Source organism: Pyrus communis, chromosome 16 (assembly GCF_963583255.1).
Source record: "Pyrus communis chromosome 16, drPyrComm1.1, whole genome shotgun sequence".
Lineage (NCBI taxonomy): Eukaryota > Viridiplantae > Streptophyta > Magnoliopsida > Rosales > Rosaceae > Pyrus > Pyrus communis.
In genome coordinates this window covers 5,191,855-5,313,750 of record NC_084818.1, presented here as the reverse complement: position 1 = coordinate 5,313,750, position 121,896 = coordinate 5,191,855, and the positions used below count along the sequence as shown (strand labels likewise).

Sequence of the window (121,896 nt, the reverse complement as noted above, 5' to 3'; positions counted from 1 at the left end):
AACTTTTGTTTCTATCTGTTAGGGTTATATAGCTTTCTTTGGAGTGTTAGGTTTTGTTAACTTTTATTTATTCAATGTATATACTTTGAGGTTTTCTCATATTTCTTTAGTGGATTACAGTTCTATGATGCATTACGATTATCGTTTGATACCATTTTTTTGTTACGATGCGTTATCAAAGTACCAAATTATAAAATAACAACCATATAATTCAAATGCAATAATGCTATTTAGACATTGATAAAAACGACATATTTATTGACATACCCACTAATGCCTATGTGATCTATTGTGATCCAAAGTTGACAACATATATAGCATATAAAATTACACCCTATATTAATATATTCTGAAACAACAATGATGAGGCTAGTTTATACGGAATAACAGGCTATCTCTCTGGCAAAGAAAGAACTCGATCGAACGACAAAGATTTAAGATATATTTAAAAGTGAGAGCTTTCTCTAACATTGTTCAAGTTAATGAATTAATGGGGATTGAAGAATGTGTGTGTTGTATGGGTTCGTACAGTTGCAGTGATCACCAAAGAAAAGGTTGGAGGGCACAACACAAACACATGCATGATGGGATTCTGTCATGAGTGATGGGATTCTGTCCTGAAAATAATGCTTGATATATACGAATATATAAAAATCTGTGGTTTTGAGAGTGCTTCATAGGGATCATTATCTTATGGGGCAGGACTTGTCCAGTGGGTAGAGATCGATCGATCGAGCCTAATGTTCCTTATGGGGACCATGTGGATTGAGCGATGTGTTATCATCACCTCATATTCTTCAAGTCTAAACCCTATAATTGCATCATACTGATAATTATTTGTATACACGTGGCCGCTTGCTATGTTTAAATTATCTTTTTAGAAGCTTCATTTGTGGGGTTCACACCCCCCGTGGCTGCATCCTGCAGGAAGGAGAGTTCAGATGAACTTGTTTACTAATCATAGTTCGGTTTGATAATGACAATGTAAAGGAAGAGGTTTAGTAATTTTAATATAAGTATGTATCGAACATTGAATGGGTGGGACAATTAGCGTTTAGTAAGTTCGATGACATCCAATTTGATAACATTAAACCTCAACTGAAGCAAGACGCTAACTCATTACTCATTATTGTATCCTATTTTATCACTTGGGCAAACACAGATTACTTGAAGATGAATAACGTTGGCAGAGAACGTCGAATCTCCCTCCTTATATACTAGGTTATGATAGCTTATAACTTTAGGGGAATTTACCAAACATGCATGTATAATAAGAATCAAGCTTCGTTCAGTTATTTTCAACGTCGTCCAGTCCACCCAGTGGCAGATGCATTGAGGGGCGGTGACCGTCCATGGATACCTTGGGTGTTAATTCTCCGAACTTCGATGAATATCCATGGATACCTTAGGTGTTGCCCTTTTGAAGATTAGAGTTGACTTCATACATGATAAAATGTCTAAAAGAAGAGTTAATGAAATGGTGATCTCAGTGAATAACAAAGTATTATCATTCTTGGACAAACATATTAACGAGATGCAATGATATCAAACATTGTTAGTGTGTTCAATATAAGTGTGTTTCTTTGTTAAGCATTCATATGGAAGCAGCCTGGAAACATGTTAGTTACTCTCACAAATGAGGAGTGTGCATTATACCTTTCCAAATAACTTCAGGCCCACAAAGACTAGATGAAATGGCGATATGCATGCTATTTTTGGTATAAAAAAAATTGCACGCTGCGCGAGCTATTCTTACTAACCCTCCTAATATTATTTTATGGATCCGCCACTAAGTCCACCAACCCCTTGAATCTTATTATCCCTCAATCTCCAAAGGGTAATGCTATACTTACCACCTAATTGTACTATCATTTATATTAGCCCACTGGTAGATGTAAGATCCATCAATGCAAAGTGAGTTTCATTTCTATTAAAAATTGTACAAATAGGTAGTACGAGTAACATTTTTTATCCCTGAATATTTTTTTTTCTTTTAGAAAAATTAGTGGCAAAACCTAACTTAAATGAGAATATATTAAGTGCTATATATACTTTAATCTCCTTCGTTACGTTAGGTATGAGTTTCTATATATGGTTGTGCAGTAAGGTACGAATCCAAAAAAGGATTAAAAATTCGGATCGGGTTGGTGTGCTCGCAACTTGTATGATATAACTCGTGATTTTATATTCCCAACCCATAGTTTGAAATATTAAGAAATGTTCTATGGCCAAAAAAAAAAACAAAAAAAAAACAAAAAAAAAAAACAAAAAAAACAAAAAAATAAAAAGAAAGAAAGAAAGAAGAAGAAGAAGAAATGTTCATGCGCCACATGACGAATAATTAATGGAATGAGGTTCTTCTTAGGAATCTCTTTGTGATGATTTTAAGGATCTTTAAATTGTGTTTGTTTTTTGTACATCGTCCGACCAATTTTCTTCTCGTACTATTTATATTTAATTTTAAATATAAGCATTTAAAATGATTTTTTGTCGTACGATATACGATGAACGGACACGATTTGAGAATCCTCAGGATCCTCATAAAGAGGATCCTCATTCTAATTACCGAGAAGGTGATGGTGTTGATAACACCCGAACCGGTGAGAACACTAAAATAGATCAAATATTCTGCACCTATTTTGTGTGTGGTTTTTATGTGGTCTCTATTATTGATTGACGCATGTTAAATTTATGATAACAAAGTTGAAAAAGATTAAATTTATTAACACGTGTTAATCAATAATAAAGGTCACACCACACACAGAATAATTGCAAAAAATTAAACTCATAAATATTTATCGTCTCCCAGACTGTAAAGCATTTAAACTAAGATTCGCGATCGGTGATCATGAGAACTTAAAATGTCAACAATTTTTTTTCTCCTAATACTTTTATCTTAACCCACCATCTTTTTTCACTAATCCATTCTTTTAATCAAACGGCCAAGACATGGACACTTCAACACATTCTTACCATACCAATCACCGCATGAAACACACCAAAACTAAACCAACAACCCTCTCTTTTTCCCTCTCCATATTTTCCCCAGCAAAGTCTCACGACTCTTATCCACAGAGACACAGAAAAGGAACGACATCGTTTTATGAGAAAAAGGAGAAAAAAAGTAACGAAAAATAAAAAGTTGTCAGACACTAAAATATCCGACATTAAATTTCCTTCTCTCCTCTCTTCCCCCTCCTTAGATTCTTATTTAACAACCAGATTCATCGATCCATTTTTCGATTCTCGAAACCCCTCGTGTGCTTTCCCCACCACCTCTCCGCCATCTCTTTCCCTACCCCCGATTCTTTCCTTTTTCTATATATACCCACCTCCCCATACACAAATATATACATATAAACAAATATATACGCAAACACTTAGAACTTAGAGAGAGAGAGAGAGATTGTTTGTGTGTACTCAAATATTAAAACTCCATGGATTTCCTCTTCTCATTTTTCTTGGTTTTCTCTCTCCTTCCAACCCTAGTTTACGTTTTTCTGAGAAAGTCTAGGTGCCGGAGGCTGAGGCTGCCTCCGGGGAATCTAGGGCTACCATTTATAGGGGAGACTCTGCAGCTCATCTCAGCCTACAAGACTGAGAACCCCGAACCGTTCATCGACGAGCGCGTGAACCGGTTTGGATCCATATTCACGACTCACGTGTTCGGAGAGCCGACCGTGTTCTCCACCGACCCGGAGACCAATCGGTTCATCCTGCAGAACGAAGGGAAGCTGTTCGAGTGCAGCTACCCGGGCTCCATAACCAACCTTATGGGGAAGCACTCTTTGCTGCTGATGAAGGGCAGCCTCCATAAACGGATGCATTCTCTGACTATGAGCTTTGCAAACTCCTCCATCATTAGGGACCACCTTTTGGACGACATAGACCGGTTGATCCGGCTCAACATGGATTCATGGGCCGACCGGATCTTTCTCATGGAGGAGGCCAAAAAGGTAGTGTACCACTTTACTTCTTTAAGATAGGATTAGGGCAGGTTCGGAATTCGAAATTAAGACCTTACAAGGATAAGCTATTACATTTTAGTTTGGATTTTTTCTTCACCAAGTTAGAAATAGAAAATGGTGTTTTTTTACATATTGTTGTTTTTTTTTTTAATTAAATACAATTATACAAAGATGATATTTGGACACGTAAAATTGGCACAGTTATTAATAAACAGAGTTTGAAGTCATCAGGACTGATAATCTGTTAATTTTGTGTATTCAAATAATTTTATTAAAAATGCAAAGAGATATTGACAATTTTTATTTTTTTGCTATTCCTCAAAAAGTAGAGGACAAAGGTAAAGTTTGTTTAGAATGTTTTATAATCAATGGAATGTTTTAATTAAAAAGAGTTTTTTATAAACAAAAATTAATAAAAAAGATTTGTAAACTCTGAGTTTTAACTATAAGGACAAAATCAAGGAAAAAATATATAGTACCAGGATTGATTTTTTTAATGTAAAAATATGGTTTTTCGTTAAAGTGAATAGTATCAGAAACTTTTAGTTAAAATTCATTTTTTATAATTGGTTGTATCCATTGGTTAGTTTTAATTTAATTAATTATGTTATAATTTAATTAATCATGTTATAATGGTATTATGCTTCATGGGGTTTCGACTTCCCGTCGAAGAGAAATGGAGGTGACTAGGATCCCATGGCCTAAAGTGTGGGTGATATGCATACAAGTGCAAAGTGCACGTTACCACAATTTAAAGTAAACGGCTACAAAAATAAAATAAAATAAAATCATTCCCTTAGAGACATCATTTTCTTGCTAGCTCGTGTACTTCTGGATTTATATTTTATTGATCCTTAATTAATCTTAATTTTTATTAGTTAATTAATTAAATTATGTGCAGATCACTTTTGAACTAGCAGTGAAGCAACTCATGAGCTTTGATCCAAATGAATGGACCGAGAGTCTAAGGAAAGAGTACGTCCTACTGATCGAAGGCTTCTTCTCCGTTCCCTTGCCTCTATTTTCCACCACCTACCGCCGGGCCATTACTGTAATTTCCTCTCTTTTTCTTGTCCGATGATTTAATTAAAGGGAAACTTGATATAAGTCCAATTTTAAAGCTAATAGTAGGAATAATCAGTTTATTAAAATAAGTTCAATTGGTTATATTTAATTATTTAATTATCAATAATTATTTGTTCAATGATAAAATTTATTATAAAAATCAAATTTCTTTCCAATTATCTCTTTGCTTATTTCTTTTTTATTTATCTTTTTGTTATTTCTCGTTCTTCCTCCTGATTGAAACCCTGTTTATAGATTTTATTTTTAATTTTTATAATCAACCTATATCACATGTTAATTATTTTATCTACCTATATGATAGATTATTTTTTTATAATTAACCTGTCACAGATTAATATGTCTTGTTTGTAGGTATGTTATGTTTTTTCTACCTTTTAATTAAGTTTCATATCGGTATTATATACATTCATATATTTGTTACTTGAGTTAAGGTATAATGTTTTGCAGATAAATTTATGTTAGTATATTAGTTTTTTTTGTTATAAGATATTAAATATATTCTTTTGGGGTTGGAAAATGCATAATATTAGAATATTTTAATTGATTTTTAATATTTTTAGAAAATATAAAATAAGTATAAAGAAAATAAAAACATATAATTTAATAACTGGACTCACTCCTAAAAACACTCTACGTTTTTGGACCTGGATCTAAAAGCCCCTTTAATTAATTGCGTAATTAGAATTATATTATTTGAAAACACAAGATAACGGATTTTTCGTTTGTCAAGTGTGTTAGACTTTGTGTATTTTTATGTATTTAAACCTAATTAGTTTTTTTTGTCAAATTTAAACCTAATTTATTTAATTAATTGGGAATTTGAAATTGAAGGCGCGGACAAAGGTGGCGGAGGCATTAACCTTGATAGTGAGGCAAAGGAGGGAGGAGAGCGAAGCCGGGCAGATAAAAGAGGACATGTTAGGCGCACTTTTGGGCGGAGACACCGCACTCTCCGACGAGGAGATTGTGGATTTCTTGCTTGCTTTGCTGGTGGCCGGCTATGAAACCACCTCAACAATCATGACACTTGCCGTAAAGTTCTTGACGGAGACACCTCTGGCCCATGCTCAACTCCAGGTGCCACTCTCTCCCCCAACGTCCCTTTTTCTTTTGTCACTTTATTTGCCTAGTGGGGACGCAGTCTTGCAACTGCCATCATATGCTCACGTTACTATGTTGGGCATTTCAACATCCACTTTTTTATCTAAATCCTCAGCCATTCACTTTGTTTTGGATAGATTGCATTGGATAAACTAGGGTTTAAGTGACCGCACATATGGTTTACTGAGTCATTGCACGTATCTTGATCAGTCGTAAGTTGCGTTAGATAATTACTATGTCGGACATTCCTCTCCATGTTTGTATCTTTTCAATTATCTTTCAATTTATTCGTTTTTAAGACCAAAAAATGAATGAGTGTTGGACGTTAAAAGAGAATGTGAAAATTACTTCTCGAATTTTCACATTAAAAAGACGAAATTGTCCCTATCTAAACCGGGAAAATGTAGCCTAAATTGTTACACGGTAGTCAAAAAATAGAGTGAAGTGGAGAATGTAAAAGCCGGACAACATTCTGATAAAACCAACGGACAAAATGATGACATGTTTTTTCCCTTCGCTCCCTTCCAAACTGCACGCTTCAGTGTGCTGTAAATATTGTCAGATTCTCGGCAGCTTTGGTCTTTTGACTACGTCGCCTCTTTGCTTCACGTGCAGCTGGTTTGGGAGGGTATTCTGGTCATTCTACTGTCCCTAGGGGTCCCAAAGCTGGGCCATTGGGAATCGTGCGGTTCTGATTTCTAGGACCACAACAATCCAACGGTGTAAAGGGGATCGGAGGTTTCAATGGAGTCAACACCCTAGGGTAGTTACCCATTTTCGATTCCTAGGATTGTTTTGGTGTCCGTGCGCTCTAGTGATATTCCGTGCTCTACCGTCGGATTATGTTATCATCCGAGAGTGTTAGAATGGACCGACCGAGATTTAGGCAATGGTTAAAGGGTTAAACGGCTAAGTATCTCGATTCATGCTATGAGCCGGTTTATACTAGATAATCCAGATTATTGTCTTTGCTGAATAACGGACGTCTTTTGTTTTTGTTTTTTAGGTAAAATGTTTGTTAAATTGTTAATGAAGTTCTAAATCCACAATGCAGGAAGAACATGAGCAAATTAGGGCGAACAAGAAGTCATCCGAGACTTTGGAATGGAGTGATTATAAGTCAATGCCATTCACTCAGTGTGTAAGTATTGCTTTCAAAACTCTCAATAAGTACGGGTATTACATCGAACTCAAATAACATAAGTGTTAATAGAATCTAACATTGCGCCGTTGCCAAACATACTTGTGAATTGTCGGACTCTAGTTCTTCAAAGTCGATTGACTTTGTTCGTTGAAATTTAGGTTGTAAACGAGACACTGCGAGTAGCAAACATAATTAGCGGGATATTTAGGCGGGCAATGACAGATGTTCACATTAAAGGTAACAACTTTCTATACCACGTAAAAAACCTGCATTCCGAACTGGATATTTTACAAATTCTTATGCACGCGAATAAAGTTATTAATCGGTGAAAATACTATAAACAGGATACACAATCCCTAAAGGTTGGAAGGTATTTGCATCGTTCCGTGCTGTACATCTTGATCAAGATCATTTCAAGGACGCTCGAACTTTTAATCCATGGAGGTGGCAGGTACTTAATTATACATATCTGCCTAATAAGTTTGTTGTTATTTTTTATTAAAAACATGATTTTTGTAGAACAACTCTGGACCGGTCACAAGCCCAGCAAATGTGTTCACACCATTCGGAGGAGGGCCAAGGCTGTGCCCAGGCTATGAGCTTGCCAGAGTAGAAATCTCGGTCTTCCTTCACCACTTAGTCACTCGTTTCAGGTACCTAAAAAAACTATGTAAATCTGCACAAATAGAATTGGTATTATATTTTTAATCACAAATTGAACTTGAGGGGCACTAAACTGACAATAAAGTGGCATAAAAAATGTTTTATGTGTACGGGTTATTGTTTGTTTAGATTTGCAACCACTTGTATTTGCGCATATTTCCCGTTACACTAACGATGCTGATTGTTTGTGTTAGCAGTTGGGTTCCTGATGAGGAAGATAAGCTGGTGTTTTTTCCGACGACGAGGACGCAGAAGAGGTACCCGATCAATGTGCAGCGGAGGAACAATGTGTCATATGGGCAATGTAAAGAGTAAACCAGAGGAGAAAGCAAATGAGTCAGGAAATTATGTAGTAGTACTAGAGCTGTAATATCCTTTGATCTCCAACCCAATAAAGTTATATTATTAATTAATTAAATAATTAATAGTTTAGTGAAATTAAATCAAATGATTAATTGATAGGAAAACTAATAAAAATAACTTAAAAACTTTGAGTTTTAATAAAAATGACAAAATAAAGGGTAAAGTGAATAGTAATATGATTGATCTTTTAGTGTAAAAATATAATTATTCGTTAAAATGAACTGTACCGAAAGCTTTTTCGTTAAACTTCCCTTAATTGATTTCTCTTCCCTTCGGAACGTGGAGGTTTTGTAGGTGACTGCAGATTTTGCAGCTCTTGTAGGTTTTAGCCCACCTTTAATGTGCTTTAATTATTAAAAAGGAAATCCACCTGAAAAACTTTTCCTCCTCGAGCCCTTCTTCTGCGTGCGTTTATGGCCCTGGTCCACATCATCATTCCGGCGGGCCGTCGTTGGGATACGTTCTCGGTTGCATCTAAGAATGTCTTAAACCTTTAACTGTTGAAATGATTACTCTCTAGTTTTTAATCAATTTGCCGTTTGTATTTGATTTTGATTAGTTCAACTCACGTTACCAATTACAACAGAAACATATAATTCCGAAGAGAAAATGAATCGACCAAAAATACATTACAAGTGCAACACATTCAATAATGTTCCGACAGATTCAACATTTCTCATCTTGTAAAATGAAAGAAGCCGAAATTGGGTAACAAAAAGCTACAATTATTTTGTACACAATTCGTCGTCTCTCAAGGAGAGCATCTGCCACTACAAGCATGCCAGAATAACTACAGCAGTAGAGCTGTTGGTGCCCCCCGGCTTGAATTGCTAGAAGCTTCCGCTCGACTTGCACATCTGCTGGGCCATACCGTTCAAAATGGCACCATCTTGATGGAATGACACATTGTGCACCGCCCCAGGTTCAAAACTTAAATCCGAGTTACCATAACTTAATCGCACATTCAGAAACAAAGTAGGTCTTAACATCTGCTGGTTTCCCGACTTTTCAATGCAGATTCAACAAGCTTAACCTTTTTCGAATTTTCACCATTGAGCAGTGAAAGTTTCTCAAGTGAGGATTTCAGCTGGGAGACTTGAGATTCTTGCACAGGATCTTTCCCCTTTGCCATCAGCCTACGTTGGTTTGATGCATTGCCCTTTGGCGATTGTGTGTGCCTTTTTAACCTTGCAGTTACAGCATTAATGGAAGAACGCAATGCATCCAATTCAACTTCGGAGAAGTGGTCTGCTTAGCAACAAAAATGTATGTTAGAAGTGAAAAAGTAGTGCTGGGCATAACTCCTGACCAAAAATGTACAGGCTAGTAACCTAAGCAGGTGTGAATTATGACGATTTAGGGAACCGGTAAATTAGGAAAACGGAAAATTACTGACTACGAACTAGGGCATAACTCCTAAGCTCATTTATTATGGAAAAAGCTACATTAGTACACTTATTATTGAAAAATGGTCATTACCAAGCTCCGACTTGAACTCTCGCTCAGCTCTGGACAGTGGTTTCTTATGAGGCCCTGGCAAGTCCCTCAAACATTTCAAGCGCTCCTGCAGAAGATTTTGCATCTTGAACGCACTGTCAATTCTGTCCTCCAATTTTGATTGTTTCTCCTCAACTTGCAAAAGCCTCTGTTGTGCATTACCTAGGCGAGCATGCTGGTCATCAATTATCCTCTTCAAGATGGGTCCATGATGCTTGAGTTCAAAGTAAACCTAGAGGGTGGAGGAAAAATTCATAAAGGAACAAAAGGAACCATTTCCCTTAATAAGGTAGATTTGACACAAGTAAACATAATTTGTTGTATTTCTTGGCATTGTTACCTTATATGCATACTCCGCATAATTTTCATGAAAGCTTCTGAAGTACTCATGAAGCATTGATCGACCTTCAATAGAATCAGCAGAAAGAGAACGTAAACTTGGTGAGCTCTGAGGAAGAAGAACCACCTTAGGTCCAACTAGTAGTTCTTTGCTTATAAGATCTGGCATATCTTTTTCTTTTGGTTCTTCCAGGCAAAGAGATTTGTTCTCCGTATCAACTTGATGAGGCAGTAACAGGTTCCAAGTCTTCATCTCCAGCACTATACATTCTCGCGAAACAGTGAGTCCCACAATCCAGGAACACCCAAATGAATCTGATAATGACACAAAACCGGAAAGTGGAGATTGTGAGGGGACTTCTCCCTGGCATGTGCTTAGAACAGGATGCACAGAAGGAGTTCTCATAGTCTCGTTCTTGCCACTGATCTGACTTGTAAATGGAAGATAATGCAACACTATTGAATCTAACCCTCCATCATGAAGGGTGTATATTCTTTCCGGCATCAGCGGATCAGTAAACATCATAATAAGAGAACCACCCTTTGCTTTCCTAGGCAAAGCCAGATCCACAATAGCCAACCTCAAAAGAGGGGGAGGAAGTCCCAACCAAAGAGTACTATCAAGAGGTTGATCAAGCTTCACAGGTGAAAGCTTGCCTGGGGTTGGCTCACAAATCATTGCAAGACCAAGAATATGATCGTGGGAATCAACACGAAGTCGAGGTGGGCTGCCAGCATTCCACAACGGTTGGATTTCATCAGCCATAGCATCTATTTGCAATTGCCCACCACTCCAGGCAGTCACCAGAATTGAGTCTTTGAAGACTAAATTATAAAGAAGACTGACTGCTCCACCTTCACATTCTGCACCCCGGAAGGCCAAATCTTCTTCATCCTCACCATGACACACTTTCCTCAGAGGTCCCTGCGAAATTACAATGTAGGTCATACTGTGGACTTCTACAGATTGCCAACTTAAGACACCCAACACTGAAAGAGAGTAGGCTTTAAGCCATTCGTTCAAATTTACTTGGAGAGATTCAAACAGATAAAGGGCAGCAACTTTGAAGTAAATGAAATTATCAAGGAATTGTAGCTAGTGCCGACACATAATTTACTCAGGAGCATAGATAGAGCTATAGTAACTACTGCACGCTTATAGGTAAGAGAGCACAGATACCTGCAGTGAGAGTGAGGCATCAAATATAGCATACGGATGAGCTTTTATCACATATGGATCTGATCCTTCTGTTTCTTGGTTTGTGATTGCTGGAAATGTTGCTTCCAACCAAGAAATAGCTAGATTCGAGTTACTAACAGCCACTGAATTGGCTGACTTCAGGCCAAATGTCTGAGCATCATTATGTATCTCTACAATGGATTCCCATTTGTAGGCACTGTTCAAAAGAAAACAATTTATTATGCTCAGCACCCAATACAAAGATCAGTTAGCATACGATGGCTACAAGGTATAAATACTTCTAACACCCCAAGATGCTACAGCCTATATAATGGTAAAAACTCAAGGCAGTGATGCAAGGGGAAAAGACTATCAGTTAAATATTTCGCTTTGATTTATAACATTAGCCTTTCAGTTAAATACTTCACAACCTTTAAGTGACACAGAAGCACCAGATTTACATGGAGGAATATTATGTCATAGTTCCAACAAAAACGTATTAGGACAACTTTAAGTCTTCTCTGTAAATTAAACATTTCTGAAAGGTTCCTAAAAGGACTAACTGAGGCATCCAGCTTTATAGTACATGGCACATGTCCTGGCAAATGATAGTTGAAACCATACAATCCTCTTGCTTTAGGTATCCCGAATCTTTATGCTTTTAAACAAATTAAAAATATCTTGGTCACCAGGCCTAGTTGATCTCTAGTTGATCAACTAGGCCTACCTGTAGTTCCTCTTAAGAAAAAACTATAAGCCTTACAAAAGGGCACGACATGAAGAATAAAATACCTTCCAAATGGTACAACGGGACAAAGGATGTAAATTGAACCATCGTTGAACAAAATGAAAACCTGTACAATAGCATATGAATGAGAATTTAAGTAAATTACGTGATAAAACAGTTAAAACGGTCAAAATGTAAAACTCAACTTGCCTAATATGAATGACCATAGTAACAAAATAGATGATCAAACAGTTGAAACATGTGTTATGCTAAAACAAACGTAAGCTTTGAAAAATCTTAATAGAATAGCTTATATCTTCATGACTTAAATGATAGAAACAGACAATATTTCAAGGAAAAATCATATTACAGATGAACAATAAATGACGCCACAGGAAACAAAAGACCAAGAGCATTCCAATCTATTGCATCAATGTTTGAACAAAAAAAAAAGCATGACAAAATAAATTACCAAAGTCAATTTTTTTAAAATGAACTTACACTAAACGAATCCCACAGGTGTTCACTCCCAAATGAAAAGTCAACTGGGCAAATTGATGTCGCATTCCTGGATCGACCTGGTTGCACAGGCTGTAGATAGTATTCTTGCTCTGGTTGAATAAGATCTGAAGACAAATCAAATATTCTACAAAAAAAAGCGAAGGTAAATGAAGATACAAGGACATTAATTGTTCAAAACACAAAAATTAAAATAAATTCAGAGATACACTAAACCGGACACAATGTTTTTTTTTTTTTTTTTGTCTAAATCAAACACAATATGAATAAGAAACACCATTTATACAAGCTAATGCTCGATCTGATGAAACCTAAGAAGACCTCAAAGAATTTCTTTTACATTTGAAAAAGATTTCATACCTGAAAACTGAATCAGAAGAAAGAATTCCCAGGTGGGTGTCACTGTTAGGATGCCATGAAACTTGCAGTACACGTATGAGATTGTTTCCTCTTAAGTAGATTTGTGAACCAACAGTTACAGTCCTGTAAGGTTTAATTTAAAAAATAACGGATACATTAAGAATCTTTACTCTGGAACATCAAAACTATTTAATTTGCAACACAATCTCCATAAAGCTCATACGGTCATATCCACAAGTACATTTTCAGAAAGAGAACACAGGCTAGTACATGAATACAAAATCATGATGCTAGATAACGAGGGAAGGGGAGAGGGGAACTAAATAATCATATTGTGCTCAGAGAGAAAGATCAGCAGAGGAATAACCACCACCCCTCCCCAAAAAAAAAGCGTATAATCTAAACCATCATTACGATTCATCACTCAGGTTGCTCTCTAAGACACCCCAGCAAAACATGTTTAAGATGAAAACAAAAATTGATAACGTATTTCCATTTTTCCAATCATACCTGCAAATGGTTGCATTGTCTTTGTTGGAAGTCCGCCCATAAAGATACATAACGCAGAGACCACCCGAACCAGAAAGAAGCAATGCTGATCCATTCCTATTGATTGAGATTTTGTGAACCGCAAAGTCGAGCTTTACATCAGTTTGCAATACCTATCGAATTACAGGCATCATCAACAAGATAAGTACAACTGACATAGATAGTACACTCCAGGATTAGTCGATAATCATAACCACACTATGCCCGAAAATTCAATTCACAGTATAATTTTCAATTCTTATACAAAGTATCGCTTCAATAATCACTTTTTGTTACCATAAAACTCCAAGCTATGCAACTAACTACATTAAGCTCAGCTGAGTACCATTCGAGTGCATTTACTTTCTTATCCTTCAATTTTCTCAGCAACCAAACAGAACCAAAGAAATTGAAATTTCAAAAAAAAAAAAATGAGGGAAAGAGAGGAAACCTTGGAAGGTGAAGAAGCGATGACGGAAGTCGGGTCGGGTTCGCCCAGCCGGATGGAGATCCGGTGAAGGCAGAGCTTATCGGAGTCCCAGAAGTAAAGCCGAGAGGCTCCGTCCCAGGCCAAGAGATTTCTGGGCGCTCGAGCCGCGGTCGAGTCGTGGACCGGACCGGCGGCGGAGCAGGAGAAGACCGGGTGGTTCTGCAGCTGGACCCACTCCACTTCGTCTCTTTGGGGCGTCGGAGACCGCCCCGGCTCCGGTTCCGTTGCCTGCAGGTCGAAGTTGTACCTCATTTTCTATCACTTTCTCTTCCGAGCTCTGGAGTTTGTGGAGGCTTCTTTTCGCACTGTGGTTTTGCTTTTCTTTAATGAAGTTTGTGGAGGCTTCTTTTCGCACGGTAGTTTTTTCTTTTAGCTTTAACGAAAAGTTGTGGTACTGTTTATTTTAACGAAAAATTATATTTTTATGTTAAAATATTAATTCTGTTATTATATATTTTACTTTTTATTTTATCATTATCATTAAAAATTTTAATTTTCAATTTTTTTCATTAATTTTCTTTTTCTTTAAACGATGCGGGGGTTAAACAGCGGGACGACGTCGTTTCATTGAGTTTTGTATTGCACGTGGGGGCAATTTAGAAGCTCGCATTGCGTTTTACCAACGCTCCCGCCACACGAGCCGAGCGTGACACCAACGTTGCTATTTGGTAGAGAATTTTTAGAGTGTCCGTAACATTGGTGGTAATGATTATACGTGTTTCGGGACATTAAAAATTTATCGATATTTTAAAACGTTTTATGTCTATTTGACAAAAGAAAGACGTTTTTTGTCTAAAATAAATGACACAACATACAATACATTCAGTCGAAGTTCAAAATGTCAATCTAAAATCTCTTTCAACACTTTCAAAAAAAAAAATATTACATAACCGAGTTTTAATATCATGTCAATTTAGTGTTCTACATATATTACGCTAAGTTGCTCGTACGGATAGTTCTGAGAACAATAATTTCATTAACTTCAATCACAAGTTTGAAAAAACCCTAGCTTGGGTTAGTTTCATAAATATTATGCCTTTTACATACAAATTAAACTGTACACTTGATGAATATAAAGAAGAAGAACAAAAAATGATGGTATTTGCCGTAGTGGTAACAACCTCTATACTCTCTCTCTCTATGATGAACAAATATATACACAACCTCCATTTGCACAACATGATGTTGATTGAAGGGGCTGCTTCTATAGCTTCTTCTATATACTTTTAACAAATCTGCACCAAAATAAAAGCCACCGAGATGAGAAGAGAACATAAGATAGGGAAATGGAAATGAAAGCACTTTTGGTACGTGTTTTTGTTAGGCTTTTTAGCTATAATGGTTCGTGAGATTAACATAACCCTTTGCTTTGGTCTTTGAGATTTAAAATCGACAGATTAATCTCTGAGTTTGTCCACCGTCAATCATTTTGGTCATTCAGTAAAAAATCTTCATTAAATAATGAGAAAATGACCAAAATACCATCAATTTGTGTTAATTTTGGCCCATTGTGTATGAAATTGAAAATATTTTTGTCATTTTTGTCCTTATTTAACATATTTTTTCACTGAATGATCAAAATAATTGACGGTAGACAAACTTAGGTACCACTCATCGATTTCAAATCTCAAGAACGAAAGTAGCAGGGACGAGTTATGTCAATGTCATGAACCATTTTGGTTAAAATGCCTTTTTGTTATAAGCGTTTTTTGTTATCTCAAAACGCTGCTAACCATTATAAAAACACTTCCAAACAAAACCGAAAATTAACTGCTGCAAAATCAAAATTACCTGTAGACCCTTAAGATTGGGGTTGGTTCGTGTGAGTTTACTTCACTCTTTCTTCTTTCAGAAGCTTCTGGTACCTAGGGAACCCATTTTTGCAAGCTGAAACCTGCAAACAGACGGCAATTTTCACATCAGCATTTGATAAATCATGAACTTTTTTATGCTTAATCATGTTTAATTATGGTTAACTGGGGATTTGCAGAAAGCACATGATTTGGGGAAGATTCTCATGGCAGAAAGTAGTTTATTCTGATGTGACAAAATATTTGGCAGCGTTGCTGCAAATGGCATGTGGTCAACAATTCGAATATAAAGGCAGAGCTACCCATCTCTGTAGACGGCCACCCATCACGGATTCTTCCTCTAATACAGGACTCAGTGATATATTTGGCTTTATTAGTTAAAATGCTTGATATAAATCTCCATTTTGATTCTTGAGATGAAAAATTGATACAAGTAGTTTTGAGCTTGTCCATCGTCATTCATTTTGGTCATTCTTTGAAAAATCTCTGTTAAAATTGAAGGTATTTTTGTCAAATCATTACCTCTTTTTTTTTTTTTTTTATCCATTTAACGAAGATTTTTCACAAAAATGACCAATGAATTGACAGTGGATAGACTCAGTGACAACTTCTATCGAGTTTCAATGTTAGGGACCAAAGTGAGAAGTTGTGTCAACCATTTCGTTTAAAAAGCCGATATATTTTGACAATTCACCAAGAAAAGAGAAAAACAATGGAAAGCAGGGATTATGGACAAAGATTAATATTAATACGGTAAGAAGCAAGCATCGTAAACGTTTTCGATGTTGCCTTAAGAAAAATGGAAAATGAATTTCGACCTTGCAGAAGATTAGAAATTTAGAATCCAAGTACTCAACCCTTTCACGATCAGCAATTAAATTATTGACCAAAACAAAAAACACCAATTGAATTGAAACTTTCAAGCGAATTTCAACGGTAGTGGTTGAACAACAGACAGCTCAATTTATTGATACGCTTATTCACGAACATGCCATTTAAAATACCTATTTTATCATCAAAAACACTTGAAACACCATTTTAGAAAAGAAGGAAACTTTTGGTTTTCAAGCGTTTCTCACTGACAAGTGGGAGCAAGATTTGCCCTTCTTTTCAGGGAGCGATATTCTATGTTATGCTAACTCGTCATAAGATGATTTGAACTTGCGTTAAGGAGGCGCTCACACAAACCTAACCAACTAGCTTAACTTTTGTCTGTCATTTGATTTAAGAACTCCATTTCTTCCAATTAAAGTCAAAACTTACAGCCCAAAATTGACACGATTTCATCTGAGAAAATGGAGATTAGACAGAGAGTGAAAGGACTTACAGCTTCAATGTCAATTTTGTACACCCAAAGCTTCCTTCTTTCTCTGCAACTTGTTCTATACGCCACCACAATATGCCCAACGGCCAAAACCAGCGAGCAGACGAACAAAGCAATATCTGTTGCTCTCACATACTCTGCCCTCTCCACACCGGAAGCCCCAAACACATACGAAGCCTTCAATGAAACAAACACCAGGGACACAACAGAACACATGCTTGTGATCCCCAAATACGGTCCGTGTGATAGCCTTGGTCCATCACAGAAGCTGTAAACGCCTGCAGATAAAAGAAAAACCCAATTCAGATTAGTTTCACCATGATTAGATTAGTCGAAAAACAATCTAATCTACGGGGAGGTGATTCAAACTCGGGAGGTGGCAAAACACGCTATTCTGGCTAGCTGACCTGACTCATGTCTACGATCCTAAAACATAGATCATGAGAGATGACACACTTACGTCACCAACTAACCTAACATATGTATCCAATCTAAAAAGATATGCTTTTTGGATTAGGATTCTAAAGCAGCATGATCAACTGTTCTGATCAAATGACCTAACTCACGGCTGCAATCCCGAGACTTATGCTTTTTGCGAATCAAATTCGGGTGCAAAGCGACGGGACACATGTTCTGCCGTCATAGCCAGCTAACCTAACTCAATTCTGCAATCCCAATACAAGCGTGTTCTGCCGTCCTAGCCATCTAACCTAACTCACTTCTGCAATCCCAATACAAGCGTGATCATTGAACGGCAGACCAACTGAAATAACTCATATCTTACGGCAGGCCGATTGACCTGACTCACCTAATTTTGTGCTCAGAAAGTGAAAGAAAAACAAGTAGTACGAAAAAAACAAGCAACGAAAAGAGTAAGGATTAAGGCTTACAAAATATGACAGCTGATCTTATGATGGAAATCAACGGAATATCGACGAGGGAAGATCGAAAATCGTAGTTATTGAAATGGGACGACAGCGTTTCAAGAGAAATCAAAGAAGAAGACGAAGAGGCAGAAAGTATAGCCGAAGGAACAAGCGTATCGGCAATCACAAGCAGAATCGGGGCCGAAAACAGCAGCAGAGAAATCAACATAGTAATCAAGAAAAACAGAGTCTTAACCCCCCTCAGAACCCTCTTCGATTTCTCCTCCTTCAAAAAACCCATGTCTTAATCTTCGGTTTCGAGTTTTGGGTCTCGAAGAATGATCGGAGGCTCTTGAACTGGTACCGAAAGGGAGAAAGAAGGCAATTAAGAAAGGGTGGGAAGGGAGGGGAAGGTGCAGTGCACGGGTGAGGTGTAATGTTTTGACTGGACTCGGTTCTTGGATATCTTCCTTGCGGGGTTAGTGATGACAAAGACTGGGACTTTATACGCGCAGTCTGCCGGTCAAACGGATGAGTACTCCCTTTCTCGGTATTTTACTCGTCGCAAGGTTAACGGCAGTACCTAAATGCCTAGAAACGACCATCAACGACATATTTTACTTTTTTCGACAAAACAAACGACATATTTTACTTTTCTATTTTATTAAGAAAGGGTTCGTTTGTGAGTGAATTTTGATTGTTGATGCATTGAGATTTTCGAATTCTGAATTACCTAAATATGCGTAGATTTAAGTGAATTACACAATAACTTTGTCACTAATTGCGTGAACGAATTATGATCGTCAATAATCGTGGATCAAATCATTCAGGATTGAGCACAGAATAACTTTGTCAAGGACAATCTCTTGCTCATGTTAATTCTGATAGTAGATGAATCGTGGGTTTCAAATCTGGACTTGGGTGTGTGTCTATGCAATAACTTTGTTAAGGACAATTTTCTACGCACATGAATGAATCGTAATCGTTGATACCATGTGTTAAATCATCTAGATTTGCATGCGTGTCTACGCAATAACTTGATCAAGGACATTCGTCAATGTTCGTGATTAAGTATTGATCTTTTAGGCATGATGAGTCTTTAATCTTTCGAATTTGTGTGTATGCCTATTTAATAGCTCTGTCATAATCTGTCTCGCAAGCATGCATGATTCTTAATGTATTGTAAGTCATATATAAATCAACGATAAAAAGTCAACAATACCCTCATAAACGACTAGCTGTAACGTACTTTTCACTCAATATTTTTCACTCACAACTTTAAAGTTTATATTGCTATAGAGTTCTGGCAAATGTCTCGTTTGTGGGTCAATCGACCAGGAATATTTAGGCTGTACATTGTACATGAATCTTATCAAATGGGCAAAGCTGCTGTATTTCTTTTTGCAAAAATTTGGTTCACTTCACTATTAAAAGAACTGCCAATCAATGAACCAGGAATGGTGGAACCGACCGATTCGAGACCATGTGGCCACATGGAACAATTCACCTTTGCGAATCAATTTGTGGGTTTTAAATCAATTTTTGGTTTGTGTATATTTGGGGGCTAAATACTTTACATTTTCTAATGACGTGGTGGTTAGATTCTTTGGTTGTTGAATTTATAAACCGTTATGGGTCATGCAGATAATTATCCAACTTAATCTGATCTTTAATCTAATTAAAAAATAATTAATCCAATCTAATCTGTTCTAAAAAGTTGTGCAAATTGAGGAATAAAATATGGAATTGTTACGTTGGCATTGGAAACTTTGGTGAATAAATTCAAGATCCATCTGGGAAGATAAGATATCCATTGGCAGCAATCATGCACCTAATCTGTGTGCGGTGAGTAGTTATAAGAGGACCCTATGTGGCCTGGCATGTTGGTGATACTAATGAGATTCCTCATTCAACGGCTAGTGAAGTATATACTCAAATGTTATAAGGAGAGATCCGTGATATTACTATTTTTTACATAATTTTTTACACATGTTTTTTGTAAGACTCATTTTGTAATGTACTTCAACGATCCGAACTAACTATATATCTTTTAGGTCTTTTTCCAAAAATCATGTCTACCAAAAACTACTCAAATCTAAAACCATATGATCAGTAAAGGGTTCAGAATTTCTTTGTAGTGTTGTATTCGTCCGTTTTTTTCACAGGGTTGTTGTTCGAAATGATTCAGGTGATTTTGTGGCTGCAACTTGTGGAAGTATTGAGGGAGTCTACTCTCCCTTACAGGCAGAAGCACTCCCTTTTAGGGAGAGCTTGCATTAGGCAGTGAACAGGGGTTTTCAAAATTTGTCTTTTGAGAGTGATTCACTTCAGATTGTGAAGGCGGTGAAAAATCATATTCTAAATTTGTCAACAATTGAACAAGTTGTGGAGGATATCAAAGCACTAATCCAATTAATCATTGAGCTACTGCCACCCACACCTGCTGCAATGCAAACTCGGCCGCTCATCGCCTTGCCCGGACCGGTTTCTCTTTGAGCCAAAGATGTGAATGGCATGGTTCTCCTCCAAGTATTGTGATTGATCTACCTGTAGAAGAAGGTGCTAAGCACTAATGTAAAAGTTGTATGTTGTTACTACTTTGATGAAATGAAATCTACTATCGTCTCTTTCAAAAAAAAAAAAAAATATATATATATATATATATGAATGTCATGATTTTGGACCTAGCTAAGTTTTTGCAAGGGTGATACATGAATAATGTTATAAAAGATAGACGATTCTGTTTATTAAAAATACAATACGAAGTGGGCTACACAAAAACAAAAAAACGAAGATTGTACACTGATCCGTTTGATCGGTTTATTGAGGTTGTGCGGCTGAAATTAAATATGCCATAAAACATTGTCCTTCTCCATTTTCTCCCTTTCTTTCCTGTTTCTCCTTTCTCTTCCTCTCGAATGAGGCGCAACGCGAAGGGCACAACCAAAGCTTCACTCGAAGCTCCAAGAATCACATGTCATCGCGTCAAACCTTTGCAATTTCAGGTTTGGGAGATTATGTGTGTAATTGGATTCAGTACGGTTGTCTTATCTGATAAGACTAAAACACACGAGGTCGTTGTATAGTTTGTCATACAAATTACGCGGTCAAATGATTTTGTCCAAAATTTTTCGGTGTAAATGGCAATACTCTCGTATACAACTTTAATCACGTTACAAGAGTTGTTGATAGAAAAGGATAATATTAATGACCGAATTGTATATAATCATCTCTTGTAGACGAGCCTATAAATATATGGCCTGCAAAGGTGGAGAAGCCACCGAGATTAGGTGAATTTTTGTCCTCCAGCTGCTTGTAAAGATGCCTGCGTGCTTCTCCGGCAGCTTTGTGTTATGAAACAGACTATATATGCCAGGCTATGCCAGCTTTGAGATTTCTTTATCAACAGGATCCAAAATGTGCGTGAGAGCAACCCAACACCACCACCAATAACTACAAATACAACAACTACTACAACGTGCTTAATTGTTTCGAATTTGGTGGCTTAATCTTAATTAGTGGTAATACTACTATTTATTGGTGTTTTACGGCATGATTAATTAGGGCTCGTTTGGAAATTCTTTTAAAATGGTTAAAAGCAATTTTGGGATCAATCAATCTTTAGTAAAATGCAAGTGAAACTTGAAAAAACACTTGAAGTACTTCATCTAAGAAGCACCAGTTATGTGCTTCTTTGTAGAAAGTACTTCAAGTGCTTTTGGAACCAAAAACATATTTTTCTCAAAAAACCCTTTCAGTCGTTTTAAAAACTCTTCCAAATGAGGCCTTAGTCATGAGTGCTATTTATAGGTTCTTTTTGTTAAATGGTGTTTCACTGCATGCAGAAAGTTCTTCCCAATACTTGACGTTGTTTTGGTATTTGAGGTTTGAAATTTTTTTGAGATTTCGGTCATTTTGATTCATCACATGAAACAACAGGGTGTATGATCAACCAACTATATTTTGCATCAAAACGCAATATGAAAACTAAAACCAAGGCTTAGCTTGTAATGTGGCACAAAAAGTACGCAAAACCTAGAAATTACAAGTTAAAACATTGTTAAAATTCACGATTGCATGTAATTATAGTAGCGTTGTATGTTTAGGTGTGTTGGAACGAAGAAAACTTACATACAAACTGTTTCTTACCATCTTTTCTTAAGTTAGAATTTATGAATGATGAGGAGAATATGAAACAAGTTGCATGCAAATTTTTCTCCGTTAAAAAATATAAGTATTTTGTTTTGTGAACAATATACACTTATGTTGTTATATCATACACAGCTAGAGATTCGTCAATTTAACGTACATTCCAAAGTTAATTCGATAATATTGGACGTGAATAGTTTATACGAACGAGAACATAACCATGGCAAAAGAACTCTTGCACTTTTTATCTTGACATCCACTTATCCAGCTGACAGAACATTTATCGTAAGACCTTTTGGATGCGTGGAGGCACGTCCGGTTGCACTCCCACGGCGCAGTCGGCTTACATTATGGTCAAAAGGAATCCATATATCTTCGTCATTACCTTTTGACATAGATGGGATGGCGATTATATTTACATAGAATAATATTATTATATAATCTGTGTATGTGTGAAAACTGTGAATCTTGGATAAGACCAAACCCCTTTTACGTCATAAGCCAAATTAAAATTGAACAAAATATGTCTTTTGCTTTGGAGGACTAAGCATAAGCAGCCTCAATCTTGTATTTTGTCAAATGCGTAAAAAGTTGGTTCAAATTTAATAAAATCCAAGTCTTTAGGACATTACGGGTGTCTCAGTGGTTAAAGATGAATTCTAGATCCGTATTCCACATGACATGTTCTGGTTTGATTTATAGTGCTATTGAATCACATGATGGTGGCCGATAAATGTTAAAATGTCTTTTTGAGTCTTCCTTATTCTTAAAGAAGTAAACTACCGTGGCGAAGTCACTAACTTGTCATTTTTAAAAGAACAAAAAAAAAAAAAGTCTTTTGGGTTCGTTGAGGAGAAGGAGATATTTAACTTGGTGTCTAATGGGAAGTAGTCAAGTATTACTAGAATTATGAATTATCAACATTTGTATTTGGAGCCGCCTTTTGTTAATTATAATTAGTGAGTCAAATGTCAGAAAAATCAAAGGCCGTGATTCTAGAACTACATCATGAGAGGCCCGTGAAAACAACATGGTATTGTGACATTTGGTGCTTAATTAAAAGGTTTTTCATATTATTTGCATTTTCAAGTGTTTATGATGTTGAAACTAATGCTAAATTATAAGGTTGTACTAAAATTTTCGAATTATTCTGTATTCAATTTTGGGTTATTTATAGTGTTGAACTAATCCTTCCAACTCAATTAGTACACAAACAGTGTTTTTGATATATAATGACATTTTATATATACTAAAATTCAGTTCAGAATTACTATTCATTAATGTATTTTTGACGAAAATGCTCCTCAACAGTTGGCCATCTCCAATTTCCTTTTGGTATTGCACAATTGAATTACTATTTTGCCACTAGGTTACCCGTATTTATCCTGGCAGCCGAATTGGGACTACTTCGAACATGAATTATGGTTCCATTACGACTTCTCTCTCAGAAACCTCGCCTTCCCTCTCTCATAAATTTTAAACTAAGCTTCACAATAGCCTAGCAACAATAATTTAGTATCGAAGTTGTCATTACAAGATTTGAACAAAAAGCCTCTCGTTACAAGTAAAGATGAATACAACTTAACTGTAGTACTAATAATAAATTGGTTTTTGAGTCGAACCTTAACTGTTTTTATAATATCAGAGCAAGTTCGGCACATACAAAATTAAACTCTTCATGTAATAGGTCGAGCCACTCCACCCATTACAGATTCATTTTGAGATAAAACATCACACATGAGCGACTCACCTAGGCATTCATCGAACTTTTACTTTGTACAATCGAGCTGTTACTTGTTAGTTACATAACCGCTTTTTAACCTTTCCATTGACATTTCATGAAAATGCGTGGGACAACGCATGGAATCCGATTCCAAAAAACTCCATGGTTAAGCACTATGAAACAAAACGGGGACTTTCCACCTAAGATTGGGAATTGAATCGTATTGCCACAATTACAATGAAATGAACGGGTGAATGAGATTGAGAGAGACAGGATAGATCACAGGATCAACCTTGTTCCACAAGGAACCACAACGCAGGCAATTGTCATGGGTTACCGTACAAATTATACCATGAGCAAGAACAGTAAAATTGACTTTGGTGGGGGCCTTAAGATTCTTAGCCAAATCACAATTGTATGGTTCTTTAGGCTTTTAACACTGTGATTATATTCTAAAAACAGTTATACGTTAGTCAGGCGGCATTCAGGTGTTTAGGGCTTAGATTTTTAGGGGCCTGGGTGGTTTTTTAATTTTAATTAAATTTGTTGTATGATATATAAATAAATGTTTACTTATCTCTACTAATTAATAAAACACTCATTGTCAACCAAAATCCTATGAACTTACAAGTTTAACCCTCTAATTAAAATAGAACATGAATAAAAAATATGGGCAGAAATGTAATTTCACACAACCAAATTTTGTTGTTTTTTTTTTCAAAGCTTCACCTACATGTAATCCTAACATATCTTTAATTAAAAATAAAAAATAAAAAAAAAAAATAAACTTCCCACTCTCACATTCTCTATCACTCTTTTCCACTCTCCTTCTAATTCAAAAACAAAAATAAAAAATTTCACACACACTTTATGTGTGCCCATATGCTAGTACTTAAATAAGTACATATTGTATTGGAATACATAAATTGCAAAATTGATTGACATATAGACTATGAAGTATTACAACATATTGAAAATATGGGGAACAAGCATATAATGAGTGTTCATTCAAGTATTAAACAAGTCTCTTACAATTTATTGAAAGAATAAAATGTCGAACGAAAGTTATTTATTTTTTGTTCATGTGAGAGTCGCGACCTAGGCGGATGCCTAAGCAAGTCTAAGTGTCATTTCTTAGTTTACAAACGCTCATGGATTAATTAAGGCGGTGGCCCGCCGCTTAACGCTGCAACGCAAACTTTAAAACAATATATTTAGTGATACGAGAATCAGTCGTGCATAGTTATGTGACCGAATGTCAATCATTAATTTATGTGTTTGTGTTCAAAAATCAAACATACAACGTCACATATAAAAATTAAATACACATCGTCGTTTTATGTAAATCCTTATCTATTGTGTGTCTCATCCATCAAGCGCCTAGGCCCTATGCAATAATTTTGAGAACAGTATATTTAGTGATACAAGCATCGGTCATTCATAATTCTGTGGCTGAATGTCAATCATTGATTTATGTGGTTGTGTTAAAAAATCAAACATACAACGTCATGGAGAAAAACTGAATACACATGGTTGTTTTATGCAAGTCCTTATCATGTGTGTGTCATCCGACACGTACCAAACTCGGAAATGTGTACAAACACGCAACAGAAGGAAAAGTAGAAGGGAACATTGCCTCCCCCTGGAAGGATTAGTGTGGCCCTTCACTTGGTATTGAAGGGAACAAATATGGGCATGTATTTATGCGCATACGGCGTACAGCACGCGGTATAAATTGATTAATTTTAGAAACTATCTAGAAAGCAAGGTAGGTGATGTGGATGAATTGTCACACAATTTAACTTCTCTTCTTCAAACATTTGTTGTTAATTTATTATGGAAGAGGCCATGGCATTGACACGCATGGGACATGGATTCTGATCATGGTTATGAACGTGCATGACTCGTTGAAATACAATCTCAATAGACTAGCAATTTATAATACAAAAATATTGGTATTGTGACGTTTTATGTCAGAAGAAAATGTAGTAATAGTCTCTCAAGTTTAAACTTAATTGGAGAAATAGTACCTTAATTTTAACTCTATTAGAGTAATGATTACTCAACTTTAACCCAATCGTAGCAATGGTCATTCCAACATGACTTATTTGATGGAATTCTAACGGAGTTGATGAAAACGAACATAGATGCACGTTTTGATGAGTTAATGGACAAATGATCATGAAATTTTAGTTGATGGGCTATTACTTCAATTGGGTTAAACCTTGAGAGACCATTGCTACAGTTTTCTCTTTATGTTAATAGTATGAATGCATATGTAAGTTTCTCTTAATATAACATTAGGTGACTGTATACTCGTACAATGTAAGCTGTTATCCAATTAACAAATAATGAAAATGTGTGGCATGCTATGCAATCATGTGAACTTTTTGTATTTTTAAAGAGAAATTTGGAAAAATAATAAAAATGTGTAACTATATATAATTATAGTCATCATTTTAAGTTTATGATAATTATAACTAAAAGTTGATTTGGAAGTATTAATATAAGGAATTGTTATTAGCACTCCAAAAATCTCATTCTACACTTCAAACTTTATATATTAGGAAACAAAAAATACATTTGTGAAGAGTGTAGAATGAGATTTTGAGAGTGTTAATAACATTTCCCTTAATATATCCTTAAAAATGACGTTTCCTAATTAAAATGAAAATGAGGATCGCCTCCCTCTACAGTGTATTCAATTGGGAATTTGAGATATTTTAATGGATTTATAAATCAATGGGCTTTTATGGAGTTCAACTGATTTGTAGGAATTCCATGTAAAATTTTGATTCAATTCCCTATAAATCTCATAGGAGATGTGAGATTTGTAGATGCTTAAAATACACTACAAAATCTCTCTAATTCCCTCCAATTCGTCAACTTTTCCAAATTCTTTAAATTCTAATTCTAATTAAATACACCTGGAATGTTATAAACTTATTTAAAATTATAATTGAATACATCCGAATTTCTAAGGATTTTAATAAACTATCTTAAAATCCTGATTGAATACCCATTGAATTTCAGAGAATCGCTTAAAATCATGATATAATTCCCCTAGATTTATTGAAATAATTTAAATCTCTCGAAATCCCAATTGAATACACCCCCTTAAGCTTGTCTCCTTCTCTAAAAATAAAGATTAGTTCCGCAGTGTTCTTTGACATTGTCATTTTCCTCCTCTTCTTGGTCGTCTATGTCTACATCCCACCGTGCTCGGCACTTGGTTCGCGTGGTCTTTGTGCTTGAGCCTGTCAACGGGTTCCCCGCCATGAAGAAGAGCTATGAACTGCTAAAGGGCAGAGTCGGCTTGCTATTGCAAGTGTGTTTCACCACGTTTGCAAAAATAGAGATGAATTCTTCAAATTGACACCGGATCCTCATTTTCATTTTGTTTTTACTTTGGATTATAACTATCAGAAACTTATAATAGTAGCTATAATTCTATATGGGGTCTAAATTTTAATTATTTTCCAAAATTACTATTTTTAAAATATAATGGCAAAGATAATATTTTTAAAATATATTGTGTGTAATTTTGTATTGTTTGTTCAACAAGAGAGAACAAAGACTCATCCAACTAATGAGGAGCTTTTGGCAAAAAAAAAAAAAAAAAAACTAATGAGGAGAGCCTTGTCCGTCCAGATAAGCGTATCTCATCACACTTCAAAGCAAAACTAAGCATAATTCAGAAGAAAGTGTAATGTTATATAAATAGTAAATTTGTTCACCAAATGACGTGACAGTGTTTAATTAATTTAACTTGAGTGCAGTTTAAACAATATATATTACTAATAATAAATGAGTTCACATATACATTGATGCATCATTTGGTAAACATATTTTACCAATAAATTTGACCAGTCTAGCATCATTGTTTCTTAGTTTTGAGAATTTCACTAGTTGTGTCCATAAATTGGGGAAAAAAATGGAAGAGAAGAAAAGAAGTATTTAGACAAAATGAACCAACCCCAGCCCAAATAGACCCTTAAAACCCCAGTCAACCAACCCAGCCCACTAACTTCGGATTATGTCAAACCAAACCGGCCCAACCCAATAGCCCCTTTTTTTTTTTTTTTTTTTAACAAAAGAGAGGATGAGGAGATGAGCTTAACTTCACAACGAACCAGCAATGTGATTCAAATTCGCATTTGAAGAAAATCGAATCTAAAACCTTTCATTTACAAGTAAAAGAAATATCAGTAGACCGTAGTTCTAAGTGGCACATTCATTTAAATAACCATGTCATCAAACCAATAAAATAATAAAAAATTTAGACTTTAGAAAGACCTCGAAACGTCACCGTTGCGTACCACCTATTTATTGGTTTCCCTCGCACCTTTCGCTCCTTTTTGGCAACGCACCTTTGCCAAAAACATGGCCACGCGATCCTTATGGAGAGCCACGAAGCTCGCGCTGTCGGCAACCGCCCTCATCGGCGGCGGCGCGGCGGCGGCGAATGTCGCCACCTCCGACGACCCCGCCATGACTTACAAGCTCTACACCACTGTTCCCCCACGCCTTGTTCGCGGCGCCATGACAGCCGCTGCCATCGCCTTCGGTAAGTCCCACTCCTCCTCATAACCTCTGCGTTTTCTCCAAGCAATGTCAATTCTAGGGTTTAGGGCTTACAATACGTCGCCGTTTCGAAGTTGTAATCAGTCAATCGAGCATTAATAACTCAGCTTTAGCTTAATTAATCAGATTGGTTAAATTTAAGTGAAAAATCGATTCTAATGGAGTTCTGAAATTGCTTGTACGTAATCAGATTATGAGTATTCACTGTTGGGGCTTCCTGAAGGAAGCAATGAGAGGGAAAAAGCTAAGCATGAAGTTCACCTCAGGTCTGCGCTTAAACTTCAAGAATTGTGCTTCAAAAATGGAGGAATATATATCAAGCTTGGTCAGCATCTCGGGCAGCTGGTAAGCTTTCGAATTCAAATTTGAAACGATCAATCGGAATTTGGAACAGTATGTGTTGATTGAGAGCAATGGGAGCTGATTATTTTTGCGTTAATTCGATTTTGTACAGGAATACTTGGTACCTCAGGAGTATGTCCAGACAATGAGGGAGTCCATGTTGAACAAATGTCCGGTTTCTTCGTATGAACAAGTGTGTGAAGTCATCAAGAAAGAGCTCGGAGATACTCCCGATAAAGTATGTGATATTGGTTGTATGGGTTTATGATTAAGCTCTCGCAAATGCTCAATATTTTATTAGCTTACTTATAGGTTTTGATCATTATTTTCTTTGATGAATGCAGATATTTTCTGAATTTGATCCTGTTCCAATAGCAAGTGCTTCCCTTGCACAAGTCCATATTGCTCGCGATCACAATGGTGAAAAAGTGGCTGTGAAGGTCACCGTTGTCAATTTTATAAGGGTTTTACTGCTAGGTGCAATCAAGTAGTCTTTCGGATTTATTCAAGTTTTAAAACATGCATCTTTCTTATCAGAATTTTCTTTCTTGGCCCAAATAATTTTCAATTTTCAGGTTCAGCACACTCACATGACAGATACTGCAGCTGCGGACTGTGCTACTGTGAACTTTATTGTGAACACCCTGCACGAGATTTTTCCTTCTTTTGATTACAGGTAGTTCTACGAAACCTGTTGTACCTGTTTATTTTCTTGTCTAGTTACTAGTTGATAAGATAATGAACACCATGCTAATCTTGCTGACAAGCATATATGTTATGGTTCTAATTGCTGTATTTTCATTCTTGCTTTCATGAACAGGTGGTTGATTGAGGAGATGCGGGAAAGTTTACCCAAGGTAATTTGTTTCAATTTCTCTAACCCTTGATTGGCTCCTCCATAACCTTGTAGAAATATATGTCTACAATATGTCTAATTGTCTATTAGTAACTTTTATATGTCCATAAAATCTTTTTGGCACAAAATGTTTGTTTCCTTCCATATATGCCACTGTAGCGACAGAAAAACACTTGGAGTTTGGACCTTAGCTTGACGCGTGTAATAATTCTCTATCATACAAATATGTGCTGCCTAGTAGTTTCAACTTTCAATAGATGTGTTGTCATTTGTTTGCATGTGATTGTGGAAATCAGGAACTGGATTTTATAAACGAGGCCAAGAACAGTGAGAAATGCTTGGAAAACTTTCAGAAGTTCTCTCCTCATATTGCAGCTTATGTATATGCGCCAAAGGTGCATTGGAGTTTAAGTACCTCAAAGTTGTTGACCATGGAATATATAGATGGCGCACAAGTAAATGATGTGAAGACCGTCAAAAGACTCGGAATGCGCCCTGATGAAGTTGCAAGACTAGTAAGTCCATGAGTTTCATGTCATGTTTTTACAATCTATGTTAGACAATCATGTTGTAAAAATATTGATTGCCCATTCAAAATTACATACTCTTTCTTCTAAACGATCCCATTGACCATAAGTTGACCACAGAAGTAGGTCCGTAATATGACTGCATATTGATTTGACTGCAAATGAATTAAGATTTTAGGACATTGGAACCACAGCTTTGGGTCTATGGTTTAAGGTTGAAGCTAAAACATAGACCGTCCATAAGGGCTGGTTTTGGATGCCTGTTCCCCTGTGTGATTCATTATTTGATTACATGTTAAGGATATCAAACAATGGACCACAAAAAGGAAAATAACTTATGCTTCATCTCCCTTATAAAGATGTGCAATTTAGTGAGAAAAAAAGAAGTAAGATTGGATGTACTTTTTGCAGGTTAGTGAATCTTTTGCAGAAATGATGTTCAAACACGGGTTTGTGCATTGTGACCCCCATGCTGCCAACTTGTTAGTTCGTCCTCGGCCTGGTAGTGGAAAGAGCTTTCTAGGTGAGAATCTACTTTGTTGTAGAGGCTATCATTTGAGAATTTTTATAGTACTTTTCTTTCTATGGTAACCACAACTAGAAGTAAACCATGACCTAGTTCTATAGTATTATGATACTCCGCTCCATTTGCTTGAGAGCTAGTTGGCCGGTCATCTTCATGATATCTTATCATGCTATGCTTGTGGGTCACAAGGATGATTGTAATGCTGCTGATAAACTGTTTGGTAGTATATTTGTGTATTTCTCAATCATATTTGGGGTCTTCAAGACTCACTGTTGTCCATAAGTTGCCACAAGTTGCTGTGTACTTGTGGTTGTAATAGTAAAGCACAATACATGCAGACCTTCAAGACTCACTTAATTATTTTCCCCAACTTCTCATCTACAGGAAAGAAAGAACCACAATTGATACTTCTAGACCATGGTCTGTATAAAGTTCTTGACTCCGAGACCAGAACTAACTATGCTGCACTATGGAAGGTACACTGTTGCTTTTCTTGAGTTAGTTTTCTTCCATATCGTAGCAACTTACTTTGCCGTGTTCTCTAAGTTATTATGATTGTTGCAGGCGTTGATTTTTTCTGATGCCAATGCAATAAAAGAATATAGTGCAAAATTAGGTGCTGGAGAGGACTTGTATGCATTATTTGCAGGGATTCTTACCATGAGGCCTTGGAATAGGGTCATTGACCCAGCCATTGATCATTTGATTGTACAAGGCACTGAAGCCGACCGTTCAGAACTGCAGGTGAGCTCTTGCAGTTATATAAGAGCTTTCGCCTGATTTATATGCTGTTACTGTGTTGCTGATAAGTTCTTTTGTGTATTGGGACTTTTTTCACTGACAAAAAGCAACTTACTGTGGAGATTTGTACTTGCAAATATGTTCTTTTGTTATGTGATTGATGTTGTTGGTATATAATCATAATTTACTTCTCTCACTGCTTGAATGTCCCTCCGTTTCATTTTCAGATGTATGCTTCTCAGTATTTTTCTCAAATCTCAGAGCTTTTGAGGAGGTTGCCGCGTGAGATTCTTTTAATGCTGAAGACAAATGATTGTTTGCGATCAGTTAGCAATGCTCTGGTATTGCTTTGCTGTTATTTCTTTTGCTGATACCATTGAAAACCTGGTTATAGTAAGATGAGCATGTTTTACTTATACTGCTGTTGAATACACGTAGCATTTTTTGCCTTCTCATAAGCTGTATGTCAAACATCCTTACCATGCACCCATTGAGTTTAACTATATAGCTTTGTAATCATAAATTTGTCAAATTATGTGAGTCAGATTTCAGTTGTTGCAGAAAAATTAACTTAAGCATCTATCCTAAGGGAGCTGTTTTCTAGTTTTTTAATTTTTAATTTTTGAGCTCGACCCTGAAATGCTTCTCAAACAGTTGCAGGTACCTTCTCTTGAGACATTCATGATCATTGGAAGGGTTTCTTCTGAAGCCATCATTGAGGCAAAACTATCACAAAAGAGATCCTTCCTACGTTGGTTGAGTGCTTGGTTAGACAGAATCATATTAGAAGTTCGACTTTTTACAATGCAAGTAGCATTGTGGCTTATACGGGGAAGGAGAGCTTTATCTTGGGAAATCTGAGAAGATACTGCACAAACACAATTTATTTGACTTGCAAACTCAGGAAACCCAAAGTTTGGTGAAACTATAGTTACTTCTTTGTTCGTTACCCAAAAATGGGCATACACATTCTTTGTCTCCATAGATCAAGCCGCTTCATCCTCTGAAAATGGATTGACAGGTGATTTTTTATGGCAACGGAAGGAATAAATGATTTGTACTGTATCTTTTTCGTTTTATACGTAATTATTCTCAATGTCCTCTGGGATCTGATCTATGTTTAGAAACCCTTTGATGGGAGAACTGTATATCGGAAGCAGATTATTTGCTAGAGATATTAGTTATAAACTTATATGCACAGAGAGATTTTAAACTTTTGAACCAATTCTTTCACAAATGAGTTGTACATTACATTGTTATTTGGATAATAAAGCTTCTTGAGTTACTCATATGAGTTATATCTTGACCTCATCCGTATTCTGGTTGTCGAAAAGACACATGAACCAGGTGTTCTATGCAGTGTGCCCAAATCCCTTGCTTCACAACATGCTTCTTCAACGTGAAGGCTCCATGGCAAGGGCTTGATAGGCTGCTGACTGAGGTAAGCCTCTTGAATGCTTCGCATGCATGTGAGTAGTGCTTGGATTTGGCAATGCTAGGATCAGTCGACTTTGCGTGCGCCCAAACTTGGTCATTCATGCCTGTGGAGCCCACAAAGCAGGAACGGCCAGAATCAACGCACATACGTGACTGATCTTAGCACAGTAACAGTCCGCATCCTAATATTGACCATGTCCATTGCTGGAATAAGTTGCTGGTTTTATTTAATTTTCAATGTCCTTGTTATTTAGGAATGGTAACGATAGGGAATGGATGTGAATAAATGCCACTTATGGTAGTAGTTGGTTTATTAATTCCGGTAGGTGTTATTGCCTTATTACCCCCTTTTTCCGATTGTTGTCGACTAAACTTCAACTAAACTATTGTCAATTGCTACTTTTCTTTGCTTATAAATTTTTTGGTTGAGTGAATTATAGACCCTTTTGGGATTGTGAACATCGGCAACAACAAGTGCACTCTTTTGCTTCACCCTTCCATGGAAGTGTAACCTCCAAAGAAAACGACCGCAACCTTGATCGGTCCGTGCTATACTTAGGTCAGTTGGAATTGCTTTGGTAGGAAGCACTTTTCCTTATGTCAGGCACCGCTATAAGGGTTTTTCAGTATCTAAAAGCGTTTTTAGTCATTTCGAAAACATTTGGAAACGTTCCATTTCCAATTTGGACCCTGGTTGTTTCCATCTAACATTTACCTAGCAGAGAAGTACAAGGTCAGTGCCTGGTTGATATCGGACGGTGGGTATTGAAATCTTTGGTTGATTGGCTGGTTGGTGGTTCGTATTTGTTTGAAATTTTATAATACAACTACATACCCAAGTCCCCATCAAAAAACAGATGATAGTAAAGAAGATAAAACAGGTCATAAATGGGAAGGGCTGGATGGTCGGCCAAGTTTGGTGGCCTATTTAGCATTTACCAGCTTCACCTTCTTTTACGTACCTGCGTCAGATTTCTTTTAATTTTCATTGATATGAGATTTATTCTAACTATAAGCGTTTTTTGACAACTAAAATCACTATTGAATGTGTTAGAACTTTAGACGTGTTCCGGCTATTAAAAGCACTTTCTAAAAAAGTATGGGCTATACATTCCTTTTAGTCTCAACTCTAGGAATAAATTTTTTCGCTCTCTTTTTTCGAGACCCGCCTAAAGTTCCAACTAAAAAGGTGAAATGATTTGTCATTATCTCAATTGAAGTACGGATCCATACTTCAACTAGTCCCCGTGTTCCTCGAATGGATCTCTTAGTTGTTGAGAGGGTTGCCCAAAAGCAGTATATAAGGCGTACCCAGTAAAACTTACAAGTAAACCAGATAAAAAGATGGCAACTAGGGTTGCTGTTTCCATGATTATATAGTTTTAAGACATTATAAAGTTTTAAGACCTCGATGGATCTATGATAAGATCATTTATTTACAACGGAATGGTATACAAAGTCAACAGATCTTACTGAATATAAAATATTATGGCTACACAAACCGTTGAAGGTAGTTCTAGATCTGGCCGCCCAAAACGAACTAATGCGGGGAGTTTATTGAAACCATTGAATTTAGAATATGGTAAAGTAGCTCCTGGGTGGGGAAGGGTTTTAGGTGGACGTGCGTTTCAAAAGCATTTGAAGTGCGTTTTGGAAGAAACATTAGTTATATGCTTTTTGCCGGAAGCATTTCAAGTGTTTCTCCTAAACTCACTTGCATTTTTGTTAATAATCAGTTTCAAAAATACTTTTATCAAAAGTGCGTTAAGTTATTTTAAAAGCACTTTTTAATTTAGTTAAAGGCTATATCCTAAAGTGCTGACCTGCCTCTATAAATAATAAGTAGGTGGAATCATATTAACACACTAATTAGCAAACAATGAGAAGCTTTCATCTTAATAATTGTTTGTTTGCAATGCTCTATTTTGAGGTTTGTGTAGTTCTTTTTATAAAAGTCGATCGAGGAGAATGTATGTCTGTTGATTTTCTTCAATTCATCCGATTTGACAACCGAAAATTAAAAAGGTGAATACTAGTCAATTATGAGGGAACTTATCCTCCATTTCTATAATTTTGTGGCATAATGTGAATACTAGTCGATTATTTTCGTGAGAAAACTACGCTAAAAACAATAACGGGAAAAAAATTAGGGAGGGAGAGCTTGAGTTGAAACTTTTTAATTTAAAACTTGGTTAAAAATATTTTATTTTTGGCATTCAGAGTTCTAAATTCAATAATCACCTCGTGAACTTCATTTCAACCACATTACACTGTTACGAGGACTGGAACTGTATTGTAAGTTTCTCTCTATTCAATATTCTTTTTTTGCAAAACGTTATGATTTGGTAATCTTTCAAAAGAGTTAGAAGTGTTTATCGGTTATAAAATACTTCGAGTACTTTTGTAACAAGTATGTAGGCTACTTTTAGCCCATATTTATACAAAACTCATATCCGATCAAGAACCAGGCTTAAATTTAGCCAAAGGTAATCAAAGTCGAACATCGCCACCCACCTCAGCGGCCAATACATTGAATAACCAACCGGGTTCGAAACGATCCCATTGATACCTGCACCTTCCTTAGAAACATAAGCACCCACCAAATGTGTGGCCTCATTACGACACCGGGAAACAACACGAAACACCGTCTTGAGAAGCCAAGATGCCTACACCGATGTGTCTTGACCGGAGATGCCTATTGGAATTAACCAAGGGCTATGTATAGCCTTTCATGACGGGAGATGGCCTGACGGAATTAACCTTGTTCCTCATTCTTTGGTTGTAACTCCGTTCCTCCCCACAACATAATTTACCAAAACGGTTTTGTCATGACTCGTCATGTCGTTACTCCTTTTATATACAAACAATACAACCCCAAATAAAAAACAAAATTACGAGGTACATTGATTGTGACTAGAGATAGACAAAATATCCATGAGTTTGGATAACCGCGGTTACCTGTCCATTTAAAGTTCACGGTTACGGTTATGGGTAACTGTTTAAACAAATAAACAGTTATGGGTATAACTGTTTATCCGTGAAATTTAAATGGACGATTATGGGTATTATCTATGGTTAGAACGGGTATCCATCGGTTATGGGTATGACCCACAGTTATACGGATATCTATTGACCCATTTAACTTAATATATGTAAAAATTAAAAAAATTATTATCGCAAGTGTTCGAAATTATAAATAAAAAAAAAAAAAAAAAAAAAAAAAAAAGACTTGATAGCATAAATGTTTTTTTTTCCAAATTTACCCCTGACAGAACCTACAATTACTCAGGAACTTTGAAAACACAGACACACATACACAAAACAACAAAAAAAATAATAATAAATAAAATAAAAAAATTTAAAAAAAAAAAAAAAAAAAACTAACTGACGGTGGTGGGTGTGAAAAATGAGGCAACACCAAAAGGGATATGCGATAGAAAAAGGCAAAGACAGTGAACGGGTTTGGTTAGGTTCTATAGGGGTAAATTTGGGAAAAAAATATTTACTGTTAGTTGGGCTTTTAATTCAGTCCGTCAGTTTTTTTTATATGGCTTTTAATACATGAAAACATTTACTGTTAGGTTATACGGTTATATAGGTATTACCCGCGGTTATAACGAGTTGATGATAGTTTGCCATTGAATGTGTTCGAAAGTGTTTAGTTTCGGAAAATTTTTCTCCTGTAATTTTCAAGTTGTTAAAAAAAAAACATGTAGACGAGTGAAAAAATAGGTAAATGGGTAAAAAAAAGGATAAACGGGTTTAAAAACGAGTGAACGGATAAATGGTTATGGTTAAATGGGTACACGGTTATGGGTATAGAGGTATAACCGTTTATGCAATTATCCAACGGGTAAACGGCTATGCGGGTATGAACATAAACGGTTATGGGTAAATAACCGTGGTTACCCGCCCGCCATAACCATTGCCCAACCCTAATTGCGACAACCCACTCATTACATGACAGAGATGGATTGTCTGCCCTCTTATTTCTATACTCTCTTTATGCTCTTATGTTTGTGTGGTCACGGTTAAGCCATATCAATATTTTATATTCTTATTACTTTTTGTTTTATTATTTCTATAAAAAAAATTAATATAAAATATTAACGTGATTTAACTGTAACCACACATCACAACATCAGGTATGCAAGAGTATAGAAACGGAGGCAGACAATCCACCTCCTTACATAACATCATTTGCTTGCACCCAGCTGCCCACTAAACCAAACTATTTCAGAGTAAACTCCGAGGTCGTCGTAGTCCTCCTTCTGCTCTCTACTCTTCCGACCAATTCCTCGTATTCTTCCTCCTCTTCTTTAGAGAGAGGGAGAGAGATGGTCGGACCGGCAAGGCCCTTGTTTGTTCTGTTCGGATCCTCCATTGTTCAGATGAGCTACGACGTCGGCGGTTGGGGCGCAATTCTTGCCGATATCTACTCTCGTAGAGTTCTGTTTCTCTCACTCTCCCCACCTGTTTTTTTTTGTTCTTTCTAATTTGGGTCGTCATTTTTCGCTGCGAAAATCAAGAAACAAGTCTAAAGTTGCAATCTTTGGGTTGCTTTTGCTTATTGGGTTTGTGAGTTTTTGTAGGCAGACATACTGGTGCGTGGTTACTTTGGTTGGAATTCACGGCGTGCTGTAAATGTCCTTGATCAAGTCTTTCCCAAGGTAATTGTGCTTTTTTAGCTGAAAAGTTCTTGTCTTTTCAGTATGTGCTTGTCAAGGAAAAGTAATTTAGTGATTTGAACGCGCCTTGTTTAGTCCCGGCACTCGTTGTGAGTGCGAGTGCAGAGAAAAATTCTAAAATATTCGATTTGGAGTGTACGCGGTTAAAAGTGGAGTGCGAAAATCATTATCCTTTAAGAATAATGATAAATCAACAAAATTCTTTGTTAAATGTTGGGTTGGTTTGTGTTGAGGAGTAGATTATCCCGTTCTTTGTATATTAAAGTAATTTAAAATATCGTCTCGTGAAAAGGAACATGTGTGACAAAGACTATACTGCTTGTATAAATGGCATGTTTTTGGGTGTTACTATTATAAGATTGCAAACTTGCAAACTTAGATATTTCATTGTTTATACTTTTATTTGTTTTTTGGGTCAAATATTTATGCTTCAATAAAGTACACAGTGGTCTGACTCCAAGGTTGCATACTTGCATTTCTGTTTTTGTTCTAGGATGCTGCTGTTAAACCTTCTTTGGTGATAGTTTATTTTGGTGGTAATGATTCTATGGGGCCTCATCCATCCGGCCTTGGCCCTCATGTCCCGCTTCCTGAATACGTCGAGAACATGAGAAAGATTGCAATTCATCTGAAGGTAGTTTCTTCATCTATGTTAAGATACATGCCTTTGAATTACTGAACCATCTGTTACATGAATTCCATTTCCCCCATCTGTTGTTTTTCCTAGGCTCCACCGAAATTGTTGTTTGCATTGCTCGGAAGTAAGACATAACGGAATCAACTGTTTATTTAGCATATCACAAGTCTCTAATGCGAATGGAAGCATAAACAAGTAGCCAAATTTGTTTTCAGGAAACGAAAGATGTCGATTTTTGAACACTTGAGAACGATAATTATCCAGAATCATGTATCTTTTTATGTGGTTGAAGTAATTCGATTCTGGTTTTGTTGCATATGTGTTTCCTGTAGGGTCATCCTCATACGAGAGAATATTGTGCTTGCATATCTATGTGAAAATTTTGATGCATTCTAACACGGTATATTTGATGACCAGAGCCTTTCAGATTCAACGAGGATCATCTTTCTTAGTTGTCCTCCAGTGAATGAGGCCGTAATCAATGGAGGGTCAAGGTACTCAGCTGCAACTCTTGTGTTTGTAGTTAACCTTATCATATGTCTATGGCTGTGTCCCTTATATCATTTTTCTCCTCTTTAAAAGCGGCGGGATTTTCAGCGAGATTATAAGAACCAACGAGTTATGCCAACAGTATTCAGAAGCTTGTATAAAGCTGTGCCAGGAAATCAATGTCCCATTTGTTGATCTTTTCACTGCATGTCAGAGAAAAGATGACTGGAGGAATGCTTGTTTTACGTATGTTAACTTGGCCCCTTCACTCTCTCATTTTTGTTAATACCATCTGTTTTGACATTTGTATCATTTAGTTTAAATCATCAATTTCCCTGCCTAATATCTTAGCGTCCTCATGTACCGGATAAGTTATATATATACTTTTGAATCATCATTTGCTCGGTCCCCTGTATACCTTGCGTATAATATTTTAGCTAGTATGGTCATATTGTAATATGTAATGGAGCGATGATTTATATAGACGATTAGCCATAACCTGTACAGTTGATTTGCTATTACAAATTTACACGTTCATGCATCTTGCATTCTTTTCTTGCTACATGTTTGCTTTTCAGCACACATATTCAAGCCCCTCGTTGATTCAGTTGTGAAGATTTTGTTTTTTCAGTTAATAGCTCATACACTATTAAATCCATGTATTCGGGAAGAAAACGCTTAATATCCTCTCCTCGGAGAGGGTTTCCTTCCTCCATCCATCACGAGTAAATGTCTAGATGATTTTTGTCGTATGGTAGTCGTCGGGAACCAATTCAAAGTAGGGATGAAATATCATGATCACCGTTCAGATATCTCTTTGAGATGTATTCCTTCCGCTTTTTCCCGGAGGAGAGTACGGTGTCATTCTGCACCTTTATACCGAACTCCGCCCTTAAAGTAGTTTAGCATTGAAATAAATCTCTCTTAATTGTTTAACGTATCTCCCGCTTATCTGTTTCCAGGGATGGGATTCATTTTTCAGCTGAAGGGAGCAAAGTAGTGGTGGAAGAGATACTCAAGGTACTGAGAGAAGCTGACTGGAAGCCAAGTTTACACTGGAAATCGATGCCGATAGAATTTTCCGAGGATTCACCGTATGATCTCGTTGCTGCTGACGGAAAGACAACGTTAAATCCTTCCGGCTGGACTTATTACAGGGAGATTCAGTGGGACTAGTTTGCAGAAGGGGAATGATTTCCGCACTCTTTCCTTTTCCTCCCGCCTTTAGAATCAATTGACAGCAACAAGTGGAGGCAGAAGGACACAACGGGAGTGCGAAAATCACCACCCTTGCGGAATCGTGTTTCACCGGTGTTCCCACGCCGGAGCTTTGCAATTGAAGGTTGAAGTATGTAATGAAAGAGCCAAAAATAAAAGACGGGTTGGAAGTATTTTGTGCACATTGGTGATGATATTGAGATATTGGAACCATTGGTGAATACTTTGTTATAACTTCTTTTGTTGAAGCATTGTGAAGTTAATAAAAATAGCCCAAAAGATTTATTTAAAACTCAATCGTGAAAATTAAAAACAAAACCCTAATTTCATTTGTCTTTTTAAGAAAATGAAGTCTAAATAAATAAATTTCGGAAAATACACATAATCTCTATAAATAAATTCGTATCTTTCTTGCTTGGGAGCCTCCCGATATTGGATTAAGCAAAATATGGCACATGATTTTCACCTCTCCATACAATTTTGAGCAGCTGCAAAAATACGATGGATTTGGGGTTGCATTTTCGTGATCCTCCGATGTGGATTGGGATGGTGTTGATGGATGATTGTTTTAGGAATGTCCGAGGCTCGGTTTTTCTGTTATGATGTTGTTTTATAGTTTTTTTTTTTTTTTTTTTTGAGCTCAATGTTGTTTCTTAATTTTGTTTGAGTGTTTAATTCCTTATTTTATCAAAAAGAGAGAGGACAGAAATTGTGAAACATTCAACATATATTTTACCATTACCTTAACTCAAACTCTAAAATATTTAAATTGCTCAGTTAGGGTTGAAATAGTAATTTTAACACAAACCCAGTTGTTTTTTTAGTACAACGATATATTTTACATTAAGAAGAGAGGGAGTTCGGCTAAGCCACACTGTGAGCAACCTAATTTGGTATCAAATTCGTCATCCATGAGATTCGAACATAAGACCTCTCACTTACAAGTGAATAGGAATATCACCAGACTATAATACTAAGTGGCACAAACCCACTTGTTACGTTCATTTGTTATTTTATATGTTTTTATTTTTTATTTTAAAAAAAAAAAGAAGAAAAAAAGTCAAAATTTTTTTTGTTTAAAAAAAAAAATCATTTTTGGTTTAACATAAAAAGGTCAATTTGCACGAGAGAGAGGGGATCCTCGCCAGATCCTCCAATCACATTCGTTCATCGTATATTGTACGACCAATTTTTTTCAGGTACCGTTTATATTCAATTTTAAATAAAAAATTTTACAATGATTTCTTACTGCACGATGTACGATGAACGGATGTGATAAAAGAATCCCCAAAATCCTCACAAAGATGATCCGGCGAGGATCCTCATGGAATTTGCACTGCGTGTGCCAAGAGACTAGATAATAAAAGGGTTAAACTCTATTTACTACCCTCATGTTTTATGGTTTTCAACATTTAGTATATCAAGTTTTTTTCATCCCAAAGTCATAACTAAAGTGTTAATTTTGGGACAGTCTCATACATCCGTTAGTCAAATTGTTAGTTCTCCCGTTAAGTGATGGTGTGGCGCCCATGTGGACAATGATTGGGAGCCATGTCATTAAAAAAAAGTCAAATTCATCCGTTAGCCAAACCCAGTTCGTCCCCCCTCCCGGCCCCGCCCCGCATTCCGAATCTGCAACCCAGAAGAAGAAGAAGAAGAAGAAGAAAAAAAAAAAAAAAAAAAAAACCGAATCTGCAGCCCAGAAGAAGAAGAAGAGGAAGAAGAAGGAAGAAGGAGGAAGAAGAAAAAAAGCAGCAACCCAAACCTAGTTTGTCCTCCCCCCCCACCCCCCCCCCCCCCCCGGTGACCCACCTGCCTTCCTCCCCCGCCCCGCGAACCCAGACCATGAACTGGGTTTTTTTTTCTTCCTTTTTCTGGGTTGGCGCGGGACAGGGTTTTTGTTTTTTTTTCCTTCTTCTTCTTCTAGGTTCTTATTCTTGTTCTTGTTCTTTTGGATTGGGAGCACAGGGGGAAGAAGGGATGGGGTTTTTTTATTATTATTTAAATTTAATTAATTTTTTAATGACACGTGGTGTTCTAGTCATTGTCTACCTGGACGCCACGTTATCATTTAACGGGAGAACTAACAGTTTGACTAACGGATGTATGAGACTGTCCCAAAATTAACACTTTAGGTATGACTCTGGGATGAAAAAAACTTGATATACTAAGTGTTAAAAACCACGAAACATAAAGGTAGTAAACATAGTTTAACCCGTAATAAAATGGTAAAGTCTATCAACATTCTACATAATGGTACACCGCATCACACTGGAGCATTTCATATCTCAATATTTTTGAGTTTCCCTCCTTTTTATTTTTTGGATTGTCTTCTTCCCTCCCGTTTAGTTCAGTCTCTCTCTCTCTCTCTCTCTCACTCACTCATCGGCCTCAGATTTCACCCCTGAAACAGAGAGCGAAACAACAACCCAGGTAAATGCTAGTATTTTTAACTCTGTTCTTTATTTCCGCTGCGAATTATGCTCTCTTTTTTATTGGATTTTAGATAATTTTATTTCCGAATATTTGTCTCGCTATGTGAAGCTGTAGATTCATGGGTGGCCTCATCTGATTCTTGCTTTTGAACCTAGCGTTAGTTGGATTTGTATTTTCGACCAACTGGGTATTTGTGGGTTTCGTTTTTTCTTTCAAAATTTTCCGTCTTTTCCTAAATTATCTGTACTTCTTCCATGAAATCAGTAAGATGGGTTTGTTGCTTGTAACGTGTTTGTCAAAATGCTTCAAAGATTTCATATATTGTTGGTATCTGGAATCCTCTCGTTTCGGCAATTGTCGAAATAGGAAATCTTGAATCTGTTGGTTCAATATATCTGTAGAACCCAAATAGGCATTCTAACCCCAAATTTTGGTTTTCAAATACATCCCAAGTACTTATGGCACTGGAATATGGGAAATCCTATTCCTGAGCGGTTCAGATGGTTCAAAGATTTATGCTTTTGCAAAGTCGAAGATCGTTTATTAAACAAGAATGTGGCAATTTTATGCCTATGATTTGTTTGTCATTTTGGGTTTTGGTGGCTCGAGAGATGATAAGATTGGAAGGTTCAATTAGTAAGGTTTTTAAAATTGGTCTTTGTTGCTTCAGGAATCTGTTTTGGAGAAGCAGGGGACGTTACAAGGAAAGTGGGATCTTTCCTGAAAATGGCAAACTACTATGACATTGATGATATTATTATGGAGCAACAGGTTAGTTCCCGTCTCTTCATATCCTTGAAATCTAAATTCCATCTGCTACGTTTATTTAAATTTGTATTCTAAGCATTATTTCTGTTTCCAAGCAGCTCGTCCCGGTTGTTTTCCAGAAAGCAGTAAATGGGGTGGAGATTGATCCTAGTGCTGAAACTGATTATGTAAGTGATCAGAGTGGGTTTGGAGCGGATGGCCCTTGGTTGAAAAGGATGTGTTCTTATATCTTCTTGGGTTTGTATTTCAGGTTGAAGCCGGTTCAAAGGTAGAGCTGCCTTTATGGCTTGCTTATGAGTTACACCTCAAACAAGTAGTAAAGATGAAGGTTCCTGCCTGTTTCAATCACAGGTATTATATCATATTATAAGTTCGTTTAACATTTTTAAATGGCCAATTTGGTTAGGGCTGAGTTTAATGGCCAGTTTGGTTCATTCAACAGTTTCTGGCCATGGTCATTGAGATTCAATTTGTTCTCAGTCTCGAAATCTGATATCCGTACATTTCTTGTCTTTGGTATTCAAGATATTATGTTTATTCGTCATATCTTTGAATGTGCTTAGTTGCCACTGACCAATTACAATTGCTGCCATTCCGTGGGATGTGTTAAATTTTCTGAAAGCATGAAGAACAACTCACGTGATTCAAGTTCAAGTTCAAAACTAGCGATTGCTACTATATATCTAACTCTTGTACATTTTGTTTTTATCAGAACAAAGCTGGAACTTGGGGCTGATGGTGCAGCTGTAGATTTGAGATCTCGATGTCTATACTTCTATGAATTTGGATGCAAGATAGCACCATTGTGAGTCTCTCTCCTACTGATTTCCTGTATACATAATTCGATCGGTATGTTCTCTTGATGTAAGCTATCTTCTAATGGGCATATTTTTAATAAAAATCACTCTTATTGGGGTAGAGGGTTGAGAAATTTCCGGTCATGAACTTAACACTCCCGTAATTTAGATTAGATTAGAACATCACTGGTAAATGTGACTAATATTTTCTTTATTTTGTGCAATCATTTGGATGGACAGGATTGGTGACAGGGACATGGGGTCTTTCCTATTATCTGCATTCAGAACCAGGTACCAGCAAATCCTGGCAAAGGCACATAATGCAGCATTTACGGCACCTTCGAAGTTGTTGAGTTTCTTAACAAAAGAAGAAACCAACTGTAAGATTTATATTACATTTGTTTTTCTTTTTTTGGGTTACGCCGGAGGGAATCGAACGCTTGACCTATGTGTATCTCTTTAGTCAGTTGACACAGAATGTGTTTACAATTGCAGTGTATGAGGCAGCTCAATCCTCAATGGCAGCCTTCAAGAAGTGGCGGATCGGTGGCCCCCGATTCGAAAGAGCTTCTGTTCTTGGGAGGAAGAGGAAATCAACTGACTAGTTGATCCATCTTTTTTCTGAATCGTTGCCTCAGTTTGTAATTTTTCCCGAAATGCATCAGTTCTTATAGTTTTCTCCAAACACCATTTTATAATTTATGAAATTTATTTCGCGGTCGCTAACTCACGACGGGTAGCAATGAATTGTCTTCGAGTTTAATTGTATGTCATGTTTTTGTCAATTTACGAGGTTATTGACATGCAAGGTGAGAAAAGGCATTGTGTTTTATGGGTTTGTTTTTATTTAAAATGATTGAAAGCACATCGTTTTTGTATGAAATTTATTTCACGGTTCCTAACTTACGGCGGGTAGCAATGGATTGTGTTTGAGTTTACTTGTATGTAATGTTTTTGTCAATTTATAAGTTCATTGACATGCAAAATGAGAACAATCATTGTATTTTATGGGTTTGATTTTAAAATAACTGAAAGTTCACCGTTTTTGCATGAATCATGTATTTTTATTAAGAATTAAATTCAAAAGTCATTTTTACGAGAAGCGTTTTTAATAAATTTAAAAATATTTAATGGATTTTATATTCATATAAATTCCAAACTCATTATCTTGCTACCCAAACAGCAATTTTCTCCTTTCAACCTTAATCAAACATACTTCTTCTCCCACGTCAAAGACACAAACATACATCTTCACCCACCATCACCAGAAGAAACCATCATCTTCCACCACCATTAGCCCCCGTCCTTCACCCCTCGTCCGTCGAACCCAGCCCCAGTCCCTCCTCCGTTGAATCCAGTCCAATCCCTCCTCCGACCTCTCTCCTCCGTCTGATTCGCCGTCGAACCCACAACCATCCCCATTCACAGCAGATCTGACCATCGTCGGTCCGACGTAATCATCCCCACTGATGCTCTCGACCTCTCAATTTCCCGCTACAAGTCTCGTGAGTTCGTCTAACTGGAAGGTGACGAGGGTGGGATTTTCTGATGGCAAAGGCAATGGAAGGAAGAAGATGTATGTTTGGATATGGATTTAAAGTGAGCTGGCTGCTGTTTGGGTAGAAAGATAATATGGTTTTGGGTGAGAGTTTAATATGACAGGTGTAAGCATTTTATTGGGCTACATAGGAGAGGCAGTTTACTAGGGGAAAAGAGTCTTCGCCGGATCATTTTCCTGAAAATTTACCTTGTCCCCAAAACGCAAAACAGGAAACAACAAACGACAAAACACAGAACCGACCGGTACGCCCGCATTTTTCACGCACATGACCTCCCGCGATTCATCGTCCGGAGCCGAGTCGAGCATGGACTACTTCAGCCACGAATCACCAACCAAACGCACCGTTCCGGCCACCGCCGTCTTCGATCAAGACGTGGAAGCGGACGATTCGGAGCTGTGGGACCAGTTCAACCGCAGGTTCAGCGAGGTCCAGTCCTTACTGGATCGCAACCGCTCCCTGATCCAGCAGGTCAACGACAACCACCGGTCTCGGGTCGCCGACAACATGGTCAAGAACGTGGCGCTTATCCAGGAGATCAACGGCAACATCTCCAAGGTCGTTTCTCTTTACTCCGACCTCTCATCAAATTTCTCCACCTTCTTCCACCACCACAACGCCGGCAAAAATGCCGAGGACGGCGGTGCCGAGCCCGATAACTAGTGTCGTTTTTCAGTAGAATTTACTCCAATCCCGGCCACTTGAAATTTGAGTTGAATCTAATAAATCCCAGCTAGGTTTTTACAGTGTTATTAGTGTTCTTATTTTTAAAGTTTATTTTCCCCATTTGGTCAATAAATCAGCGAAATATTAACGTGTTTAATTTTATGAATATTTGTTGGCAATTTCTATGAATTTTTTTTTTTGGAACTGCAAATTTAGCATATATAACGGATAATACTTAGCGCGTTACACGACATATCCACTTTGTCACATAAGCATAAACTTTTCTTTTTGTAATTCTAACGAGTTACACATGTACATGCGTCAAGCTACAATTTGCAAACACGGAGTCATTGATCCTTACATGTGAGGAGCCAAGATTCGAAACTCTTTAGTGATACATGTATCAGTCTTGTGCAGCATAAGCATATAGTAGTTGTACAGCTTTTTTTACATCTCGTTCGCCGCTCGTTCGCAGCTTGTCTGAAAGGTTAGTGTAGTTACATTGGAAGTTCGCCGCTGTCGGTGATGACAACCTTGCTCCTAGGTACCCCGTTCGCGTCTCCAACTTCTTCGACTTTGTACACTACGTCCATCCCGGAAATCACCTTGCCAAATACGACGTGCCGCCCATCCAACCTTTCAAGAAAAGCATAGCGAAATTCAGGCATGTAAGTTTTATAAACATTTCATTCGGATACATGTTCGGTTCCCAAATCGAAATATGCATGCCAAAATCATAACCTAGTTCGTAATCATACGACTGGATTGATCTAGTTTCAGTTCTAGGAAAGGATTGTTCAAATGGGAATTGAGACAAGTCGGCGTTTGAGATAAACAACTTAACAGAATTGATATCTCCTACCCCGACTTATTTGAGAAACTCCACTAAAACTACAGGTATTCCAAGAAACCTACCAACCAGTTTTGACTGTTGTAATGAAGAATTGTGATCCATTGGTGTCTGGCCCAGCATTTGCCATAGAAAGAATACCTGTTTTTCAGGCAGAGAGTCGAATTCAGATGAGTAGTAGTACGTTTCCAACATTTACAGTTAAACTTCACTTAAAGGAGAACTTTTGCACGAACAAACTACTCAAATACAAGGCAGATTTTACTTGCCTGGCCCTGTGTGCTGTAGTTTGAAGTTTTCATCTGCAAACTTATCACCGTAAATTGACTCACCACCTCGCCCATCACCGAGAGTGAAATCACCTCCCTGTATCATAAAGCTGGGAATAATCCTGTGAAATGTACTGCCCTTGTAGTGAAGAGGCTTCCTACTTGTTCCAGTTCCTTTTTCCCCTGAGACCCGAGGGCTCATTAAATTTGAAAACTACACAAAATTTGTAGCTTCCATGCAAATAATCACAAGATTACAGATAAGGGAGCTGAAGTTACTTGTCTACCCGTGCAAAGCGCTCGGAAATTCTCTGCATTTACAACAGAAACTTTGGTTAATTCTTTCCACAGTAGTATATCTCAACAGAAACTTTAGTAGTGGGCTGTGGGAGTACCAACCTATGGTTTTAGGGACTGTTTTTCCAAAGAGACCCATCACAATGCGACCTTCAAGAAAACAAAATATCAATAATTTCAGTTAAACCGCACTTCTCTGCCAAATCATTTACAACAGCTGAATACTGATACACAAAACACAAAGTTCTTAACTTTAAGCTTTAATTTAATCTTATCAATTATTGGAGGAAATTAACGACTACCCGAAAATGTTTGCTCATGAGTAATTGAGGAACATGAACACTATCAAGGTAACAACATTTTCTCTGCCAAATAATTTACACCAGCTGATGGAACAACACACAATCTTCTTAACTTTAATTTAATGTGATCACTTGGTGGAGGAAATTAACAACTAAAAGTTCATTTAAACAACATTGCTCTGCCAAGGAATTTACAAACACAAAGGTTCCTAACTTTATTATATTTTTATAACTTATTGGAAGAAATCAACAAATACCCAGAAAATGTTTGTTCATAAATTGATGAAATCGACAATTAAACTAGCAGATTAAGAATTCATGTCATACCAATGGGTTTTCCATTTATTTCGATATCGAAGTAAACTTTGTGAGTCACTTGCTCCAAATCGCTTTCCTGCCAAAACACAGAAACACCCAACAAACGTAAGCAGCTCCGTTGGTTCCCAAAGAAAACTGGCGGGTGAAAATATCAAATACCCACCTCACGGAGCTCGCTTTTGACAACATTCGGCTCGTTCAGAGCTCCGTCGCCGCCGAATCGGGTCTGAAATCGAATCGCAAAACAATTCCTAAAAACAATTCGGAGAGAAGGGAAGATTGCAGAAATTGAGTTATGCAATTGGAAGAAAGAGGTGATGGAGTTTGTACCAGGATGAATGCTAAGGTGCCGAAGAGGAGAAGGACCCACAAAACAGCCGCCGAAAACAGCCTTCTTCCGGTCGTCATCTCGGGTTTCTTTTTTCCCAGTGCTTCCTCCGCAGCTGCGGACTAGTAAGCTGAGATGTGAGTCTGTAACCGTGAGTGGACTGTGTGTGGGCCTGTCGACTGGACTAAATGTTTGTTTGGGCCCAACTAGCAAACATTATCACTTTGTTTGTATTTGAGGGATTCCAATTCCATGGCCGGCCACCCAACATGTCCAAACATGTCAATTTTATCCTTTCGATAATAATTTTACCTTCCACGCACTCTTATTAGTTTTTATCATTAATCTTCTTCGATTTGTTTGATCTGACAATCGAAAATTGAGAGATGTAGACAGTAACATTGTTAATTTGGAGATAAGTTTCGTTTAGGAAAGTTTTCCTACGCATGTTTCCTACTCTCTCTCTCTCTTTCATCATCTCACATCATGTGATTTATATGTAACATTATTCTAATATTCCAGATGAAAGAAACTCTTGTGAAACGTGTTATATAAGTCGTTAACATACACAAGAGAGTATGAAAAACATGATAGGTAACTTTTTCTCCATAATCAAATTGAATTTCCCAAAATACACGAAATTTTGTAGTGTTATTGACGAAATTTTTAGCTATTAAATATGTTCATTGCATTTTTTATCACGAATTTAACGATTAAAAATTCATTACCCCGAAGAATACTAAGAAATTCCATATAATTTAATTATTCATTAGAAATATTGAATGCAGTGTACGGACAGGGTGTCACTTTTCTTCCCTTGTTTTCAGTTTTCACATACGTGTGTGGATTTGTTCAATGCTTCCAACTTTAAGTGGATCCAAGACCAAGTCATTGTCAACTTCTGCATTGTTCAGATTCTGCCTCTTCCCCGTTGAGTGTTAGGTATGATTTATGAGAAAGATTAATGACAAAGAGACTCTCTAAACTTTTTATGAACTTTTGTTGTTGAAATAATATACATTGATTGTATTTACGGGAAAACAAAAAGTTTAAATATCTTAACATCATTCTAACTATTACTAAATTTTTTTGTGATAAAATCTCACTCTCTGATAATTTTATATCTACTGCTCATATTTTTGACAAAATATTTATGAAGAATTTCATTTTTGAGAAAGTCTTAAAATATCAGAAATACTATGTTGAGCACCTAAGAATTATTAGATTTATATATCCAAAGTCTTTGTGAATTGGTAGCTGTAATAGGCAGCTTTATCGTGTACCATTGTTATTGTATTCACACTTGCTACTATAAAATATACTCACACACTCACCAATGCTAATTCTAATATATAAAGAAAGACTTTACGTTTTATTTGGTATTCAGTAACATGTCAACTTCGTTACTTTAATTCCAATTGCATAAATTTTTTTTTAAAAAAAAAGTGTAACCGGTGGCTTAACCACAACAATCTATTATTTCAAAAACTATAAAGACTCACAAAAATATTTAAGTGTCTTACTGACCATCATCGTATGATTTACAGATGTCAAAAATTAAACCAAAGATATACCGTGTATAATACAGACTTATAATCCATCTCTCACCAGCGCCCATGGTGATACCAATTACCAAAGATGTACCATGTTTTTGTCATTTTTTTCCCCCTCCTTTATTTAATCTGAAGAAGTTCCAGTGAGTTTAATCTGATGAAGCTTTTTTTTTTTTTTTTTTTTTTTTTTTTTTTTTTTTTTAAGTTTTTTAATTTGATGGATACAATGGTCTAGTTGTTACGTTTAACGATCCAATTTTTAATTTAACCTGGGTAGGTGTTTACAGGGACGATGCCACTCTACGAGGCTTTTGGCTCTTTCTATTTGCTACAAGCAAGGTAAAGTAGCCTACTCTATTTCTTTATTTGGAAAACAATAAAGTAACCTACTCAATTGACGTGGGAATCTTTATTTTTTTGCGAGAAGAGAGTAAGGATTTTATGGTGTAATCCAACGATCAAGTTTTTATGTGTAATTTTTTTTTAAGAAAAATTGACTATTTGTAAGAGAAAGGGAGTGAGTTCAAAACTAATTTAAGAAGTGAGAGTTTCAAATCTAGGACGCGCATTAGAAACTTAATATACTATCCACTATGATATTAGACACGTAATTTTCAAATGTTTACCCTGAATAATCAAAAGATTATGTCTAGTTCAACTTGCAAATCCTTCATCAGTTTCAAATGTTTATTTTGCTTTGAGCTTCCCCTTTTTACGGTTGATTTATATTATGTCAATTTTGATTTCTACCATTGGTCATTTCATCAATTTCGTTGATCAGTTTATTTATTATTAAAATAAAATTTTATTATTAACGGAGGGAGAGGTTTGAAACTATACAAGGATCAAGAGAAGAAGAAGTTTCGAACTCACGAAGTATGTATAAAAACTCAACACTCTATCTACTAAAATATTACATCACATATCGTTGCGTAGTTTCATATAACGATATTGCACTCTAGAAGACCAATATAAATCAATCACACAACGATGTATTTATTAAAATCCTTATCCAAATAAGTCAAAATAATATTGCTTTTTAAAAATAAGAAATAATAATAAAAAAGACTTGAAAACTTTAAGTTTTAACAATAAGAACAAAATAAATGATAAAGTGAATAGTACCATGATTGACTTTTTAGTGTAAATATATGATTTTTCGTTAAAATGAACAATACCGGAAACTTTTCATTAAGTTCTGTTAAAAATATCGCAATGGGAAATAATTCTTTCATGACCAACTTGTAAAGGGCAGTCACAAATGTAGTTGTAGCCTAGTAATAAAAGGGCAGTCACAAATATAATTACTTATTTTTTAACATATATATTCCACATTTATATAGTAAGACATGATTTACCATCCGCCGTCTTGGAAAAATCTCTCCTCCCCCGGTCTTTGTTTTCTAACTTGTTTTTGACTTGGCACGTCAATGCCAATTGCTCTCACGCCAACTTTTCAAAAAACCAAAAAAAATAATATAAAAAAGGTAAGACAAGTTTTTGGTATTGGAACGAACAGTTGATTAGTCGGTTAACCTCCAACGATCCAGCTGATTTCTAGGGGCCCCTCTCCTCCTTCATCACTTCCTCCCTCTCCCTCTTCTCCCTCTTTTTTCTCGATTCACTTTCCCGGTGACCAAACAGGAAACTCAGGAAACCGAAACGAAGATCGGTCGGACTCGGAGGCGGGAACTTTCGATGGGGGACAGCAATGCACCGCACCACAATTACAAGATGTTCAAGTGCTTCAACCGGAAGTTCAAGGCCAGCGAGGCCGGCCCGCCGCCCGACGTCAAGGCGGTGTTCGCCGAGTACGCGCAGGGTGGGGACCGGATGTCCGTCGACCAGTTCCGGAGCTTTCTGGTCGAGCACCAGGGCGAGTCGGCCCTCACTATCTCCGACGCCCATACTATCCTCCACCAGTTCACGACCCGCCACCCGGGCGAGGCCGCGCAGCACAAGAAGCACGCGGGGGGACTCTCTCTCGAGGATTTCTTTCATTTCTTGTTCCTTGAAGAGTTCAACGCCCCAATCAGAAGTCAGGTCAAACTTTATCGCCGCCACCCCATGAATCTTTATTTATTTTTGTTAAATGTTATTGACACTTCAAAAATGTGTTTATACTGTGAACATTGTTATCGGAGTTATCATGTTGATGCATGCTCTAAGTTTACAATTTGGTAAACATAAGTCCGGCGAGAAAACATATTTTTTGCTTATAAAGTTTGTTTTATTAAATTTTTAAATAATAAATGATATAGTGACGATTTGAAGTGTTTTCGAAGTATTACTTGAATCTAGATACTTTGAAAGCGAGTACAGATGATAAGGGCTTCTCGCTTAATAATATAGATGATATAGGGAGGTTTTGAACAAGTGAAATAGAGACGAGAAATTTCGGCAGTGTTGTCTAATTAGGGTGACTCTCACACCAGATGAGATCAAATTACCGGTAGGTTTGATGTTTTTGTGAGAGTTGCTCTACAGATGACGTAGTCGGGCCGCTTTGCTTAAGATTTTTCTCGAAATAAAGCGTCGTTGTTGGCTAATATGTAAGTGATTTTGCAATTGCAGGTACACCATGATATGAATGCTCCAGTATCACATTACTTCATATATACAGGGCATAATTCCTACCTTACTGGGAATCAACTGAGCAGTGATTGCAGCGATGTCCCAATCATCAAGGCATTGCAAAAGGGTGTTAAAGTAATTGAACTTGATCTGTGGCCAAACTCTGCAAAAGATGATGTTCAAGTTTATCATGGAAGGTACTAACTTGCAGTTAGCTCAGTTCATTACAAAATCCGTCTCATCTTAAATTGTATTTCGCTTATAGACTTACAGTTAACGATGACAGATTGAAACGAAATTAAATACAGAATGTATTTTGCAGGACCTTGACCGCTCCTGTGACGCTAATCAAATGCTTGAAGTCGATAAAAGAACATGCTTTTGATAAATCACCATACCCCGTTGTTATAACTTTTGAAGATCACCTTACTCCCAAGCTTCAGGCTAAAGTTGCAGAGGTTAGCTTTCATGTTTGAATTATGCATCTGTTGCTTTCACATTCTTGTTTTCGGACCTCGAGTTTATGATCTTGCATAATACAGTTGGTTATCAAAACATTTGGAGACACGCTGTATTATCCGGAGGCAGAAGACCAAATGGTAGAATTCCCATCACCCGAATCCTTAAAAAAGCGAATTATTATCTCAACAAAACCGCCAAAAGAAAGCAGCGGATCAAAGAGTTCAAAGGGCAAGGGTAGTGGAAGGTCTTCATCTGAAGAGGTCAGCTGACAATTGCAATTAATTTATCTCCCAGTTTGGTCTGGGGTCTGCTTAGTTTACGTTACTTATTTTACTGGGTTCAGAGTGGCAGTGATCAAGATGGCGACGCTATCAACAGTGCCAATGCAGCTGAAGCCAAATCATACCAACAATCAGCGCCCGAGTACAAGCGTCTCATAACAATCCGCGCTGGAAAACCATCTGGTGAATTAAAGGATGCTCTAGCAGTCGGTGATAAGGTTAGACGTCTTAGTTTGAGTGAAGGAAAACTTGAAAAGGTGGCTGAAGATCATGGAACTGATGTCGTAAGGTAATACCTACAAGAAGTTAACTCATTTTTTAGTTATCCGTGTTCTTCTCAGTACTAATAGTTCTGTTACTTCTTGTTATGCTCTCTAGGTTCACACAGAAGAATGTTCTAAGGGTGTACCCGAAAGGAACACGATTCAACTCCTCAAATTACGAACCACATGTTGGCTGGATGCATGGAGCTCAAATGGTTGCATTTAATATGCAGGTCAGTTTCAAGTTTTTATTTTTCTCAGATGTTAACTTTGAGTTCAAAGTCTCAAGATCCAAAGAAAAGGGAATTTGTTTTTGAAACAAACACAATTCGATCTGTGCTAATATATATAGAAACCTGCTAAAATGTTGAAAATATTTAACAGGGAAAGGACAAGTACAATTGGCTGATGCATGGGATGTTTAAAGCCAACGGAGGGTGTGGTTACTTAAAAAAGCCGGACTTTTTGATGTGCAAGGGTCCGAAAGGTGAGGTATTCGATCCTAAAAACGCCTTGAAAGTGAAAAAGACATTGAAGGTGAGCATATTTGTTTCAACTTAAAAAGTGAAGTTCATTGTATGCAGTTCCGAAATGGTCTCATGATAACATGAATGTTAATTGACAGGTGAAAATATACATGGGAAATGGATGGCACTTGGATTTTAGCCGAACGCACTTTGATTCCTTCTCCCCACCCGACTTCTACACAAAGGTTAGATCAATTATGCTGTCTATTAAGCTAATTACGCATTGATTTGTTTAATACGAATGTTCAACTCGAAAACTGAGAGTATTTTATGGATTATGGCAGGTCTATATTGTTGGAGTGCCAGCAGATTGTGGTAAATTCAAAACAAAGATAATTGAGGATGATTGGATACCTGTATGGGACGAAGAGTTTACATTCCCTATGACTGTTCCGGAGCTTGCCATACTCCGGTTAGAAGTCCGGGAGTATGACAGGTCAGAGAAAGATGATTTTGGCGGGCAGACGTGTCTGCCCGTTTCCGAGCTGAAGCCCGGAATCAGGGCAGTCCCCCTGTATGATAAAAAGGGGGAGAAATACAAATCTGTAAGGCTTCTAATAAGGTTTCATTTTGAGTGAAAAGTCAGAACAATGTCGATAGCATCACATCAGGACAAAAGCACTTCCCCTTACAGCATGATTAAGCTGTATGCAGGTGGTATGTGTAATTAGCGAGAATGTTAATTATGTTTTTAGCTTTTGATTTCGATTGAAGCCGTGACTTTGACTCATTATTTTCGCTAGTGGGATCTTACTAACTTTTAATCATCACTTGCTTGCTGCTAATCATCAGATGAGATTGTTTATTTGACATGCTCAACATGTGACCCTTTTAATTAAGCAGTAATGAAAAGATAATTATCATTATACTACGTTATATAGTTAACAAGTCCCATTTTTTGGTCACCTATCGTTGTTGAATTTGATATCAAGGTTGAGGATTAAAGTACTAAAACATATTCATCATTTTCCACCTTGGTATCCAATCCAAGGACAATTGACTAAGAGACATTTACGTATTGTCATTTTTGAGATCTTTTAATAAAATACTTGTTGTAATTTTTTTTTTTCCTGTCAAATGATAGATTTTGTTTGATGTTAGAGTAGCCGCCGATAGGGTTCGAACCCATGGCGTCATGCAAGGCCTCGACTCCTTTCTACTACTGTGATAAAAGGTCATTTGCATAAATTTGGTCATTGGAGTTTCATAGTTTGCTTAAATTTCAATTTAGACAATCTGTTAAATCAGCCAACATAATTACATAATTTAGCATTTTTGTCATGTGATAAACATGCAGAGAAGAAAAATCGGTCTTTATTTTTTATTTTATTTTTTTAACAAACAAGGGGGAGGAGGTGAGTTTAGCCTTACAATAGGCTAGTCATAATAATGTGGTTTAAATTTGCTTATGGCAATAGTCGAACTTAAAACCTCTCACTTACAAGTAAAGAAGAATACTATAGACCATACTAGTCAACTTTCTTAAACTTGAACCTCAAGATCATCAAATTACACTAAAACATTGAAATTTTACGACTGTATTGTGAAAATAACGTAGTACTATTCAGCTTTCTTAAACTTGAATCTCAAGATCACCAAATTACACTAAAACACTGAAATTTACGACTGTATTGCGAAAATTCTTCAAACAATGCTTCAGAGTCTAAAATATCATTATATGTGGCAAAAGATAAGCTATCTTTGCGCAGGTGTATGTGTAATTAGTGAAAATGTTAATTATGTTTTAGCTTTTGATTTGTATTGAAGCCGTGACTTTGACTCATGAGTTTTGCTATTGTGATCATAATATAAAAGATAATAATAATATTATTATAAATGTTTTAATCATCACTTGCTTGCTAATCATCTGATGATATTGTTTAATGCTCAATCAAGTTTTCAAGTCAACTCAGTTGGGTAATTTTTGACTTGTCATTGCTTGATCCGTGAAATGTGAAATGTGGCTGTACAACGAGCTTCCACGAAAGCAAGAGTTATAAATTATACGACATGCTCAACATGTGACCCTTTAAATTAAGCAGAAAAATATAAGATAAGATCATACTACATTATATGGTTATAGTTAGTCTTATTTTATTTTCACCTACCGTTGAATTTGATATTAAGGCCGAAGATTAAAGCGCTAAAACATATTGATCAGTATCCACCCTTGGTATTCATGCCAAGGATAAGTGAACAAGAGAAAATTTATATTTTTAGAATAATTCGTAAAATCAATTAACGTAGTTATATAATTTGATCTTCTTTTCGTGTGATAAACCTACAGAGAGGAGAAATCCGCCTTTTGAAACTTAGTAGGTCCAACTTTCTAAGATTTGCACCTTAGATTACCAAATTACACTCAAACGCTTAAAATCATGATTTTATTGCGAAAATTCTCCAAACAACGCTTCAGAGTCTAAAAAATCGTTATTAGCCGCAAATGATAAATGTTTCCCCTCTGCATGCTTATCATTTGACAAAGACGCTAATTCCTATTAGTGCAGATTATCCTGGATAGAAATTTTAATCAAACTACATAAATTTATTTGCCATAATTTAAACTATTGAAAAAAATGATTTTTCCCCTTTTTGTCGAAATTAAAAATAGAATTTCATAAAAAAAAAAAGTGGGGGGGGGGGGGGGGAGGACACAAAACTAATGTAAGAGAAATTAAAAATCGAACTTTCTATAAACTATTTTTATCTTGTAATTTTACATTAATTCTATGTTGATATTATAAAATATTATGCTAAAAATATGAGATGATGAGCATCATCTTCAAAGGAGATGTCAAAAGATAAATGTTAAATGTTAATTTGATGACTGACGTGTCAATGTCAGATTTTCTATACTTTCAACCAATACGTTTTTTTGTTATAAATGATATTTGTAGGACCCATTTTAAAAAGAAATCAATTAAAATAAATTTCAAAAATTTATAATTGGTACATTAATGAGACCCACACAATAAAATAATTAAAAATGATTTGACATCACCTTTTCTCATATGTCAAATTTAAAATATAAAAACTCATATGTTAATCCACATAAGATTGATATAGCGGTTAGAGTTTGCTCTTAATTTCAAATTTGATTACATGACATTTCATTTAGGTTTTGATTTAGAGATGGTTGACAAAAGAAAAAAAAAAATGCGCCGACAAAAAAATGACAGTAAACAGTAATTATAATTGGAGGGCCATGGAAGTTTATGGATTACTCCACAATATTTCAAAAGTTGATGACTTGGTTGGATCCATCCACGTCGACATTAATGGTGATGTCGTTTCTTTCAGAGGCAGATTGTCTGCCTACTTGTTCGGATGTTTTTTTATTTTCTCTTATTTTATGCGATCACGATTAAATCACGTAAATATTTGATATTAATTTTTTTATAAAAATAATAAGATAAAAAATAATAAAATATAAAATATTAACATTATTTAACCGTAACCGCATAAATAAAAAAAAATATTAAAATAAAAAGAGCATCCAAAGGGCAGACAATCTGCCTCCGTTCCTTTCTGCACGGTCCACGGGACATGGGACCCATGCACATTTTTCTGTCTCATTTAAGTATTTTTATGGCATCACGAATCCACTACTGCTCCCCTCCCATCATGTAAAATGGCTGTATTTAGCATAACCCAGACTGTTTTTTTTTTTTTTTTTTTTTTTTTTTAAGAGAATCCAGATTGTTTTTCATTAAAACGGAATTATTACTATTTAATCATGTATTAACAGCTCCAAATATTACTCATGAGATTACGGTAATGATTTGTTATTATCCTAATCCAGCTATAATGTTCCCATTGGAGAGAATAGTAGACAAGACCTTGAGTGCAGGAATGGATAGTTTTAACCACATTTGGGATTGTGAGCACAACAAAATGCTTTACAAAGAAGTACACCAGTTTTTTATTTTTTACACGCTTTTATTAATTTTTTTTTATTAATTTTCTTCAATTTATTCGATTTAATGGTAAAAAATTGAGAAGTTTATATGAAGGAAAAAAAATAGGTGTGAATATCACTACCTTACGACTAACACTTGTTAGTGCTAGCTGAAGAAACACCGAACATAAACATAAAGCGCCTAAGTGCTTTTGGCTTTCGAAATTTAAGATTAAGGTTAAATATTTTTGTAATAAGAATACTAGTCATTTTAAAAGCAGTCTAAAACACGGGAGAATGATTATCTCCCCTCTTTTTTTCCCCTCCATTTTCTTTCACTTCTATTTGAACAGTCACGGTTAAGGCATGTTAACATCTTATATCAATTTTTTTATAGAAAGAGAAAGACAAAATACAGAATGTGAAAGAAGGGGATGGAAAGAAAGGGGGAAATAATTCTAGTCCAAAACACAGTCGATTTCTGTACTGTTTATAACTTGCAAGTAAGACAATAAGATTGGATGCCCGATCTCTGTACTATTTATAACTTGCAAGTAAGACAATAAGATTATTTTTCTCTATTTTCAAAGTGCAAATTACACTTTTCAAGTATAAAATCCACATGAAATATGAAGACAAGAAACTGATAAAAAAAACATTTCTAATTAAGGGAAAGGATAATGTTGGATCTTTCGGATATTATTCTTTCAACCGTAAAGACAAAATAGGGATAGACAAATACATCCCAGTAAAATAACACACAATGTTTATCCACTTATTATTTTTGGTCCCCAAAGCCACCGTGTCTCACCTATGATTAATACACATCAACATTGTTAGTCATCCACATAATGGCAAAGGGATCTTTTCCGAATCCCTTCTATCAAATTCTTCCTATCAACTAATTCGGACTATTGAAATTTGATCCAACGATTACAAATAAGGGTCCACTTTAAAAGTTATAATAACTTTGGCCGTTAGATCAAATTTTAAGAGCCTATATTGTTTGATAGAGAAGATTTGGTGAAAGGGATCTGGAGCAAATTTCGTCAAGTTGATTAAACTACTGTGCTTGTAAATACATAGTAAATATTGTATTTTTTTAATATAATCTTTAAAATATATTGTCATATCGTTTTAAAAAGTCAAATCATCTTCAACAGAAATTTGACACTCAACATGACATTTTGACATCTTTTAAAGTTTCAATCTTCATGCGATATATAAAATTAAAGTATTATTTTATTTTATTACATTATTTTATTTTCTTAATTTCTGTTATATATATATTATTTGAAGCTGTTGTCAAATTTAACCGTAATTAGCCTTTCTGCCATTCAATTTCATGTCACATAAAAATTAACATTTCGATTCAACAGTACTAAAACGACCTTTCTTACTATAACTGTTGATACAGGTATTTTGACTTTTACTCTGAAGATGCTCAACAATCAAATTCTGAGGAATAGGATCATCTCCGGATCTTCTTTCTGAAGGTTCGGAGGATTAATCATTCGTGTTCGTTCATCGTATATTGTGCAATTATAAATAATTTAAAATTTTTAATTTAAAATTGAATATAAATAGCACCTAACAAAAATTATCCTCACAATATACGATAAACGGATAAGATTGATTAATCTCTGGATCCTCATTAGAGATGATCCTTGTCCAAATTCTGACCTCATCCATTCAGCAGTTAAACGATTTTAAGTTCATATTTCAAAATAAATTAGAAAGAGTTCATATTTCAAAATAAATTAGAAAGTAGACAATTATCGTCACCACAATACATAACGAATGACGATAAAATGTCAGATTGTACAGCCACCTTATTAAATTACCCACCAATAAGCCACGTGTAACGTAAAAAGTAAATAGTATTGGTGTGGTGGGTCCCACCCCACCACCCCATCATATTCCGTTCCTTTCCTTCTGGAGTTACTTCACTCTCCCACCCATCTCCCAAATTCCCCAAGCAACCGGACACCGACGCGGGCGAATCTCCTCCAAATCCTCCGGCTCCGAATTCCGATCCGAACAAGGCGATTCTCCATGTCGAAGCAGACCTACAGAGTGTGCTTCTGCTTCCGGCGGCGCTTCAAGCTCGCCGTCAAGGAAGCACCGCCGGAGATCAAGGCCTTGTTCGATCAGTACTCGGAGAACGGCATCATGACCGCCGATCACTTCCACCGATTCCTGACGGAAGTCCAGAAGGAGGAGAACGCCACCAAGGAGGAAGCTCAGGCCCTCATCGAACAGAGCCTCTCCGAGCTCAAACACCTCAACATCTTCCACCGCAAGGTCCTCGATCTCGAAGCATTCTTCAAGTACCTCTTTGGCGACTTCAACCCCCCAAACTCTCCATCTCTCGAGGTACATATTATTTTAATTTTAATTTTAATTAAGTTTGGTAATTTTTATGAATTTTTTGTTTTTGTATGAATTTTGAATTTTTGTTTGATTTTTTGGTAGGTGCACCATGATATGAATGCGCCATTGTCGCATTATTTCATATACACAGGGCACAATTCGTATCTGACTGGGAACCAGCTGAGCAGTGACTGCAGTGACGTTCCTATTATTCAAGCGCTTCACAGAGGAGTGAGGGTGATTGAGCTGGATATTTGGCCGAATTCGAATAAAGACGATGTCGATGTGCTTCATGGAGGGTATATTTTCTGTTAAATTTGCCATCTTTATGCTTTAATTTTGTTACCCATTTGGAAAAATATGCTAAAACTAGTAGTGGAATACTGGATTGTATGTTTGCTTTTCAATTTGCAATCTTTGTTATGTAATTTTGTTACCCATTTCGATAAATATGTTAAAGCTAGTAAGGGAATAGTAACATTGTATAAGTGGTTCAGTTTTGTGCCTAATTTAAGACGAAAATCGATTTTGTTTTATTAGGATGATGACAAGACCGGTGAAACTTATCTTTGTGCTGTAAATTTGTCACCTAATTGGACAAATATGCTACTAGTAATGGAATACTAAAACTGTATAGTTTGATTTTGTACCGAATTGAGATGAAATTTGGGTTTGTTATACCATAGGACATTGACTACACCGGTGGAACTTATCAAGTGTTTGAAGTCTATTAAGGAACATGCGTTTGTTGCCTCTGAATACCCTGTTGTAATCACTTTGGAAGACCACCTGACCCCGGATCTTCAAACTAAAGTCGCTAAGGTTGGTATTTGCAATTTCCTTGTTAGGATTTTAAACTTGAATGGTCTGGTATTAATTGTTTTGTCAACCATTTTCAAGATGGTCACTGAAACATTTGGAGAGGTACTGTTTTCTCCTGGCCCGGAATGTCTGAAAGAATTTCCATCCCCAGCGTCACTAAAGAAAAGGATTATTATCTCGACCAAACCGCCTCAGGAATATCGTGAGGCAAAGGATGCTCTGCAAAGTGAAAGTGATCCGAAGAGTGGAAAAACTCCAGCTGATGAGGAAGCATGGGGTAAAGAAGTCCCGGATGCCAAAGTTGCAATTGCGGTAGATGACAAGGTATGGAGACTTTTTTAGTATAACTTGCTGCATTGCTGATTTGGTGAGACCAAAATCTTTTAGTTTATTTTGTTTATGTTTAACATTTTTGTGTTTTTAGCACAATGAATTGGATGAAGAAGATAGCAATGAGGAGGAAGATGTTGATAATGGTGGTTCCAAGTCCGTTGCACCTGAATATAAGCGTTTAATTGCCATTCATGCTGGGAAACCCAAAGGTGGATTAGTGGAGTGTCTCAAAGTAGATCCCAATAAAGTGCGGCGTCTTAGCTTAAGTGAGCAACAGCTCGAGAAGGCAGTAGTAACCTATGGAAAGGAAATTGTCAGGTATTTTATCCATCTTTAATATGATGCTCACATGCCATTAACTCGTACTAAAATAAGAATGTAGCACTAGTGAGACAATCATATCCAGTCATTGTAGTTCAAGTTTCATTTCAGTACTCGTTAACCTCAAGTCAACGCATCTAGTGTTCAGTGCTAAATTACATTACAATATTTGATAGGCTTTACATTATTGTCCTGGATAGATCTTCGAGGGCAGACTCAAATTCAGATCCATTATTAATCCTGTGCATTAGAAGACAAAATTTCTGCTCTGATGATTGTTTTTGTGTAGGTTTACTCAGAGGAATATTTTGAGGGTGTACCCAAAGGGCATACGTGTTGACTCATCAAATTATAACCCAATGATTGGGTGGTCGCATGGGGCTCAAATGGTTGCATTCAATATGCAGGTAAAATGTATTTGCATATAAAAGTCTATTTTCCACCAGCTGTGGGTTAAGCCAGTTGGCCCAGGCACACTGCCTGCCCCCTTGCACCTGATTTTGAATCCCCCTCCCTTTAAATTAGAGTCATTTACAATATCGTCTTGTCAAAAAGTTCTAATTTTCCATATCCGTAGTGCTTAATGGTATCCATTGTGCTAAATAAATATTATTCTTGTTTGGAGTGAACTATAATCAATGTGTCCTAATTAGGCTTATGTTATCTGTGTATAATAATTAATTGAACAATTTTGTGTGAAGATTGGATTATATATATTTGTGATGTAGCCACTAATGGGAAATGGTTGGTGTGTTCTGTTGGTCCTAATATTTGTTTTAGGGTCAATGGAATATCACTCTTGATTCTATGGCTTTTGAAATGGAGATAAAGAAATAAATAATTCTTGGCTTACAGCTTGCAAATACTTAGAATGGGTTTGCTTGTGACAGGGATATGGAAGATCATTGTGGTTGATGCAGGGAATGTTTAGAGCCAATGGTGGGTGCGGATATGTGAAAAAACCGGATTTTCTTTTGAAGAGTGGTCCACATAATGAGGTCTTTGATCCTAAATATGATTTACCAGTGAAACAAACTTTGAAGGTGAGCGCCTTATGCTAGGCTTTTGACTTTCGTTCCTTGTTTTGTCATATGCTGAGTCATAGCTAACGGTAATTATTCTGTTTTCTAGGTAAAAGTATATATGGGAGAAGGATGGTACTATGATTTCAAGCATACACACTTCGATGCATATTCTCCTCCAGATTTTTATGCAAGGGTAAGTTGGAACAGCCTACATCGGCGTTATCATTTCTCACATTTGGGAATGTTTGAGTACACTGTTACTGTCCTGTGGTTTGCTGTTTGCTTGGTTTTGTCTGCATCCTTTTACTAGCGTGTTTAGAAACTCGTGATCATGTATACCAAAGAATTGAAAATGTGATTTGAACTTTATAACAATTCAGGTAGGAATTGCTGGAGTTGCTGCTGATAGTGTGATGAAGAAGACGAAGACCCTAGAGGACGACTGGATTCCAGCGTGGAACGAAGAATTTGAATTCCCATTAACTGTTCCAGAACTAGCCGTGCTCCGCATTGAAGTTCACGAGTATGACATGTCAGAAAAGGATGATTTTGGAGGCCAAACATGCCTACCGGTGTCTGAGCTCAGAAGAGGGATTCGAGCAGTTCCCTTACACAGCCAGAAGGGAGAGAAGTACAAATCCGTAAAGCTTCTCATGCACTTCGATTTTGTTTGAATAAAAACCCAGGTTTGCACGTTGTGTGGGCAGAGAAGAAGAAAACGCCACAATAATGTAAAGCCTTTTGTTGTGTTGCATTTGTGTGTACATGTTTTTGTGTGATTATATGTATTTGGTTACACGTTATCTACTGGTTCTCTGTTTGATATATGTAATACGACGTCGTGTGCCTGGAACTTTATGTAAATTTGTAAGATTGAAGTGATTGAGAACAGCAACAGTTTACTAAAAGTTATCTAGTAGTGTTTTATTTTATTTTATTTGGGCCTTATTGGTCGGACCAAATAATAAATGGGCTTTAGTTATTGTGAGGCCCATCAAACATCCAAATAATAGAAAATTTCCAAGAGCCGACGTGCCGGGTCGCTCAAAATCTCAGTCGACTCCGAAATCTTAAGAGTTGTTGTTCATTGCCTTAGTACTCAGTGTTTAAAATATCGGTATTAGTGAAAATATCAATATGAAAATTAGTGGACATATCGATGTCGATTTCGATATTGGTTGTTTTCGATGGAAATTATAAAAATTTAAACTTTAGAGAATGTCAAACATTGGTTTAGATGAAATATAAGAGTTTTTTCAATATTTAACCGATATGTCGACAATATCGATGAAACTGTCGATTGTAGCCGAAATTTGAGAATTTCTCCGATATGTAATGAAATTTAGACTTCATATCTTTCCATATCTTTCTTTGATTTTTCAGATAGTTTCACGAAAATATTGATAGTATCGCACTGATTGTACTCATGCGTGCCCAGAGATTTGTCATCCTGGTGGTCAGCGCTCGCTCATCACCCCAGAAGTGCTCTAAAAACTGTGGAGGTAAGATCTTGAAGTTCAAACAGTTAAATGATAAGCAAGGACCAAAGCGGAAGAACGGGCGCGACAGGGTGCAACAACTGACGCAAATTTCGACGTTGCAAGTACGTAGTTCCTTTCCTGGAAAGAAAGACTCAGCACTTTGAACTGCCTCCTGGTGGTTTTAGTTGCTGTATCATACTATGAACACAATTGTCTCCTCCGGCTTGATGATTGGATGAAACGAAGTTGAAGGGAAACGAGAAAGAAGATACCCCCGAATATAACCAATGTAAACCTCGACGACCAAGGTAGTACATTATACAGCAATACCTATTTGAGGTTCTTTTTTCCTCACGATCAAGAAAATGGTGTCACCAAGTGCTTTCTGCAGAATGTAGCCGGAATGTCTGGCCTCGTTTGTGCCCTATACTCGTAGGACTAGCAAATCAAAGACCAGTTGGTCCTTACAACTGCAACACCCTCGAAATGTTAGTATGTGCATGACTTCTTCAAGCCGATAAAGTTTACCAATTTCGACCGCGAGACACATTCAAACAAGTTTTTGGGGTGATGTCTCATTGAAATTTATTTGAACTACATGCTTGACTTGGTCCTCTGTTTTACAAAATAAAAATTAAAAAGAAAAAAAATGATCTTTCCAACGTCATGTGAAATGTATGTTGAACATTCTTTTTGTTTGAGAAAACTAGAAATTGGTTTCTGAATGTTGACTGAATTGGAGTTTTGATCCTTAAACTAAGAATTTGTGAGTACTGGTCCTTGAATTTATTATGTGGAGCAGTGATCTTTTTCGGTAAAACTGTTGAAACTTATGATCTTTATTTACAACTTAAAACCCTTTGTTTTGGACAAGAGTTTAACATTGTTATCCAAAATGATCATTACTCCACATTTCAGCATGTTTATAAAATAATACTCACAAATATTTAGTTTAAGGAGTGAAGTTTCGATGTTGCAAGTACGTATTTCCTTTCCTGGAAAGAAAAACTTGAGCACTTTGAACATCCTCTTGGTGGTTTTAGTCGCCTTATCATACTACGGATACATTTATCTTCTCCGACTTAATGATTGATTGAACGAAGTTGAAGAGAAATGAGAAAGAAGATACCCTCGACTGTAACCGATGAAAACCTTGACCAAGGTAATACATTATACACCCGATACCGATTTGAGGTTCTTTTTTTTTTCACGATCAAGAAAATGGTGTCACCAAGAGCTTTCTGCAGAATGTAGCCGGAATTTCGGCCTTGTTTGTACCCTAATATAGTAAAAGGCAATCCTAATTCAATAAGGCTCCCCACTTTACAAAGAGGTTGTTTCCATGACTCAAACCCGTGACTTTTTTGTCACAAAAAAGCAACATTTTCGTTGCGTCAAAGCTCGGCCCCTTGCACCCTATACTAGTATGACTAGCAAATCGAAGACCAGTTAGTCCTTACAGTTGGTTGCAACTTCCTTGAAATGTTATTCTGCGCATGACTTCTTTAGCACAGACTTCTTCAAGCCGACAAAATTTAACAATTTCGAAGGCGAGACAACGTTCAAACAAAATTTTTGCGTGATGGCTCGTTGAAATTTATTTGAACATTTTGTACATGCTTGACTTGGGCCTTTGTTTCTTACCAAATAAAAATTACAAAGAAGAAATTACCCTTCCTACGTCATGTGGAATGTATAATGAACCTCTTTTTTATTCGAGAAATTGAGGAATTGGTTTTTCGATGTTGACTAAATTGGAGCTTTGGTCTTTAAATTAAGAATTTACGAGTATAGATCTTTGAACTTATTATGATATTTTGCGATGATCTTTTTGGGTTTGAAACTTCTTATCCTTGTTTTTATCAAAAATGATCATCACCCCACATTATAGCATGTTTAAGAAATAATGCTCATCAATTAGGTCATAGTTTAGGAATCGATGGTCCATTTTTGGCTTTTTGTTTAAGCATAAATTGAATAGACAAAAGGAGGAGGAGAAAGAAACTAGGCCGTGTGAAAGGGTTTGTGAATTGTGACACCAAATTACAAGGCAAAAGAGCATGCAAGAAATTAAGGTCAACAAAGTCCTCCTACTACCATTTTCACATAACAAAAGCTTATTAAATATTTCCCTTTTGTATGAATTAAATCATGATGAAAAGAGGAGTGAATTTTATGGAATTTTCCTTGCCCCCTCAGTGGGCCTAATGACTTTACTTAATTACGTTTAAGTGTGTGTCACCATCACCAACAACGATTGACTAATTTTAGTCCAACTGGTCCTACCCTGGAACAACCAGGGCCCTATAAAGTTCTAAAGAGTTAGTAGATATTGACTTTTTTAACCCTTTCAACTCCATATTCAGGTGGCTAATTCATTATTCCAAGTGTTTGATCAATCTTTCAAATTTGTAACGCAATTGAGTTACTCATGTTTATTTTCCCACACTTTTTCATTTTTTTAGCCAAAACAAATGAGAGGAAAATTGAAAGAATATAAACAAAAGGATGGGGCAAAAAAATATATCGATGCAAAAATCATTTTCCCAAATAATGTGTTTGGGCTAGAAATTTCAAATCCAGATTCATAATAAATCAGGTAGAAATTCCCTTCAAAACATTAGAAGATGATTAAAGATGCACTTACTGACTTACATAAGCATTACGAAGCTAATAAGTAACAAATTTTTAGGGTTGATTTTGGGTTGCTTAAACTTCTTAAAAGTAGCTTCTCAAAAAAGTTGGGAGTTTAATTGTGTTTGGTAAATAAAGAAAAGGTGTTTTTTTTTATTTTTTATTTTTTATTTTTTACTTTTGAAATCATGGATCCAAAACCAAAACAACAAAAAGCAGAAGCAGCTTTACACATACTTCTCAAAAAAGTTTTCCACATATGTTTATTCTCACATCAAAACATAAACAATATAAAAAAAGACACATAAACCCAAACTACTCATTTCAAGTAGTTTGCATGTAGTTATTTCAAATCATCTGTCTAATGTTTTGTGCTGCATTTCTAATTAATTTAGCCTGAATTCCGAGCTACCAAAAATCTGGTTATTATTTCAACAGTTTCCTTCCCTTTCTCCTCCACAATACATACATTAAGAAATATGAGCCATCTTTGATACACACTAATACAAGAAGGAAAATTGCTATCTCGTATTGTAACGGGACCATCGACGAAGACGTTACATGATCATGCATGTTTGCGTAATATTTAAAGCATTGAAGCCACAATTATAATTGTCGACGGTCTTCCACAAGCGTCTCAATAAATATATAATCCACGCAGTAGAGGTGGTCACCGGCCACCCCCAGTCCACAATCCATACATTGCGTTCATACTACTATACAAAAATAACAGCAGCATGCATATATTAATCTATAAATGTTATGCTTTCATATTAAAGTCTCTCATTACTCAATGAGGCACCGCTTTAATTTATGGACACGTACTAACCAGGGTTTTTTTGTTGTTGTTTTTTTTAGCAAATCGATATTTTTACAATAATTATGTGAAGGAGAGTTTAGCTAAACAACATGATGGACAACTTAATTTGGTATCAAATTCGTCATTCACAAAATTCGAACCTAAGACATCTCACTTATAAGTGAAGAGAAATATTACTAAACCATAGTACTGAGCGACTAGGCAGACCTTTTATATGAGAGAAACTTATGTCTGACCGGGGTGTTTTAGCCGTTAGATTTTTGTTCAAAAAAGAAGAAGAAGATATAATGGTTAAACAACCTGAGCATATATACTATATCTCATACTCCAAAACGCCTTAGAACTTTTGTTCGTAGTCATAAGTATACGCCCTTTCTGTGTAGGGAATGAAAAAAAAATAATGATATGGTTTAGTACACCAAGTATTATATAATTGGTTGAATTTTTTTCAAATTTCCAACCACATATGTTATAACTTGATGCACCAGGCCGTTTTTCCGTCACTTAGAAAATCTCTTGGAGAAGGAGGATGATTCTCTTCACTTCTAATCTCTCTCCCCTTCTTTCTCCTCCTATTTCACATCAACATCTTATATTAATTTATTTATAGAGACAATAAGACAAAAAGTAATGTGCGAGATGAGGAAATGGATGAAGATGAGAATGTGAGAGGAGATAATCCTGTTTCCTCGGAGAATGGATCTTGATCCTACACGTGTCGATTGATTAAGAGAACACATGGGCTTAACCAATTTGGCAGCCTTGTTAGAATTTCCGAGTCAAAGTGTTGGACGTGTAAACTAATCTGAGATTCAAAGTTCTAGACTGGTACTTTTCCTTCCCCTTTCGTGATGGACCATACCTCATGACTCATGACATTGGAAAATTCTCTTTTTTTGTGTGCCACAAAACATACTGCTACTGGCTACCGCTCTCAAGTACAAACCGCAGGCTTTGTAATCTTCGGCTGACTTCGCAAAAAGCAGAAGAAGAAGAAAGAAAACACATTTATTAAGAGAAATCCCTAAGGTTTTTGGAAAGCCAAACTTTTGTGTCACAATCTTTGACTCCCTCATCTGCCAAGACAGTATTGTCATGCACCTTTCTGTGAATGAGGACACCCACCCAAATGAATCGTGCCTTGTTTAAATCACACCACAAATACTCAATTGCTTGGCCAGTTGACTGGTCCGATCATTTAATATTAATAAGCATATCAATCATTGATATGTTATTCATATTACACTGTCGAAACTTATATAGCAAGTAACTGACGACGTGATATTATCTAATTGGCTCATTTTATGGTATGACCCTAGTTGAATGCTTTGGCATACACATTTAAAAGTAAAAAAACAAAAAAAAATTAGGCATCACTTGAAAATTGCAACCAAGGGCTATATTTTTGTAGCTGTTAGTGCTTACAAAATGTTACACTACAGCAAGGTTAGATAGAACCCCCTAAATCTCTAGTCTTTTTACAACCCCCAATGCTAAAAATCTTAATTAAATCCATTCAATTTATCCCCTAAAAATTTGACAAAATTTGAAGAAATAATTCAATTCTTTCTTTAATGGGAAGGAAGCACATTTTACTCACTCTTACTCTGCAGACACAATGGAGTTTCCACCACTAGAGATGTTGCCGGGGCTTTCATCGCAGAGAGCAAACGCCCTCTCCAAATTCGCCACAATGTCCGCCATCGTCGGCCTATCTTTCCCTTCCAAATTCACGCAATGCATTGCGGTATACGCCATCAGCTCAATCGCCTCCGATTCATTCACCTCCGGAGGCCCAACCCTCCTGTCCAAAACCCTCACCAACTCCCCGCTCATAATCGCCGGCACTGCGAAATCAACCACGCTTATAGGCGTCCCCTCGTTCTCCGCATCCTTAAATATGGCCCTCTTCCCCGTCAGAAGCTCCAATAGCACCACACCAAATCCATAGACATCGCTCTTTGCTGTCAACAAGTTGAGTCCATAGTACTCCGGATCAATGTAGCCAACCGTCCCTGCCGCCTTCGTTGGCCTAAAATCCGCCTCTGAGTCCGGCCCCATCAACGACAACCCGAAATCAGACACCCTCCCGGTCCAATTCGCGTCGAGCAATATATTCGATGATTTTATATCTCGATGAATGATAGGCGGCACGGCGTAATTGTGCAGATACTCAATGCCTCTTGAAGCATCCAATGCAACCTTGATCCTCACTCTCCACGAATTCAACAAACTGCTACTCCTCTCCACATTGTTCTTGTCATGCAAGTGATTGAAAAGCGCACCGTTTTTCATGTACTCATATACCAAAAGCCTCTCATCCCTCTCTTCGCAATATCCGACAAGCCTCACGAGGTGCTTGTGATGAACTCTCGACAAGAAGGCAACTTCCGAATCGAATGCCCTCTCCTTCTCCTGAAACTTCTTCATCTTCGAGGCGGTTTCGCCTCGCTTGATCGCAACTTCCCGGCCGTCTTGCAGTTTGCCCCTATATACAACTCCGAAGCTTCCGGAGCCAATCTTGTTCTCCGTTGAGAAGTCATTCGTGGCGGCCGCGAGCTCGGACAGTGAAAACTCCTCCGCCCTGTCAGGGTGCTTCGAGGATGTTCCGCTCCTCTGCCGCCGCATGATCCTCGAGCCCTGGCGGGGGATGGTGGACGATCTCGACGGAGGACTATTGTTTGACGTTGTCCCATTGCCATTGTTTGAGCTTGCAGCTCTAGTAATTGTCGGCTGAACTGAATTATGAATCTTCTTGTTCCCAAAACAACCGCCAATCCACAAACAATAAATAACTGTACAAATACCTGCAAATCCTCCGACAGAACCCACAATGGCAAACACCAATAAACCAGTAGTCAACGTCGCAGACCGCCGCGTTGACGTCGGTGGCGGTGTTGATGGCGGCGGTGGTAATGCTGGTGGGGGCACTGAAATCGGAGGAAAACAGGGTTTGCAAATGTTACCAGTACCAAAACAGAGTCTTTGAGACTGAGGGTAAATTCCACATTCACTGCAGGAGGAATTAACACAAGAACCGGGGAGAATTTCGGGCAATTCGAGCTCCACCCCTGATTCTGAACCGGAGAGAATGGGCCAGCCCGGACCCCAACAAACAATCGAAAAATTCCTGGTGGTTAATCCACATATGAAATCCGACCCAGAAGCTAAAATTTGAAAAGACACTCCATTTGTTTTGTTGATTGAAAACTGGCCCATTCCTCCCCAGCAGACGACTGTTTGATTGTGAGTTCTGATTGCACAGCTGTGATTTGCTCCGAGTGACAGAGCGGAGTACTCAAAAGGCGAGCCAGAAGGGGCGTTCAACTGACCGCCGCCATTGCTTCCCCTGCAGACCAGAAGCCCGGTGGTGTTGATCCCGCACACATGCGAGCCTCCAGCTGCGATGGTCGCCATTGACATGTTTCCGAACCCGTGTTCTATTTCTACCGCCATTGCAGTTGCTGTGCCCCAGCATCGAACCTGGAGGCTGGGTTTCAGAATTCCGCAAGAGAAGTTCGATCCAGATGAAATCGAGGAGAATTTGTCCGACCCAGATGGCAAGTTGGGCACGTCGTTGGGCCGCCAGCATTCTACGGTGTCTGTGTCGACAGTTCTGGCGCAGATATGGTCGTCGCCGACTGCGAGATTTTCTAACGGAACGGTTCTGTTGAAGTAAAGGCGTTTGGATTTGAAGGTGGAGTTTTGGGAGGTGATGTTGTCCCAGCAGAGGAGGCTGTATCCGCCGGAGCGGATGCCGCAGAGGGAGGTTCGGCCGCCGGAGATGGCTAAGAATGAGATGTTGGGCTCGACCGCGACGGTTTGGCCGCGGCGGTAGCAGACGATGCGCAGCCGCGGTTGGTCCGAAACGACACCACAGACGGTGCCGGTAGCGGATATTACGGCGAGGGTTGAGCCGGAGCCGAGGGCATGAACTGGTGGTGGGATAACGGCGAAGAGGATGGCGGCGGTGATGATGAAGGTGGTGGTGGGGAGGGAGGAGAAGGGTAGTTTCGTCATAGAAAAGAGTGAGGACTGACGGCATGGGTGGTGGGTTGCCGTGCTCTGGTGTGTTTCATTGGAGGCGCTCTTTTGGAGTTTGCATGTGCATAGACACGGAGGAAGAGAGAGAAAGAGAGGAAAGAGAGAGACGAAGAGGGAGATATTCCAAGTAGATTTTGGGGAGTTCAGAAACTGTTAAAAGACTCTTGATGTTGTTTCGCAGCATTGATATATCCTATGACGGAAACATTATCCTAATATATAATTCCTCTCTTTTTTTTTTCTTTTTTTTTTTTTTATCCTTTTTTTGGTTGTTACTTTTGAGGAGAGAAAAAATAGATGATAAGTAAATTCTTGTGGTTTTTTCAAATATAAGTTACTATACAAGTATGACGGTCCAATGGTCAAAATTTTGTAATTCTGTTAAGATAAGGGCAGTAAATTTGTATTTCAGTTATGCTTAGTAGACATTTCTGCGGGCGCAAATTACATTACAGCTTCTTGTTGGAACGAAAAGAAATTGCACCTTTTTGATACGTGGTGTTGTCAGGCAAAACTGTAAAAATGAAATAACTTACATTTTTTTAGATTTGGTGTTGTCAAACATTGAGAAGCAATATTCCGATAATTAGGTTCTTTTGTTATAATGAGAATAATCGAACATTTGACCTAACTTAATTTTACAGTACTTTTCCCACTTCTCTCACTGATTGAGTTAATCCTAACTGATAAAACATAAAATTAATCTTTGTAGGTGAATCGGTGATATAAGTTATAACCCTAATTTAAAAAAAAAAAAAGATTTAACCAAGAAAAATAAACAAATCATGTGAATTTTTAATTTTTTTGTGAAGTTTTCTTTATGAAGCTGGGCGTCAAACGAGTGGACAAAGTGAATTTGAATTGCGCGCCTGGGAGGTGAAACACGTGCAATGTGCATGTTCCATGCAAAAAAAGGTATTTCTGAAAAAGTGAAGAAAAAAAAAATGTAAGAGTGGTAGTAGGTGGTGATTCTTTTTTTACCAAAATCTAATAATCTATGGCTGGTATCAGGTAATTTTAAATTTTAAATATAATTTTAAGGATTATCCCAAATTCCTATCTTCAAAGCTAGCAAAAATTTATTATCTGAAAACAAAACAAAACTAACAAGAATTTGAAAATTCAAAATTCAAATTAGAAACATAATTAATGATTCAGTAACTGTAAAAAAGAATTAGTAATTGGGTTAGAGGAAGGAGGAATACAACAAAAATAAGTTAGCCAACCAAAAAAAAAAGAGGAAAAAAAAAATTATTCCTTTAGAAAACATAAAATAGTAGATACGTTATGTCATACAAAAATAAAATTCTAGATACGTTATTGTTGTAAAAAAAAGGTAAATTATTTTCCTAATTATTAAACATTAGATAAATTATTTTTGTAGCTACGTTAGTTTTGTAAAAATTGAAAAATAGGTATATTATATGCAAGTGGCCTTTACCGCAGTGGTAGAAAAGTGTTAGCCTTGCATGACAGTGTGTGTTCAAATTCTGTGGCTAATTTAACAAAATCTATTTTTTGACAAAAAAAAAAAGAATTATTTTCCTCAAATTAAACAATAAGTAAATTAGTTTCGTAGGTACATTAGTTTTGTTAAAATTAAACAACAAGTACATTTTTTTTTTTTTTTCAGTACTACGATATATTTTATGTAAGATCCCACATCACCCAAGGGAGTGATCCTTATATGTATATTCTCATCCCTACCTAGCACGAGGCCTTTTGGGAGCTCACTGGCTTCGGGTTCCATGGATATTCCGAAGTTAAGCGAGTAGCGCGCGAGAGCATTCTCAAGATGGGTGACCCATCGGGAAGTTCTCGTGTGAGTTCCCAGAAACAAAACCGTGAGGGTGTGCTGGGGGCCCAAAGCGGACAATATCGTGCTACGATGGAGTCGGCCCCGGGCCGGGATGTGACATTTTACACCAAAGGAGGGGGAGTTCAGCTAAGCCACACACTGGGCAACTTAATTTGGTATCGAATTCGTTATTCACGAGATTTGAACTTAAAACCTCTCACTTATAAGTGAAGAGGAATATCACCAGACCATAGTACTAAGAGATACCAATAAGTACATTATTAGTTTCACAAACTTTATATGGTAGGTAAATTATTTAAAAAAAAATTATAGGTACATTATTTTTGTAATAAACGATTTAGTAGATAGACTATTTCATTAAAAAGTATACTGAAACTGAAAAATATTGTTTTTCTTTTCTTTTAAAAAAGAGATATGTTGGTGACTTATGTACTGCATTCTCCCTTTACGGGGGCCGAAAAGACTCACAGATACATTGCAGCATCTCCCTGACCACCATCGTGTGATTCACCAATCCTAGAAACTGAACCCAGGACATACCGTGTAAAATACAGACATGAAATTCGTCTCCAAATTTTATGCAGTGAGGGCAACATAATGCACATGATCAATTACAACCAAATTAATTACAAATGTGAAAATCATAAAATTCTCATATAACATACAATGAATTTAGAATATTAGTGCATTTTTTTTTCTTTTTTCTTTTATAAAATCATTAATCCCCTTAAAATCCGAATAAAATAGGAGTATTTATGCATTTGAAAAGATAGAATATGTAAAGTTAACATAATTATCAATTTATATGGAGTTTAGTTGTGACATCCCACATCGCCCAGGGGAGTAATCCTTAAATGTATATTCCCATCCCTACCTAGCACGAGGCCTTTTGGGAGCTCACTGGCTTCGGGTTCCGTAGGGACTCCGAAGTTAAGCGAGTAGGAGGCTAGAGCAATCTCATGATGGGTGACCCACTGGGAAGTTGCTCGTGAGTTCCCAAAAACAAAACCGTGAGGGAATGGTTAGCGCAAAGCGGACAATATCGTGCTAAGGTGGTGGAGCGGGCCCGGGAAGTGGTCCCACCCGGGCCGGGATGTGACAATTTGGTATCAGAGCCTAACCCTGGCCGTGGTGTACCGACGAGGACGTCGGGCCCCTAAGGGGGGTGGATTGTGACATCCCACATCGCCTAGGGAAGTGATCCTTAAATGTATATTCCCATCCCTACCTAGCACGAGGTCTTTTGGGAGCTCACTGGCTTCGGGTTCTGTAGGAACTCCGAAGTTAAGCGAGTAGGAGGCTAGAGCAATCCCATGATGGGTGACCCACTGGGAAGTTGCTCGTGAGTTCCTAAGAACAAAACCGTGAGGGAATGGTAAGCCCAAAGCGGACAATATCGTGCTAAGGTGGTGGAGCGGGCCCGGGAAGTGGTCCCACCCGGACCGGGATGTGACATTAGTCACTCGGTTTTATTCAAGTAAAAAAAAAAAAGTCAAATTTTATATCAAAAAAAAATTAAGTTTAAAGGATTAAAATCATACTTTTAGAAAAATAAATTACCTGCAAAACAAAAGGAAATAAAAGTAAACTACCTGTAAAACAAAAAGAATTAAAAACGAAAGAGAAATTGGAACTTTTTGTAGGCTACAACGTTTGATAGAGACCCCATATAAAGGTGGGCAGGTGGTTTCTTCACTTTACAAATTTAACCACTCTTTTCTTCCATCACCAAGAAAGTATTCCTTCCTTTTTTTCTTATTTAGGGTTTCCCATATGAAGGTTTCTACCCAAATTCGACAAGTTTAATGTGAACAGGAAACTGAATTGAAAACCCGTGATTCGTGTTTTGGCTGCATATATATATATATATATATATTAAAAGTTTGAACATAAAATGTTAAGTAAGAAACGACCTAAGTATTACGAAATTAGAAAATTTTATTAAACATTATCTTTACACGTGAACATATAATATAATTTCATGGCATAAATAAGATATAAACTAATTAATCACCAAAGAAAAAGATGTAAGTTAATGACAATTAATTAGTTAAATACTGCATTGTTCTTTTGAATCTTTGACAAATTATAAACCATAGAAGATGAAGATAGAACATTCTATTTTCTTGTCTAATCACATTTCCACGCTTTGACGTGTGAAATTGACGGAGTCTTCCCCTCACATAACCAAACAAATTTAGGAGACTGACTTTTAATTACGTTGGTTCTGGGAGTGCTCTCCAGATCTTTGTGTGCGGTTCTGGGAGTGCTCTCAAGATCGTTGTGTGCGTAATGCAAATTTTGTTTGAAAATGATAGGATGTAACGGTAAAAGAGTTTCACATCGAAGAAAAAAAAAACTTTACAATAACTTATAAAAAATTGAGCTACTTCTCATATTATCAATTAATTTTATAATTAAACCTCAACTTTCTTCACATGCTTGAATATTCTGCAGATTGGTTATTTCTTCATCCACGATTATCCACAATATGATAAGCTACGCACCCTTCTAAAAAGGTTTAAAGGGTGGTGGGATTTGCTTTCAGCGGAAGGTATGGGATCATGATTACCTATCAACTAAACAAATGAAATAAGGTAGCAAAAAGGTTCTTTGGAGTTTTGACCTAACAAAGAGTTTTGACGCGATATTCTTTGTTATTGTTTATTAGATAAACTTAGGCATCTCCAAATGAACAGCTCAAAAGGGACTTGATTTATTAAAACACTAAAATTGGAAACAACTCAATAGCTTCATTAGAAACAGCAGAGAGAAATAATAAGTAAAAAAATAGTGTGAACTCTGAAGGAAAGTTGTAGTGACTAGATAGTTGTCAAACAGTGTGAAATGGGAAGGGAAATAATTGAACAACAAATAAAATCTGGGCCCGATGATTAATTTCGTTATTATTATTATTTATAATCACAGTTGTTGCGCAAGATTAGGACATGGCTAATAGATATATCTAAGTTAATCATGTTTTTTTTTTTAAATATTACAATTAGTCTCATAGACTTGCCAAAGAATTCCCATCTTGTTGAATCTTAGATTTACATTCAAACCTTGATCTAGAGGTGGCAAATCAATTCATTGAATTGTTAATTGATAACCGTTAAGACCCGTTTAATTTGATATCATCATAATATAAAGATGTTGTAATAATTATGATGTTATAAGATGAAAACGAACTTAACGAGTACTCATTAATAATCCAAATGGTTAATTTGTCACCTGATAGGCTACAAGCCTTTAATGTATGTAACATAATTTGAAGTATTGGAATTCTCTTTTTGCGAAAGTCCATTCCTATTTTCATACTATAAATGCGTTTCTTTTCTACTTTTCAGTTTATTTGGTGATTATCCTTAATATCAACCAAGTGGATAACCAAGATAAAAATTAAGTAAAAAGAGATAAATCGGTTGCAAACCGATGTTTCATAGAACGAAAGAAAGAATGGAAGTCTTGTCGAGAAAAAACACTCATTGTACATAATTAATCATATAAACATAATGATAAAAATTTGGCCTTTTCGGGTGATGTACATTCTTATGGAAAAGGATTCTCTCTGGATCTCTTCCACCAAATCCATCAAATCCACCAAATTCATCAGTCTGAATCTTTGAAATTTGATCTAACGGCTAAAAATAGGAATCCACTTTAAAAGTTTTAATATTTTTAGCCGTTAGATTAAATTTCAAAAATCCAGATTAGTGGATTTGGTGGAAGGGATCCGTAAAAGATCCCTTTCCCATTCTTATGTATTAGTTGTTTAATCAACGTGGTGATGATGAGGATGATGTGGAAGTTTGGGGTTTATAAGGATGGAGAAAAGTTGGTGATGAAACTCAGAATAAAGGGGCAGCACTGCAGGCATGTTATCAAGATTCATGTTGTCTGCGTTTGGCAAGTATAACATGGCGTGGCACCGAAATTTGTGGAGTAAACATGTATTTACTTTATCGACGACACTGACGAGCAGCGACGACAACCCTTTTTAAAGTGTTGCATTATTTTCAAGGAATAAGATTTTGAGAACACATGTTTTTGACATATACTCACTTTGTAATGAATTTCAGCAATTCAAACAGTCGATCTTTCAAATCTTGTCTCAAACATCCTGTTTGCCAAAAATCAATCAAATTCGAAATCATAATGATGGATTAAATTTAGTATTTCTTTGTAGAATCATATTCGTCAATTTTCTTCACTACAAACGAATGTCTTAATAGTTTTGTATTTGTCTAATTTTTTGTAAGGATGATCTATCAATGATGTACTAAAATCTTAAACGTTTGGATTGGTACTCTCCAAAATGAGTGTCAAAATGTATGTAAAAACGTGTGTCCCAAATCCTAACCATATTTGATAAGCGGAGATTTGATTAAGTTATAATGATTAAGCAAAGAACACGTCAATCAAATAATCTAAATCTGAAATATGAAAGGGGATCCTCTCCGGATCCCTTCCTCCTAATCCACCAAGTCCGAGGATTCAGGCCATTGAAATTTGATCAAACAGCTAAAGTTATTATAACTTTTAAAGTGGGCTTCTATTTGTAGCCGTTTGATCAAATTTCAACGGTCCAGACCTCTAGACTTAGTGAATTAGAAGGAAGGGATCCTGAAATATGTCAACTATGAGTTTGAAAAGAGTTTTACTAAACCGTGATGTTAGTTGTAAGGTGTTGAATTTGAAATTAACATTAGATTGATACTATTTAAATACACAAAACTGACACGCTTACATTTAGTACTACAGTTTAGTGATATTCCTCTTCACTTGTAAGTGAAAGGTCTTAGATTCGATTCTTGTCAAATGCAAGTTTGAATCATATTATTGCTAGCTCATTATGTGGTTAAACCTACCCCTTCTCGTTTGGTGTAGATGCGAATTGTGTCAGCGTCATAATTTTGTAGGTTTTTATTGTTAAAATTAGGGCAGCCAAATTCAAGGCGAAAATGAACATAAAATACTAACAGAAAAATTCAAATAATCAAAGAGATCGAAAGGCTGCAATGGAGTTTGGAAAGTGAACGACGCAGACCCGCATGTCGAATTGTCGTTGCTTTTGGTTACTGAGTGAACATTAATGCCTAACATGATGTCGGATTGCTGGCTAATCCCCAATTAGGACATCATTAACAACGAAACAAACTAAAAAGAAGCCTATATATAACTGTCAGATGTGGCCATGAACTGGGTGTCCTTGTTGTGCCAGATAATCTCAGATCAAGGTAGGGCAAGGTGAAGATATGGTGAAGGCTTTTTCGGCAAATCAACTTCACCACCGATTCCAGGCAGTTCTCAAGTGTAAACCAGGATATATCGCTTTTCATATGACTTGATCACGTGATGATAGATATAGAATGATAGGACACGACCCTAATTGTAAGGTAGAACGTCTTCTAGTTTTAAGTATCCGAGTTGTGCTAGCAATAAACGCTCAAATAACTGCCGGTTTAGTTTGGCTCGAACCCTTTTCCTTTGCCTAAGTGATCAAAGAGATTAGCAGTTGGGCAGCAGTTAGGTCTATTCATGTTCCTTCTGGTGGGTACTACCGTACTAGGAGAGACTGTTTAACCTCCATGCCAGGGTTAGAGTTGCAAAAGGTCTGGTCATAAAGGTCTGGTTTGAACTACGTGATTCGGAACCCTTAACATGTATATTATTTATTCATGGTGTGTGACATATCAGCAACAAATAAATCTCAATGCACTATGAGGAACGTACAAAATGCTAGTAATTATTGGCAACAATTTCACAAATTCTAGCAAAATACAGACGCTGAAGAGAACTGCAAGCATATAGACATAGTTACACGAGAATAATCGATTTCTTAAAAAATCTAAATACATCAATGGTTTTCGTATGATAGTGAGGCGCAGCAGTTCGACGTCTGGCGAAAACACAGCCTTGTATCAACAAATTGCAGTGAACACACCTGCTGTGCAGAAACCTGGAGTCCGACGATGAGACGCTGCCTTGAGGCTTGAACAGAATAACTATCGAGGATTGCGTGAAAGAAGAATGGGTAACGCCATTGCGTACAATTTTGAAAAATCTACTATTTCCAAGCAGTTGAAGGAATCCCCTGCTTTTGAAACCATTCGGGCATGTGAAACCTTTCATAAAGGGCAGGTCTCACGTCTTTCTGCAGCGAGAGCTGCTTGAGGAGTGGAAGAAGAACATCCAAAAGCTGCGCAGCAAGGTAAGAGGAAATGAAAAAGAGATTAAAGAGGTAAACAGATAAATTTAAGAGGTACTGAAATTTCAAAAGTTGTAGCAAGATAATGAAATTTTTACCTGTGTGTCGTGTGTTTGCCCGGCAGAAAATGGAATGCATGGAATTCCATTCGAAGGTTGCAACAAGAAACTGAAAGGATTGTTGTCAACAATAACAATTCGGCGCATATCCTTTGATAGACCAGATAGATCCTTCACATGCTCCCGGTATTCCCTGTATTCATCTGGCATTAGAGATTTTACCAAACTAAGGATTTAAAGTCTCCAATAACAGTATTGGGTTATTTAAACAAACTAATGGAGCCAATGGGTCACCCAAAAACTCTACATCAACACGTTTGAATAAGGACTTGAAACAATAAAACCAAGGAACATATTGAGTGTGGAAGTGTATACACATCTGTTGAGAATCGTATGATATGTTTACATTCTATACAGAATCTTACTGAATATGTAAACTCCAAAGAATCAGTAGCTAAAATATCATATCCAAACAAAAACCCGTTCACTCTCTTCATAAAATGTGTGATCCCTAAACTGAACAAATACATATTGCTTAACATCAACATGAATCATCCGCCAGGGGGAGAGCAGGACCTCTACGTGCATTGTGAGTTCACTGAGAATGACCTATGATCCACCATTCAACCAAGTCCAGTGACGGTACACGTGTACGAGAATAAATATTTCATGCTCAGAGTGCTGCGGTTCATTAGCTAACCCATATAGGGTGGCTATGTATGTAAGTTATGATGACATGAGACAAAAGACCATAAGATTCCAGTGTCCGTAAAGTGCTAACCATGGTAACATATGACGGTATCAGAGTCAATTACTATAAATCTTCACAGAAGAGACCAGACTTATTTATAGTAGATCAAACATACAAGCAGCAGAACTTACGTGCTAGTTGTTGAAGGCCGATAAAGTCGACAACTGAACAGATTATCCACATCTATTCTGTCAACAAGTGGCCTAGCATAACCTGTAACCATACAAAAACATAAGCATCCCAAACAGTTACATGAAAAGGGAGCGGCCAAAGAGAAAATAGAAACAAAGAAACGAAAAGTCATAAGCAAACCTTCAAGACCAGCAGTGAATAACACAAGCTCTGCAAACTGACTAACTTGTTTTAGGAAGTCATGCAACCCCGGACGCTCAAAGACTGTGACATAATTGACCTTCGGTTTGCCATCACATTCCTTCGAAACCCAACACACTCATGTCAAGAAACCTTCATCTTTCGAAGGGAATGCAAGATAATCAACGTAAATAAGAAAAAAGCACCTTGTCCGAAGATACGCATTCAAGCTCAAACCACTTCATCCCACCTTCAGTTGCTTGAGTTCGAACTACAGCCGGCAAGCTGGATGTTTCATATGCACACACTAGGGTTTCATCCAGGTCCAGAACTACCTGCAGATCTTAGTGTCAGGCTGTCAGCACACCCACTCTCTTCCTCCCTCTACTGAATTTCCATTTTCATCCATTACTAGGTCCCTTGTGGGATTGCTTACGGAAGAGCTAAAACTGCTCTCTGATAAGCAAAATCACTTCTGATTTCATTTGGCAGAAAGCTCAAAAGCACTTTTGGGTCAAAGAAACCAAGTGCTTCTTCATGAAGCACTACCAAGGCTTTTTCATGAGGCACTTGGACTCTCAACAAAAAATTCGACATGTTCACAATAAAAACACTTCTAGCAAAAGTGCTTTTGAGCACAAATGCTTCCCAAACTAGCCCTTACTAATTCTGCATTAACTAAACCAGAACCATAGAAGCTTCTAAGTTTCTATCAAACACTTAATTAAGATAATTCAATTGGAGTATAATTCCAGCTAATTAAATTCTTATTCCCCAATCTATATATAGAAAAATCAATTTTTTTTTTCTTGAATTAATACAAAAGAACAATAATTTCGGTGAGCAATTCGAAATTCTGAAAATTATAAAATTTTAAACAGGATTAAAAAATAGAAAGTTTTTTAATTTGAAAACCGCACCGTGAGCTTTTCAAAAGGGTCGTCGGAGTCGGAATCGGGAGTGTCGGCGATTACAACGGCGGAGGCGGCGGGAGAGTCGTTCTCGGGCAGCTCGATGACGGGCAGTGATTTGAAGGCGGCGGAAGAAGCGGAAGAGGAGGAGGAGGAAGAGAGGAGGGGGTGGTGACCGAGAGCTCGGAGGATTCGGAGGAAGATCTGGAAGAAGAAGCCGAACCAGTTGAGCAGAGCTCGCCAGACTTGGAGAGTCTTGGGCGAGTAGACCACCTCGCCCTGAGTCAACTCAGCCATTATCTCGGTTGTCAGACTCCGAAGAGAAGAAGCTGATTGATTAGCCTTTCTGCAATAAAACTCTCTCTCTCTCTCTCTCTCTCTCTCTCTCTCTCTCTCTTGTTCCTTGTTTCCTTGGCGATGCCGCTTTCGACAAAGCCTAGAGAGATAGAGGAGGGAGGGGATGGGGAGCCCGACGCGCTGCTTAGGCGAGAGCGAGAGTTTTGGTGGTGGTGAATAGTAGAGTGGCAATTGCAAGTGGATCTTTACCATAGTGATGGAAAGGAGTTGAGCACTTGCATGACGGCATGGGTTTGAATCCTATCGGTGGTTGATCTAACAAAATTTATCGTTTAACCAAAAAAAAAAAAATAGTAGAGTGGCAATTGGTTAACACCAGTTCGACACAACATGATTCGAGTTTATCAAAAAAAAAAAAAAAAAAAAGATTCTTAATCGTGACTTAGCAATAGAGTTTGGTAATATTTTTCTTTATTTGTAAGAGAGCGATTTTAGGTTTGGATATGAGTTTATCTAAAATTGATTCTTAATTGTCGCTTAGCATTATGGTTTGATAATATTTTTCTTTATTTGTATGTGAGTAATTTAAGATTCATTTCTTGTTGAAGACAAATTTGAACGATTAAAATAAGTGACTCGTAGCTTAATCCTACTATTTGGTGTAAATATATCATTTTTTCCAAAATTTAAAATAAAACATGAAATTAACGATTTTTCTTTTTGATGATAAAAGTGATAATTACATTAATTTATACTAAGCGGAGGAAGGATAGTTTGAATGCGAGATGCAAGGGGTTGAAAAGAAAAGCCCAAACTAACAGGGCAATTCATTACTTGCACAAAGTTATTTCCTATGACTTGAATATGACATGATTTTTTTTTTATATATACTTTTTAACACAACGATATATTTTATACGAAGATGAGAGACTTCAACTAAACCACACAATTGGCTAGTCATATTAATTTGCTTCAAATTTGTTATCGACCAAAATTGAACTTAAGATTCTTACTTCTAAATGAGATAAATATCAGATTATAGTACTAAGAGCTATATGACACAATTATTAAATGGAAATTGAGTTTCACAAATTATTTTTAACATGGATTTTTGCAAAGAGAAAATTAGTATATGTTTATCATCAATTCTCTATTATATTATATTAGACTATAATAAGTTAATAAAAAGGTTATCTCCTTTAATGTTTAATGAAAATTTTAATAAAATTATAAATGTTTATGTCGAGTAAGAGAGTTTAATTACACGCGGGAAAGGAGAGCGTGGGCGTTGGAGAAAGGTGGGAAAGTGAAACCTAGTCCCGCCAATCAGAAGAGACAATCTTTTGTCCGTTACACCAACGTTGGTGTCGTTTACAAAATCACCGCTACCACTACTGAATCAAATAATTTATTCACTGATCCTTAAATTAAATACTATTTACTTTTCAAGTCAAAGTATTTTTCTTTTGTTTCATTTCCGCCAATCAAATTTGAAGACCCTTTTTTCTCATCAAAACATGACACGACACTTGACTGCTTCCATTTGTTGATTCACAAGATTTTGCTGTTAAAACAATAGACGTGTGATGAGGTAGATATATCGTATCACTAATTACATCGAAAAATCTCTTTTGTGTGATATATCATATGTATGTATCAAATAGTAATGATACGTTATACAATTGAATGACTCTCAGCTCTAATAGACATTTTGAGAGTCAAACCTAGACCCGACAATAAAAAAATAAAAAACCAAGAAGTTACAAGCGGACTAGCGTCATTAACGGAAAGATTTTAAGCATCAGAAAAATTGAATTTCTTTAGAATAAGTGAATCAGAAAGCAACACCATATTAATGCAGAACGTTTTATACATTTGTATGACCTAACCACTCAAACATTACATTTTTTGAACAAGAAAAGTATGAATATGTTAAATCAGAACGAGAGAACATACGATAGACAATGCAAAACAAGGCCATGTACACGAAACCAAAACTGAAATCCCAAGCGCATCGCAGTCCAGTGTTCACCGGATGCAGATCGTGGTTCAAAAATTGCTCTTCAAAACTCAATTTACAAATGAACCCACAAGGAGAACTGCTACGTACCCCATGAGTTCATTCATATGTGTAGGAAAGCCATGGGTGCTCTAGTGCTTCCCTTGCGGTTGGGCGTCTCTCAGGATTGACTTCAAGCAGGCTTTTGACAAAGTCGATAAACCCAATGTCGGTTACTTGCAGGTGATTCTCCAAGGAGGACTCCTCTGGGATTATGTATTCCAGTTGGCTTGTTTCCTGAATGTGGGATGGCAAAGTGTTTAGTCCGAATGATTTATACATTGACTTATAAAAGGGAAAAGAATTGATGATTTCCTATTAGGAGAAACCGGAAACACCTACAAAAGTTTTTCGATTCCGTGGAACGAATGAAACTTAAAATCAAAGAAAGATCCTACACTTTATCGCAAGATACGTTCTCCTTGCATATTATCCAGAAAAAAGCCGACTGCATGCAACTCACATCTAAAGAGAAAGATTTGAAGTATGCACCTCATTTATGTGGTAAAGATCTAACTCGTTTGTGAAGTACTTATCGGTCTCCTGACCTTTCACTAACATATCCAGATCAATAGGACCAAGCATTCCAATCATGCGCGCAAGGATCATTACAACCCCGTCATTTGGAAAGAGCACCTGGTCAAGACAGAGATATTATGAGCATGAATGTATTTATATATGAACATTATACCTGAGGAGTTATTCCTTCAAGTTGATGTTGAAACTAAAGAAAATATCATATGAGAGGCATAAACAGTGTAAGGAGTTTGCAGGGTACCGAAAAAATAATAGTCAATCAGTAACAATGCAATCGAATTTCAACAAGAACAATAAAACAGAGCCGAACATAATGAATAAGACCAAGCAAAAGAGAGGGCATACTTCTCCGGACCATAACTCCGCCAATATACAGCCAAGAGACCACATGTCAATCTTCTCGTCATAAGGGAGGCCAAGAATGACTTCAGGAGCTCTATAGGAACGAGATTGCACATATAGACACAGGTTGTCCGTGCGAAAGCAACTGCTTCCAAGATCAATTATCTTTATTTCACATCTTCTGTAACTTTTTATAAGAATGTTTTCAGGCTTTAGATCACAGTGAATAATTCCCAAGCAATGCAAATAGTCCAATGCCTCTAAACATTGACGGGTTATGATCTGTTAAAAAAGGGCACCATTTAAGTTCTGTGTAAGCTATGTTACTCGTAACTAATTTTTAAAGCAGCTGAAAAGCCATGTTAATAGGTTGATGGAATCTAGTAGGGCAAGCATTTATGAGTTAATACAAACGAACCTGCAACCTTCTTATTGTGAAGTAAGCTTCTCCAGCAGATTCTTGACTGAACTTCTGAAATTCATACAAGTTTGCCCGAAGGAGTTCGCAAACAATGAAGAGATGCTCCTGTTTTGCAAAAATAAATTTGAGCACACTAAATAGTATGAACAATGCATGCTATTGTAAGAATCTCAATCAACCATCTCGAAAGAGATAAAGGTAGTCATCATAGGGTTATAAAACTTAGCCTCAGTGAATGACAAGTTGACAACTACGGCATCCCACTCAAAACAAAGAATATCAAAACGGTTTTTGAAGTTTCTTATATTGGATCGGAAGGAAATACCTGATGATAGAAGTAGTCATAAAGTCGCAAAATGTGGTGTTCGTCTGCAGGGTCATTTTTGTTGGCAAACTTTAGAAGTTTAATCTCATCCAGACTCTGATCGAAAAATTCTTTATCATTCTTTATGATCTTAAGGCAAACATCGACTCCTGTGTGAAGATCATGAGCCTGTACAACCTTACTGAAAGCTGCTGAACCAAGATATTCTGTTACATAGTATCTGCTTGCAATTACAGTCTTTAGCACAATAGGGAAATCCTTGCTTTCTTCAAATCCGGTCCTGTAAACGGCAGAACACATAAGTAAAACTGATAGCTACTTATCAATTTACGCAAACACGAGCTCAATCCTACATCAAAACAAAGATACAAAAATATCCTCACAATGGTAAATGCATCTTCTCAGTCAAGATGGATCAATAAGTTGTCAAAACCATAGAAAGGACACTATGAGAAACAAACCTGTTCTTCCTGTGTACGATTCTCAACTCGAAAACTTCAAAATCCTCGTCATTATTGTACATCAAAATCTCACTGGGAGCAACACCATCTCCATCAGCAGCAACCTCAGGCTCGTGGGATCCTTCTTTTACTTCACCGACTCCTTCATATCCCTTAACTCCCTTTGGCATGAAATCTTTCACTGCAACCTTATCGTCTAAACCAGAGGACCCCATAAACTTTTCACCCTGGCCATTTTTTGAACTCCTTTTGGCTGAGTAATTAGAACTATTGCTTAACTTGTGATATGGAGCAGAATCAATATCCGTACGAAGGATACCCCCCGAAACATCTAATTGGCAATCGTTGAAATCAGTTTTTTTCAAACTTGGATAGCAGCATTCTGCAGAATGTTCCTCAAAGCCTTCTTCCAACTGATTTTTCTTATCAAAATGATAATAATTCATCGCATAAACCTCCCTTGTATCATCCACGGGAGAAACATCAGTAAGACAACTCTTGTCCAGGCAATCGAGGCTTATTTCCGATTGAAATGCCTCGGATTTATAATTCAGAACCAGCACTTTCTCGTTCCCCTTGTCTGTATCGGAAGTCATGATGAACTTATCTTCAGTGGGACAAGCGAAGAAGTCTGGCCCTTCAAAGCAAGGAGTCATGAAGTCTCCTCCATCATCTTTCTCATCGTGCCAGAACAGGTCATTTTGCATATCGAAATCGTGGTAATCGCGTGCCGTGCCAAACTGAGAGAACCTATCAGATGAAGCCTGGGAACTGCTTGGAGATGTTGATCGAACTCCATACGGATTTGTAAATTCTGCGAACCAGAGAAAAAGATGAGACTTCTCCAATTCACTATCAACTAACAGAAACAAATAGTGGCACGATCATCGCCAGGAAATCTTCTCTGTTCCCAAGCTCAAGATACAACTTATACATTAAGCATTAAGTTACTCCTAACACTATTAATCTATACATATGTATATACATGTGTGTGTGTGTATGCTTAATTTGAAATCACCCAGAAATCAGAAGCTTAATTTTGATTGAAAGTAAATAACTTTAAGTTTCTAACTACCTGAAGAGCACTTGTTAGAAGTAGAAGACCCTAAGCTCACAAACTCATCGTCCTCCGCCGAGCTCGATCCCGAGCATTCTCCACCGCCCTGAACCTCAGGTCGTCGGAAACTCGCCGGAATTCTGACCGGCGGCAGCGGAGGAACCATCGGAAACAAGAACTTCTCGTAATCGAAAGAACCCAGTTCGCCTTTCTCAATCATGTCCTCTTTGAGAGCGGATTCGGCCTCCGAAAACCCGTTTGCTCTCAGGAATTCGAGCACCGCCGAGACGTCGGCCGAGTCCTCCATGGACGTGGGAATTCAGAGCTAGTGGAGTAGTAGTGGTGAGAGAGGTGACCAGTGGGTGTGAATAAAGGGAGCTGGGAGGGGTAAAAGTGAAAACTATGACATGGTTCAGGGCTTGCATGCTTGTAATAGAGAGAGAAAGAGAGATGAATCCACTCTCACTCTCTCCTCTCCTTTCTGTGTCTGCTGTAAAACTGAAGCTAAAAGAGGAGAGAGAAAGAGTAAGAGAAATAGGAGAGAGAGAGATGTGCAACCCACTTTGAAAAGCGAGGGCCGTGGGTTTTGGGGGTTTTGGTTTTGTGGGTCCTCCCCTTTCTATCATCACAACAACCGTGGACGTGTACATACATATCCACGTGGAAATTGGTCTTATTGATTTTCTGGTATTTCCCTTTATTTCTTTATTTTTGTCGGGAAGTCTTTTTTGTCGTTCATGGGACCATTTCCATCCCATCCAAAAAAAGAAAGATAATTAATGAAAAAAATTTAAAAATTTTGAGTTTTAATGATAAAGATAAAATAAAAGGTAAAATGAATAGCATCAGAATTGATTTTTTATTGTAAAAATATGATTTCATTAAAATAGACAGCACCAAAAACTTTTCGTTAAAATTTTCAATAAATAATACGCTTTCTTTTGCCTTTTCTTTACAATGACTAGAAAAAACCCCACGTGTGAGAAAATTATGATTTTTTCACTAGAACAAATGTGAAAAGAAAAAATAGAAAGAGATTTTTTGACCATATGTGGATGATGGGGGAGAAAAAACAGTGAAAAAAATTTATATGAAATTATCTTTATGCCCATCATTTTTTTAAGAATGTTTTTATTGAATTGTGAATTGAGGGTTAAAATTGTCTTTTCATTCTCATTTGTTGACAAAGAGAATTTGTTAATAGATAGTATAGATATATTTGTAGTATATGCATATATGAATTGAGTTTTTTTTTTTTTTTTTTTTTGAACAAATGAATTGAGCTTGTTAACCTAATCTGTGCGTCTGTTTTTTTTTTTTAAATAAACTTAAATTGTATTAAATTAATATATTAAATAGTTTTTTTTTTTAATATTGAGACAAGAAATATCGACTGACTACTGGCTGATTAATAGAATAGTTGGTGGTTGGTTAATTTTTTTCATCATGGTAAGAAACAATAAACATAACAATGAAAGGTAACCTACATGTTTGATAGTCAAATGTGAAGCTTCCTCGCCTTAAATGTAGTCTTTGATTTTTAAAGCAAAGTTTGGACCAGTCTGCAAAATGCACAAGGTTCATTATCAATTAACTCAATTAAAACGATTCTCCCATTCATTCAAATAATGATGTGGATTGAAGTTGAAGAATAAATATAGCATAGATTCTTTCAGTGATTGTCCTTTTGTCTTATATATATATATATATATATATATATATATATATTGAGGAACTTATTTGTTCTGCACATACGATTAATAAATATTTATTGTTCGAAAATTATAATCGTTACTGTTCAATCTCCTTATTATCATCTATAGACCATATCTGCAAAAAATCGTCTAATTTGAAGATTGTTTAGTCATCCATGCTTTAAACCAATGAACATTTTTTTATAACAAATAGCATCCTCAGGATAAACGGTCTATTTATTTTATGCATATGAATGGCTAAAAAGATCTCAAAATTGAATAATTTTTTTTGCATATATAATCTTTTAGTTGATAAAGAGAAGATTTTTTAGCTAAAATGGTCTCTAAGACTGGCGTAACTCATCACTTTAGTCCCTAATATTTGAAATCAATCGAAGTAGTCCCTGAGTCTGTCCACTATCAATCATTTTGGTCATTCTATGAAAAAATTTGTTAAATAATGACCAAATTGACAAAGTACCCTCAATTTAATAAACAATATGCCAAAATGATTTTTAAAAAAAATTGAGGGTATTTATTTCATTTTATCCTTGTTTAGTACAAATTTTTATAGAATGACCAAAATGATTGATGTAGAAAAACTCAGGAGCAACTTCTATCCATTTTAAATCTCAAAAATCAAAATGAAGAGTTATACTAATCTAAGAAATCATTTTTGCACACTGTAAAAGTCTATTGATCATAAATAAAGGAACAAGTAAACAACACATGATGAGGGGACACAAGCATTACCCATTAATCATGTGACTTTGATTATGTTGAGATTTAAAGCATTAATGTACCGTTCAGAATGAATCATTTGATGCTTATTTACGGTTCGTGGACAATAGTACATAGTCAACCAATATTTGGTTGAGTTTGATATATATCCACACATAAAATTGCTTAATTATTAGTTTTAATGAAAAATGGTAATCACCCACCGTTTGTCTCTTTGTCCACGTTGTAGATTCGGAGAAATTTAGCTTGTTTATGAAATTTTCAACTTTATTCAACTTTATCGTAAATGTTATTAACACTTAAAAAATTTATCATGCGAATACCTTTTCTCTTTCCAAAGGAAAAAATAATAAGAAAAAACAAAAGAGTTGGATGGTTATTTACTAGTTTACTAATTGTTACAAGTGGTGACTTGTCCTGGTAAATATCGTATTTTTCTTCAACCATTGTGTTTTGGATTTAAACACATACCTTTATCTTTAATCTAGCCTAGAGGCTAGAGTAGTAATATCGTCAGTAATTGGGGACAAATTTTAGACCTATATTTCACACGGTATGTTTTAGATTTGATTCATAACACTAATGAACCACACAATGATGATCAAGAAGAGGTTAAAATGACTTTGTAAGTTTTCTCGACTCCTGAAAAGATGATTGTTATGGTGTAGTTACCGGCTAGTTCCATTTTAAAGATAAAAAATTGCTGTAACGATGAAAAACGTTGCAATCTGAGTCGGGGTCAACCATGCATCTTTAATTTTAACTGGTCCATGTTATTGTTGTGGGTGAATCCAATCGCTCGATTTACCGGTGCAACCACTTGTCATGGGGTCGTGAAGTAAGTAAAGGTCGACCCACCGCAGGTCATCATGTTGTTTCTCCAAAGAAAGCGGGACACAGAACCTCTTTTTCCCCTTTCTAGCTTCTTCTCCATGTGACGATGGTAAATAATGATTAAAGCCTACATCTCTTCCCATCTTTTTTATTTCTCTCCTTTATTTCTTTGTGTTGATTTGACTGTGAAGTTTGAAAGAAATGCCGGTTGGTGAAGAACCTTGGGTGGGGATTTCGACCTTATCATTTGCATTAGAGAGACTTTTGTGCGAGAAAATTATCGCAACACTCGTGTTTTAGTCTTTTATACATTTCTGTTTTATTTTGTTCGTTCATTTCATTTTATGCCGGATGGGATCATTGCTAATGTAGAATTTCAAGTCACCAGTATAATGTTATGTAACATATGTGGATAAAATCTTACACATAATATTGTACTAAAAGTTCGGAACGGCAGAGTGACTAAGAAATGCGTTTTATTTGAGTATTTTTTCGTTTGCAACCAGAGGCTGATGCATTGAGGGGCAGAGGGTCAGCTGACCCCTGAACATCGATGAATGTCCATAGATAACTTGAGTTCTGATCCCCCGAACTTCGGTGAATGTCCATGGATAACTTGGGTGGTGCCCTTTTAAAGATTGGAGTTAGCTTCATACATGCCCTCCAATTATAAAAGTGGTTTTTCTTATTATTTTTTTTAATAAATATTACTTTGTCAAAACAACATAGTTTTTGACCCTTAGTTTAATAAAAAAAAAAAAAAACACCAAGAGCCAAAAAAAATAAATAAACGCATGGATGATGGTTACTCGAGGGAGATCACGGCGTGGAGCTCAAAGTAGTGTTCTAAAAATCGACCTAGGCGGTGATGACCCGCCGCGATTTAGGGCAAATCGTTTCGAAAAATCGGTCTGGAGCTAGGCGGATTTGTTTTTTTTTATTTTTATATTAATTGTGTGCTTTTTTATTTTTTTTAGTTTCATGGTGGTATACCTATGGAAATCGTGTACCTAATTTGCAAATGATGGATTGACTACAAGTTCATCTAATTGTGAAATGAATTGGAGAACTTTTGAGGGGATACATACAAAAAAAAAAAAAAAACAAAATTAGATACAACAACGTTAAATAGTTTAATCTATAACCAATCCAATGCAAAGATCATGAACAAGAAGAATTCAGTCTATTATCCAAGAATGCTCCTCATTATGATTATATGCTTACTGTTTTTTAAATATTGAACTTGTTGGATGGATGTACTTTGTGTATTCTTCTACTTCTATTTTTGCATTTTATCATTCTTTTATTATCCATATAAGTATATTTTTTTAGTGTAAATAGGCACTTATTTAAAAGATATATAATAAATTTACATAAATCCGCCTAGCCACCTAGGCACTAGACTCATGCCCGCCGCTCGACTAGAGCCTAGTGTTTTTTAGAACATTGGCTTAAAGAATCACAAACTTCCATCCTTATCATGTGGAGCTCTTTGTTTGATAAGCAACTTGTGGAATTAAATAGTCGTTTTGATGAGGTAAATACAGAGTCGCTTCTTTGTTTGGCAAGTTTGAGCCTGGATGATTCATTCTCGGCTTTTGATGAACAAAAGCTAATATGTTTTGCGCAATTTTTATCCGAATGAATTTACTACTTATCAACTCTTGGTACTTGAAGATCAACTTGGGCATTATATTCTTGATATGCGTTCGAATAGTGAATTTTCTCAATTGAAATGAATTGGTTGCCTTGCAAAAAAAATGGTGGACTGTAACATCCCACATCGACCAACGGAGAGGGGGTGATGTGCCTTATATGTACATGCCTACCTCCATATAGCACGAGGCCTTTTGGAAATTCACTGGCTTCGGGTTCCATCGGAACTTTGAAGTTAAGCGAGTTCGGGTAAGAGCATTCTCAGGATGGGTGACCCCCTGAGAAGTTCTCGTGTGAGTACCCAGAAACAAAACCGTGAGGGCGTGGCCAGGGCCCAAAACAGACAATATCGTGCTATAGCGGAGTCGAGACTGGGATGTGATTGAATGATATCAGAGCCACTCTGCCGTGTGGTGCGAGCGTGTTGACGAGGACGTCGGGCCCCTAAGGGAGGTGGATTGTAACATCCCACATCAACCAACGGAAAGGGGGTGATGTGCCTTATATGTACATGTCTACCTCCATATAGAATGAGGCCTTTTGGGAGCTCACTGGCTTCAGGTTCCATTGGAACTCCGAAGTTAAGTGAGTTCGGGCGAAAGCATTCCCAGATGGGTGACCCCCTAGGAAGTTCTCGTGTAAGTACCCAGAAACAAAACCATGAGGACGTGGTCGGGGCCCAAAACGGACAATATCGTGCTACGGCAAAGTCGAGACTGAGATATGACCAAACTCACTTAACTTCGGAGTTTCGATGGAACCTAAAGCCAGTGAGTTCCCAAAAGGCCTCGTGCTATATAGAGGTGAGCATGTACATATAAGGCACATCACCCCCTATCCGTTGGTCGATGTAGGATGTTACATGGACACGGGGAGGAATAGAGTATATAATCATGTGTATTTGCTAATTACATTGGCTTTGGTTCTACCAATTGCTTCTGCCTTAGTGGAGAAAGCTTTTCCCGCTATGAATATTGTGAAGACTCCATTATGTAACCGAATGGGAGATCAATGGTTGAGTGATAGCATGGTGGTTTATATTGAAAGCAACGTTTTTCTTCCATTAACAATGAAGCTATAATGCAACATTTTTAAAATATGAAAACACGTCAGGAACTATTGTAACTTGTATTGTTATTTGTTCCATAAATTATGAATGATAGAACTATAGTTTAATTTTTAAGGTTATTATATATCTATGAAATGTTTGTAAACTTTTATACGTGACCCTCCGAAATATTTTTCATGGACCTGCTACTATTTGCAACACACTTCTCACAATAGCATGTAACCTTACCTTATGTTTTCTGATACAGGTTCTTTCGTGTTGGAGAGCCATAAAGGTTTAAACTTAGTTGAATCCTTGCATTGTGTATAAGGATGTTTCTTTTTGTATTAAAATAGTATGTTTGTCTTCTCGCACTTGCGTTCAATCTGTTCTCGAAAGTTAGAGTAGTTTATAATCAAATATCATATCACATTGCTAAAAAGGAAGGATAGACTTTTCTTTTTTTCTTCTTTTTTTTTTTTTTTTTTTTTTAATTTCTTGGTTAGTTGTTTTTAATCGTAAATACAGCAAAGGTAGGTATGCAATACTTGGTCCAGGTTCCAACCATAGATCACCATTATTTTTAAGTTTCAAAGTCAGAGGCATCTTTAGATTCCGATGCACATTCCAGATATTTGTTGAACTTTCATGGATGGAAGTGGAATAATAAGAAACTGAGTGAGGATTGGTTGAATACTGCCAACCCAAATCAAATCATTAAACTAAATTCTAAAACTGAATGACGTAGTGATCGCTACAATCCTTGACAAAAAGCATGACTAAACACACGTTAGGTATACATTCTAATCATTCTAGATAATTATCTTGAGGCGATTTGTCCTTTGAATTTGCTATTTAGTTTCACTTTACCTTCTGCAATTAATTTATCTCGTTTTGCTCTATAAAACTGTCATAGTACTATTTAATTTAACGTTTATTTGACCGAATCGGCAAAAATACAATGAACAGAGACTAAATGAGACGAAAATAATAGTTTCATAGGGCAAAGTGAGACTAAATGTTAGTTTAAGGCAGTAAATCAGTTAATAAGCCTATCTTAATTCAAACTAAAACTTGAATGGTACTATTCTTAAATCTTTATTTGACAAAATATGTAGCTACCTATTTTTTAATACCAACATGGGCAACTTCATCCAACAAAATTATTATTCCAATTATCCAACAAAATGATTGACTCTTCACATTTAGTTTTCTATGCTTAACTTGAAGAGCAAGAAGGTGCAATTGACATTAAAATTAAAAGAAAACTAACGAAAAGTTAAAAAAAAAACTTTAGTTTTCATGAAAAATGACAAATAAAGATGTAGTGAATAGTATAAAAAAAGGTAAAAATGTGATTTTTCGTTATAAGTGAACAGTACCATGAGTGTTTCGTTAAAACTTCCTAAAGTTAATCGGGTTTGTTTTGTTAGATCTTTTCCTTACAAGTACATATGTATATATATATATATATATATATATATTATTAATATCTGACAGAAAACAAGAACATATTAATTGATATTTATGCACAGAAAAAACGAGCTTCTGGTTTTCATTTTTGTTATAATAGTCATGGTCATCTGATGTTTAGGTAAAACACATGGCCGTAGCAATGCAATATTTTGTTTGGAAAAAGGACCATTAGGCATTAGCAGAAGGAGTAAGTAGAATTATGGTTGTTTTTTCTTTTCTTTTTTTTGGTCAAGAATTATGGTTGTTTTAAATATAGAATTGTGAAGTATGAATCCTACATTGATAAGAGAATGAACTTTGCATGATCTTATAATGAGTTGGGCTGCTCCCCATATTGCCAATTGATTTCATGGTAGAACCTCAACTTTCTTCATGGTGTCAGAGCAGGTTGTTCCACTGTGAAGCCAAACGGCCACATACGCTCCACTTAATCCTATTGTGTTGTTCACGTGCTAGGTTTGAAAATTCGCCACATGTGAGGGGCCTGTTGAGAGTGAATCATACGTTGATGAGAGGAAGGACCTTGCATGAGCTTATAAGTAAGTTGAACTACTCCCCATATTGCTAATTGATTTTATAGTGAAACCTCAATTTTCTTTTAGAATAACGCTACCATCAATTGCACTTATACATATAAGTTGAAATACTAAACTTGAAGATTCATGTTTTATTAGTCTTATACGCATAAACAATTAAAATTAGTGCATACAAGACTCATCTTACCATTTTTCTTAAAAACATTAGCAAAATAATATCAAGTTAAAAAGAATAAGATTAGGGTTTTATTTGATAAAAATAAGATTCGATGCCACATAGTGTACTGTTTGTGTGGCCTGTGTTTCAAGTTTCGAACACAGAAGCCAACAAACAACATTCCCATGCATTAAACGCATGAATACAAAAGGTCCTTTATGCCACTGAAATCTGATCTGGAAATGCGTAACGCATACCTCAGTTTCCTCTAAATCACCACCCTCTGCCGCTGCTGCTGTTGCAATGCGGAAGACTTGCCAGCAGCGCAGAAGCACCATACGAATCTGCAGATGTGGGTCACCGTGGGCCTCCGAAAATTTTCAGTGTGTCAAGACGGTTCTATATACTAAATGTTTGATTCAAGCAGTTTTTTTGAACAATCGATATTATTTACATTAAAAGAAGGAAGTAAATTTAGCCTCACAATAAACTAGTAATAATCTTGTTCAAATTAGCATTTAATGATAATTGAATATAAGACATCTCACTTACATCGTGTCCGGAACACTAATGCATTTCTCCTTCGGCTCATTGTCCTTTATCAACTAGGGTTTAGTTGGGCTCAATGGCAATGGATTGTATCTTCTTGGGCTGCATTTCATATTTACCTTTTCATTAATTTGATTTAGAGTTTTTTTTTTCCTTCATTTTTTTAGATTTGACTTCTATAAATGGCGAGTTCAATACACATTATTACTTGTACATTATGTGATTTACCTCAACCCACACCCACATTTTTGTTGTGTCAAAATAAATAAAAACGATCATTTAATTTGGTGGCACTCTGTTCTACGGAGAAAGTCGTGAATTCACATCTCATGAATATACAAATAATCAACAAGGAAAAAAAAATTGTTATTAGCATTACTAGAAATATCATCTTGCATTGACTATTTTAGAGTAGCCCGCTCTGTAGAACAGAAAAATGGTACTCAATTATTTAGATCACTAATAATATATAAGGACCATCTAAGTCGTCACAGACAAGCCATTAGTTTTTTTTTTTTTTTTGAACAAACGATATAATCTACATTAAGGGGGAGAGGGTAAGTTAAGTCTCACAATGGAGTAGTAATAATGTGGTTCAAATTCGCCTCTTACTAAAATTGAACCTAAGACCTCTTATTTACAAGTGAAGAGGAATTATTGGTAATCTTCTCCACTTATAAATAAAACATCTCATATTTAAGTGTAATGATGAGTTCAAAACTAATCTCATTGTTAAAAAAAATGTGTTTAAAAAAACAAAGCCCAAAATGTGTTGGGACATACATATCTCACACTTAGCTGGGATTTAAAGGCCCATAAATATGCTTTGTTAGCTCTGTGTTATTTTTGGGCTTTGGCCCATTGCACCAAAAAAATTAAAAATTGAAAGAAAAATTCCCACACTTGCACATACATAGGACATTTCCAATTATCTAAACTACTTATTAATAAATAAAAAATTGTTAATTAAAAAGGGTAAAAAGATTATTTGATCTTATATCACACAAAACAATGTAATTTTGCAGAAATTAAATGTTGCAATTTTTTTTCTTACTTCACTCACATGTTAACATAGTATCTCTTTAATTTTGAAATATAAAAACTAAAAATATAAATATCTATGCACTCCCATGTTTTCTCTCTGTCACATTTCCATTCAACTTTTCTCTCCCCCATTTATTTTTTTTTTAAAAGAGAACAAATAAAAAAGCAAAAAACTGAATCACAATGAAGTGGTCCAGTAGTCATAGACAAATTCCATGGTGATTAGGGGGAGTGTGAAATATCTTTGTGAGTCTCCTGACCCCCATAAAAGTGGATTGCCTTGGTGAAACCACCTTTTTTTTTTTTTTTTGAAAAAAGAAGGAAAAAACAGGGCTTAGGGTAGTATATAACGATGGAAAGTGAAAATTTGTCAAATCATTGAAACAACGGAGGGGAACTAGGTTCTCCACTAACACACTAATCATAAATTCCTATTTTAGGTAAAAAAGTTGAAGCATCATCAACTAGGCCACTCTCACCCACTCAGCCAGGCAGCCAACCAGTCATGCACCCATGAATTTGATGTCCCCACCCACCCTAACCCGATGTCTCTTCCTCCCTCTCTTGAATTTTGCATCTTTTCAAAATTTCAACATCTCCATAATTTATTCTTTACGTGGAAAGAAAAACTTTTTCTACAGTTGAAGGATCACTTCCTATGCTTGGACATGATCATACGCATCTCCTACTCAGCAACAGGAATCCTCATCCCCCACACACACGTACAGAAAACCACATTATTAAAGTTGCTTTCTATCTTTCTCAATGCGTTCAGATTGATTTTGAAAGATATACGTATCTAACTGTGATTAGTTTATAAGAAGAAATTCTTAGTTTATATCAAAAGTTGTTAGTTTACTTTATTGCATTGATTTTGAAAGATATACGTATCCAACTGTGATTAGGTTATAAGAAGAAATTCTTAGTTTATATAGAAGTTCCAATTGTGATTATTTTATAAGAAGAAGTTCTTTGTTTATATCAGAAGTTGTTAGTTTACTTGATTGCTCTTCTTTTATTTGTTTGGAATGATGAAACTATTAGCTCATTTGGAACGGTGGTTGGTCGCCAATCTTCCAGATCACATGTTAACGACCATATTATTTTTAAAAGGATACAATTTTTAAGTCTTATAACTGTTCTGATATTATCAAATAAAAACGCTTGTAAATAAAAGTGTTTTTTACATAAGCAGCATCTGATCCATAGTCATACCACTCAGTAGAATGATAAAGTTGATGGTGCGTGTGGGCATAAGCCACTGTGGAACGTTTGTACCAAATATGGGAAAGAAGATACGAGTGGGTTCGGTTCTCCTATCACTGGCTTTCGCAAATTACTTTGACTATTCGATCGATTAGATTTCTGAGGTCACTTATTTCTGGAAAGTGGGGTGGCAATGTCCGGGGCTTTTCAAAATTATTAGTGTTGGTGTCAACTCTTGCTCTTTGGTGTATTCTCCAACTTATTTTTCGTGCTCGAATTTGTGTCATGTCATCTGTGTTTCAGTAATTTTTTATTATTTAAGAAACCCTAACTACCAAAAACCATCTGATTATAGCCAAGTGAAAAAGATGGAAAAAAAATGAAAAGAATGAAAGTTAATCATGTCGAACCAGCTTTATGCGACAAGCATGTTCAATCATGGTCCCATGGAGTTACTCAAATTGTTAAGTGAAAGGGATGTTGAATATATTCATGGCTTGCTTCATCTCAAAATACAAACTATAAACTACGAATATTGTTAATAGGATATTAATGAATAAGAATGTCGAAATGACTATAAACTAAGAGGTACATCTTAGGTGACTCATTCTCTACTGAATAACAAAACACTCTATTTATTATAAACTAACCCTAATCCCTAATAAGTAAGAAAACACAAACCTAATTCTAACAGATTAAGCCTAAAACCCAAACAATAAAATAATCCTAAATATTATTACTTTCCAACAATTTTCACAAAACAAATTCAACTCGTTCATCTATAATCTATTTCTTTGCCCTTTTATGGACCGACCTATTTTCAACTTTTTAAAATTTTCCTGCTCTTTTTCGTCATTGAATTGAATAAACTAAAAGAAAAAAATAAATAAGATTAAACATGGGTATTTGAGAGGCTAAAAGGAATGTGTGTTTATCATTTTCCTTTCAAAATTAATCCAAGCATATGTTGTGTTCATCATATATTTTGTTCTCGCAAAAGTATAAATTATGTTTCTTGGTATAAAGGAATAGGGTCCATGCATACGGGCTGTACGAGATCCACTATAAGCTGTGAACCTCAAACATTGTTGGTAAGAATTCGACATGTAAAATTCAGAATTCCAAACTTTTTTATTTTATTTTGTATAAATGGAGTATGCGAAGTAGATATAGAGAATAGTAACTTGGATTCGGTTCCTACACATATAAACCACCCAGAAAATATTGCAGATAGTGTAAGAATATGTGCTTTCTGATGGCTGATAAGTTCGTTCCATATGCTAATTAATCGTATCCTAGCACACAGTTATAATCCAATATACAAATAAATGCTTTACTTATCTACTCTTTATGTATCAGTTAATGACGTTTTGTCTTTAGTAATCCTCAAACAATTCGAGAGAAATGACTAATGACACAATGGCCCCAGTCTAATCATAACTTGATGGAGAAAACCCACCAACGAATATTATTAAAAATTTGAGTAGAAAGTGTGTGAGTAATTGAGATGAAACGCAAATGGAGATTATGGGCCATAAGAAATGCAGTCAAATCCCATCTCTCATTTTTAATACATGAAAAAAGCTTATTCGGATATGATCGTATGATATGCAATGAGGCCAATAAGTTTTATTCAACTGCGAAAGTGAGAGTAAAGTTGAATAAAGCATGTCAAATGTTACAATATAGCGACAACACATCACCACCCAAAGTTAAATTCAAACTAGAAACTAAATATAATAATCACCACGGAATGGTTTAATGGTTGAGTATGAATTTCAGATCCGTATTTTACACAGCACATCATGAGTTCAATTCTTAGCTTTCGCGAATCACATGATATTGGTCAAAAAGAGGTTGAAATGCCTCTATAAGTCTTCCGGCTCCTATGAAACTGGACTGTCATAACAAAGTCAGCAACTAATCCCCTTTTTAAGAAAAAAAAAAAAAACCAGAAACTAAATATTGGTTGTTGCATTGTTGAAATTTTTTGTTGGACCTAGAACATCGCGCTGCATAATGTTATTATTATTATTTTTCTTTTTTAATTTACGATAGTATCTATATTAAGAGGATGAATGAGTTTACTAAATCTCACAATGAGCTAATAATAATGTAGTTCAACTTTGCATTTAACGAGGATCGAATCTTAAACCTCTCATTGATATCAACTATAACATTCACATATATTAAAACAAATGCGATAAACAAAGTGTGTCCGATTCACATAAAAATTTCTCATTGCGTTGTTGGTCCTCTTGTACAAAATTTCAAGTGCGGGTCCCCGGGGGCATCATCATGCATGGTACTACTAGGGTTTCCATCTATGGGAACTTCTTTCAATTATACAACAAGGCTTGAGTTACTAATACTCCACCGAAACACACAAGCAACATCTACCACTGAATGAGGTCTGAGTGTCAATTTATACAACAAGGCCATCATTCAATCTAAGAAACACACTGTTACTTGTTTGACTTAGTATTGGGAGTTTGGGACTCACCTCATGATATAGGACGTTAGGATATGGTCAGGATGATTATCATTTTACTTGAATACATGAGGACTCTCAAGATCAGCTGTCCACATACGCGTTAATCGGTTTCTCACCACTGTAAATATATGGGGTACGTACACGAATAATTGTCATAAATCAATCACGTGCTCGCTCACAATTAACCTAGCTAGTATTTTCTTAAAACATTATTTCAAGAAAAAAAAATTGGCGAACATATTTTGAATATGAAGAAAATAATATAATTTAGGTGGATATCGTACCATATCCATAGAGGCAAGGATGAAGGATCATGAATACAATAAGACAAGTACAAGTAATACAAATAATTTTAAGGTCTACGTAGGATGCATTTTACAAATTTTGTTACTGATAGTAGTAACGGACACTAGTAATATCACCTAACATGCATGTCGAATTGGTATTCTCAACAATAATGCGATGATGCGATATGGTGTACAAAGCGCGTGAAGAAAGAAATTATTCGGATGTTTTTCGCTGCAGAAATGATTCCCAAAAGACTTCTACGTACGCGTAGGTGCTGGTGAAAAGGTTAAGGCATGAAGTTGAAAAATGCAGTGTTTCAGCTTTTTACAAAGAAGATAAAGGTAGAGGGAGATTCTAAACGCAGGAGATATTCCAAGACCAGATTCAATTCCTTTTCCATATCTCCATCATTCCAGAAATACAAAGGAAGAAATAAATAGAAATGAACTTTAGGATTTTAGCTGCAACTTGGGTGGGACTCGGAATGTATGTCTTCTCTTTGGCCGTTGAGAGAGAGCAACATTATATGCGAAAATGACACCAACTTTCTTTCACTTTTGTGGTCGAAAATGACACCACAGTCACAATATTCTTAGAAGACATACAGTTTAATAACTTTCTGGTAAGTTTACGGAAAATGATTTTCGTCCACCATTTATTTTTATCATCTGCACACTCTTACTTAATTATCTCTTGATTTTTTTTTTTTTTTTAACTTTTTCGATTGCAAAGGTATTACGAACCACTAATAGCTCATATAAATTTATTTACTTATATTATCTGTCTCTCTCTTTTCTCCAATTACTCATCGTACCCAAAAAAATTAATTAGAGAAAAACAAGTCAACTTATAATTTCGGCTCATGAAGAAAAAAGAATAAACCAAATATAGCCTATAGGAATAATGGAACCTTATTTTTTATAGGAGAAATTAGGTTCTCATTCTTTTTTTTTCAACTCCATTGATTAAAACCTTATTCATTTTCAATTTTTTATCAAGGTCTTTTGGTTTTAATAAACGTCATTAATTATTTCAATACTAAAATATTTTACAAGTCAAGATAATTAAATTGTGTTTCTAAATATATTCATTTGTTATCATATATTTTTATTTAGTTTATAGCCATTTTAATTTGCAACACTTTTTTAAATTGTACCAATTTTCTTTTCAGTTTTACTTTGTACCCATGTATTATTTCTTTTTGTGTCCATATTTTTCAAACTTTTATTTGTACTCAATTATTTTAACCTTTTATTTGTACCAATAATTTTTTAATAATGTACCCATTTGTCTTTTAAAAATGTATCACTTTGTTATATGTAAAATGTACCCATTTTTAATGTAAGACCCTTTTTTTTTTAAAAAAAAAAAAAATCTAAAATGTACCCATTTTTTCATATAAATTGTACTACCTTTTTTGTGTAAAATGTACCAACTTTTTGTATGTAAAATGTACTGTATAAAAATTACCAAGTTTTTGTATCTAAAATGTCATTAATATAAGTAATGACAATTTGATGAGTTTTTGTGACATCCCGTCCCGGAAATATCGAAACGTACATTTGAAATTACAAATTTTACCCCTAGTTTGTTATTTTACGTGTAGTTTTGTGTTGTGTGGTGTTGTAGGACCACACACACACTCATACACCCCGTTTCACTCTCCCGTGTTTTCCTCTCCCTCTGTCTCTTTTCTGTCACTTCTCTCTCTCTCTCTCCCAAGCTCCGTTCTTCCTCCTTCTTTCTTCAAAAACGTACGGACAACACACAAATCACCCAAACCTTGATGGATCGAAGAAACTAAGGACACCATCGAACTCGTGAAGCTCGTACGAGTGCAACCATACCATTTTCAGGTGAGAAATCCTTCGTTTTCGTGTCGATTCGAGGTATTCCGATTTCGAGTACTGTTCATGAAAGATTAATCTAGTTAGTTTTTGGACTTTTGAAGCTTGTAGATGTGTTAGTGAGGTCCCAAGGAGCCTCGGAGTACTTCGTTGGAGAAGTTTGGACGTCGGGATCGTCGTGTTCAAAGTTGGCCGGAACTGTCGGGGCTTTTTCCGGCGAAACCACGGCGAGTTAGAGGTCAAGGCAGGTATGGATGTGTTCGTCTCGTCAATACCTTCAATTTGATATATAGTACGTTGAAAATGGTTAAGAAATGAAGAAGTTATGACACTTTGAAATTTACCCAGAAATTCCGGCAAAACACTATTTCCGGCGAAACCAGTCCGGCGACGCGAGGAAGAAGACGCGCGCGTGGGCAGCGCGTGAACAGTGCGCGTGGGGGCGCGTGAGAGCTCCAAATTGAGTTCTGAAAATTGTCACGCGTTCGTGACGTCGTGTAGATCACCGTGGTATATTCATACACCCAAATTGAGTAACGTATGAGAAAGTTATGGACGAATGTTTGGTGTATGCGCGTTAAATAACGTCAATTTGGTTACTTTTTGTATAGGTGAAAATTATACAGAGGAAGAATGTAACCAATCTAGGGGAGGCTCAGGGACCTACGAGACGTCGATGTGATATGTGAGTGGGCAGTTATTTTTCAGTATATATATATACGTATGCTTGACGTATTTCCCAGAAAACGTATTTTAAAAGAAATACGAATTAAATATCCTGTCATATATGCATCATATTTTAATATGTGCATTACCATAATTATGCATACTGTTGCATGGTGCTGAGGAGGCCCAGGTAAGTGCCAGGTAAGTGGTATTCATGTTTGTATGCAATATTAGTAGTTGAGATGTTTAGAGAGCTCATAATCTGCACCCCGGTGTTAGTGCTCCCGCCCAGGGCCAGGGCACAGTCCTTCACGTGATGTTCACCAGCACCACACGCTCGCCTTGGATCCAAGTTAGGTGCAAGCCTTGTCGTACAGACCACATTAGGTGGTTCCGACTCGTAGGTGACCCGCGATTATTCGCACAGTCTTCACGTGATCGTAGCACTAGAGCGTATATATTACACCCAGTCTTGTCGTACAGACCACGTTAGGTGGTTCCGACTCGTGTGCAGATTCAGATATTGAGTTGAGATTGGAGCTCTATCTGCAGCCGTACAGGTCACGTTAGGTGACTCCCGGCTGCCAGATTATATGTTATTGATGTGAATTACGCTTGAGCACTTACATTTGATTATGAGTTTCCGTTGTGGCATATTCTCGAGCATGAATGGCATATTTATGAGCATGAATGATATATCTTTGAGCATGACTGGCATATCTATACATACGTATATATGTTATTTTCTGGGAAACTATACTTGTTTTACAGCGAGGGGTTAGTATATGCAAAAGAGAAAAGAAGGTTTTGAATACGTTCGTTTTGCTGACCCACTCAATTTTGTTTTGCGCCCCTCCAGGTTTAAGGAAATGCAAAGGTGTGGTGACTACGAGGAAGTTCAACGGTGTTCTGACAGAATGGACCAAATAAGGACTCACCTTCGGGTGTTTCATTTTAGAAGTTGTATATTTTAAAGCTTCCGTACTGTGTAAATGGTTACGTCACTCTCACGTGATGGCCAGCATGCCCTCCTTCGGGACGGGGTGTGTCAAGTTGGTATCAGAGCCTAAGTTTCAATCTTGGACATCTTGAGAAGTTCTAGTGAATTCTGTCAGAACTACACCGCCTCGTAGCAAACCACGTAGTTAGAGGAACTTAGTCTCCCTGATTTAGCTGTTGGGGGAAATTATTATTTTGGTGATTCAGTATATTATCAAAAAGGGACATTTTAAGATGGGTTATGAGTTGAATTTGAATCACCTTATGGAAAAATGATGGACCTAAGGGAGCAAAGCGATGGCTTAATCATTTGGAAAAGATGTTTTGGATTATGCAAGTCAAAGGAATCTTCCTTTTGACAGAAGGGTTGAGATGATTACCTGGTTTGAGTTATGAACTTGTATTCTGGTGGAAACAGGAGTATAATTCGTTGTCACCGGAGGAAACAGCCGATTGAGAATTGTTTAAGGACTTGTTTAAAGAAAAGAATTATTTCCTTTGGCATCTTATGATGGTAGAAAGCAAGAGTTTGCAAATGTGAGACAAGGAAAGCTGACGATCAATGAGTATTATAGAAAGTTCTCAGACTTGCCTCGTCCCATTTGAATATTGCTGCTATTTTGATTGAAGTGTTATATTGTTTTAGGCTGGGTGGCATAAGGCAATGGTATTTTGGGTGACCACTATCCATTGTAATTCTTATCAGGAGTATACAAGATGTTGTTGAGCCTTAAGGACTCTGAGAACATGTTCAGCGAGAGTAAAGAAGAATGATAAAAGAATGGGAATCAAAAGAGGACGATAAAGTTAATGATTCGTCATATCAAGAATATAGAAAGATTCGGAACTTCAAAAGAAGTGAAGCTAATTCTAGTTCTTTTGGCAAAGGTTTTAATGCCATTAGTCAAAGTCAAAGTGATAGATGTATTGGTAATCCCAAATCTCAGAGACAAGGTGATTTTGGTAAAGGAAATGTACCTTTGGGCTGTAGGTACAATAATGGACACCTTTGAGAATGCAGGCAAGAAAGCATTGGACGCTTTACAAGTGGATAGATGGGACATAGAACTGCAAATTATGTCCAAAGCCAATAGAAACCCTAGCAGTCTTCTTTGCCACAACTAGCGCCGATCCAGCAAGTTCCTGGATCTATTAATTGTGGTCAGTTAGGCCGTGGTGTACATGAAAGAAGTATTTACACTAATAGAGGTTGTGGGAGACAACAACAAGCCCAGGGATGTGTTAACTACACATCACTGCAAGATACTCCGAATTATTTGGATTTGATTAGGGGTACGATAATTATTCTTAATGACTTAGCTAGAGTCTATTTGGTAATAATGTAGAAATTTTACGTTATTATTGTTATTGCCTAGAAAGTAGTATTTAAACGCGGTTGAGACGTGTGTATGTATTTCCTAATGAGTGGCAAAATAGTAATATTACACCCTCGAGAGTTGTTGCTTACTTATCGAGACAACGATGATTTATCAGTATTGCGGGCTGGCATAAGGCAATGGTATTTTGGGTGACCACTATCCATTGTAATTCTTATCAGGAGTATACAAGATGTTGTTGAGCCTTAAGGACTCTGAGAACATGTTCAGCGAGAGTAAAGAAGAATGATAAAAGAATGGGAATCAAAAGAGGACGATAAAGTTAATGATTCGTCATATCAAGAATATAGAAAGATTCGGAACTTCAAAAGAAGTGAAGCTAATTCTAGTTCTTTTGGCAAAGGTTTTAATGCCATTAGTCAAAGTCAAAGTGATAGATGTATTGGTAATCCCAAATCTCAGAGACAAGGTGATTTTGGTAAAGGAAATGTACCTTTGGGCTGTAGGTACAATAATGGACACCTTTGAGAATGCAGGCAAGAAAGCATTGGACGCTTTACAAGTGGATAGATGGGACATAGAACTGCAAATTATGTCCAAAGCCAATAGAAACCCTAGCAGTCTTCTTTGCCACAACTAGCGCCGATCCAGCAAGTTCCTGGATCTATTAATTGTGGTCAGTTAGGCCGTGGTGTACATGAAAGAAGTATTTACACTAATAGAGGTTGTGGGAGACAACAACAAGCCCAGGGATGTGTTAACTACACATCACTGCAAGATACTCCGAATTATTTGGATTTGATTAGGGGTACGATAATTATTCTTAATGACTTAGCTAGAGTCTATTTGGTAATAATGTAGAAATTTTACGTTATTATTGTTATTGCCTAGAAAGTAGTATTTAAACGCGGTTGAGACGTGTGTATGTATTTCCTAATGAGTGGCAAAATAGTAATATTACACCCTCGAGAGTTGTTGCTTACTTATCGAGACAACGATGATTTATCAGTATTGCGGGCTGCAGACCGTAATATTAATAACTTATTCGTGGATTCGTTAAGCAAGTAAACCGATAGGTTATCCTATGTTAGTATCGTACTTATTCAGAGTGCTCGATATTAGTAGAGTATGTATCGTTGCTAGCTACTTTTGTTCCATTAGATTGTAGATTCGATGTTATTCTAGAGCATATTATGTTATTTACAGTAATGAGTTGCAGACCACGCGAGGTGGTACTGAATGTGTGCAAGATATATTACGTATATGAGTATATACTTTATTTCCGGGAAACCAATTATTTTCCATCGGTCTGGATGACTAGAGATTACTTTTGTAAGTATGCAAAGTGGAGTAAGGCAGGCCGTTATTTATGCTGTGAGAGCAAAGAGATTATTATCAAAAGGCTGCCAAGGATATTTATCTCATGTGGTGCTAAGTGATGTCACTTCTAGTAGTGTGGAAGAAGTGGGAGTAGTCAAACATTTACCTGACGTTTTCCCTGAGAATTTACCTGGATTGCCGCCAGTCAAAGATGTAGAGTTCACTATTGATTTGTCTCCAGGTACAAACCTTATATTATAGAATGTTGCCTTTTGAACTAAGAGAATTGGAAATTGGTTGATAAAGGTTTTTATTCAACCTAGTACATTACGTTGGGGGAACCCCAGGTTATTGGTGAGGAAGAAAATGGACGTTAAGGCTGTGCTTTGATTATAAGCAGTTGAATTGAGTAACAATTGAAAACCGTTATTCCTAACCTCACATTGATGGTTGTTTGATCAACTTCTAGGTTGTTGTATATTTTCTAAGTTTGATTTGAGGTCTGGATATTATTAGTTGAAGATTATCGGTGAGGATGCCCTTATGATAACTTCCAGGATTCGTTAAGGTCATTTCAAGTTTTGGTGATGCCATTCGGAGTGACGAATGCATCTACTACCTTATGAATTTGATGAATGAAGTATTCCAATGATATCTAGACCGATTTGTTGTCGTTGCTATTGAAAGGATTGATAAGACTAGAGCAAAGTATGCTAAACATCTTAAATTGGTATTGCAAAGATCGAGGGAACGTCGATTGTATGCTAAGTTTAGCAAATGCCAAGGTTGGATGAATCAAGTAGCATTTTTGAGATATGTTATATCTGCTTCAGGTATTCAAGTGAATTCATAAAAGGTAGCAGAAATTGAGAATTTAGAACAACCACGAATCGTGATTGGGATTCGGAGTTATCCTAGCTTAACAAGCTATCATGGACGGTTCGTGAAAGATTTTTCAGTCATTGCTTTGTCATTGACGAGATTGTTGAGAAAAGAGGTTATGTATGAGTGGGAAGGAAATTGTGAGCAAAGAATTCAACAACTGAAGTATTTCCTCACTCATGCACGTATTTTAGTATTCCCAGAGAATAGTGGTAATCATAAATTTTAATGATGTTACTTGAATGGTGTTGGATGCATGTTGATGCAAATGTTAGGGTGATTACATACGTTTCATGACAAAAGGAACCTCATGAAATGAATTACCCTACTGGTGATTTGGAAGTCATGATTACCATTCTTGCTGTGAAGTTATGAAGACATTATATTTGGTAAGAATGCAAGATTTTTACGAATCCAAAAAGTCTCCAATATCCATTACTTGGAAGGATTTTGATATAAGGCAGCGAAGGTGGATTGAATTGTTTAATGAACATGATTGTACGACCAGGGTGATCGTAAAATTGTTCTAGCTGATACACTTGGTGAAAAGACGGTGGTAAGAGTTGATGTCTGGCACGCTTGCCAAGATTGTCTTCTTGTGGATTGGAAATCAACTGAAGTAAAGTTGAGAATGGAAGATTGAGAAGAAGTTGTAATTGCTAATTTTCAAGTCAAGTCTTTTTAGTAAGGTCGTACTCAAGACTCAAATGGTTAACGAAGAAAATTAAGAATTAACCAAGGCAAAGAAAGAAGGGAAAAAGAAAGATTGCTGAGTTCGAGAATAGGATGGTTATGATTGAACTTGAAGTGTTAGTTGATCAATGTACCAAGTTAGTACATTTACTCCAGTGTTGAGTAACAACCACGGTGCAACAATACTTATATGTTTTATGGAGAAGAGATTTAGGTTACGGAACTGCTGAGTTTCTTAAGTATGTTGGTTGCACAGTTTCTAAAGTAACGCCATAAGGACCATGAAATGTGTCGATTTTTGTTGATTTGTGGAAGAAATACTTCTGGATAGAGAAGATTCGATCACGAAAGAGTTTTGGTAGGCCCTGAAACTATGGATAAGTCTTCTCAAAGTATTCAGGTGATTAAGTTTAACCTGAGAGTAGTCAGGAATGGCAATAGTGATTAAGAGTTGAACATGTCACTAATCGAATGTTTAACGTAGATGATCTTAAAATTTTGAAGTTTTCACTTTAGAAAAGTATGTTTCGACTGGGAAAGGAAAGCAAATTAAGTCCTAAGTACATCGGACTTTATGTGATCATCGAAGAGTAAGTGAAGTTGCTTGAATTACTTCCAGAGTTATTGTAAGAGCATGATGTGTTTCATGATTCAACATTTTTAGAAATTTCATCACGAAAAGAAATAGTGAGATTTGGAAAGGAGACAAAATAAGTCTTAAACACATCAGATCGTTTTTGACCACTAAAGGAATCGATGAAGTTGCATACAAGTGGTGATGTCTTCAGAATTGGCTAAGGTGCATAATGTATTATATTTCGATGCGTTGTCACTAGGTGGCAGATTCGTCACATGGAGTTCCGATGCAACTATTGAAAATTAATCCGGATTAGACTGGTTGAGGAACCAAGGACGACCTTGGATTGGAAAAAGAATGTATTGAGAATTAAGACAGTGTAATTGGTAAAGAATTTGTGGAGAAATCAGTCAGTCGAGGAAGCTACATGGGAGACAGAAGATCAGACGAGGAATTTGTATTCTAGATTGTTCTTTGACCACTAGGGGTCGTTGATTGGTTGTTTTGAATTTCGGGACGAAATTCTATTAAGGAGGGTAGGTTGTGACATCCCGTCCCGGAAATATCGAAACGTACATTTGAAATTACAAATTTTACCCCTAGTTTGTTATTTTACGTGTAGTTTTGTGTTGTGTGGTGTTGTAGGACCACACACACACTCATACACCCCGTTTCACTCTCCCGTGTTTTCCTCTCCCTCTGTCTCTTTTCTGTCACTTCTCTCTCTCTCTCTCCCAAGCTCCGTTCTTCCTCCTTCTTTCTTCAAAAACGTACGGACAACACACAAATCACCCAAACCTTGATGGATCGAAGAAACTAAGGACACCATCGAACTCGTGAAGCTCGTACGAGTGCAACCATACCATTTTCAGGTGAGAAATCCTTCGTTTTCGTGTCGATTCGAGGTATTCCGATTTCGAGTACTGTTCATGAAAGATTAATCTAGTTAGTTTTTGGACTTTTGAAGCTTGTAGATGTGTTAGTGAGGTCCCAAGGAGCCTCGGAGTACTTCGTTGGAGAAGTTTGGACGTCGGGATCGTCGTGTTCAAAGTTGGCCGGAACTGTCGGGGCTTTTTCCGGCGAAACCACGGCGAGTTAGAGGTCAAGGCAGGTATGGATGTGTTCGTCTCGTCAATACCTTCAATTTGATATATAGTACGTTGAAAATGGTTAAGAAATGAAGAAGTTATGACACTTTGAAATTTACCCAGAAATTCCGGCAAAACACTATTTCCGGCGAAACCAGTCCGGCGACGCGAGGAAGAAGACGCGCGCGTGGGCAGCGCGTGAACAGTGCGCGTGGGGGCGCGTGAGAGCTCCAAATTGAGTTCTGAAAATTGTCACGCGTTCGTGACGTCGTGTAGATCACCGTGGTATATTCATACACCCAAATTGAGTAACGTATGAGAAAGTTATGGACGAATGTTTGGTGTATGCGCGTTAAATAACGTCAATTTGGTTACTTTTTGTATAGGTGAAAATTATACAGAGGAAGAATGTAACCAATCTAGGGGAGGCTCAGGGACCTACGAGACGTCGATGTGATATGTGAGTGGGCAGTTATTTTTCAGTATATATATATACGTATGCTTGACGTATTTCCCAGAAAACGTATTTTAAAAGAAATACGAATTAAATATCCTGTCATATATGCATCATATTTTAATATGTGCATTACCATAATTATGCATACTGTTGCATGGTGCTGAGGAGGCCCAGGTAAGTGCCAGGTAAGTGGTATTCATGTTTGTATGCAATATTAGTAGTTGAGATGTTTAGAGAGCTCATAATCTGCACCCCGGTGTTAGTGCTCCCGCCCAGGGCCAGGGCACAGTCCTTCACGTGATGTTCACCAGCACCACACGCTCGCCTTGGATCCAAGTTAGGTGCAAGCCTTGTCGTACAGACCACATTAGGTGGTTCCGACTCGTAGGTGACCCGCGATTATTCGCACAGTCTTCACGTGATCGTAGCACTAGAGCGTATATATTACACCCAGTCTTGTCGTACAGACCACGTTAGGTGGTTCCGACTCGTGTGCAGATTCAGATATTGAGTTGAGATTGGAGCTCTATCTGCAGCCGTACAGGTCACGTTAGGTGACTCCCGGCTGCCAGATTATATGTTATTGATGTGAATTACGCTTGAGCACTTACATTTGATTATGAGTTTCCGTTGTGGCATATTCTCGAGCATGAATGGCATATTTATGAGCATGAATGATATATCTTTGAGCATGACTGGCATATCTATACATACGTATATATGTTATTTTCTGGGAAACTATACTTGTTTTACAGCGAGGGGTTAGTATATGCAAAAGAGAAAAGAAGGTTTTGAATACGTTCGTTTTGCTGACCCACTCAATTTTGTTTTGCGCCCCTCCAGGTTTAAGGAAATGCAAAGGTGTGGTGACTACGAGGAAGTTCAACGGTGTTCTGACAGAATGGACCAAATAAGGACTCACCTTCGGGTGTTTCATTTTAGAAGTTGTATATTTTAAAGCTTCCGTACTGTGTAAATGGTTACGTCACTCTCACGTGATGGCCAGCATGCCCTCCTTCGGGACGGGGTGTGTCAGTTTTTTTTTAAATGTAATTTATTTTAATGACAAATCATGTCATTAAGATAAATTATACTTTTTTTTTTATATAAGTATAACCTTTTTTTTTTTCAATCCCAAAAATCATGGATTTTGTCACATCCCGACCCGGGACGGATCACTTCCTGGGCCCACTCCACCACCGTAGCACAATATTGTCTGCTTTGGACTTACCATTCCCTCAGGGTTTTATTTTTGGGAGCTCATCCCGGCCTGGGGCGGATCACTTCTCGGGCCCGCTCCACCACCGTAGCACGATATTGTCTGCTTTGGGCCCCCCAGCACACCCTCACGGTTTTGTTTTTTGGGAACTCACACGAGAACTTCCCGATGGGTCACCCATCCTGGGAGTGCTCTCACGCGCTACTCGCTTAACTTCGGAGTTCCTATGAAACCCAAAGCTAGTGAGCTCTCAAAAGGGCTCGTGCTAGGTAGGGATGGGAATATACATATAAGGATCACTCTCCTGGGTGATGTGGGATGTCACAGATTTTATTTAAAATCTCATTAATATAAGTAACTACAAATATCAAATTTTAATTTAGAATTATGGCATTGTTGTATTAATTCAGGAACTTCAATAAAAAAATTGAAAACCAACAAGATTTCTATCAAAGAACGTTGATAAATAGAGACCACATCCAAAGTAACCTTTTTTAATATTTCGTTATTGGGTTTCGCGGAGATGTAAGATTCAAACTTTGACAACTATCTATTAGTCTCTACTAATGCCTCTAAGTTATTTTGTAAGACGTTTCCATTTCGAATCTACCTAAGGAAGATTCAAACTTGGTATTATAATCAAGGGGTTTTACTTTGGTGCTACATATGACATTAAATGGTACGAACATTGGATCATCAGGTTTAACAATACCACAATAAAAATAATAGAAAACTTCATTTTAATCCTTGGCAAAGATGAATTTTTGATTAAAACCATGAGTAAGATCAAAATCTAATTTTAGTCCCTTGATACATTAATAACATCATTTATTAATTATATTTTGGTGTTTTAATTATTTATCTTTTTCTTTCTAATTTTTAATGTATTGATTTTATTTCATTATAATTTTTATTTTCATTTCATTCATCTTAATATATTTTGTTGTGAACATTTAGATAAACTAATTTTTGTTATACAATATATTTCGATGTACTTTATCTTCTTCATTTAGGTATATTAAATTCATTATAATACATTTCAGTGCATACATTTAGGTACACACATTTTGGTACATGCATTTCGATACAAACATTTAGGTACATTACTTCAATATGATACCTTTTTGGTACTAACATTTCGGTGCATACATTTTGGTACACACATTTAGGTACATTAATTTAATATTAATACATTTCGGTGCATATATTTAGGTACATACATTTCAGTACTAACATTTAAATATATTAGTTCAATATAATATATTTTGGTACTAACATTTAGGTACATTAATTGAGTTTTTCAAGTTTAAAGAATGTTAAATAAAATTAATAAATTAAAAAACTCTTTTTTGGTCAAAAAATAAATTAAAATTTGTGTATTAATACATTTAAATATTTAATGGGAGACATTAAATAAAATGAACATTAATTATTTTGAATTAAGGACACATTATGTACTAAAATCAATATTCAATCTAACACCAGATTTTTTTTTTTTAATTTTAATCTTTTTGAAGGATTAAAGTTCAAAAACCCCTAAAAATAATAATCTAAACCAGTCTAAATCATCCAAATTTTAATAATATTTAATGCTAGATAGCATAAAAAGAATTTTCCATAATCAAGCACTCAAACGTGGATTTACTGTATTATTACTGAATACGACACTGCGGTAGAAGATTGCTTAATCAGAACTGCTTTTAGGGTTCTGGTCGAGTCAATTGTTTGAAATGGGAGGAAGATGGTTTGGAAAGGTCCAATTGGGAAGACTATTGGTGTACGGGAAAAAGCAACTGAAAAGGTTGGCAAAAGCATATCAATAAAGAAAAGTGCCAACAAAAACCCATCCAATCAAACACCCTCTGAATTAATCACTTCATTCCCTAGTATTTTAAAAACAACTTACATTAAACAGATTTATCGTCAAGTAACGTTTTTATCTATTTCACAAGTCACGTGAAAAGAAAATTTACATATAAAATTATATTATTAAATTCAGACATCACGTGCAATCATAAAACGTGAAAAAGCTGAGCTAGCTAGTCCCTAGTAGGGAGGAAGAGAAGTAAAAGAAAACGTTTGATGATGGGTGAGGGGGTCCATTTCTTTCCTCTTCCGGAACCAAAAGCAAAGGAAGAAAAAAATCTTTTTAAATATACGATTTTGAGGTGATACATGCATGCGTGCGGTCGTGGTTGTAGGGTTTCACTCTCACGGTCTCACCCATCGCTTTTGTACCTTTACATATTCAACCGACTCTCTCTCGCCGTCCCTCTCACCACGATAAAGATAGGCAGTGACACCGGAGCATCTGTAAGATTTTGTTTGGTGGATTGGATGATATAGATTGTGATAAATTAAAATGAATTTGAGTTCAATCTGTTGTTTATTGTATCAAAATGTGAGATAAATACAATTGGACACAATAAGCTATGAATCCACAATGGAATGATTATCTAACCTATCCCTTTACATATGTTACAAGTGCTATCTTACAATTCTCTGCCAATCTAATCATATCTCTAAGCACATTTCCATCCAGCCCACCAAACGAGCCCTAATAATTTAGCTAAATGAGGTTTTGACTACTTTAATAAAAATAATTACAGAAAATTCAAGTTTTAACAGGCTAGCTTTAAAGAAAAAAGTGTTTGGATTGTTTAGAAAAAATTAATATTAAAATAGTTTAAACCTAAGTTAAAATAGCTGGCATTGTTAATTAGAAGTGGTGGCTAGCCAAATTAACATTTCAATAAAAAATTTAGCGAGTATTAGTGGAGATGCTTAGAGAAGTATTTTCTGCAAAAGAAATTAAAAAAGGTTTTTTGACTTGCAATTTGATGCAATGAACAACGAAACGGAACAAAATACGCTTAAGCTATAGTCCATCTTGCGAATCTCTAACGTTTAGTGATTGAATAATATGAAAAGATTACAACTCTAGCATCGTAAATGTTGTTTTATGTAGTGCATTATATACGTGGACTTTCTAGGAGTACAAATAGAAAACAAATTAAAGAAATAGCAGAGTATGGAAAATACCCATAATTTCTTAAAATTATGTTTTGGGATAGTAACAGTGAAATACAGCAAAATATTCCTATACGTCAAGGCAAGACATTGAGTTTTATTCGTGATGTTCTCTTTGAAACAAAAGGTCATGTATCGAAATCAAGTATCGAAGATCAAATTGGCAATTCTTAAACTTTGTTGCATATTTTACACTTTTTCACTTGTTCTTCGATCTTTTTAACGTGTTATGCATCATTTTCATACCAAACAATGAGCATAATTTCAGGAATGAAATCTTAATATGTTAAAAGTGAATTAATAACTGTTTGACGTAGTGACACTCAATGTATGGCAACTTATATGTTCAGATTTTATGACCGACAAATGTCGAATAAAACTTCTCTCTGAAAGTTACGGTGCCCTTGTCGCCAAATATATGCCAATTGCCGAAAGGTTCAAAGGCCATGCATATATATTTCCCTTATTACTGTCGTATTCAATTATACGACTTATTATCTCTAATTTAAACATCTGCTTATCTAAAAACAATGTCAAGACTCAAGTTGGAGAAGAAATATCTAGTTAATTAACAATTACTCATCGTATTCATGGGAATATAATTATACGAGATGGAATAAATGTTATTAGAAATGATAAGCAGACTCTTTTAAAAGTAAAACAGTTTAGAAATACTTTAGTACCTCATATTTCTGATACAATTTTCGTGTCAATATAAAAAATATTATACGAACAAAAATTGAAGTGGCAGAGAAATCGAGTCATATTTTGAGAAAATATTTTTAACATAATATTATCGACCTGTAACAACTCAATGAGTCAACTCATAGCATCACCACCATGCTGGACACGTAAGCAGAAAGTGACGTTGACTGTCAGTTTCTGGCCCACTCACTCAAATTTAACAAAGTGGACTCGAGCATCTTTCTTTCCACAGTTTTCATTCATTCGTGCTTTCACTCCTTCGAACATGATGATGATGAAGAATTGATGAATCATGATGATCGTTATACTGATCATGCACAGGAAAGATTTTGTCAGCTTCTGTTAAACATCCTTAAATTATGCTAGGGCAAACGATTAAGAAAACTTAAGACTATTGATGTTCAACTTGACCACGATAACACAATATGAATTCTTATTAATCATGTGACGAGAGAAATAAACGCAATTCAACTAACAACAAACAAATACGCTTTCTCTCGTGGGCCCCACCATCGTCATGGTGGGCCATACCACCACACTTGACATCCTATAGTTCTTCCTCCCCTTCCCCCCCCCATAAATAATTAGAAACTCTTGCCACACATGGCACTCTACTCAACTAGTTTACATATACCCTGCGGCGATGCCTACGCCGGTTACTGTGGCCAGGCAATGCCTGACAACGGAGGCAGCAAACGCTTTGGACGAGGCCGTGGCAGTCGCGCGCCGCAGAGGACACGGCCAAACGACGTCACTGCACGCCATATCCGCTCTGCTCTCCCTCCCGTCCGCCGCGCTACGTGACGCCTGCGCGCGCGCCCGAAACTCCGCCTACCCGCCCCGGCTCCAATTCAAGGCTCTGGAGCTCTGCCTCAGCGTCTCGCTCGACCGGGTCTCCTCGACCCAACTCGCGGACGACCCGCCCGTTTCGAACTCGCTCATGGCCGCCATCAAACGGTCACAAGCCAACCAGCGAAGGCAGCCCGAGAATTACCACCTTTACCACCAGCTCTCGCAGCAGTCCTCGATCTCCGCCATTAAAGTGGAGCTCCAGCACCTGATTCTATCGATTCTCGACGACCCGGTCGTCAGTCGGGTCTTCGCCGAAGCGGGTTTTCGTAGCTCCGAAATAAAGCTCGCAATTTTGCGCCCTTTTCCTCAGATTCTCAGATACCCGCGCTCCAGAGTCCACCATCCTCTCTTTCTCTGCAACTTAACCGAGTACCCGGACACGGGTCGCCCGACCCGAACCGTTTTAACTGACGGGGACGAAAATTCGAGGAGAATAGGAGAGGTTCTCGGGAGAAACAGAGGCCGGAATCCTCTGCTTGTGGGCGTATACGCTCATGAAGCACTCAAGAGCTTCGTGGAGGCTCTGGAGAAAAAAGACGGCGGCGTTTTGCAGGCGGAGCTATCTGGGTTGTCTGTAGTTTCAGCGGAAAACGATGTGTCGAAGTTCATAGCCGAGGATTGCGATAAAGGGTCTGTAAGTTTGAGGTTCGGGGAGGTGGGTCGGGTCGCAGAGCAGAGTATGGGGCCTGGGATTGTTGTGAATATTGGGGACTTGAAGGCGTTTGTGGCTGAGAACGCGGTGGCTGACTCAGTGAGTCAAGTGGTTGCCGAGGTGACAAGGCTGTTGGAGGTTCAGCGCGGGAAAGTTTGGTTGATTGGTGCAACGACTAGCTATGGAAGTTACTTGAAGTTTGTGGGGATGTTTCCATCTGTGGAAAAAGACTGGGACTTGCAGCTTCTGCCCATCACTTCTCTCAGAGCTGCTTCCATGGCTGAATCATACCCCAGGTCCAGGTGAGTTATTGCCTCCTAATCTATACTTTTATATGCATTTTATTCAATTTTTTTGCGGGAAGATTCGAACTTGGGTGCACGAGAGGGACGCTAAAATGTGTTTCATTGCTTATTTAGTGCCCGTGTAGCGAAAAAGTCGTATTTTCTGCTGAAGGTTTCTAAAAGTTTTTATCTATGTATATTTCCCTATATTTTAGTCTTCGGAAAAAGTGCTTCCTGCGTGCCAAGAGTGTATAGAACTCGTACTTTCGGATTAAATCCCGACTGTATGACGCCTGCTGAATCTCACAGTTTGTCATGATGTACTTACAGCTTGATGGAGTCGTTTGTTCCATTTGGTGGATTCTTTTCAGCACCTTCTGACCTAAAGCTCCCTATAAGTTGCTCGTATCAATGTCTTCCCCGCAATCACCAGCGCAATAAAAAATCCGAGCAAGAAGCATGTTCTGTTCCAATGGGAAGTATCACCGCTTCAGTGGCAGGTCAGCCCCAAGCTAGTTTGCCTTCTTGGTTGCAGATGGCTCCGCTTTGCACAAACAAGGGATTGGATATGGAGGTGTGTATCGCGATCAATACAGATTCGATTCATGATTTTAATTGTCTAAATTGTGCAATGTGCCAAACCTCTGGAATGGAATATGTGATGCGATGTATTGCTAAATGAACTCCTACTTGCATTACGCATTCTGTAAAGTTTTATTCTTTTTGAATTTTAAGCCTTTCCCCCGTAGTGTCCGTTAACTCATAGAGAAATTATTCCCGTTACGATTTTTATTTTGGCTAAAAGTAGGCTCCCTTATGTTTGATTATACATCCTTTTTATGCAGTATGACAGTATCTGGTCTAATATTTTCCAGTCTGGTATATTGGGCTTTCTTTTTCTAGTTAACAATGAAATCATTACTTCAAACTACAGGTTTTTTACGTTATTCGTTTGAAAACTAGTTTGTATCTCTTCAGTGCAGACCAAAGATGATGTTGTGTTATCGAGTGCCAAAGTTTCGGGATTGCAAAAGAAATGGGATGATAAATGCCAGCATCTTCACTATTCTCATCCCCTGCCCGAAGCAAACTTCTTTCCTACTATGGTAGGATTTCAGTCTCTTGAGGACAAGAAGTGCAACCACGACAACACCACCAATACATCTTCACAGAAAATTGAGTGCAAGATTGCAGATTCATGCATCCCTGCAGATGTGCAAACACAATCAAACCTTCCTCCAAAGGCGAAGAACGACAGTTTCTCTTCCGAAGTGTGGGAAAAAACTTCAAAAGATGAAGATCTTGAGTCTGCTGGCCTCGGGTCACCTTGCTTGTCCAACTCTAGTGTGGTTGATGGTAGCCAAACATCTGCCACATCAGCTGCTTCTGTCACCACAGATTTAGGGTTAGGAATATGCTCTTCTCCTGCTAGTAATACGCCGAAAAAACCTCCAGATCTGAATCCAGCAGTTCAACAGAACATCTCGGGTTGCTTTTCCTCTAATATTGATTTAGTCAATGGGAATCTCTATTCTACTCGATCATCATCCTCCTCGAGTCCTGACAACCATGGGCAGTTTGATCCAAGTGATGTCAAGATGCTTTTCAGAGCTCTCTTTGAAAGGGTTGGCTGGCAAACTGATGCTGTAAGTGTAATTAGCCAAAGAATAGCTAACTGCCAATCTAGAAGTGAAAAATTCTGTGGAGCAAGTCACAGAAGGGATGTATGGTTCAATTTTACAGGACCTGATAGGTATGGTAAAAAGAAAATTGCCGTTGCCCTTGCTGAGGTATTATACGGAAACCAGGAACAATTGATCTGTGCGGATCTAAATTCTCGGGATGGAATGATCCAGTCAGACACAAACTTTGATTGTCCGGTGGTGAATGGTTATGATGTGAGGTTTAGGGGTAAGACAGTTGTTGATTATGTTGCCGGAGAATTGTGCAAGAAACCATTGTCCATTGTCTTCTTAGAAAATGTAGATAAGGCTGATGTGGTGACTCAAAATAGTTTGTCCTTAGCTTTATTGACTGGTAAATTTTCCGATTCCCATGGAAGACAAGTCAGCACCAATAATGCGATATTTGTTACGACTTCGACATTCTCAAAGGGATGCAGTATTCTCAGTTCCACGAAGGGACTCTCCAACTATTCCGAGGAAAGAATCTTACAAGCGAAAGAGCGGCCTGTGCAGATTACTATTGAATGTGCCTCCGAAGACAGCAGCAGAAGCCAAAACTGGAGGGCATCCACGAATCAACATTTTCTAAACAAAAGGAAACTGGTTGGTGTCAATGAACTTCTAGAGCAGCATGAAGTCTCAGAGATGCCCAAACGGGCCAACAAAACGTCAACTAGGTATCTGGATCTCAACCTTCCAGCTGAAGAGAATGCAGTGGAAAACACAGATGATGGGAGCTCTGAAAACTCCAAGTCCTCGTTGCAAGACTTCCTTGATCAGGTGGATGAGACTGTGGTATTCAAGCCCGTTGATTTTGACGCACTTGCTGAGAAAATATCAAAGGAAATCAAGAATAGCTTCCACAAGTTTGTTGACTCAGAGTGCCTGCTAGAAATGGATTCAGAAGTCGTGGAACAACTACTTGCAGCTGTATATTTGTCAGACAGGTCGAGGGTGGTGGAAGATTGGGTGGAACAAGTACTCAGCAGGGCATTTGCAGAAGTTCAAAAGCGACATAACTCGCACAGAATCACCACCGTAAAACTCAAAACTTGCGAGGGGATTTGGTTGGAACACCGAGCACCAAAAACTTATCTTGCCCCTAGCATTGTACTAATATGATTGCCAGGAAAAGTGGTGTTTGTAAGTAGATGTATAAGGAAGGTAGCATATGTAGCTTTGTGGTAAGCTTGTTTAGCCTCTTGCTGTAGTTATTTTTGGCCAGTCTATGTAAGCCTCGTAAATTCCATATGGTTTTGGTGGGCTTTTGTTCGAGCATCATATATAAATGTAGCTACTGTGTTTGTACTTTTGTGTCTTCTATGTGTGCCAATTGCCAAAACCAGAGAAAGGATGGACACTGCCAAACTGTATATTTTTTGTCAAACAAGAAGCATTTCTCGAGGGTCTCAAAACTCTCTAGCTTTGGGGTCTTGAGTGACTATATTTCTAAATTTTCAAAAATCAAAAGAATAGCCGAAATACGAGTTTGTTTTATAAATTTTCCGTCAAGATTCGAACTTGAGACTTTTTTTGACATTTGGAGAGAGATGTTTGGATGTGCATTCATGGAGATTCCCCGCCATTTTTCAAGATTAGAGCTTTGGACATTTTTGACATTTGAAAAGAGATGTTTGGATGTGTTTCATGCGAACTCCCCGCCATTTTTTACTTTGGTTAACAGGAAAAAAATGACCCAGATTTTGAATCAACTAATCCAATCCATTGTCCTAACATGAAAAGATCATTTGAGGATTGAAAATTGAGACTAAAAGCTAAAATTATAGACCAAGATTCTAACTTGGACATTTTCTACCCATTGTGTTAATGTATAAAAGTCAAGTATTCAAATTCGACCAATTAGCTTTTAGTCTAGTTCGTTCTCAATGTTAAAGATATCCCAATTTCGAACTTTCAATCTTTACTAATAAAAACAAGAGCACTACCATTTGACCTATCTTTGTCGACTACATTATTGACCACTTCTCTAATATAGGTGAGTCCATACACATTATTAAAGAGGTCAGAGTTGGTCAACACGATGGTCAGTAAATGTGTTACAAATTCGACTTATATTATCTGACCTGACCCTTTATGAGAAATCCCAATACAATATCTGGAGCCCAAGCCCGGTTGACGTCGCGGGTCTCCTCCTTATCTAAATCCATTCCTTCTGTTTTTACAAAAATATATATCAAATTACAAACAAATTGGGAAAATGCCATCGTCGAGCCCTCGCACCGTCGAAGAGATCTTCAAGGACTACAGCGCCCGTCGCTCCGCCGTCATTCGCGCCCTCACCTACGGTTCTCTCTCTCTCTCTACATCTCTCTTTCTCTCTCTACGTTTCTGTTTCATACATATACTGCATTGCTTGTATCGTGACTTCCATTGACGCTTTTGCTTCCTTTTTGTACTTTCAGATGTGGACGAGTTC

The 121,896-nt window shown here is 36.8% G+C and overlaps 15 protein-coding genes across 16 annotated transcripts in view; 9 read left to right on the top strand and 6 right to left on the bottom strand.

The window, feature by feature from the left end:
- The first annotated feature begins 3,219 nt into the window (after positions 1 to 3,219).
- Positions 3,220 to 8,371, top strand: LOC137720003 (3beta,22alpha-dihydroxysteroid 3-dehydrogenase-like). The gene is made up of 8 exons (XM_068458993.1): positions 3,220 to 3,956; positions 4,870 to 5,019; positions 5,886 to 6,131; positions 7,210 to 7,296; positions 7,458 to 7,536; positions 7,644 to 7,750; positions 7,819 to 7,952; positions 8,160 to 8,371. Exons 1-8 carry the CDS (start codon positions 3,438 to 3,440, stop codon positions 8,275 to 8,277), a joined length of 1,440 nt encoding a protein of 479 aa, XP_068315094.1. The 5' UTR covers positions 3,220 to 3,437; the 3' UTR covers positions 8,278 to 8,371.
- Positions 8,372 to 8,935: 564 nt separating this feature from the next.
- LOC137720002 (nuclear pore complex protein NUP88-like) lies at positions 8,936 to 14,308 on the bottom strand. The gene is made up of 9 exons (XM_068458992.1): positions 13,927 to 14,308; positions 13,458 to 13,609; positions 12,948 to 13,070; positions 12,570 to 12,714; positions 12,134 to 12,195; positions 11,342 to 11,558; positions 10,163 to 11,086; positions 9,805 to 10,054; positions 8,936 to 9,573 (listed from the first exon to the last, which is right to left on the bottom strand). Exons 1-9 carry the CDS (start codon positions 14,215 to 14,217, stop codon positions 9,308 to 9,310), a joined length of 2,430 nt encoding a protein of 809 aa, XP_068315093.1. The 5' UTR covers positions 14,218 to 14,308; the 3' UTR covers positions 8,936 to 9,307.
- Positions 14,309 to 14,920: 612 nt separating this feature from the next.
- Positions 14,921 to 18,394, bottom strand: LOC137720493 (uncharacterized). The gene is made up of 4 exons (XM_068459568.1): positions 17,991 to 18,394; positions 17,104 to 17,378; positions 15,757 to 15,859; positions 14,921 to 15,200 (listed from the first exon to the last, which is right to left on the bottom strand). The coding sequence occupies exons 1-3, from the start codon at positions 18,265 to 18,267 to the stop codon at positions 15,794 to 15,796; spliced, it is 618 nt and encodes a 205-aa protein (XP_068315669.1). The 5' UTR covers positions 18,268 to 18,394; the 3' UTR covers positions 14,921 to 15,200; positions 15,757 to 15,793.
- A 9,815-nt stretch (positions 18,395 to 28,209) lies between these two features.
- LOC137720523 (putative ABC1 protein At2g40090) lies at positions 28,210 to 33,408 on the top strand. Of its 2 annotated transcripts, XR_011066532.1 has the most exons (13): positions 28,210 to 28,405; positions 28,613 to 28,767; positions 28,877 to 29,002; positions 29,109 to 29,204; positions 29,340 to 29,440; positions 29,585 to 29,621; positions 29,917 to 30,135; positions 30,559 to 30,670; positions 31,058 to 31,149; positions 31,238 to 31,417; positions 31,642 to 31,755; positions 32,069 to 32,435; positions 32,749 to 33,408. XR_011066532.1 is itself a non-coding variant. In XM_068459605.1 (12 exons), the coding sequence occupies exons 1-12, from the start codon at positions 28,222 to 28,224 to the stop codon at positions 32,273 to 32,275; spliced, it is 1,623 nt and encodes a 540-aa protein (XP_068315706.1). In that variant the 5' UTR covers positions 28,210 to 28,221; the 3' UTR covers positions 32,276 to 32,734. The 2 variants fall into 2 exon arrangements, 1 of the variants encoding a protein (XP_068315706.1); XM_068459605.1 differs by lacking the exon at positions 32,749 to 33,408 and having other exon boundaries at positions 32,069 to 32,734.
- Positions 33,409 to 37,027: 3,619 nt separating this feature from the next.
- On the top strand, positions 37,028 to 40,173 carry LOC137720825 (GDSL esterase/lipase CPRD49-like). Its single transcript, XM_068459931.1, has 6 exons — positions 37,028 to 37,299; positions 37,444 to 37,521; positions 38,033 to 38,173; positions 38,594 to 38,670; positions 38,759 to 38,911; positions 39,628 to 40,173. The coding sequence occupies exons 1-6, from the start codon at positions 37,189 to 37,191 to the stop codon at positions 39,839 to 39,841; spliced, it is 774 nt and encodes a 257-aa protein (XP_068316032.1). The 5' UTR covers positions 37,028 to 37,188; the 3' UTR covers positions 39,842 to 40,173.
- A 1,909-nt stretch (positions 40,174 to 42,082) lies between these two features.
- LOC137721548 (DNA replication complex GINS protein PSF3-like) lies at positions 42,083 to 44,769 on the top strand. Its single transcript, XM_068460644.1, has 7 exons — positions 42,083 to 42,316; positions 42,990 to 43,090; positions 43,186 to 43,254; positions 43,338 to 43,438; positions 43,800 to 43,892; positions 44,125 to 44,264; positions 44,380 to 44,769. The coding sequence occupies exons 2-7, from the start codon at positions 43,046 to 43,048 to the stop codon at positions 44,487 to 44,489; spliced, it is 558 nt and encodes a 185-aa protein (XP_068316745.1). The 5' UTR covers positions 42,083 to 42,316; positions 42,990 to 43,045; the 3' UTR covers positions 44,490 to 44,769.
- A 310-nt stretch (positions 44,770 to 45,079) lies between these two features.
- On the top strand, positions 45,080 to 46,257 carry LOC137720245 (protein EARLY FLOWERING 4-like). Its single transcript, XM_068459285.1, has one exon. It carries the CDS (start codon positions 45,711 to 45,713, stop codon positions 46,104 to 46,106), a length of 396 nt encoding a protein of 131 aa, XP_068315386.1. The 5' UTR covers positions 45,080 to 45,710; the 3' UTR covers positions 46,107 to 46,257.
- Positions 46,258 to 46,327: 70 nt separating this feature from the next.
- LOC137720243 (peptidyl-prolyl cis-trans isomerase CYP20-1-like) lies at positions 46,328 to 48,624 on the bottom strand. The gene is made up of 8 exons (XM_068459284.1): positions 48,476 to 48,624; positions 48,309 to 48,371; positions 48,155 to 48,221; positions 47,628 to 47,675; positions 47,516 to 47,539; positions 47,229 to 47,411; positions 47,025 to 47,100; positions 46,328 to 46,745 (listed from the first exon to the last, which is right to left on the bottom strand). The coding sequence occupies exons 1-8, from the start codon at positions 48,551 to 48,553 to the stop codon at positions 46,607 to 46,609; spliced, it is 678 nt and encodes a 225-aa protein (XP_068315385.1). The 5' UTR covers positions 48,554 to 48,624; the 3' UTR covers positions 46,328 to 46,606.
- Positions 48,625 to 51,550: 2,926 nt separating this feature from the next.
- On the top strand, positions 51,551 to 55,020 carry LOC137720792 (phosphoinositide phospholipase C 6-like). The gene is made up of 9 exons (XM_068459902.1): positions 51,551 to 52,069; positions 52,601 to 52,797; positions 52,923 to 53,058; positions 53,143 to 53,322; positions 53,406 to 53,632; positions 53,722 to 53,839; positions 53,991 to 54,143; positions 54,232 to 54,318; positions 54,418 to 55,020. The coding sequence occupies exons 1-9, from the start codon at positions 51,725 to 51,727 to the stop codon at positions 54,709 to 54,711; spliced, it is 1,737 nt and encodes a 578-aa protein (XP_068316003.1). The 5' UTR covers positions 51,551 to 51,724; the 3' UTR covers positions 54,712 to 55,020.
- Positions 55,021 to 59,984: 4,964 nt separating this feature from the next.
- Positions 59,985 to 63,837, top strand: LOC137720178 (phosphoinositide phospholipase C 2-like). Its single transcript, XM_068459195.1, has 9 exons — positions 59,985 to 60,407; positions 60,507 to 60,703; positions 61,091 to 61,226; positions 61,305 to 61,550; positions 61,651 to 61,877; positions 62,170 to 62,287; positions 62,771 to 62,923; positions 63,012 to 63,098; positions 63,286 to 63,837. Exons 1-9 carry the CDS (start codon positions 60,087 to 60,089, stop codon positions 63,577 to 63,579), a joined length of 1,779 nt encoding a protein of 592 aa, XP_068315296.1. The 5' UTR covers positions 59,985 to 60,086; the 3' UTR covers positions 63,580 to 63,837.
- Positions 63,838 to 68,531: 4,694 nt separating this feature from the next.
- LOC137720873 (putative serine/threonine-protein kinase-like protein CCR3) lies at positions 68,532 to 72,016 on the bottom strand. The gene has a single exon (XM_068459984.1). The coding sequence runs from the start codon at positions 71,858 to 71,860 to the stop codon at positions 69,443 to 69,445; it is 2,418 nt and encodes an 805-aa protein (XP_068316085.1). The 5' UTR covers positions 71,861 to 72,016; the 3' UTR covers positions 68,532 to 69,442.
- A 7,410-nt stretch (positions 72,017 to 79,426) lies between these two features.
- LOC137720494 (uncharacterized) lies at positions 79,427 to 82,355 on the bottom strand. The gene is made up of 6 exons (XM_068459569.1): positions 81,954 to 82,355; positions 81,240 to 81,368; positions 81,034 to 81,154; positions 80,853 to 80,934; positions 80,010 to 80,163; positions 79,427 to 79,902 (listed from the first exon to the last, which is right to left on the bottom strand). Exons 1-6 carry the CDS (start codon positions 82,239 to 82,241, stop codon positions 79,771 to 79,773), a joined length of 906 nt encoding a protein of 301 aa, XP_068315670.1. The 5' UTR covers positions 82,242 to 82,355; the 3' UTR covers positions 79,427 to 79,770.
- A 1,716-nt stretch (positions 82,356 to 84,071) lies between these two features.
- On the bottom strand, positions 84,072 to 88,007 carry LOC137720342 (uncharacterized). Its single transcript, XM_068459398.1, has 7 exons — positions 87,462 to 88,007; positions 86,387 to 87,200; positions 85,926 to 86,205; positions 85,598 to 85,705; positions 85,183 to 85,461; positions 84,793 to 84,936; positions 84,072 to 84,537 (listed from the first exon to the last, which is right to left on the bottom strand). Exons 1-7 carry the CDS (start codon positions 87,748 to 87,750, stop codon positions 84,361 to 84,363), a joined length of 2,091 nt encoding a protein of 696 aa, XP_068315499.1. The 5' UTR covers positions 87,751 to 88,007; the 3' UTR covers positions 84,072 to 84,360.
- Positions 88,008 to 116,588: 28,581 nt separating this feature from the next.
- Positions 116,589 to 120,767, top strand: LOC137720685 (protein SMAX1-LIKE 8-like). The gene is made up of 3 exons (XM_068459780.1): positions 116,589 to 117,792; positions 118,105 to 118,348; positions 118,758 to 120,767. The coding sequence occupies exons 1-3, from the start codon at positions 116,630 to 116,632 to the stop codon at positions 120,579 to 120,581; spliced, it is 3,231 nt and encodes a 1,076-aa protein (XP_068315881.1). The 5' UTR covers positions 116,589 to 116,629; the 3' UTR covers positions 120,582 to 120,767.
- An 823-nt stretch (positions 120,768 to 121,590) lies between these two features.
- The window catches only part of LOC137720453 (PHD finger protein ALFIN-LIKE 2-like), a 3,264-nt gene continuing 2,958 nt past the window's right edge, over positions 121,591 to 121,896 (top strand). The window contains exons 1-2 of the mRNA XM_068459523.1: positions 121,591 to 121,765; positions 121,883 to 121,896. The exon at positions 121,883 to 121,896 is cut by the window's right edge and continues 19 nt beyond it. Coding sequence (XP_068315624.1) covers positions 121,678 to 121,765; positions 121,883 to 121,896 — 102 coding nt within the window. The 5' untranslated portion in view covers positions 121,591 to 121,677. The remainder of the gene's footprint in view (positions 121,766 to 121,882) is intronic.

Coding starts and splice junctions, on each gene's coding strand:
- LOC137720003 (XM_068458993.1), top strand. CDS start 3,438: ATGGATTTCCTCTTCTCATTTTTCTTGGTTTTCTCTCTCCTTCCAACC. Junction 5,020..5,885: donor CCTACCGCCGGGCCATTACT/GTAATTTCCTCT, acceptor TTGAAATTGAAG/GCGCGGACAAAGGTGGCGGA. Junction 7,297..7,457: donor CAATGCCATTCACTCAGTGT/GTAAGTATTGCT, acceptor GTTGAAATTTAG/GTTGTAAACGAGACACTGCG.
- LOC137720245 (XM_068459285.1), top strand. CDS start 45,711: ATGACCTCCCGCGATTCATCGTCCGGAGCCGAGTCGAGCATGGACTAC.
- LOC137720493 (XM_068459568.1), bottom strand. CDS start 18,267: ATGGGTTTTTTGAAGGAGGAGAAATCGAAGAGGGTTCTGAGGGGGGTT. Junction 17,379..17,990: donor AAGATCAGCTGTCATATTTT/GTAAGCCTTAAT, acceptor TTTTATCTGCAG/GCGTTTACAGCTTCTGTGAT. Junction 15,860..17,103: donor ACAAAATTGACATTGAAGCT/GTAAGTCCTTTC, acceptor GTCTGTTTGCAG/GTTTCAGCTTGCAAAAATGG.
- LOC137720523 (XM_068459605.1), top strand. CDS start 28,222: ATGGCCACGCGATCCTTATGGAGAGCCACGAAGCTCGCGCTGTCGGCA. Junction 30,136..30,558: donor CTGATGAAGTTGCAAGACTA/GTAAGTCCATGA, acceptor TACTTTTTGCAG/GTTAGTGAATCTTTTGCAGA. Junction 31,150..31,237: donor ACTATGCTGCACTATGGAAG/GTACACTGTTGC, acceptor TGATTGTTGCAG/GCGTTGATTTTTTCTGATGC.
- LOC137720792 (XM_068459902.1), top strand. CDS start 51,725: ATGGGGGACAGCAATGCACCGCACCACAATTACAAGATGTTCAAGTGC. Junction 54,144..54,231: donor AAGTGAAAAAGACATTGAAG/GTGAGCATATTT, acceptor GTTAATTGACAG/GTGAAAATATACATGGGAAA. Junction 54,319..54,417: donor CACCCGACTTCTACACAAAG/GTTAGATCAATT, acceptor GGATTATGGCAG/GTCTATATTGTTGGAGTGCC.
- LOC137720873 (XM_068459984.1), bottom strand. CDS start 71,860: ATGACGAAACTACCCTTCTCCTCCCTCCCCACCACCACCTTCATCATC.
- LOC137720178 (XM_068459195.1), top strand. CDS start 60,087: ATGTCGAAGCAGACCTACAGAGTGTGCTTCTGCTTCCGGCGGCGCTTC. Junction 61,227..61,304: donor TTCAAACTAAAGTCGCTAAG/GTTGGTATTTGC, acceptor ACCATTTTCAAG/ATGGTCACTGAAACATTTGG. Junction 63,099..63,285: donor CTCCAGATTTTTATGCAAGG/GTAAGTTGGAAC, acceptor ATAACAATTCAG/GTAGGAATTGCTGGAGTTGC.
- LOC137720002 (XM_068458992.1), bottom strand. CDS start 14,217: ATGAGGTACAACTTCGACCTGCAGGCAACGGAACCGGAGCCGGGGCGG. Junction 12,715..12,947: donor TCTTCTGATTCAGTTTTCAG/GTATGAAATCTT, acceptor TTTTTTTTGTAG/AATATTTGATTTGTCTTCAG. Junction 10,055..10,162: donor ATGCGGAGTATGCATATAAG/GTAACAATGCCA, acceptor TCCACCCTCTAG/GTTTACTTTGAACTCAAGCA.
- LOC137720825 (XM_068459931.1), top strand. CDS start 37,189: ATGGTCGGACCGGCAAGGCCCTTGTTTGTTCTGTTCGGATCCTCCATT. Junction 38,174..38,593: donor AGATTGCAATTCATCTGAAG/GTAGTTTCTTCA, acceptor TTTGATGACCAG/AGCCTTTCAGATTCAACGAG. Junction 38,912..39,627: donor TGGAGGAATGCTTGTTTTAC/GTATGTTAACTT, acceptor ATCTGTTTCCAG/GGATGGGATTCATTTTTCAG.
- LOC137720342 (XM_068459398.1), bottom strand. CDS start 87,750: ATGGAGGACTCGGCCGACGTCTCGGCGGTGCTCGAATTCCTGAGAGCA. Junction 86,206..86,386: donor ATCGTACACAGGAAGAACAG/GTTTGTTTCTCA, acceptor TGCCGTTTACAG/GACCGGATTTGAAGAAAGCA. Junction 85,462..85,597: donor TCACAATAAGAAGGTTGCAG/GTTCGTTTGTAT, acceptor CTTTTTTAACAG/ATCATAACCCGTCAATGTTT.
- LOC137720243 (XM_068459284.1), bottom strand. CDS start 48,553: ATGACGACCGGAAGAAGGCTGTTTTCGGCGGCTGTTTTGTGGGTCCTT. Junction 48,372..48,475: donor GCACCTTAGCATTCATCCTG/GTACAAACTCCA, acceptor ATTCGATTTCAG/ACCCGATTCGGCGGCGACGG. Junction 48,222..48,308: donor TCAAAAGCGAGCTCCGTGAG/GTGGGTATTTGA, acceptor GTGTTTTGGCAG/GAAAGCGATTTGGAGCAAGT.
- LOC137721548 (XM_068460644.1), top strand. CDS start 43,046: ATGGCAAACTACTATGACATTGATGATATTATTATGGAGCAACAG. Junction 43,091..43,185: donor ATATTATTATGGAGCAACAG/GTTAGTTCCCGT, acceptor GTTTCCAAGCAG/CTCGTCCCGGTTGTTTTCCA. Junction 43,439..43,799: donor CCTGCCTGTTTCAATCACAG/GTATTATATCAT, acceptor TGTTTTTATCAG/AACAAAGCTGGAACTTGGGG.
- LOC137720685 (XM_068459780.1), top strand. CDS start 116,630: ATGCCTACGCCGGTTACTGTGGCCAGGCAATGCCTGACAACGGAGGCA. Junction 117,793..118,104: donor GAATCATACCCCAGGTCCAG/GTGAGTTATTGC, acceptor ATGTACTTACAG/CTTGATGGAGTCGTTTGTTC. Junction 118,349..118,757: donor ACAAGGGATTGGATATGGAG/GTGTGTATCGCG, acceptor TCTTCAGTGCAG/ACCAAAGATGATGTTGTGTT.
- LOC137720494 (XM_068459569.1), bottom strand. CDS start 82,241: ATGGCTGAGTTGACTCAGGGCGAGGTGGTCTACTCGCCCAAGACTCTC. Junction 81,369..81,953: donor ACCCTTTTGAAAAGCTCACG/GTGCGGTTTTCA, acceptor TAAGATCTGCAG/GTAGTTCTGGACCTGGATGA. Junction 80,935..81,033: donor ATTCACTGCTGGTCTTGAAG/GTTTGCTTATGA, acceptor GTATGGTTACAG/GTTATGCTAGGCCACTTGTT.